Raw genomic sequence first — 144,179 nt, forward strand, 5'->3', positions numbered from 1 at the left:
GAGAAACTGAGTTGCATGTGTAACAAAAAAAATCACATTTTAAGACAAATAATATAAAGAAGACTGACAGATACATCATTTTACAGAACATGTAAAGTCTAAATATTCAGCACACAGGTGACACTTCCCATGGGAACAGTTCCATGGTGACCATCTTGGAAACTAAAGAGCCACCTCTTTATTCATTGTACACAATGCCAAGCACACAGTCGGTCTAAAAATGGTAAGAAAGCTGTTGTCTCCAAGCACCTTTCTCTCCCAGGAAACTTAGGAAAAGCTTTCTCCAGAAGGTCACAAGTATCGACTTGCATTTTTGGACATGATCACAGATGCAGCTGTGTGTAGGAAACAACAAACCAAATGGAGAGAGAAGTTGCCGTTTGACCACATATTTTAACGGACTAGAAAATAAACTGGATTAAGTGTGAAACCTTACAAAGGCTCTCTTTAAGTAAATGGTTGTTTAGTCACATGCTGGGGATTGGTTTAACTGTGCCAGTCTTTTGAAAGTGTGAGAACTGAAAAGCACCACTTCTCAAATGCCACATTTGATTACATGTTTATGGTTGCATAAAGAACAACGCTAAAAAAAATGTGGCTATTCCATCTGTTGCTTTCTATTTGTCCTGTGTTGGTTTGTAAATAACTGTCTGTGGCTCATTGTTAAGTAGCTTAAAAAGGCAGTGGGGTGGAACCACTGAAAAAAGCACTGCAAACATCTGTGCTCTTTTGAATGAAAAGCAAAAAAAAAAGAAAAAAAAGAATAATACCTCTGATGGAAGAGGCAGTTAAAAAGACCGAAGCTACAGGGAGCCTGCCTTCGCTTGCTGAATAAAACTCCACGAACTATTGGAATTAAAACACGTTCCAAAGGGTCAGTATCATGAGAGCTGAAGTGAAACTTGAACTTAAGGGCTCTGTACCAGCTGTACAACTCTTACAACTAACTTAACTTTATATTTCAGTACGACTAACATGCAGTTATCTTTTCCGAGCTGCAGTTTATAAGCATCGTTGCCTGTTTGCCGTTTATCTAACCTAATAAATAGTTGTGTTACACTCTCATTTTGTTAGTCAGAAAGTCACAGACCACAGCCGTGGAAGTGGCTGGCAAACAAGGAAGCAAGATACAGACACTGAGAGATTTACTACCCAGCAAGGTTAGCAAGAGAGACAGACAGACAGGCTAGAGAGCGATGCACTGCAAGCTAAGTGACTCTTATTTGCTAACTTCAAACTTTGATAGAAGAGAACAGTTTACCTAACTGCTGTCCTGGCAATTCACTCTTTTTCTCTCTTTTCCTGGCTAGAAGGGTAGCTCTACTTCATCCCCTCATGGAAGTTGTAAACTTTAACACTCCCTTTGATACAAAGGGGTGTCACGGCCTTGGCCGTAATGAGGGGAGGCGGGGCCCTTGTGTAATTTGCTGGGAATGTGCAACTTGCATATTGAGCGTAGTGAGCGTAGGATCACCTGCCTGTGTGTGTGTGACATTTCAAGCATCCTATGGGGCCCTGTGCCAGCTACGGGGCCTTTTGCGGCCACTTTTTTCATTTATGCAGCCTGCTGGCTCTGGTGTAAGGTGCTAGGCGACTTACTCAAATACTAATGCTTCTACCCTGTTTCATCTACTGATGAAATGTCTAAAGTTTGCCACAGATCTGATTTAAAGTTTTTAACCAAACTCCCATATGAAATGTCATCAGTTTGGACAACAGAGGCCACAATGCAGTTGTAAAAATATCAGCTTGCCTTCAGTATTTATGACTGAGATGAATAGTAATGCCAACAGCTAGCTAGCTAGTGGTAACGCTAATGTGTCCCAGCATCACAAGTCAGAAAGAAAGGTATTCTGAGACTTAACAACATCGCCAAGCGCTTTAGCCTATATATTTTCCAACTGTACAGCACATTGGCATTTTAACACATCATAATTAAATTGAACAAAGATAATGAGTACATGCCAGCTGAGAAAATGAGGTCTTACCTCGTGAAACTAGGTCTGTAGTCAGTTTGTTTTTCAGAAAGTAACCAGAACCTCTTCTGGGCCGCTAGCTGCTCTGAGTTATGTGAAAATTGTCACTCTAATGTTCCTAATATTTATCCTGGTGTGCAGAGGTGGAGCCAGACGTTGTAAACCTTCGGTGCTCAGAGCAAACCTCTGGAGGGGTATGGGTCATGCTCCCCTGGGAACATTTTTTCACTATTTACAGCAGCTATATACATAACTCAACAAATGATGAGGATGACTCATTTTCACACCTGTCATCTAAATAGAGGCAAACTTGTCTGATCTTACTATTTTTAAATTACATAACATAGCCTTGGTAGGGTAGGAGTTTGGTGTAAACAGCATTAATAAAGTTGAAATGCATTTTGGTTATACTATGCTGCAGTACATGTTCACAGAATGAATGTTTTGCTGACAAATTTGCTACCTTTAAATCCATGGCATAATAACTTGGGCCCAGACCAACAGATTCATGTTTACTCAATTATATTAGATTTCTTTAGGGAATAGCATAGTTTCTGGGCTCTCAAGAAATCATTTGGGGCTGGAGCCCTGGTTGTCACCCCACCACTCTGCCCCTGCCAGTGACAATAATTTTTCACAGCTCTTGAACTCGTTTAATCTGACTTAAAGGGGCAATAAGCGGATATTCATCATTTCTAGATTGAAGAAATTAAAAAATCGCTATGTGAAGAACTAGAGGTGTAATTTCATCTGGAGTATAGCATGACCTCACACACCCTCTCTCTGTGTTGATCTCCAGCCCCTTGTTTACAAGCCGGTCCGGCTGCGCGTTCATGTACCTTCATGTGAATCGCTGCCTCCTCCCTGCTCTCGGAGCCCTTGGCCCTCCCTCCCTATAAAAGGCTACAGCCAGTGAGCAATGGCAGCGTGTATTTTGGAAGCAAAATGCGGAGAGCGGAACGTTCACCTGAAGACGACCAGGATCCGACATTACCTCTAAAGAAACATTCTTTCGCCAAAATCATTGGCGAAGAAGTTGTTGGATAAAGAAAGGGACAGAACCCGGATTAACATTGGCCTTGCATTTCCAAGGTGGAGAGCACTGTGAGAGCTAAAGGGGCTACAATCTGACTCGGAGCTAGCTCTTCTTCTCCTGGACAGGTACAACATAAAGTCAAATGTCTGTTTTAATTAGTGTTACAGTAACGTTAGGCACATGTCACTATGTCGATTCAATTAAATTTATGTTACAATCATAGCATGGGTTAATGTCCGGAGCTTGAGTTATTAGCGGCTCGGTCCCAGCAATGGGTCAGGCGTTACAGTTAGGTGAGTAGCCCGGCAGCCCAGCTAACATTTGCAATTAGCATTGTAAAATGTAGCCACGCTAAAACATTGCTCTCACTCACGGAGAAGAGTAGGAACATCAGCGTTAGCTCCCATTGTTAGCACTAACCGGGATCCGGCAATGGCTCTAGCCGAGTCGGCTGCCACCGGCTACTGGAGTAACTTACAGCTATGGAGCGCTTCTACCAGCTCTTGTAGTCACTGAGTCTCACCTCCATGTCAGCAAATATATTACATTTATTAAGTACCATCATCATTGAAGTAGGCAGGGGAATAGCTAAACACAGCAGAGACCAAGAGTGAGTGAAAGACATCAGCTAACTGCTAAACTAAATTTAGACGAGGCAAGTGGGGGGTGGGGCGGTGGCGGTGGAGAGCAGAGGTAGAGGGAGGTGTGGCTCATGACACACTTTGCTTTGGTCTACAGGCAGTGCACAACAGCAAACGATTTCGCTTTTTGCCCCTTTAAGCTTTTTTTTGATGTGCAAGTAGCACCATAATATCTCACCAAGGTTAACAGTAATTGAGCAAGATAACTGATTCAAATTACTTTTTTGTCAAACACAAAGGTGTTAAGTGGTTAGGAAATCACACAAATCCCCATAACGACTTTCATAGTCACACTGATCACTATCATGAAGTCATTCAATTCTTGTGATGATAGCTTTCAACAAAATAAATGTCTATTTGTGATACTACTTATTTCATAAAGATGATAATGATTAAATCGATGATTACAACACATGATGTGCTTTAATAGTCTGTAAACAAACAGAAAATGCACAAGAACAGTCATATTATGTTGTTTTGAAGCCTTTAAATTAGTCTCCAGTTATTTGTGCAATTACACAGACACCTGTTTCATTCATTCCACATTTAGCTGTATTATAAAAAAAACCCTTCTCTCTGACTATGAAAGACAACTAGCCCTAATTGAAAAGGACAACAAAGCCTTTATGGCAGCAAATGAACCTCACAACAGTTTAAAAGTGGCTATAGAGTTATGCTGCATGAACAGGAAATATTGCACATTGATAAAAAGGCTCTTGGGATGACATCATTATTAATTAAGTGAAAAGAAGTTTGTGAAAATTAGATGAGCGAGGTGGAAGGGTACAGATATCTGTCTGAAGCGGTCTACTGAACAATTAACACCCCCCCTCACCCATAGCTATCAAATATACTTCATTACCTGCAAGCACTCTCCAAGGAAAGGAAAAAAAATCATATCATATGTACAAAGACAATAATTTTAGGGAAAAAAAAGACAATCTCTAATTGACATCATTTAATACAGACCTGGCATTAAAAAGGAAAGTAGCACATCAAGTTTAAAATAAGTTAAAGAAATGAATTTGTTGAACTCATTTGGCCGACTTCCCACGTCCCTACAAGGTCATCACCATTAAAAAAAACCCCATAAAGACAGCCAACTTAGGAAAAAATGTGCAACAAGACATGAGCACATTTCAACATAAATATGGATTTATGAGTAATGAGACATTGCTCTCCTGCCATTGAAAAAAGACAGTTCCAAATACAAATAACATCGTAACAAGTCTTTATATACAGTAGCATACAACTCAAATATCTGATCATAGAAACAGCAATGTTCCTGATGTTTTACTTCTACAGTAAGGTCAAGTTATAATCTGATTCATGTTATCACTAAGAGACACCCACAACTTTGATCATTCTTGCCATTTTGGGAATGGACAGTGCAAGTCTAAGAAACACAAATATTTTCTTACTAAAGACCCTTTTTTGACCCTCAAACTGTTTGACTATAAACATACATACTGTCAACGTTTTTGGACTCTTCAGTAGAGGTCTTCACAGGTCGAAAATTTTGGACACGATTAGCAGTGTGCTTGTAGAAGAGCTACCCAAACCAATTCACAATTCATCTTTAAAAAACTTGGGTCTTCAGTGTTTTTCCTTGGGATTTACTCATCTGGACATATATTTCAGAATTTGGGACTGAAATGGTCTTGATTAAGCATATTGACAAACAGATCGAGACCCTGCCTGGATGTTTCTGGTTTGTGTCTCAAGACGCGTTTCCACCAAACACTTTAGGTATAGTACCCTTAGAACGGGTACAAATCCCATATGAGGATTAAACAAAACCCTGGATCTGTAAGTGTTTCCACCTAAGACAGTACTCTTAAATATAGGTGGGGTTATTACTTGATATGTCACTGCTCTCTCCAGCACTTGCTGTATTTTCTCTTCACAGGCAATGCAGAGGAACGTCAGCACCGTGCTAAACAGGGTTGTATGTAGACATTTTCAGAACAAACAAGAATAGGCTGGAGTGTTTGGGGTCTCTGTTGCAATTGATGGAATATTTAAAAATAGCGACTCTGCACAATGAGTCCTTAGAGCAAGAGTGTACATTTTCTCATGACCAAACAAGGAACTAGTGTTTCCAGCTACACCTTTTAGTGTTGGATCAGTGTGCTAGATCCCTCAACAGAGAGGTGACAAAAAAAACGGGACAGAATGGAACTGTTCTTTAGGTACCATCTACAATTCTCAACGATGGAAAAACACGCTAACCGTTCTAATGTGTAACGAATTGAACTGAACCAGACTGCTTGGTGGAAACGAGGCTTTGATGAGTAGAAACCAAATGAACCCATGAAGACCTCTACTCTCCAGTTCATCCGACTGAACAGCTGAGAACATAAGATCTTTATACACACTTATGAGCCCATAAACCTTCAACAAAGCTAATTTAGGTAATGTGATTACTGTAACAAATTTCCAATAGAAACCTCTAGTATGTAATGATTGTTTACCTTTGAAGTTTGAGACCACTTTCATTGAATTTAGTGTTTTTGAGGTATATGTACTGTATCATCTATCACTGTACAGGTTTTTACTGCTGGTTCTGCTGGTAAACTATAATCAGTAATATTGCACAAAAAGCTAAGACAACGAGATGTGACAAAAGCATGATTGTTCAATTAAGAGCACATGGGATTCCATGATAAGGCATTGCTTTAATGAAAACATCTGGACAAACTGTTCACAGTTTTAATTAATGCTCGACTGACTAGCGATTATGACGTCCTCTTTAGTACTGATTGTTTCAGTCAACACAAAACTACAACTCAACCTATTCCCCCCTTAGTTCCCACACAACAAGTACCTGATATGTAAAGATGGAAGCAGCTGGCCAATTACAAACCGAGCAGAGTGGGCGGGTAGGGTCATCCTCGTGGATGACAAAGCAAAGGAGATGTGTGAACAGAAATTAAGCTAATTTAAACAACCACCAGGCTCCAGTTTCACCTGTGGATTTACGTCTGCAGACTGAAGCTGCCATTCGACGGTGGTGAGAGGTTGTTTCATACACAATAATTCTATGCTACAAGCACAGTTAAAAAAAGAAAAAATACTCCCCATATACATATTACATCCACATATTTTGCAGACATCTGTGGAAATAATATCAATTTGGGATCTTTGCCTTATCTAAAATTAAAATTATTTATTGAGAATCTATGATAGATTCCAGGTGGGAGAAAATAAAACAATAATGTCAAAGGGCCAGCTTTTCTTGTTTTAATGCTGCTAACATAGCCTATTTACAATCATCTATTGTATGCAACAGAAATAGCCTCTGTTTTCACTAATAAGCTGATATGTCCTGGCCGTTTACCAAAGAAGAAGAGTAAAATAAACCCAACAAAAAAAAGGGAATTCATTAATTGTGCTTTTTAACCCACAAATCCACTTCATCGTTGAAATGGGACAATTTCAAGAGGCACCACTTGAAGTGCTTACATCAGTCAATGAGAATCTCTAAAGCTATAACAAGGACTGAAAATACAAATAGTAAATATAGTATATTTATATATTTATAAAGTTGATACAATTCCTTTCCAGTCCCATGTCCAGTTTAAAAAATATTTTCTTCAGGCTGTCAAACGTCTGGCATGAAGGATCCCTCTGTGTCAACGCGCAAAGCCCTTATGATGCTCTAAGAGAGAGATGTCTTTGCTGGGGTTGATTCTGGATGACACAGGAAGCTTGTGCTAAAAAGCAGGAAGAGTTTTAATGTAGGAGGTTGTTTTAAGTAGAAGACAGAACACCTCTGCTGAGGAGACTTGCTGATTTTGGAGATTTCTGTTGACGTCAATGATGTGTTTCAGGTATCCTTCAGCTAACCAGTCTGCGGTTAAACCGTTACTTCATTCTTACTGGCAGTGCGGTATGTGTGGTGGTGGCCAGGAATGTACTGTAGGTGGTCCACCGTGTGTGTTCGTCGGTTGGCAAACGCCTGCCTCTTAGACGTGGATGCTTGGTGGTTGACCGTCAGCGTGTTGTAGGAGTCGTTAGAGGCACTGGGTTGAGAGTGCATCTTGGTCATCTTGTGGCGGTCCATGACGGGCGTGACGGGCATTAGCATGTCGGCATGAGACATAGCCCGCGCCATCGCCTTCTCCCGGAACTTGTCACGCCTCATCGCCGGGGACAGCAAGGGATCCTGGGAGTGGAGGCGGTCTGCTGACAGTAGCTGCTCCTCTGAGAGGTGCCGGCTGCTGCTGTATGCGGCAGCCGCCATGACGCCGTATGAAGATAAGCCGTAATCTCCACGACGTGGCGTCCTGGGAGGAGACAAGACGTGGTCCTGGGACATGGCCCTCTGGACTCGTCGGGGACGCTGGCGCTGCTGGTGCTGTTGGGGATCCGCGTTCAGCTTCACCATATGGGTTGGTCCCCGGCCACCAAAGTCAGAATGATGATGCTTCCTCGTGTAGTATTCATCTATGTCCTTATCACCTGAGGAGCAAAAAGACAAAGGTAATCAGAGAGAGACAACACTATGAAGACTTCTGGCTTGCTCTGAATAAATAAACCCTCGTACAATATGAATGTGCTTTCCACTCTAGTTAGTGAGTCCAGCATTTCCTAGGAGGCCATTCAATAACACTAACAGCCCTGGTGCATTTGAAACAAAACCATGCATGGATTTCAAGCTGTAGTACAAATTTGGGGAATTTTTTTGTCACAGTTAGGCAGCAAGATCACAAAAAATATTTGAACTGAGTAATGACACAGTACCAAGGATGCGATTATATTGATACCAATGCCTGCTTTTCAGTCCAATTCTTTATTGATTGCCTTATTGATTCCTGGTCAGTTTTCTGTTGGTAAAATTGGGCCTACACAGGTTTAATTATCTCTGAGACTGAAGACAGTGTAGCTGCGTGGCACTAGTATCATTATAACACTGGATATTAATTCTCGGTATAGATGTGCTGCTCAATTCGAAAGTAGTGGCACTCATTTGTAGAGTGTCATGGCATTGCTGGTGTTTAAAGGGCCAGTGTGTAATATTTGGCATGGTTTATTGTCAATCTGAATCTGAATCTGAATATTCTACCCATTAATATGTTTATACAAGTGTATAATCGCTATAAAATAAAATTCGTTTGGTTTTCGTAGCCTTATAATTATGCTTTTATATATATATATATATATATATATATATATATATATATATATATATATATATATATAGCAAGGGCCTTGCTTTAGAGAGGTCACCACCTTTGCCGCCATGTATGTACGGCAGACCGAGTGGACAATCCAGCCAGCCAGAGAACGCGTTTCGTGTGTATAAATGAACCAACGAAGACAGCGGAAGGAAAGAAGAAGGAGGAAGAAACAGCAGAGAGTGTTAGTAGTTCGTCGATAGAGAGTAGTGAAAAGTTTTTTTAGTTATAAAGTTTGCGAATGGACCACACTTACCACACAACAGGAGAGAATGAACCCGAACCGTCATTTGCGAGGAAAAGAAGACGCAACTTCACTCCTTGTGATGCACTCTCTGCGGCGCTTTTCCTCCTGGTGATATATCTCCCAACGATGGTAGCAGTAGCACCGAATCCCATTCTGTGCATTCAGCCTCTCTTCTCACCCGCTCAGCATCAAACACATGGAGTTCCTCATCTGTATGCTCCGGCTCAAACAGGTATGGCTCTGGGTCTGTGTCCGCTACAAGAAACTCTTCAAAATCGCGTTCAAAGTCGTCCATTGCAGCTACTATAGTCCGGAGATATTGCTAGGCTAAATAAACAGCTGACCTCTGTTACCGGCTACGCTGTCAGTCAGTGTGCGGGCTGGAGATTGGTGGAGCAGAGGGGGGAGGGGGGTCCCCACTCAGTATTGTAAACGAGTATGTGTGTATAGTTATGAAGTGTGTCTGTTACGCTAGAAGAGTCAGAGTTTGGGACGGAGTGGAGTGTTACCAGAGTTTCTGGAGTGCTCAAATAAACGGGCCTTTTTCCCGAACGCTCCTCTGGTCTCCTGCTCGTGAGGGATTCATTACAATATCGTAACATGGCTTAGATTTCTAAATAAACATTCACCTCGTTGCTAGATAGACCTACTCCTGAAAAAGTAGTGCGCAAGGCTTTTTGTCCCTACGAGGCCACTGTCATTTACCTGACGGGAGGGGTGAGCGAGTGAGCCCTGCAATCTAGAATTTGACCACTGATGTCACTGTTTTCAACCCATTTTACACACTGGCCCTTTAAGCTCATGTCATGTAGAAAGATGTTTCAGCATATTGCTGCTGTTTCCACCTTAACTTGAAATTGAAACAGTTTCTTCCTCTGCATCATGAATCCTTCTTGCTGCATGCAGCAGCATAGACGCAGGGGTCTGACGTCAGGGAAGCATGCCAGCATTGATAAAAGTCGATAAGGTTGAGGGCATACACCACCAACTGATTGGCCAATGTGGAACCTCTTCTCCATTCCCATCCTCACACAGTACCAGGGGCCTGTTTCACCACATTTAAATTCATTGACAATTTTTCACATTGAAAGTTTTCACACCAAGGCCAACTCAGATTTAACTTCCCACAAATGATTCACGTTTGGTCTGAAAAGACCTTTACAACTAGCAACCTGCAGTTTGCAGCACGAGATAATTTCCTGTTAATTTTGACACATTTCATTAATTAAACAGAAGTTTCTGCATGAGCATGCAGGAGCCCTGTCGGACTTGCGAAGTTATTTGCAATTTGCAAGCACCAATCATTTGTGATGCTGCCACAGTTTGAAATCTGCATGTAAGCAGTGCTCAGAAATTACTCTTGTGAAACAGGCCATGGACCACCAGGGCCAAGAGTGGTTGTAAAGCATTAGAGAGGAATATGTTGATGCATTTAGTCTCGATCATATTTGTCCTACACCTCATGGCTGCTGCTGAAGGGATGGTGTGATAATGGTAATCAACACACAAAGTTTAATTGTCCACAGTTTGAATGGTTTTGTCCTCTTTTTTCATGAAAAAACAGAACAACAGCAGACTCATCAGTGTAGTTGTCCTTCGGTGCAGAGAGGACTCATCAGCATGCTACAATACTCAATAGTTCATGAGCTGGTTGTGCCTGAACGGGCAACCAGTTGTTTAAATCCCCTGCCAGAAAGCAGGTCGGGCTCTCCGCTGGGTGTTCCTAATGGCGAAGTCATTTACGGCTGTATTAACCACAGGCGGCAATCAGCTCTTGGCAGACTTTTATCTACCTGTTTTTGGCAGTGCTGGCTCACAGGGGGACACTACCACAGAAGCTCACTGATTAACTGTTGCGGCTGAGGGGTCGTTACCTCTGCAGTAGTTAATTATTGCAGAACACTGAGGTCAAATGGCCGTTTTAGGACCATACCACGCTTCACCGAGTCGTGGAGAAGAGGGATGATGGGAATTGTTTGTGTGGATGCTCGGCTGCTTTTGGAGAGATGTCATGCCTGGATACAGAAGGTCACCTTATTGTCCCTCCATGAGGGGTTTCATGTCCACTGCTCTGTGCATTCCCAATGCAAGAGGCCTAACTTTGGCCTGTGGCGATGTGGTCCAGCATTTTTCCCTGAAGGCTTGGTTTGGATGTGACATTATGGCAGGAAATGTCACCAAACTCAACCAGAGGCTACAAGTATACACACAATCGAGAAGCTGTGGCCCATAGCTCCATCAATAGGTCAAACTCCAGTCACTGTGTGAGATCTATAACGATTATACACTTAAATGTTAATGTGGCAGGAATGCATTATGCCCTGCTATGATGCGAAAAGACAAATAACATACATTTTAAAATAAAAGGCAAGTTTCAGGTAAAAGCCAGAGGACTGGTGACTGACACCAACCAATAAAGACTAAGTAAAAACAAGTACAGTATATGCAACATGTACAGTATGTGCACACTATGTTTTTTGAAAAATGAAATTTATGTAATTACTCTATTATTATTATACATATATAGTGTGTACAGATATGTACAGAATTATTTTTACTTCATATGTACATATATTTCATATATAGAAATTCAATATGTTTATAAATTACATTTCCATATGGGCAGGAAATGGAGGGGTTATGTTTCTTGAGTTCCTGGAAGCCTTTTAATGCAAATCTGTGTGTTGAGTGTGTTCATGTCCATTGATGCCAACTTTACAGTGATTGACTGAAAAACACATGCCACTGGAAACAATTCCTGAATGAAAAGATGTTTCTATTGAAAAGAGAAACTCCGAGCCAACGAGTGGTGATTATGACAGAATTGTTGTTTGTAGTACTGACAGAACAAGTGCCAAGGAAATGTACAATAATTTGAATGTATTATGACAACATGTAAACATGAAGGCAGTGTTGATTTGGAAGTAATTAGCATCAACAGCAAGTTAAAACAGAAAGGCTTCTTACTGAAATATAATATAATAGAAATCAGCCCTCACTCTACCATTAACATAAATAGATTTGAGAATTCACTGTAATATTAATTTCAATGGGTTTCTCTGCTGCCTTAAAATGTCAGACTACAAATGCACTTCCAAAACTGCCTTTTCCACCACTTGATTTAAGACCTGCTTTTTATAAGTGTACACATGTTACAGCGTTTACACATTAAGCGACTGGAATGATTTAACACGGGTGATGCATATTGCTCCATCTCATCTCTGCGGTGCTGATAAAATGCAGCACTTTACAATTAACATGATTGCGAGAGGGTAATAGGTCCCAAACGTGAAGCGGAGATGCAAACAGGAAATAGCTAACAACGGCTAATTAAACCCCAGCTCCCACTCTGCTAGATTAGATTCAATATAACCAGTATATTTATGTGTCAGCTATTGATCACAGAAGACTGTAATCATATAATGCACTAACACTCGTGAAACTGGTCGAACATCAATTATAAAGTGATTTTCAAAGAGGTTTGGAGCAGGAGCGGTGAAATTAAAGGGGGACATGTAGCAATTTAATTACTTTTTTTTTTCCTTTTTGGGAGGATTAAAGGTGGCTTGTTTGTTCTTAAAGGTGTTTTAATCCCTTTTAGGGTGATTAAGGTGAAAGACAACAAAGCCAAACAAGATTTGTTTCTCCTCCTTTTTGCAGCCTCCTTGGAGGAGCTGAGCAGGTCACTTAGAGCAGCGTCCTCAATCTCTGCCTTGTCGACATCACTGAAGGACAGACAGGTTGGAGGAGCAGCCACACACACAAGCACGCACACACTTGCAAATAAACCGTACTGATTTAATTTAGTCATCATCATCTCTCCAGATGGTTTAATTAAAATCGCAACTAATTATATTACTTTTAGGCTTGTTTCCAAAGACCTCACACATGCTTGAACCCACAATTTAATTTTTTTTTTTCCAAGTGGAAGGGCTTTCTTAAAGGGACGACTTTGCTTGCTCGTGTGACAAATTCGGCAGACCTCCTGTCTCAAATTCAAAAAGCCTCTTTGTCGTCTGGTGTGATTCATCTCTGTGGTTTTCTGTGTGTGTGTACAAGGCTCCAGGAAGATAAGAGCAAAGCCCAGAGTTGATAAGGGAGAGAGAAGGCAAACGTATAAAAGACCAACGTTGAATGGGCTGAAAGGAGATTGCGCCGATGAATGTTTTTCTATCACACAACCCAATGACACATTTAAATAGCTTTCTCTGAGTGTGTAACATCTCTTAAGATTCAAGGACAGTGAATGGTGCATTCACGTGCATTCCATACAACTGCATAGCAATTTGTAAATCTGCTATGCATTGAATTCATTCCTGCAAATAATGCTTTGAAGAGGAAAGTACAGCACAAGTACTCTCTAATGTTCTGCAGTGTTTTCTCTGATAAATCACTGTAAACACAGAGTAGCTTCTTAAGGCCAAAGGAAATGTTTTTAGAAAAGATTTTCTGTCAACAAATCGGTTAAATGCGATAACTCACAGCACAGTACACAAGCAAGCATACAGTGTGTTTCCACAGTTGCGCTTGAATCAATCGACTGACAAAGCGGCAACATGATGGCACACTTAGCAGCACATATTCAATGTCTGTTTACTTGAGTATATTTAGGAAAGTCTGAAGGTGAAAGCTGTGTGAGAAAAATGTGCCATTCGATGAGTTCACTGACTCAAAGTAATTTTCATATTCAGAAGAGAGGAGTCCAGCTGCGACCAATTCCCCTATAATTCAACATTTTTAGCTCATCTGAAAGCGGTTCATCTCAAAAACTGACGCATGAAAAATGGATGGTCTCAAGTGGAGGATCTGAAGTGTAAGTAGTCGACTAAAAATGGAAGACTTTATAAAGTGTTTTTGTTCCTGGTGCTTTAAAAGGTTCTGTTTGAACCATGTTTGCAAAATTCTCCAGAGTTCTGCATCAGTTCGCAACAGAAGAGAGATAAATGCAACAATGATTCTACTTTTTATACACCTTGGCATTATCTAAACAGAGTATTCAGATTAAAGAAACGAGTTACACTATCTGCATTGCACATTTTCACCCTTTGTCACTCGTTATATTGCAAACTAGCATATAACAGATAATCAGGCCCACTGCAACGATTAGCAATGGCCAGGCTGCCTTTTCAAATTCAATTATTGTTTTACCAATTAAATCTCACTGTAAATGCCCAAAAAACAAATTTCTAACCCTTTAAAACCCATTCTGCTAGATAACATGATCTGTTAAAAAAGATTCTTTATGCAAATATTTTGAAATATTTATTTGGACAGTTATCAGCCTGTTTTCATTCACAGGTCAGCAAATACCAACACTTTGTCAGGCCCTATGGAGTCTCATAGTTATGCACAGGGCACCCTTCAGTGTTTCTATAGCCCCTTTTACACTGCCATATTTTCGGCGAATGTTGGGCCGTTTTACCGGTAAGCTGCGAGTGTTTAGACACACAGAGCAGGATTGGCAAGTTGATTCGCGGTGCCCAATTTTCCGCCTTGTAGGGTAGTCATATTGGCGGAAACCTTTTGGTTTAAAAAGAACGAGGCACCCTTCCGCCAGGGGGAGGGGCTGTTGATGACTTGTGGGAGGAGCTGTTGATGACACTGCACGTGCGACCCACTGGCGGTGGATAAACAGGAAACAGATGATAGCAGGAATTAGTGAGCAGCTAGTAGCAAGAGGGAAACACAAACCTGACAGACACTACAGTAAATATGAGCAAGTGGGGAGACAAAGAAGTGCGCGCCCTCCTTGTCCTCGCAAACAAAGAGGCCATTAACCGTCAAATGACGGGGAGAGAATCACCGAAGGACTGACGAGCCGCGGCTTCCCTCAGAGTATGTCGCTGTTTATGTCACACGCTAAGCTACACGTTTTATTACTTGCTCACGCACCCCATTGCCCCGAAAAAGGCACATTCTGTATGAACAAAAGTAGGTAGGCAACATTTTGCTGCACTCCCCGATTTTGTTTTTATACTGCCAATGTTGAAAGAAGACTGATTGGGCTTTCCTGCAAATTTGCACAATTCCTATTTTAAAAGGGCTTATGTGATGCACAGCCAAAGTACATTGTAACACATGATTAATGTTGTGATGGCAACAAAACTACTTGGTTAGGTTTAAAAAATATTTTGTTTTGAGTTTAATTAAGTACGTTTGATATGTAATGCACCATGACGTAAGTATGTCATGCAGGCCATACGTAAATTATGTAACTTTACGTTCAAACAATGGTGACTTTTGGTTTTCCACAGGACATAGTTATGTAAATTACAAAACGTTACTTTAAACAGCATTGACCTTTGGTTCCACATGGGATGTAGGTACGTAAATTACATAACGTTACATTAAAACAAGACTAACTTTTGGTTTCAGACAAAACACGGACTGTAGTCTCTTGAGTGAAAGTCTGTGTCAGCATCAAGTTTTACAATGGAATTCATTGAAAGCTGAGATGCTAAAGGGTGCCTCTGACATCAATATCACACACTTAGGGGCATGAAAAAGTGTTAGCATTTGAAGATCTGGGGATGACATCAGGCTGTAGTTACTGTGTGGTCGCTACACTTCGCTATTTCTGAATGAGGATCTGCTAAAATACATGGAGGAGGACACAAACACAACAAAACTGTCACTTGTCACTTGTGACTTATAGTGACAGACAGACAGTGCACATTACCTTGGTTACCCAATCCGGAATAACTATGTATGCTGCTTACACAGATATATTTCTCAATAGTCAACCTTTTAATTCATGCTAAAATCACATAAATAATATTGTAAAATCCTTTGGTTGGCCTGTTTTGCTTTCTCTCCCCAAACGCTTTCAGGTGGTCTTGGTCCTCCTGTTTGGTGTGCACCAGTCAGTTAAACAGTTTTCACACCAGCCTGAACAAACTACTGGGTACATTCCCCAGTGCTATTTTGAGCTGCACCAAACAGGTTTGATTTTAAAGCACCCATAATCTTTTATTTTAAATGATGGCCCACAAATTCACCACTGTGTAAATGTAAATCAGACAACTTAACTTAAAATACAGAGGAAGATTCATATGCATCGTTTCATCTGGAAGGCCATCCTTGGTGAGTGCCCTATCTACCTCAGAATGCTTTCTACTGCTTCAAAAACTATCAGATCAAAACCCAACATAAATAATTGTCATTGTTGGAATCCTCTACAAGATAAACTTATAATTGGAAACACTGCCTTCCTATCAGGCATTCAAACCCAACATTCAGAACATGTTTTATGAAGAATGTAACTGTTTTAAGCAGTTACGCTTTCTTTCATTATAGTACCACATATATGTACGTATATGTAAAGGCTGTAAATTAATTATGCATGATTGGTACAACCCATTTTGGCTAGGTTTGTTTTGTAAAAAAGGAAATGTTTCCCAAGAGACTCCCTGGTTTGATAAAGGTTTAATCAGTAAAAGGATATTTAAATAAAGACAAGACACATGCAGCAATATGCACTGGTCAAGAGGCTGCATCCATGTCATCATCCAGCTGCAATTGTCACAGTGAAAATAATGAACTGTAGCACTGCTAAGACATTAAAGCGCCATCTTGTTGCTGTATAGAAGCCATTCAGCTGAAAAAAAACCCCTCTTAATATGTCATTAAGAGACATTAACAACATGACATGGGCTGCAGATGGAGCCAAATTACACGCCAATTAGATGTCAGCCGATTGGACCGATAGATGAGTCGATGGGAATGAGTATGGAGGCTTTCACGTGTTGTCATGCATTTTAAAAAGTTTATTTGCCAAAAAGGTGAAAAAGTGAGAGCATTAACTGCAGGATGAGCCACCAAACATCTGGGGATACTTATCATGATTCATGTCTCTGTAATGGACATTCAGATGTTTCATCAGGCCAGACGCGGTGAATGTGGCAACCCTTTAATGCACAGGGCATGAGGGTGACGTCATTCCCTGTCTTTTTTTAGCGCATCAGGCAAAAAAAAAAAAAAAAAAAAAGGCGACGAAGAACGAATGAAGGACCACCTACTTAATCTGTGGAGAGAGGAGGAGTATTTACTTAAGTCAGACTTGAGGGCCAGCTCGTAGGAGGGCGGCAGATGGCTGAGGTTCTGGAAGGATCTGGACAGGGACAGGTCGTAGGGCTCCGTGGCTGAGGTCAGGATGTTGTTCATCCGCTGGGGTCTCTCTACAGGGGACAGGGGACAGGGGAGGAAGCGGTGCGGTGGAGTCAAGAGTACAGTCAGTAAGAAAGATGGGTTTTACACTGGGAGTCTTTACTGAAGGAGAGAAAGGGAGGCTGATATAGAGGGCCATGTGATGTGGTGAGAAGTGTGAATTGAGAAAGACTTGTGCTGGATGTGCTTGTGCTCTTTTGCTTTATGGAAGGAGGGTTGTAGTGGTTGTAAAGGTCTGGATGCATTTTGAGATGTACAGCAGTTTGATTTTGACCTATTTGCTCCAGAATCAATATCAGCATGTTGGGTTATTAGAGCCACGGCTGCAGGCAGGGAGCCACTGTTCTGCATTAACTCCTAGATGTGCACTCAGTCCAAATGTGAAGTGAATATTTGGCTCATTTTATTTGAACACAAGACTGTGTTTAATTGATACAGCCAATGCACTGACACAGCATACACTACCTGTAGTTAGGTAGTTGAGAATGACTTTGTACATTATGTACTACGACCATTTTAAATATTTAAAGATCCTCTTATGTTTATGTCCCTAAAATGTCTGACTTTGAGATTGCAGAGTTTGTCACTGGAGAGGTGTTCTCACATTCCTCTGTTGAAGAAGGCGATGTCTGTGCACTTCCCCAAAATCTGAGATTCATATGCATACGCCGGACCAGCTCGATTACATATGTCACCAATATGAAAGCCAATTGCTGTCTAATACAGGAAACACACTTTGATAGGGGAACAGACTTCGACACGACACTGGCAAAGAAACCCAAAACCTCCAGTGCAGAGCAGACTTATCAGTGCAGAGAGCAGAGTTAGGATTACCACAGTGAAAGTTATGATAGCAAATATGTTGGAGTGTGGATGTTACCTGGATTTTGGAGCTTCCTTCCACTACCTACCTAAAACCCCACTGCAGCAGATATTACTGTACATTACACAACAATTAACGATGTGTTGGCCACTGCCAGTTAGCCCAAAAGCTAATAACATAACAAACAACATGGACAAATAATGGATGCTAACTACATTTACTATTCAGATATGTTTGCGAGTTGCCCATTTTGGTGCATGACAGACTCCTCATCTGAGACTGGGTCAGACCATGGCTCAAATCTTTTCAATATTTTCTCTAATGTTAAGGCTAGCCATCTTGATGCACACTGTTCTCGCAGCTGTCAACCTAGCACTAGAAGCCAGCCCTGGAGAAGCAAAAAATAAAAATAAAACCTAGCCCAAGCATTGGTGGTGGATAGTGCGGAGGCCAGATCTAGAATTTCTTAATGAGGGAGATGCAGAGTAGATCTGTTTCCTCCTTTTTAAAAGTTTCTTATGAAAATCCATGTTAAAAGGAATCATAGCAGAGTATTTTTTTTTTTTTATTTTTTTTTTTTTTTTACATATTTTTTTACATATTTTTTTTTACATTTATTTATGTCGGGAGTGGCACTACATAAGTCTTGCTTGTTGTGTTATTTTACTTCAGATACTATCCTTTCTCCTCCTCTGTTTGTACATTTACAAAATGGTGTCATCTGCAAATAAATGTATCCCATTCTTACACTGACTGAGTGTTTTTGGTCGGGTATGGAACTTTAACTAAACAGTACAAAAAGTTTAAAAGGAGGTAACATGCTTGGATGATGAACTGGAAATTTTGATGTCCAGTGTTAAATTTAAAAGAACACCCTAACAATTCAGAAGTGGTTTTGACAACATTTTAGAAACTATAGTATTTATTGCCCGAACTAAACTTGATTTTTGAAGGGAGTCTGGTGACTTTCCATTGAGTATTTCAAGGTCACGGTTTACTGAATGTTGACAACTTGTAGCATGAGTAAAATGTACTAATCTGTGCTTCTTATCCTTCACACATTCTGAGCAAGCTGCAAATCTGTTAACTGTGTCTAAGCAGCTCAAGTGACACATTGCGAAATGCCTTTAACAGTTCACTTTTGGGTATCAGTGATATGTATGGCACCATGAAGGCTCCCTGCACTGCACAGAGCTCCTGTGGCTTCAGTATTTGGGACGCCCAGTCATGGGTCAAGAGGCGCAGCGGGCGGGGCGGGCTGGGATACGGGCAGGGACTGTGGTGCTGGATTTAAAAATAGGACTGGGTGACTACTGCAGCAAGGAGGGACAGGGACACACAACACCAAGGAACATATGGTGTAGAGGGGAGACATTCACTGAATTGGAAAAAGAGTGTGCTGGCATGTGTGTGGGTTTGTAGGGAAGATAGAGCCAGTTAGGTGGAGTGAAAGAGTAGAAATAATGTGTGAAGAAAAGATTCTGAGATCAGACCAAAGGTCATGGATTGTAATGCAACGGCGTGAAATTTTGTGGCAGCAAAAAATACACAAGCGCTTAAAAAGGGAGAAACAAAAGGAGAATAAAAAAATGACCCCCAGTGTGCAGCTGAAGAATTTTGATCTCTACATGATATATGTGGAAGAAAAAGTGAAGAAAAAATACACATAAACACCAGGTGTATGTGTATTACTTACCGTATCTCATTTGTCTGTGGGCTAACAAATCCAAGTGAGAAAGAAAGGATCAATGACAATCAATGTGCACAGTATTCTTCAACCAAACCTCCCATACTATAGAGGTTGCCCTTGTTCAAAGCCAGTACTGCAGGAATGTTGCCAAGGGTTAACACAAAGTCTAAACCAGCAACTCTGGAATTATGCATAAGAGCTACCATCCTCATCAGAAACTAAATAGACTTCAAAAGTGCAGTTTGAAGAGTTTTATTTGGTGCTGAAAGTACTTTTGAAACCCATTTTCCCAGTGAAAAGGCCGTCCTGCTTAAGAGGCAGACAAGCGCATGCAGAATGTGGACTGCAGCGCTCCATTAATGCTAGAAAAGTTTGTATGATGAATCAACGACACTGACACAAAATGTTGGCCTCTGCAGTTTTTAGAATATCATAGAAGGGAGTTTTTTCATAACCAGTAAGGCCAGATTCCCTCTTTAATTACTCAGTGTTTCATTTCATTGCCGTTTAGATGCAGGAGTATTCAGTAACTCCACACTTAAACTTGCTCTCCTTTCACAGAAAATCACATTTAGAGAAATAGATAGAATGCAATAACAGTAATTGAGTTTTCAATATCTGCAGCAAACTACACAGATGATCCTTTGATTATCATACACTGTTTTGCTTTTCATTTTCTCTGCGGACTTCTTTATCAGTTTCTCAGATTTTAATTTCCCCGTGAAAGATATACTTTTGTCCTTGAAATTGGAAATCACAAGAATTGTTTGGCTTACTTTCATTTAGAGAAATATAATAATGCATATCATTTGGGAATGTCAAGTCGGGTCAATCACCACCCCTCAAAGTCAGAGCAGAACTTTACTTTAGTACTGAAAAGATACAGCATGCTTTTCTGGAAATGCATTTCACATGTACTTTTTCATTGTAAGTTTACACAGTGATCCTTTGCACTATAAATAATGGCATACCTCCAGTTAAGGACGATGCTACATTACATTGTTTTCTTACCCAGTTTAGGTGTGAGCGCAGTCAGATCCAGGTGGCTGTGCTGGAAGTCATGGTGGTGGTTTCCTATTGTGGGTAGAACAGAGAGTGACAAGAGGAAAATCAGTCATAGCATCAGACTGTCCTTATCCTTGGCGTTACAGGGTTACTTCACTCAAAATACCAAAAAAACATATCTTTGGTAACTTCTTTTGGTATCTTTGGTGAGTTTCATTTGACATTAAAAATTTTAATGGCAGTGTCTTTTTACAGTTGCAGCAACACTTTCTCGTCCCAACTCTTCAAATGCCACCTCTTTGTCAGTGGACCTTAACGTCAAAGTATAGCTATGTTTCCATCCAAAAGTGATCTGAATCATTGGGAAATGCGCTTTAAAAGAAATAGGAATCCTGTGTGTTTCCATTAAATGTACGGACTTTGGGGCTTCTGTGGCTTAGTGGTAGAGCAGGCGCCCCATGTACAAGGCTGTTGCCACAGTGGCCCAGGTTTGAATCCAGCCTGTGGCCCTTTGCTGCATGTCATCCCCTCTCTCTCTCTCCCCCCTTCACGCTTGTCTGTCCTGTCCATTAAAGGCAAAATGGCCCAAAAAATATCTTTAAAAAAAAAAGTACGGACTACGAACTACGAACTCGCGGGAGTTTTCCGCAGAACCGGAAACAAACCAAGTCTTGCATTCTTCTTCTTCTACGTTTTCTGGTGGTTGGCAACCAGCTTGTAAATGCATTACCGCCTTCCCGACCCGGAGTGTGGATATCACCATGGTGAGAGGTGGGCCTCTCTATATCTGTGTCTGATGCTGATGCCCACTGACAAAATGGAGGTATTCATCGAGCTGGAGTGAGAATGTGCTGGTCTCAACGTTTTGGACACTGCTGGGACACAGAGCTAGCATAGCTGTAGATAACCCTTTTCCATACATGTGGTGGCTCGACTTGACTCGGTTTGACTCGGCATGTCATCTCAGTGTGGCAGGGATTTGTATCCTTATACAACAGTGCTACCTGCCTGAAAGTGCACTTGCTTAAAAGTTGCTGGTAGCTGCCAGTAGCTTTTGAGCAGCACAGTAATTAGTAACACAATTAATAAACTAATAACCTCTTTTGAGGCTTCATTATTGACATTATAAATAATTATAATAAAGCCCATCTGATGTCACCGCAACCTGTGTGGAGGCAGTCAGGCACACTTAGACCCCCCCCCGAAGATGGTCCATCTTGGGCACAACACAGCACAACTCACTACGTTTAACCCGGTAATGGAAACACAAATTAACGTAGCATGGTTTGACTCGGCCCGGCCAACAGTGCCAATGGAAAAGCCCTATAGGTGTCTAAAGTCTACTTGTTTCATACATTATGTAAACACTTTGAAATGGCCATTTTGTCCTGTAATAACCGATACAAATAACCTGTCCTGCCTTAATAATCCAGACACCTCTTGGATGATCAAAATCAATGTTTCTCAAATGGGGGTACGGTATCCCCAGGGGTACTTTGGAGTACTGCAGGGGGTACGTGAGATGCTTTTTTAAAATGTAAAAAAAATTTCAGTCATTCATAATTCTTAAAATAATTATACTAAGTTTGATAAACCACATCTTAAATTCAATATTTTGTAAATTGCTGTAAACTTTCAACTGCTACAAAAAATGCAATCATGTTCCCATTTACATTTGTTCATTGTGTGTTTCCACCAAAAAATGTTCTTTCAAAGGGGGTACATTATTGAAAAAAGTTTGAGAACCACTGATCGAGATACTGTGTCGCCATGGTCAAGTGGGTGAAATATGTGTTCTGGGATTAGGTAAACTGACCCTTTTTAAAGAAAGTCCCTGCTGTGAGTTCAGCACAACAAGCAGTCTGACAAATGTTATCATTCTGTGTGACAGAGTATCAGACGTCTTTTCCATCCAGTTTGGTCAGTGTTTGCCGTTTCCCCAGATACGTAAGCTCTGATTTGTTCTGTGTGTCTCAAGTGAGTGGTAAACTGTCACGGCTCAGTTATTGGACTGTGAGTGTTTCTTCCATTTGACAGAACCCACAGTGTACCACTGCTTTGCCAAAAAATGATTGATTACAGCCTCCTTATATGGGAACATGGAAGCAGCTACACCTCATGGTGATCCATCTTTGATGTTGCGCTAATATCGTTACGTGTTGTTCAAGTGGTTAAAGAACAAAGCAACATCATCTGAGACCTCCATCACTGAGCAGCGATGGGAGTTCAAATAATTTCAGAGTGAAAATATTGCCTTTATTCAATTACGCTTTGTGTTTGTGAACAGCAGAGCAAACAAAACATGGATCTGTGATAGTTGTACCTTATTTGCATTTAAATATGTTCATCTATCATCCTACACGAGTGGTAAAGACAATAAAAACCTGCCTCTGATAGCATAAACCTACACATATGAGCTCTTTAGCAAGCTTTGAAGTGACGACGGGGGTTGTGTTCTGCTTTTGTTAAAGATCAGTGCCTGTATTTCAAAGATAATGCTTTCCCCAGCGGGTGGATGTGACATTTCTGACAAATGTTATTTGACTTTTGCTAAGATCTAAGCCAGTGTAAAGATGAATCGTTCAGATTTCAACGCGTTGTCGGAGTTTCTTGTTTATCTCAACTGAAATTGATATTCAATTCAGGAAAAGAGGAAATGTAAAGACCCCATTTAAATGGTTTTAAGTCGTTGTGTACCATAATTATAAAACAAGTCTTTGGTCCGCTCTCCCTGAAGCTGTACTCTGCTTTCCAATCACACAGGTTTGATCAAGGGACCAATTACAGCGGCTACAGAGAGCTCAGCTAAATTACCCTGCTATGAACTTGAAATGAAAGCAGTTTTGCACCAAATAAATAACAACCTTTTACTATCTGTGTAATTGCAGGTACTATTTTTCTTCCAGAGCACAGCAAACCGACTGCCACATAAATTTTACACATTAAAATGTACAACGGGTGTTTAACCAGGGTTCAAAAGTTTATCACCCAGCGAGGATGTTTTGTCTTTGAGGTAATCTCAGTTCAGGGTTTACATGTGTGTGATCCAATTATCTCCTTTATGTGAGGTATTTGACTCTTATTGCTGCTATTGTGCAGCAACTCTGCCACTAAACTGAGCACTCATTGTAAAAAAAAAACAACCCAAAACTAATAACTTGTTTATGAGGAGGGTGAATGTCACTGAAAAGTCTGGTCCCAGCACTCGATAAATGTAGCCAGACGTGAATCAGCCTCGGGAAAGTGAGTAAATCACACGACACAAAGCAGTCAGAGGGAATTCACACAAAATATAGTTATTTCTGAGGCTGGAGTGTTTGTTCTCCACTGACCAAACAGAACTAAAGCAGCAATGTCATCTGAAAACTGCAGTAAGATGTCTGAAAATGTGAGTTTGCGTCCTCAAGTAAACTGCAAAGATCTGAACAACTGAAGGGGAGCAATGTTTGGAAATTATTTGAGGCCAGTCTGATGCTCATATTCGTATTTCTTTGTTTGTTCCACAAGTACAGAGACAGGAGAATTTCACCAGAAGAAAAAGTCGAGTTCATCATGCGGACTTAAAGTTGCAGTTACCAGAATCTGATTTGTTTAGACATCCTCTTCCACCAAAAATGACAGGTTACCAAATGAAATTGAGTACACTGCTGTTGCAATAAACTACAGTCTGTTGCAACAGCTGTGGAAGGAGCTTTTTCCGTTGTTTGTCACTCTCCAGTTGCGCCTTTTAAAAACACTTGATGTGCACATATTCTGACAGAGCACACTGTATGTTTTAGTGAATTTAAACAGTAAAGACATAAAAAATCCATGACACAAAAAGCTATGCCTAAAACTATATTGCATATAGAAAAGTATGTGGACACCAGAGCATTCCAGCCGTATGTGATTATTAAACACGTCATTTCAAAACCATGGGCATTAATGTGCTGCCAGAACAGCCTCCACTCTATTCATGTTTTCCACCAGATGTTTGAACCTGGCTGCAGGGATTTGCTCCCATTCAGCCAAGACAGCGCCAGTGAGGTCGAACACTGATGTTGGGAGATAAGGTCTGGCTCACAGTCGGCGATCCAGTTCATCCCAGAGGTGTTGGATAAGGTTGAGCTCAGGGCTCTGTGCAGGCCAGTCGTGTTCAAGCTGGGAAAACCATTTCTTTATTGCTTTCTAAGAATATTTCATGGCCATTTTCACCTTCATTGCTTGGTTGACAGTAGAGAGGCTGACAGGAAAAGGGGAATGAGGAGGCTATGACAGCAACCAGGAAAAAACATTTTTCTATGTACCTGACTTTGTGTACTGGGGTATTGTTGCCACAAAGTTTGAAGCACACTGCCATGTTGGGCTGTGAAAATAAGCCTTAAAAGGTTCAGTGTGTAGGATTTGGATGCATCTATTGGAAGAAATGGTATATAATATAGATAACTGTGTCTGAATTCGTGTAAAATCACCTGAAAATAAGAATTGTTGTGTTTTTGTTATCTTAGATTGAGCCATTTATATCTACATACAAAGCAGGTCCTCTTCCACTGAGTCTAATCCTAAACACTGGACCTTTAAAAGGAACTAAGGGACCAATAGTACAACCTTAACCATAAAAAAAGAGCTACCTTACTAACAATCTTTCAAGATATTGCAAACATACAGTATCTTCTAGAATATACAGAATATCTTACATGTCACAAACGGGAGTAAGTAGTAATTTGTTTGGAACTATTCTCAGAGGTGGATTAATATACAGTCTTTATCCCACATGCTCTGCTGCCCCAAACACAATAGAATCTTTATTATCCACCAGGAGTGGGACTTTGTCTTTTGCTCACCAGACTCAATAGACAACACTGTAAAAACCAATCAAATATTCAGTAAAACAAACATACAAAGTCATTACAAAATGCTTAACACATTTAATCAGCCCATTGTCTGTCTATGGTTCAAAAACTCATCAGTCACTTTGTTGAGTTAAGGAAATTAATGGCACTTAGGATAAAGGACTTCTTAAATACACTTTTTGTTGCCAGAGGGACTCTGGCATGGGAACTATCTGCCAAGATACTCCTCGCTTTCTTCCTCGTCCTTTCTGTAAAGAGTTGGGACAAAAGCTTTTGTGGCCAACTATTTTAGTTGCCATTGTCACAATCCTAGAGAGTTTATTCTTGGATGTACAGTTAAGATAACCATACCAGGCAGTGGGGTGAAAAGTTAAATCACTCTCAACCATAGTTTTGTACACTAATACTAAAATCTGCTGACTAACACCAAGGCCACTGAGTTTCCTAAGAAGATAGAGTCACTGATCCCAATCCGTTGGAGCATCCCTGGGAATGTGCTTGTACCACACTTTGCAACCCACAAGACTCAAAGGATACACCACCAACACCTCAGTGCCACACACCACAGAACACCCCCCAGAAATCCTGTGTCTGTGCCTCGACAGTTCAGAGCCAAACTCCAATTCAAGGAGGCCCCATCGTGGATCGTGGGTACCTATGGGGTAATGGCATGTCCAACAAATGCTTGATCAGATTGGAATCTGGGGAATTTGGAGGCCAGGTCGATGCCTTGAGCTTTTTGTCGCATACTGGGCAAGTCCTGGGCAGTTTTTGCTGTGTAGCATAGCGCATTGTTATGCTGGGGGGAGCCACTGCCATTGGGAAGTGCTGTTGCCATGAGGGGTGTACTTGGTCTGAAATGGTGTTTGGGTGGAAGGAGTGCGTCAGGTGCATCCATATGAATGCCAGGACCAAAGTTTTCCCAGCAGAACATTGCAATTTTTACCAGCTGTGACAGTGGGACTGGTGTTGTTTTCACCCGTGAGTCTGTGTATGTCACTTTGGCAAAATGTTATCCTGGAGACAACTATTGTAGGCAACTACCACAGAAATGGTTTTGAGAATTTTGCCAGGTGTTTTTATATTTGTCTGTGGACATATTTTATCACAGCAATAACATCACAAGTGTAAGATGTAGTCACTAATGCGAAGGCTGGGGTTGGGTGTGGTCCGAGCAACAATGCTGGAAGTAGGAAGTAGGGAAGGGGCCAGTTCTCCCCACTTTATGCCCCTGACCCATATTTGTTTCATTTGCAGATCGCTCTATGGTGGCTGGTGTGATTGCAAGATGGTCTCTAGTCTGTACAGCGACTGATGTTAAAGGTTTAAACTATTGCTGCTGCAGTAATACCACAACTGACCATGAAAGTGGAGCAAACATCAGGGGAATTCTTCCTTCTCTTCTAGATATCAGTTTTATCATTCACACTGAGGCATTACCAAATCCAACTGACACAGAGCTCAGCACTTCAAGTGTATAGAAGAGAACGCACCTGCTAAGTGTTAATACATAATGCAGCAGCTCTCACTGCCACTAAAGTGTGTCACATGGATTGGCTGTAGTAATGCAGGCAGCTCTGTCATAAATGAATCGAATGCTTCCAGGTTCCAGCGGGTGGACAGAGGGGATCCCACTGTGACCCAGATCCATTTTAAACGGCTCGCTCTGGGGAAGCTGATGGACAGACGCTGGCTGCGGAGAGAGCCCATGCTATGTCATTATGCTGGCAGAGTGTGAAGTACCATGTGGACCTGGTGGGACAGATCACCTCGTTTTGCCCTTGTGCATATGTATGTGTGTGATGGAGAGACAAAGTGACATGAGAGAAAGAGAGAGAGAGAAAAAGATGAGAGCTTTCATTTTGAACGTCTTCACCTTCACACTGCTCAAGACTTAAACCTGTAATGGACCTGTGATGGGCAGCACGCCTCAAATACTAAAATCTGAAGAAGTTGCGGTACAATCAAGACAATTTACAATCTGAGATCTGAAGAAATGACCATTATTTGACAAATAGCTAGGCGGTTTAATCTGTCCAAATTCACTGCACTCGGCAACAGCTACAATTTATCATCACTTTGAAGCAACACTTCAACCAAAACCTTTTTTAGAATCAAACAGGCCTATTTGAACAAATAGTCCTTGAAACAGCCCCAGAAACTAAATGTCAGGGCCTACTTAGGAAATGTAAGTTCCGTCAGTGTATTTGTTTTTAAAGTTGTACTGCTTCTCCAGAAAGGTGAAGAGTAGACTGATCTGAAGTGATTTAAATGCAGAGTTTTGTTTGGGGTCTCATGAGGTATCTACCATTTCTTAGCCTGTTTTCTTTTCTTTCCTTTTTTTTATTTTTTCTTATCCACTGTGAGGGTGCATGGACAGAATGATGTAAAGCCCTCTGAGGTGATTTGTGATATTGGACTTTTATAAATAAAATTGAACTGAACTGATCTGTCAAAACCACAGTTAGTCATTTTGTTGTGTTTGGACACTGGAAAGAAGAGGTCAGGGTAGCTTGATCCAACACTTTTCTGTTATAGTATTTTATACTGCAATTTTATATTAATATGTTTCACAATACGGTCAATGTATTCCAACAATTTAGTGGTTATTCAAGTGAATTACACATCTGTAAAGTCCATGTACTTCACCACATTTATAAGAAAATTCTGTAAATCCAGCCATGTTTTTTCATGTGTTACCATGAGGAAGATTACAGTCTCGTCATAGCTCCACAGAGAACTCTTTTTTTGAGCTCTGCAGCGGGCATTAAGTCACATGCTATCACATTCTCAGAAAAATGTTAAAAGGACATGATCTCTTAATGCATTATGTGGTGGTGGGCACAAAATGTGTAAAAATTATGTATAATAATGCGAAAACCTATTACGAATGGTCGAAATTTTTACTGTGAAACAGTTGCAGTTTGGTTCCATTTAGGGAAAAAAACACATTGTTAGGTTTAGAAACCAAAAAATACTTGGTTAAGGTTAGGAAAGGATTGTGGTCTCGGTTGAAATAACTATGTACAGTACAGGATGTAAGTGCATAAAAACGTACATACTTTGCGTAGTTATGTAAAGTACTTATGTAAAGTACTTTGTATAATTACTTTAAGTCTGTAAAGTCACATAACCACATTGACTTTTGGTTTCACATGGGACACAAACAGCGGCCTCCTGGTTGAAAGTCCATGTTTGTTTGACCTATCCACCATCCCTCCTGCCCGACCTATTATACTTTTTTGCTCTTTATAATTAATTTGTATGTCCAGTGCGACAAAAGATCCTTATTGACGTTGCATTGGCATTGTGTTCATGTTTCAAACACAAAATTGTAACACATTTCGTGCCCACCACCACATAATGCATTGTTGAGAATTTGTATAGGCTTCATGTATGCCATCATTTAGTAGCTAAATCTGCTTCCATTGCACTGTGTTCCATTTTGTTTTACATTTCAGCATATATATATATATATATTTTATCATCACAGAAACTTTTCCACCCTGGCCAAGTGTGAAAGCTACCCCCCCCCCCCCCACACACACACACACAAATATTGGGGGGGCGGGGGGGCTCAAAATAGCATGCCACGTCACATTGCACTGTATTACTCATGGCCAGTTAGGACATGCCACCAGAAAACAATAAATATTGACATTTCCTCTCAGATTTATAATGCACGAATTAAAGAAACAAAAACAAATGGATGGAAATGCACTTACTGATTTAAACAAAGTTTCCATGCACATAGCTAATATTTGATACAAGCATCAGCAAGGCATAAGTGACATTTCTGTGGATGTTTTTCAAGTGGCAAACAACTACATAGCTGAAGCAAAATAACAAGAGATGAATGTGTGTCATTCATGCAGCTGATGCTTTAATCCGTTGGCTGTTACTCATCTTTGATGACATGTTGGCATCTTGTTGACACCACATCTGCCATCTTTTCATCGAGGAAACACCCCAGAGCCTCTTAATGGCACATCTCAGTATACTAGGTTTTTAAAAAATACACTTTCCCAGTAGCATTTTCCACTTTGTGCACTTCACTCAATTATGGTATTTCTCTATGCACATGAATGAATCTTAATTCTGTCTACAAATGAACTTCCTGAAATCATCACATCTTGTAAAGACTGGGCTTTTTTCCAGTAGCATCCTTTGCTGACGACATATCAGTTGATTTTCCATCTCACAAGCTGCAGCTGTGAAGCAGACAGTCACTCTCCACTGCTTATTTACTGCTGGGGAAGCATTTACATTACTTATATCAGCACATTTTCAGATGTGTACAACAGAAGGCATCGGTCCACACGAACACAAAAGTCTCTCAGCCTTACCCATACAGTGTCATGAGCTGGACCGATGGCGTCTCAAGGAGTCTGTGAATTACTAACAAGGATAAGCACAGATTTATCTGATGTCTTCTCCGATATGTCAGAAGTAACATCACACAAAGCTGCCGTTATCCTTGCCGTGAAATATAGGACTCCATGAAGCAAAAGGCTGATAAAAGAGGAAACTGAAGGATCCACGTTGATAGCTGATGCTGGAATGATGTCTGGGTCTTGAGAGAAAATCCCGCACTGTAACAAGAATCTGCTAAAACAAAAGTAGATTCTAACTCATAACACAAACAGTTTGACTCATGCATTCATTGATCACTTACAGTTACCATTGTATGTGCATCTTTGTACGATATATGAACCTTTGTATGAAGATACATTGCTCTTTCCCATTTCAACATGACACAATGATTTTCCCACTAAGGACCGGACTGGTCTGCACAGAGCCCTGACCACCTCTAGGATGAACTAGAACACCAACTACGAGCCAGGCTTTCCTGGACAATCAGTCCATTGCATTAAAATCATGGTGCTGCGCAGGCATGTCGCTTTAGGAACAGGAAGTTTATTGAAATGGAGGAGGAGGCTGCTTTGTTCTCATGCACTGTTGACGTCAGTCTGAACCAGCAGTATCCCCAGATCTAACCATGGTATTTTCTTATCCTTAACCAAGTGTTTCAGCTGCCTAACCCTTAACCATAACCATGATCTTACCCTAGCCTCAACCATCCAGAAATTGGCATACAAAAGGTATGAAAAGGAAAGATTTTTGAAAATGACATTGGATGCTAAACTTCATTTAAAATAAGTGACATAAAAAAGCCACTGTTTCAGTGCCTCTTGAAGTAATTAAAGCAAACTTTCCTTTTCTCTATTGAACTCTTACGACAAAGAGTGAAATTAGTTTTCAGCTTGCATTTACACTTAGAGAACATCGACAGAATGAAGCCCTATTGGAAATAGTTTCATGATGAAACTTTGATGGTTCAAAGCTAAAAAGCAGAATTTAATAAGAGTCACGGCAAAAACACAAGACAATATATGTCAGAAGTAATTAAGTGAAGACACACCAAGCATTTTCAGACTCTCTTATCAGGTTTGGCGTAAAGGAAAGGCAGCAGAGTATTCCAAAAATGAATTATCCACTAAGTTATTTTCCATAATTACGCTCCATGTTTTCCCGTAATTACATTGGTAGTTTGGCACAAAGCAACTGTTGATAAGCAGGCTGATGAAATGATTAAATGAAGGAGAAAAGGCAGGCTTTGTGAAGACACCACAAACTGGAAAATTACAACCCAGATCTTTTAATGACTTTGCAATTATGAGCCGAGCTCGGCTGCTTGCTGGCATTTACCAGAGTGTACAGAATGCTAAATCTAAATGTTTACATCTTTCACTTCAAGTTAGGGGAGCGTTTCAGTTGAGACGTGGCTAATTTGAGTTCATGTGAGTTTACTCTTTGATCAGACACGATTGCGCAGTGATGCATCATGTACAATTCGGTGTCTAGAAAGTCACCCTGATACTACTACTACTACCTAATACTCGTTTAGCTTCCGATGTGCACTTCAACACCTCAGCACTGGAGGGGAAAGGAAGCTGCTTCCATGAGTCTGTCACCATCTCTATGCCATGCTTTCAGTCCTATCTATAATTCTGACAGATCAGTGTGTGTCTGTGTGGTTCAGACAGTCCTCCCTCCTCTCCAGAAAGAACAGAGACAGGGGAACTGAGGCAACCTGCTCGGCATTACGCATGATGCCTTCCCACTAGGGGCCTCTGAGGCTGAGGATCTTTGTTCCTCCTTTATTGATTAGGGATTGTGTGTCGCAGCTCCTGGCCGCATCATGTGCGCCTGGCATGCTTTTTCCAGTCAAGAGAAGGCACAGCCTGTTGTTTTTCTCCCCTCAGGCTGACCTTGTGACTTCTTAACAGAAATACGAAATTCCTGCAGACAAACTCTAGAGCTCTCTGGAGCCTGCAGGCCAAAGGAGCAGCAATAAATGAGCATAGAGGGGCAAGGAAAGAAAAGCAGTGTATTTTTGAAACACACACTGTTAAAAATCTTATCCAAAGCAGTGGCTACCATTGAGGGCAGAGATCATGTTTTGTATTTGTTAATTTGTTAAACACCACTTCAACACTTGGTGAGTGTTTCATAGGTGATTTAGTATTTTTGACTCATTAGTTGAATTAGTTATTAAATGTGACTTGTTTTAGAATAGTCAGTGTTTTATTTCCAGCAGTTTGGCTCTAAAATTTGTGGACAAGGTTTTCTGAGAGTGGTGGACGGGAGGGCAAATACTTGTGGTTATAATTGAGTTCACAAACCTCATTTATTGGACAACAAAAAGAATATCTAAAAAAAAAAAAAGAATAATTTATAGAACACTTTAAAGAACTGTTGAACCTCAGGATAGGATTTCAGTAATGCGATCATGATTTCTTTTTCTATAAATTCATCTCCCCCTGTATTGGTCTAAATGTTTTTTTTTAAACAAAAATGCTGATATCCTTTAGTATCCCTTTTGTAGTTAAAATTAAGGAAATTTAAAGCTGTATCCGTTTATTTTTCAGCTTCTTCGGGGTAGCATAACAAGTTGTACACACAAGTTAATCTTAGCAACTTTTAGTTAAACAGTTTACATACCCAGAAGTTACGAAATAACACTAACATTAACATGTTTGTTGTGTTTGTGTCCACCAGATGAATTTAAGTCCAATAATCACTTTCTTTTAGCTCTGTTTTTGGTCTCCACCAATTCCTGAGGGGATCATGTGTCTCTTTAGCTGCTAAATGCTCTACTTTGTTCAGCAGGTAGTCTCCCCCTGACAATCACATCACATTGGATGTACTCTGTCCACACTAAACCCATTAAATATGCACTTCTGTTACGTTCTGCAAACAACCAGGTATTATATAGATAACTCCTTATTTCAACTCCACAATTTCAAAAACAAGTGACAGGAATAAATAGAGAAAGGATACCCGACAAAAGCTAAGCTCAAAATGGCATGCCATGTCACATTGCACTGTATTACTCATGGCCAGGTAGGACATGCCACCAGAAAACAATTCCAACAGATTTTCTTGCCAATGCTCACTCGCGTCACATTCAGTTAGGACCATAGAATTGAAAATTAATGTAGCTATCATGACGTTACCCATTTGTTTGTGGAGTCCCATTTTGAAACCTTGAGGTTGGAATTTCAGGCATTGCCATCTTGGTTATTTGAAGCCAGAATTGACCATATTTGGGCGAAAAAGTTGACATTGTGGAGGAGTGAGGGGTGGATGGACCAGAGGCCAAGGACACTATAGGCAGACAGCCTGTCACTCAAAGCATCCCTGCCCTTAAAGGCGCTGTATGTAAGAATGTGGCCAAAACGGTTACTGCACTCAAATTCAAAATACTGCCGCGAGTCGTGTCCTCCCCCACTCCCCTACAGACTTGAGGTTGCTGGACAGCGGCACGCTGGAGACTGATTTGTTTGCCCATGGGCAGCTGCCGTGGCAGGGCCGTGTCACCGCGTCCTTGATCTTCGGTTTTCCAGCGGACCGTTCAAGCAAGTCCAGCTTCTCTGCTGCTAATGCTATGTACCGGGACACTGCTAATGCTGCTTGCCGTGCTGCTAACGTTTGTTTCTCAAAAAAATCAGTTGGGTCAATGACCCACCTGCACATGGGCTACAATGTATGATCGAAAATAAATAGCAGTTGAAAGTATTTGAAATGTCCATCCCCGTCTAGCTATGATGCTAGTTAGCCAACTTTGGCTAAAGCTTACCTGTCAAGGAGAAGAGTAGCCACTTCGACATCTGATTTCAAATTCTTCTCCGCTTTCAACCGTCTCCACCGTTCAAAAGCATCTCCTGTATAGACCCTCGCTTTGCCTCATAACGAGGTCATTTGGGTTAGTGTTGCTTTCGTCAACAAAAAGTATGACTAAATATCGTCGTCAATGAACCTTTATCACGTGACAAGACGCAACATAAATGGTGGTCATGTGACGATAACTATAATTAAATATATAATGCAATATTGTTGACGAATAAAAACAAGACTAAATGTGGTTTACAAAATAAAACCCCTGCTAAAATGTCTCTTCATTTTCGTTGACCAAAACGAGACGAGACGAAATAATGTTATAATGTTTAGTCGCGTTATTATTATTTTGCAGTATTTCTGTTTCCTAGGCTGTGCGTTGCACTGCACAGATGGATTACAGCCGTGACGATATACAGTACAACATCACTCGCTCTCATGTGATATTGCTTTTATACAGCAGTTCAACAACAGCTTAAACAGCAATGCTGAGTAAGGAAATGTGATGAAATAAATTATTTAAGCATGTTATGTAGCTCTGTGAAAAAAAAAAAAAACAGTTCCCCCAGTCTGTTGCCAGGCAACGCGGCACACACACCAGGAACTCACAAGCTACTTTGTATTTACATTGATCTGCAGCTGTGTAACTTCGTCCAGTTCGGCTGATGAAACGCTGGCAAACCTGGATGTTGGCACGGCCGGATTCAGCTTCAACCTTTCCTCATCGTCATCAGTACCTCATCAGATGATCATTGATAATTCCTGACCGTGTTCGCTTAATTTTTGCTCCTCTCCAGTTTGTCGAGGTCGGCTGATGTTACACAAACACACCTGGAGGTCTGCACAGAAGAGTCCTGGCTTTCCTTTTCCTTGTCCTCTCCTGACGACCACTCATAATTGAATTCAAATGTAATTTTGGGGAAAATATCCATGTTCTTGGTGTAACGCTATAGTGCCCGTTTGTGTCAATGTAGCGAGTATGAGTTGATTAATGGCTGTGTTTATATTTATTACACGGCTCTATTAAATGCTGTATTCTGATTGGTCAGTCACGGCATTCAGAGGTCTGATATTACTGTGTAATGACCGTTGCTATATAGCCCAGCGTTGCCAGGGACGCTGCCCTGACAAGGAGATTCAGCCGTTTTTTTCTCTCCTCCTGATTTAATTTATAAATCAATAAAAATTGTATAATTAATCAATATTCTGTCTCAAATTATTTATTTAACTGATAATTAGCTGTGTAATAAGTGGAATAATGTATAATGAGCCGGTGAATACTGGGAAAACAACTCCCTTCAGGGGAATAGAACCCCTCCGCTGTGTGATTTTACTGTTACAAGTCCCAGTGATGTTATACTCTATATCAGCACTCACGGAATGCCTCTCGTCCAATCAAATTACTCGGTCGGAACTAACTGTTGTATAAATAAATATATATTTAGCTCTAACTAGGAGCTAATTTAGAAAAGAAAATTTTGGTTTGGTTATACTATACTAGGTACTTATACTATATTGACTGGGTATAATAGAATTGCATTACTAAAAAGAGACTAAAATACAATTTTCATTGACTAAAACTAGACTAAAATGTCATCAGTTTTCATCGACTAAAACGAGACAAAAATAGTCATGGATTATTCTAACTAAAATAAGACTAAAATGCTCAGACTTTTCGTTGACTGAAACTTGACTAGACAAAAAAGAGTATGAACGTGACTAAAACTAATAAAAACTAAAATGACAGTTTGACACAAAGACTAGACTAAAACTAAAATTAAAACAGGACACCAAAAACAACACTAGTTTGGGTTTAGTTGCACCGTCAACGATTGTAGCTCAGTCGTAAGTGTAACTGATGCTGAGACTCTACTGACTGTGTGACTGGTAGACGGCGGTGGGTGGCGCAACAGGCCAAAACACAAATTCAAAACATAAACATGATGTGCAGACCATAAAATTTTTTTTCAAATGCGAATATTCTGGCTTTACTATTGTTGTTGGTGAGATCAGTATGTTATATACGTATGTATGTATATGTACAGTGTGTCTCTGTGACATATTAAGATGATTTTATGACTATTTGCTTTAGATTTCTTACATATAGCTCCTTTAATTATGCGTAACTTTAAGCCTTAATAAAATGTCAAAGGGTGAGTTATAAAAATTTCACCCCTCGTATAGTTGTCATGAAGGGGGAAAATAGCTACAGAGGTGTAAACATAAAAACATGTTTATTTCTGTTGTAAGTTAAGCATTGTAGCATGGGGGTCTATGGGGATTGACTTGCTTATGGAGCCAGCCTCAAGTGGGCATTCAAAGAACTGGAGTTTTCGTTACTTCCATGCTGCCTTCATTTTCAGCCCCTGAGGTTGCTGCTTATACTGACACAATATAAAGCCACAAAAAGTTGAAGATTTACTGTCTAAAACATCAAAAAAAGTCTTTGAAACACCTACTGGTAGACATTTTCACTTGTTTTAAGAAAAAGTGCTTAAAATCTCCTAAAATACAGACAAAAACTCTTAATAAGATTAGGTACGTTTGGGGTCATGGGTGAATGAGAAAATACTGGAAACTTCAAGCTTATTTGAATCATGGTGAGCTAACACAGTATAAGAAGCTGCTGACTGAGTCCGTGACTAATATGAAATCCTATCAGGACACTCTCACTGCACATGCTTTTCTTTCCAAACCAGACAAACCTAACCTTGGTGATCCTTGAGAAAAACAAAAAAGAAATGGCATCAGTCTCTCGCCATTTAGTGACTACTCAGAGAATCTTTTATCGGCAGCCTTTTGAGTAAGTGGGTGTTTTTTTTTACAGCCATCTCCATCAGTGGAGCAATTCTTGGCTCGTGCTGCATGTCTTTGAGTGGCTTTGTCTCCTTCACACTTCTGCCACTTTCACAGAATCAAAGCAACAAGCGCCCTTCTCTTCCCTGCCTCATGAGTAATGTGTGATGATTAGAACAGATAATTACATCTATTTACATATAAATGTGATTGATACTTGTCCTACAGAGTTAAGCTTCCTTAAGCCGCTGCAGGAGCTATTTGCCACTGATCTTGTTATAATCTATCCATAATATTTGGATCCTCCATCTGAAGTTACCTAATTAAATGATCATTCGCCACAAGTAAACAATTGGGGATGATGATGCTAATTAACGATGGCTGAACACTGTGAGGCGGTACGTGTTGAGAGACGTCACTGTTGCCTTCGTCTAATGGTGTTTATTAGGAGACTTAAGATTAACACGACTTCATAAGAGACGAAATAAGATCTGTTTTTCCCAGGAGCAGAGATGGAGCGACAGCAGCGTTGCACACTGTCTGAGAGGCTGCGGTTCTAATTGATTAGGTGCTGTCATCCACAATATCCACCGCCCTCATAAGAATCTCAAATGAACACTCTAGTGATAATGCCAGCACTCGTTAAAATTTAAGCGCAGTGGGACTTTTGGAAATGTCAAGACGAACCTAAATGGTTTCCAAACAGGAGGACCTTTTTAAATAGATGCCACAGATCCCATTTTCATAACTAGCAACAATGTCTTGATTGTGTATTCATAATTTCAAGATACAATCAAGTTTCTGTTCCTTCTCCCTGCTGAGCTTTTTAATTTTTATTGGCTCTGCCTGAAGCCCCTGGGTGAAAGTGTTAAGAACATTTGCTCACCCTGTGTAGCCTTGTGTCAAACATGCCCTCTAGTCAGGTTGCGCCTCAACAGGTACACAGTCAGACTGCTTATTAAAACGTTGGCTTCAAGCCCAAGGAGCCTCTGGGTTCTTTTGAACTGGTAACATGCCTGCAGCTTGCTGGTGGGCTGCAGGTGCAAAGTGTTTGCCAAAAGGTGTCTGGCTGTAGCTTTGACCCCCAGGTCACACTGAGCCTCCATTTCCTTTGACATGCTGTAATAATCCTGACACACTTGGGAACTTTCACTCATACTGCATGACCTTTCCAGAAGTGTTACATGTCACACTGCAAGACCGCCTCCTAGAAATGATGCTTATATATTACTAAACTGTTTGCCCAAATACAATGTTTACAAATGTAATCATCGCCTGGATTATGTTCAGAGATGTCCCATACTGGCTTGTCGGGAACCCAAAGGTTGTTTCCAGGTTTTAAACCAACGCAGCTGAACTGCAGCAGCAACATTTATTGAGAGTAAACATCTGAAAACAAGAACAGAAGCTGTCCTAGTTTCACAAGTAATGACCTTCTCCTCACTTCTGATGAACTGGGTTGGATGTCACCCCACAGTGGTTCCAGCTACACTGTCTAACAGGACGTGGACACCTGCTGTCCCCCAGAGGTCAGTCCTTCGCCTCATGCTGTTCTTAGTGTTTGTATGCTTTCCTGTAGTCTAATTACTTTCCACAGTAGTTTCATTGTCGCACTGATGGCATCAAAGATATACTCTTGTGTTCCAATAAAGAGTGCCTCCATTCAGCTCCACCTTTAATTAATCTGTTGTGGGGTTTTTTGTGTCTTTTTGTAACTGCTGAGGGATGTCTGTCCACATAGCCAATCAATCTTTCATATTTGTATCAGAATTTTGGCCTGACAAATAACATTTACTGTTGTCCTATGTGGTGCTATCTTATTGTTTCCTATTGGGTTAAAATTTAAAGGAGCTGTCCATGACATTCAGAGCATTAGTATAGAAGCAAACAAGTATTTGCTATATAAAGATATAATGGAGTACTGGCATTCATGAAGTTTCACTCTGTGTGTGTGTTGCAATCTGAGCTTCGCTGTTCATTGTCATGGTAGACCGTTCTGCCAGATATGCATGTTAGTGCATTTGAGTCCCTGTTTGTGTATCGCTAGCTAGCTAATCACCACTGCTCTGCATTGCGCTCATACAGCACTTACCATATGGCACTTACCACTAATAACAAATGGCATACCCCCTGGTAACACCGTTAGCTCTGTTAGCTTTGTTTCTGTTGTTAGCACTGTTCACTTTGTTAGCACCATTAACTGCTAGCTACCTCCATGTTGAGACCCATGTGCAGAAAATCCTGGCCAATTTTTCAGTCTTTAGAGGGAAAGTTCAAGTCAAGTCTCAGGTCTTTATCTGTAAACTGCAAGTTAAGATGCACGTTTTTTTTTATTGTGTGGTATAGAGAGACTATAACTTGAATTTCATTGTGCAGCCCTGTGTTGTAAAATGACAATAAATGAACCTTGAAGTCTTCTAGGTTTCTGAATGCTGACAATTGAAATTAGGTAAGGGCAGTTTTCATTCAAAGAGTTTTTACATTGTTGAGACCAAGTCATTTCAAAGGTCAAATAATTTATTACTCAAGGTGAATAGCTAGGTCTGCGCGGTCTGTCTGTTAATGTCCCATTTATGTGTAGCATTTATTCTTTTGGGACTTTTAGGGTCAAAACTTTAGATTTTAATGTTTTTGCTTGAAAGTCTTTAAGGCAGCTAAGTTTCAAGTAAATCAAGTTTCCCCAAGTCATAGCTTTAATCATCTTGGGGATGAATTTAACCCCGGCCTTACAGTAAGACAACATACTCCGGCAGTGTATGATTGGCATGAACTCTCACTGTGATACAGATAAACACCTACGTGCCCTTTTCTCACCATGTTCGGTATTTGTACATCAGCAGTCTGCACCTTGTATTTTTCCAGCTACTAAAGGTAACATATGTATAAAATTAACAACAGCAGAGCATTCAGAGTGACAGGAATCCACACAGCAGTCCTTTTAGGGAGCGAGTTAATTGACTCGTTTCTCAGGGAGGTCTTTTTGTACTCGCTGTGTGTCCACAGTTGTTGGTTGTCTCCCCGGAGCTCAAAGAGCCCCCCATGGTCCTGACTGCAGGAGTGACCACTAATTATACAACAGCAGGGAGGCATGCTGTGAAAATGCTACTTCGTTGCTACAACTTGGAGAATTTACTGTTTTAAAAATGCTTCTTTTTGGTGGTTTTCTAATGTGTGGTCTTCTATTTAATATATTGATATAAGGCAGGTGTGTGTTGATGGTATAAAAGAAATAAAGCCTGATCTGATGCTCTGTTGTTTCGTGTAGCTTACTGACAAAGAAGAGAGGTAAGATCAGATTATTAGGACAGAAGAAAAGGATTTATTTCAATGTTTTGGGGACATTCCTGGTTACATAAGGAATAAAGAAAATATTTTTTCCCCCAAAATATCTGAATAGATGCTTCCTATCTAATTTCAACCTTTTTGATTCAAAGGAAACAAGGGGAGATAAGGAGCATGTGAGAGGCTGGAGATGAAAGAGAATGAATGTGTATGAAACAGCGAAGTGATTGTCGGGCTTTTGTATCAGAGCTTTTGAAGAGCCGTCTGGTTTGTACAAAAGGAGGGGTCAGTGAACAGATAAGAGTAGAATAGGTGGTCTGTCATATACGCACAGGTGAAGAAATCCCACACTGCCAAACAAAGAGAAGGAGAAATACAGGTGAGAGTAGAGGATGGATGCAACTCCCTGAGGGATGCGTGACATTTTCTGACCTGAGCAACATCAAAGAGGTGGTGATGTTGAACAGCAAGAAAGAAGCTGCAAACCTGTTCTATAAGATTAGGTTTTGGCTTATGAATTCCTGGGAGAGTTTTAAAATGCCACGTCGTATTTCCCAAACCTACATGTTGACACTCAAACAATAAGCACAGTGGGAAAGGAGTTAAAGCCCCTGCATGTAGAGTTTTTATCTATTAGAGCATCTTTGTTATTTGGACAGCATAAGTTTGCATTTCAATCGAAATTAGATAATCCTTGTGTTGCTTTCGATCAGTCATCCTCGAGAGAAGGTGCGGCAGTGTGCATTGCTGTCTGCCACAGTTCCTTTTTTTTTAATACTACCACTGGGGACACCACAGTCAGAAATTTGAAAATTATTCTGACTGGCTCTCTGGCTTCGCCAAAGCTCCAACTGCAAGTCACCAGTGGCAGCAAAGCTGTATCTGGATCTGTCCATAGCTGGTTGTGATGCCATCTGATACAGAGGCATCAGTATTAAATTATTTTAGTTTTATAACCAGTAAAAACTCCTTGTAGTTGAGTTAAATAGGAGTCTATTTCCGTGTTTGGCGACAGGTAATGTTTACCAAATACAAAAATGAAGCCGATGCAGAAGTGCCAAAAACTGCAGTTCCTTGAATGGCCACTTGAGGCTGGCTCAAAAAGTGAGTCAATCCCCATAGAACCCCATGTTAAAATGCCCAGCTTTACAGCACAGATAAACGTGTCTACAGTCTCGTATGAAAAACTGTTTTGGTCTCTAAAGCTCCTTTCAACATACCTGAAGACTTTTCTGGGGATGGGTTTTTATATAACTCATTTACATTTTATTAAGGCTAAAACGTACACATATTTAAGGGCCGCTTGAGCGACAGGCTGTCTGCGAGGCATCACTACTGTCTTTGAGTCAGATCAATCCCTCACTCCTCCACAGCTCCAAACTCTCAGCCAAATATGATCAGTTCTGGCTCCAATAAAAAAGATGGTGACGGCCAAAATGCCGAACTTGAGGCTTCAAAACAGGAGTTAACAAACCAATGGGTGACATCTCGTTGCTATGTCCATTTTTTATTTTATTTTTTGACCTGTGGGCCAAATCTGTCCCTCAACAGGATGCTGGGTGGGGCCTGCCAACCATTTTCTAATTCAAAATGACAATAAACTGATTTACACTGAATTTTTTTTTTTTTGGTAAATGCTAAATGGTAGACTGGTGGACTGCGCTCTTCTAGTCTCAGGAGCAAATTGGGGTCAGTATCTTGCCCAAGGATCCTTCGACATGCAGACTGAAGAAGCCAGGGATCGAACTGCCGATCTTCCAAAAAGTGAACGACCCGCTGTAACTCTGGGCCACAGTCACTTTGAATGTAAATAAGGTGCCTGAGTGCATAAAAAGCATAAAAATAGAGCTTGGTCATCAAAAATGTGCCAGGGGAGAATCCTCAGAGGCCCTGAATAAAATCCTTAACTCCTTGGAATGCCCCTGTACACCTGACCTGTGTGGGGGCTGCTGCAACTGGATATACCTCTTACCTCCAAAAAATTGGATAGAGTCAATTCATTAATAACATTTATTTATTAACTGGCCCCGGGCCTCCTGTCATTTTGCAAAAGTGGTCCCCGGGCAAACTAATTTGAGTATTCCTGTTCTGTGGTGTTCATACCTAATGCGTACCGTACTGGACTAAGCATGAACTGTTCTAGAAACCACCTTTTTAAATGGACTTGAGTACAGATCAGCACACTGTGTCCAATTACAGTACACAGTGCACACTAATCAAATGATGTGAAAGCCCCCCAAGTCTCTACCGTGTCTTTGACGCTCAGCCTCAAGCCATTTGGTTACATTTGAAGATGTAAATCAGAAGTAAAAAAACAATCATTAAGGACTATTTTCAGTGGTGGATCAATCCATATTTGGAGGACTGTTTATCTGAGACTGAGTCAAAATAAACTACGGTGTGTGTGTGTGTGTGTGTGTGTGTGTGTGTGTGTGTGTTTACAGACAAGACTGGGGTGATATTTTTATATTATATATTACTCTTTCCTCATCAGGTAGTATATGATTATAGCATTTTCCCTGGCACACACGCTTTTTCAGAAATTCTGTACATTTCTCCATGCGTGGCTTCTCTTTCCCCTCTCTCACTTTACATTTATTACTTTGTGAATGGATTGCACAGACCTCTAGTCACTGTGTCAGATAGTAAATGATATAAGTTCCACTGTAAACATTATGTTTGCTGACATAACTCATAACCATCAAATGCTCACATAGATGGTTGCCTCTACCAGACATTTAGAAACGCTCTTGTTCAGTTCTTAATGGCTGCAACTGACAATTATTTTGACATGAATAATGCTGACTTGAGGTCAACTGACTAGCTTTTCTGCAGCTTTGAACCTCATTCTTTATCAGCGCATGGAGTTTGCACAGTTGTCATGGAGATTGATGGAGCAGTTGAAAGCTGCTAGAAAAATCTAAGCGGCCCTTGAGTCAAGATTGAGAGGAAGGGGGGCAAGTTAACATCCGCTGTTAGCAGCTGGCGGCTGACTAACTGCTGACAGCGGTTGCATTGAGTTACAGTTTTGATGTGCTAAATATAATCTCGTAAAATGTAGTTTTTGGTGAGAAACTCGAATAAATACAATTCACTGAGGGAGAAATTTATTGATGTTTTCACAGCTGTTTAAAATAGATATTCGAGAGGAAAATATTATATATTAAACATAGTAAAAAGCAGTGTGAAAGTGGGTTAATTTAAAGGTTCTTTTATAAATGTGTATAATCAAATTTGTGCTCATTCAAAGATAGTGTTATGAAGAACTGAATGACCTGAAAACATCAATTATTTTCCGATAATGATTTCTTTGTTTCCCTGGCACAAAAGAGGAAATAAGGTCCTTGTTTCAAATTAAAAGCCCTCTAGCATTTAATGCATGGCCCAGCCATATACTCGGTCAAGGGCGTAACTTTGAGTTGAACACTGGGGTGGTTGAGATTTCTGCCTGTGAAGCAGGTCTGAGGACATGCCCCGCATGAGAAAATCCTTAAATATATATATATATATATATATATATATATATATATATATATATATACATATATGTATATATATGTATGGCTAAAAAGACACATGATAGCAAATAAAGACGAACTATAGTAAATAAAGACGAACTATAGAGAAAAAAACGACAAAAAACATGGAGAAAACACGGCAAAAACTGCTCCAGAACTACTCCAAAATTGTCAGAAACAACATTAATACAATTATTTACAACACCAAGATGAAGATGTTATTTACAAAGAAAACACTGCTAAACCATCGCTATGACTCACAAGCTGTACTCGCTTTGATCCGCTGATGCTCTCCTACTTGGCTGACTTCCACCCTTTCCCCCACAGGCACTCCTGCCACTACCGTAATGTACCCTATATCAGCTCCGCTTCTCAGCTTTCAGAATCCGTTGGAATTATGATAGCGTGAATGATCGAGGAGTTACGGTAATTTGAAAAATGCATGTCATCTCCTGTCGCCGGTGACAGCTTCGACTAACTGGCTAGCTTGCATTACAGCTAAGACACACACAACACAGTAGAAAGTAGGACTAACTTTCATTCAGTTAACATTATTTGACTCGTGAGTGGTGGCACTGGAGCTCTAGCAGTAGCGTACCTCCTGTTGGGAAGACATTTTCATTCTTTTGCCCAACCTACAACTTAAAATTGTTGGTTGGGCTTTCTTTTTCCCTTGGACCCTCTTCATACCACCATGGATGCTTCATACTGTAACGAACTGGGCCACGTTACTGTTATGTGTGTTATAAATAAGAGAGATTTAGCCCAGATTCTGTACTGTTAAGTTGAAGTACTGATATTTCCGAGTGTTAGGGAAATGTTAAGTGCTGGTTTCCCTGAGTGTCTGTGAATGCGTCTTGTGAGTGAGACGCTGCAGCGAGCGGGTGTGTGTTTCTCTTGGAAAAACAAGATGGCGGCACTCTTGTGGATAATTAACTTTTCTGTTAGGCTTTTGTTGTTTTTGGCATGGTTACGGCCAAAGTAGCCTGTGTAACAACCAGACTTTTTTTTACTGCTAAATTGAGAAAATCTACCACATTGTCGTGTTTATAATACTTAACATTCATTATCAATACTTATGATATGATATTGGGGGTGTTGTGGTGGCTGGTTTGGATTATCCCCCCATAAATTACGCCTATGTACTTGGTTATGATCTTCTTCTTGTCTTCTTGTCGAACTACTTTTGAAAAAGGTCAAGAATGATCTTCCATGCCTAACGATTACTTTCATTTGATAGATCCAATTATTGATCATTATTAATAACAGATTAATCCTTTAGTTTATATAACAGTCACAATGTCCTGTTTATCATGTGTTTGACAAACAGCCCAAAGCTCAAAGATATTAAAGCGCAATTATATGAAAGAGAAAAGCAGCAAACACTCAGAGTAGAGAGGCCAGAAGCAATAAATGTTTATCTGTTAATCTGTTAAACAACTATTTTTTTTTCAGCATATTATTGTTTTGACATTTTTAATGCCACTGACATTTTTATTTTTCTCTTATCAACATGACTCCATAAAAGCCCACCTATTTAGCTCAGATGGAAGCATTACCTAATGCACACCGACTGTATTTGCTTGCCTAACAAACAAATGAAAAATGTTAAAAACTGTGGGTCCCCTTAAGCCGTCTCAGTGTCATTTCCATTTTTAGTTGTGCGATCGATCACAACAACACCAAATCCCTCTGTGAAGGTTTGTTTTCCTGGGCAACATTTAAACCTCCTGCTGTGATGACATTTGTAACACCATTACTAAGACCTGCTACCTTCACTCCTCTCGCCTTAGGAAAGCTGCTTTCTTTCTCCAATTTAAGTGCCATTGACTCCACACATCAGGTAAAGTTTCAGCTTTAAAAAGCCCTAAAAACACTCTTTGATAGTATTGCTGCATGGGATCAGGCATCCTGCCGGTATCATACTGTCACACAAAAGGCTACATTTGAACAAAAGCTGCACCGAAAGGAAAGAAAATAAAACAGCGAGTCGTGATTTGCATGCCTCATGTGTAGAGGATGTACACTGGGAGACCTTAGGGCGTTAATTTACAGTCAGAGATGAAGAGGAGGAATCAAACAACAATTTGTGAGATAGATTTGTTCGGAGACGCGTTGTGCCTTCAAGTGTCTCACACGGTGGAGTAAATGAAGTTCCTGCTACCTCTTGTCTTCCATCTGAAGACTCCTGCTGACAGTGAGCCTCCACCAGTCACATTTTGATCTCTGCTTTCATGTCTCTCACTCTTTTCTCCCCCTCGAACCAAACATCTCGCTTTTTTTAATTAGAAGCAGGAAGAGGCTGCGGCACATTTTATGTGCATGTTCTTTTTTAACCTGAACCTGAAATACATGATTCAATGTGAAGGGAGATTGCATTAACCAAGGCAAGAATTCACAGTGTATTTACTGCAAATATGAGCCTGTGGTTAACACACCGTGATGATCACACAGACAGCACTTTATATATACATTAAAGGAAAACAGGAAATTGCACTTCTAGGACCTGATAGATGAAAACTAAATAAAAGCTGAACCTAGCCAAAAGTGAGAGATGAAAATGCTGGAGGAATCAGGGTGCAACGGAGTTAAAAAACACACCTCTTCTACTAGTGCAACAAACAACATCCAGGCACTTCTCACAAGACAGAGTGATGCACTAACAAGCCCTCAGAGTGGCTCATTTTTCCACCTCTTGCTGTGTCTGTTCATTTTGGGTGCCAGACACATCTGTCTTTGGGTTTGCAGGGGTTATGGCTGCTTGGAGATGAAATCCTAGTGGGCATTGCATGACTGGAATCCATGTAGTGATATGGGCGGCTGTCTGTGTCGGCTGTTGCTCCTGACAAGGAAACATAATGTCAAAACAGGAGCTTTCGAGGATAGCAGGGAGCAGCTGAAGATAAGCTAGCTAGTGTTTTTAAATTGGGCAAGAGGTATCAACGTGCTGCACCACAGAGCAAAATATATGGACCGCGAATACTAGGTATGGGACAAGATGAAAATTTAATGTCATGATAGCCTTGCCAAAATAATTGTGATTCACAATATTATCCAGATAACCAAACAACATATCCTCTTACAATGATATCGAATGAATAAGCACTTCACGTATTTAACGTAAAGTTACGTATTTAACATGAAGTTACGAAGGTTAGGTTTAGGAAAAGAAACATGGTGACAATAAACTTTAAAACAGCTCAAAGTTCACATGGTCTCACACAGTTCCTAACAAGGGTCTCTTGGGGGAAAAGTCTCATGTTTTGTGACCCATTCACCACCCCAACCTGCATCTTAATGCGCATTTTCAGTTTCTTTTCTCCGTTCATTGGTCACATGATCACAGCCTACCCAATTACATGGGTTATAAAGGTTATAAATTACTGGGTCATGCTAAGGTGTGAATTGTTTTGCATTACTTGCCTATAACCTCTAAATTCAGTGTACTTCGGCCAACCTTTCTGGACTGTTTCCCTCCCTACATCCTTATGGATTTCTTTTTTTTTTTTTTTTGATTGCTGTTGTTGCTCTCTGTAAAGTGTCTTTGTGTATCCTGAAAAGCCCTATAAAAATTCAATGTATTATTGTTGTTATTATTATTATTATTATTATTATCATTATGTACGCACAGTGTATGACAATAGCCTGAGTTAAACTATGTAGACAAAAGGGGGGATGATGTTGCAAAGAAAAAAGAAAGAAAAGAGAAAAGGTCTTGTATAATTATTTAATTTTTTTGCTTGAAAATTTTGTTGGCTCTCTGCCTAACAGTAAACAGTTAATCCGTTCTTCCACACTGGTAAAATATTCATATTAGTTGGCGCTGTCATACATGTTGTAATTAGTATTGTAGAGGTTGATAGAGGTCATAGATTAACTTTAAAATTATCTGGTTGACAAATCATCAAGATCGAAGCTCTTCAAATAATTGAAGGAGGAGAAGATTTAAATTTAATTACAAAAAGGTCTCTACCAACTTCCCAGAAATGCTGATCATGTGCATGTGGAGTAATGAACCTCCATTATGAACTGGCAGGCACCTCCTTTACTGCTGACACGGTTAGAAACCTATCATCACCTTGGCAGATTAAAACAATCGAGCACAAACATTTCGAATTCATAATTCATTTCCGGCGTGATGAATGAAACCAGACTGGAGATCATCAGTTGAAAGAAGTTAGTCTGAGAAAAGAGCATAAGTTGTTACATCAGGTCATAGGGAGAAACACAAATAACACAGCGCAGTGGGACGGACGATTTCAAATAATATCCTGCTAATTAAATTTCTCCAAAAGCTGAGCAAAAGCCATTAAAATGACTCCGGTGCTGTTTGAGTGGAGCGTTATTGAAATTGCATTCATCTGAAGCACATCAAAAGATTAAACGGGTGATAAGAGAAAATAAAAAAGCGAGCCACTGCTGGGTCACATCATTAAATCAATGTTTCTCCGCTCTCCATAGAACTGAATGTATCACTTGCTACACAGTGCATGGTCTAAACGCTTTTGTGTGAATAGGTGTCTAATCATAAAGTCTTTAAACACAACTTCACATAATCACAAACAAGGCCAGTGCCAATAATCCAGTCTTAGTATATATGTATATAGAAAACAGGATACAGCATTGGAGGCAGGGCCACATTAATTTCAAGGAAAGTTACTTGAAGGGACATTAAGCCAAAAAGTTCAAACTGCCGTGTATGAAATTATCTGTAAGATCAGCAGTGTTTCCGTGTGGTCCATAGAGCAGGCATGCTAGAGACTTCCTACGTCAAGGTGGCTACTTATGGTTTAGCACTCGGTTAACTTGAATGGGATTGAAATGATCTAATTATGTGGCTCTCTTAGACCTTCTATATGTTATCAGACCGTATGGCTGAAATCCTAATAGTGGAACGAGTCATTTCGCAGGGATTATGATGCTTCAAAATATTTTTCCACTGATTTTCATCCCTCTGTTTCACCAAGTGAGTCAATGGGAAAAAGTCTTTGTGGGCCACTTCCTGGGGGCCTGAGTCTTATGTATGCAAGTCTGCAAGTGCAGCCACTATATATATCCGATATATTTCCCAAAATTAGACCTAGGGGACATCAAAAGACACGTGTATAGGCTTAGATTTTTTTTTTGTGCATTTATCCCCCACAAAAAAGAACATGACGGAAGACATTTACACTATAAATTGATGCAGAAAAGGCACACACTGGTGCATAAAATTCACCAGAATGCAGAAAAGTGTGCACTCAAATATTCTAGCAAAGGACGCCAAAACCCCCTATCTCATATGTGTTCCCACCAGTGTTGAAACAAAACCTACACCCTTGGACACATGGTTAAAGTCCACAAGTGCAATTTACAGCTAGACTGAGTAAAAGTAGTTGCATGATATGTATGTGACAGTTTTATAGCCACACCTTAGTTTGAGAAAGCGTTGTTATAATTGTAACTGCTTCTTCCATAAAATCTCCCAGTCCCCAAGTGCTCCATAATGACTGCTTTCTGTTTGAAGTTTGAGCAGATACATGTTTAGGCTAACCCAGGGGATTAGTGGTACCCGTAAATATGGATTGTGATGTAGAGTCATTGACTTCTTCAACTGGCTATGTTTTGTCACTAATGAACTTTACTACCATGTACCATTCAATCTCATTCCTTCCACCAAGGCCAAGTGTCCTGTATCTTCCTTGGCCCATGCCACACCCTTGCACTAAATTTTATGAGAATTGTGCTGATAGTTTTTCCATAATCCTGCTGACAGACTAACAAACCACTCCAAAAGCATAATGGCAATAGTAACAAGATATCAGACCTTGAACTGCAGTGTCCCCTTTATGCTTCCAGTCTGAGACCTTTCTTACATGTTGTTCATCACCTCTCTCTTCCTTCATTCCCTGTCAGCTATCTAATACTGCCAGAAAACATCCCAAAAAATAATTTAAAAATAAAAGATGTGAAGTCAGAAGGTGGTCACCTCATGCATATTACGTTAGACCATGTGCACCCACAGTTCTCGCTGTGGGAAATGGCACAGTCAAAATGGAAATTATGGTCAGACACCAGATGTGCTTCTAACTATTTAAATTATGGTTGTCAAATGTGCACAGTGAAGTAGATGTTTTTTATTGGCAATTGTGTGCTCAATTTTATTATACTTTTTATGTATTCTGCATTTGGCCCGAGTAATGTTCTTTTCATTTTGATCTTTTATTGTAAAGCACTCAGTAAAGTCTGTTTTAATATGAGTTCTATAAATAAACTTAAGTGATTATCCTCCTAACTTTTGATGACAATAATGAGTTACACAATCAATCAAGTTAATGTGAATAAAAATAGCCATACATAATGGTAGTGCATACAATTGCTTGCTCTACTGCTCTTGGAGGACTTCACCAATGCTATCCATTGAAACTGCTCTATTCGCTGTCATTTGCATTGAGAAACTGCTCTTCAAACAGCCCATGAGCTAAAAGACCTTTGTTGTTTGATGACATGTTGAATGAGAGTCATAATAATGAATTCTCAGAGTCTGTGGTGGATTTTATTTGTAAAACAACAGAAGCAACTGTACCCAAAACTACAGTTAAATCATTCAGATACCGTAGATTATCAGAACCATTCAGGAAGCTGTAGGCCCTGTTTGAGTGACAGGTGGATTTGACTCATGAACTGTAGCGAGGCTTTGCAGAGTCACTCATGCAGCCACACCCTTAAATATGTGTAACTTCAAGTCTTGATAAAATGTAAACGGATAAGTTATAAAATTTCACCCCCCTACAGTTGTCATGAATAGCATAAATAGATAAAGAGATAAAAACCTTTTTTTTCTTGTTTTGTTTTGTTTTACCATGGGGGTTTATGGGGATTGACTGGCTTCTGGAGCCAGCCTCAAGTGGTCATTTGAGGAACTGCAGTTTTTGGCACTTCTGCACTGGATTCATTTTTCAGCCCCGAAAGGTTGTCACTTGTAAATGCACCCAATGCATCCTGGACCTCCTGCTCAGCTTACGTCCTTGTTTATCTGACTATCTGATAAACTTTCTGTTGCTGCTGTTACACAGGTGAGACACAGAGCTGAAGTCACTTCTCTCTTCCTGGTGAACACTCAGTTCAACCTGTGTCCAGTTAGCACTAGTTAATGCAGCAGCAGCTGTTAAACAGTCCCAACAAACTTAGCCAACTCCAAATGGCTTGAATTTGTTGTAAAAACCATTAATAACCACCAGGTAGTGTTAACCATGTGATGCTAACAGTTAGCGCTCTCACTGCGTGTGTGGGCAGACTCTCAAAAAATGTCTTCAGCATGGAGCCCACACTGCAGCTGCACTGTCCTAATGGTGGGAGAGGTGGCGGGACAACGGGGTGCGCACAACAAATCTCTCAATGGTTACAATCAATAATGCATTTAGTCTTTGTAAACGGAAATTATGTATGATTTGCATATCAGGGAAGTGAGATCTGATCACAGCTGTCACTCAAGACAAATTCTAATTCTAGGTATGAAGAGACAGAGTTGTCCATTTATGATCGGATTACCCAAGATGCATATTAATACCAGGTGTAAATAGGCTCATATATACATACTGCAGCCCACAACTTAAGGCTGCAGTCTGGAAACATGATGATTTTCAAGCAGCAGCCTACAGTGTTAAAAGAACAATAAGGAGGACATAAGGGATTGCATTTTAATGGAGTTGAACCTTGTATAATTTCATGCAACAAATAAACTGACTGATTGTATCCAGGAAACTCATGTAATTTAATTTTTAATACTCACAGGTTACTCAGTATAACAAGACGACAGTGTAACAGTTGACTTGGGCTCCTCTCTCCGGTCTGACACTAAAGGATGCTTCAGAAGGAAAGAAGGCTGAACTTGAGAAGGAGGCGAGGGCAAATGAACCCGTGTGGGAACTCTTAAAATACCCCTTTAACTAGGGCAGCACACGAGGCTCGGGGTGTAGCACACTGCATGGCGAACATGTCCACGCAGGCAGGACACGAGTTACATAAACCAACAAGAGAGACCACGGGATCCCACGACCCAGAGGTTCTGATAAAAAGCGCAGTGAGGGTCTGCGAGTGATCAGGATTGAAATGTCATCATCTCACCTGCTGCATGGCGACTCACATGACTGAGCAGGTGCCGGACACAGATGTGGGGATTAACTCTGGAGCTTCTACTTTGAATTTTAGCACTGCCAGCGAAGCAACTTCTAGAACTGGGGTGTTTTAAAACAACCGAATAGAGTGGCGGTGGTTAAAGATTCATGGGCTGCGTATTCACAGCCATCCGTTTCACTGATGAGGTCTATAGCGAGGGATTAGGGGAGCCTTGCATATTGTTAAAAGTAAATTGGTGCCTTTCAATTCTCGCAGCATTACCCAGTCTGTCCTGCACATATAATGAATTCCAGTAATGAACTGGCCTTATACAGGAGAGCACAATATAAGCTATAAAGTGTTGTACAATGCAGACCACATTTGTCACCATTACAGTCAATATTTGGTGACTGCCTCAAGATGAATGTGGCCCTGGGGAACAATGAAAGAAGCCTGGTCTAATCTAATGTGAGTCATGATAGTCTCTGTGGCTCTGGTAGGCCCAGGTAATGGTCTGCATTATACAGTGCAGCACCAGCTATTCTCTATCACTTCACCTTGATGCTCTATGTATCACCCTATTAAGGCATTAATATTACTTTGAGAAGAATAAAAATACAAGGATTAAGGCAATAATGCAAGAACAAAAAAGATGATTGTGCTCAAATTGAGTTCTTACTAATAATTTAAGTTTATTAGTTTTGTGTTATATTTAGTTTTATTTCGGAGTGGAGGCATGACTGACCCAAATACGAGAGATGAAATTACCTCCTTTTCTATTTGTGCTGGTTGTCTCTGGTGACTGAGCTTAGCGTGGAATCAATTCAACTAATTGGAGACTTTAAATGGAATTGTACTCACCCAGTAACTGAATCGCTGCCAAAACTGCAGCCTTGTTCAGCCAATGGAAAACAAATGATAGTTATGTCTATTAGCTCCGTCTTCAATTAACTTCTCACACTCTTGATTTTCTCTTTAAAGTTCCCCATAAATTTCCTTTAAACTAGTAAGTTTACGTGTGTAATAAATGTAGTGGAATAAAAAGAACAATATTTCTCACTGAAATGTAGTGCCAGAAAGGTTTAAAGTAGCATAGAAAGAAAAATAAAGTACAAGTATGTCAAATTTGTTCTTGAAGGTCCAGTGTGTGAGATTTAGGGGCATGTATTGGCATAAATGGTGTATAATATTCATGACTATGTTTTTAACCAGTCGCCTGAAACTAAGAATCGTGCTTTCGTTACCTTAGAATGAGCCGTTTTTATCTACATACAGAGCGGCTCCTCTATCACTGAGTCCATCATGTTGTTCCACAATAGCTCAGAACAGACAAACCAAACAATGGCTCTAGATAGGGACATTTGTGTTTTCACATCTTTGCGTTGGCCACTGTAGTTTTCCTACATGCTTGGCACACCAGAGAAGTTTCACTTCTGCAGCCTTAACACCAGACATCACTAAATCCAACACACTTTTCCTTAAATACAGGACTTTAACTCATGTACAGACTGAGTTACATTTCAACTCTGCCTATTTGTCACAGGAAAAAATGCACCAAACAAGCAATTCCTGTGGAGACTAACTGTCCTGTTACTCCAGTTTGTTTTTTGCAGAAGAGAATGTGAAGGCCTTGTTGCACTTTGCTGTTGCTTTGCTTTATCTCTCCAGGGCTGCAGACCTGTGTGGAGGTTAATCAGTGGCATGGGACACACCTGTGCCTGGTGTGTGTTTCATATAAGCCAGAGCAGCAGCCAGTCCTTGGTGGGCAGATCTCCTCTCACCAAACATCTGTCATGCAGCAGATTTTTACTCATCCACTCCCTACACTTCTGACTTTACAGATTTCTCCCATCAATTTGTTCAACCTGTTTCAGTTATTCTGTGATGAATAAATTATTGTATTCATTAGTACCTGTAATACCTGTGTGTTTCCCATTTTTTTTCCCAGTCTAGGAGCCAAGCTGTGACAGTGAGGCACAAAGTGATGATGGTATACAACCCAGCGCAGCTTCAGAGCCTCAAAATCTGCCTTCTGCGCCTTTAAGCAAGACCTTAGGCAGGACCTGGATCATCTAAGGGCTGGGCTGGCTAAACATTTCAGCTATGGAAAATTCAGTGTTCAGAAGAGAAATTTAGTGGTGCACCTCAGCAGCAAGATGGAGGTGATGGTGGATGAAATGGGGGTAGCCCCTCAACCAGACTGGAAGCCCTAGAACTAAGGAGTGGGGAGTTTCCAGAGGCCATTGCATCTCCAGCATCCAATGCCACACTGACTAACCAACCGTCCACCAACAATCAGGTCTTCTTCATCAACGTGTACATAACTGGTTATCACTATGCACATACATCACTGCATAATACTTTATTTTATCATTACTGTACACCAGCTGCACTTTGTCTGTCATAGATTCTCTTTTTGTCTCTATTTTATTTGTGATTATCTTCTGTACATTTTGTACACTTTAATAGTTCTGACATCTTTTTTGCATATGACAATAAAGAACATCTCTCCAATCTGTCACTTTTTCCGCTTCAGCTCCTTCACCTGCCAGACCTAGGTGCACCACCGCTGCTGGCCAGATCTGAGATACAACCTCCACCCACCCTTCCCAAATACCTGTCACCTGTGGGGAGAAAAAGTGGCCACCAGCCTGATGACCTGGAGCCTGCTTTGGCTATCAAACAATACATGACAAAGCGTCTCTCTGTACAAGAGAGGCTGTCCCCTATCCAGTGAACAAATTGGAATTAAAAGGTAACTAACAAACATAAATGGGCTTGTGATTGTTTGTGAAAAGTGCACATTGACCAAATTAAAGCAGCAGCTGTCCATGATGGAAGAGAGCCAAAAAGTGATTAACTACTGTTACAGATGACTGACTGAAGTGCCTGACATGCTGTGTGTATTCCTTGATTCTAAGGAGCTCACTTCAAAAGTAGAAATATACACAGGGTTCTTTTCATGTCTGTAAATAGGTTAAGATTTGTTATATTTGATTAGAGTTTTTGCACTTTTTGTAATTGCACTTTTTAATTTTAATAGCTTTTTTTCAGTGTAGTTTTCAGTGTTAAATAAATAAATAATGCAACCCTAATATAATCTAGTATCATTCTAATCATGTCTATCCATCCAATGGCTTGGGCTCTGGCTTGACACTATACTTTTCTTCAGTCCTGAGACATACACCTGCCATGACATAGTTGAATCCCCTAGCAATGCTAGAGTACACACGTCATTTGCTAAAACATCACTGATGCTTAAATGTTTGAGTTTGCTACAATGTAACATCTCCGGTGTCTCTTCATCTGTTGTTGAATGTGCTGTAGCTGTAGTCAGTGTGCCATTCGATGGCAAGAGCTCACACTTAACACTGCATGTCCTTTGGTCCTCAGTAATACAGCCGCCAAACGTAAAGTTGATCAGATTAACGGCTGAGAAAATGGAAGGACTGACAGAAGCGGTTTTCTCATATAAACTCTGGAAAACATCTGGATCATCAAGAATCAGCTTCGGATATTGTCCAGAGTTTTTCTTTCACACATGCATAACAGGAGACTGTCCATTTCCGAAGCATTCTCACCTGCTGGAAACACTTTGGTTGGTTTAGGCGACAGGTTGCGCCTGGGTAGAGTGTGCAAAATACATGTACCTGGCCCATAATTTGGTCATAAACAATCAAGTCTCTTGCCGTTCCTTGAATGTGTTTGATAATTTCAGCTTCGGCTCTTACTGACAGAAGTTGTCAAATCTCGTTTTCTCTCCTGTTGGACATTTTCGTTGGCGTCTATGTATAAACAACTCCTCTTCTTCACCCTCGGGTGTTTGTTTTCCTCAGGTTTTGCACGAACCTCATGATAGACATGTCATCAAAAGGCCCACTTGCTTGTGGTGAATTTCTCGGACAATTACCTGCCCTAATCACACATGGGCTCAATTGGACATGTCATGGACTTTGTATTGGTAAAGTCTTTGACTGGTAAAGTCTGACTGATGTCTGATCCAACTGTTTCAAACATTTGTGTTCTCACATACAGCTCTTCCAGGTAATGTCTATATAAGGTTTAGGTTTGCACACCTGCAGAGTATGTGTGTTACAGAGGAGAAATGGAGACTTTCTCTTTTTATGACTGAGGAGGAGGGGTCATTTGTTTATGTGTAACCTCAGTTCTCTATGTAATATAATAATAGCTGTCCTTACACTGCAAAACAGGAAGTGTCAATAGCTAATTAGGCATACTTTTAAATGTTGCCAGCTTGCCAAACAGACTAAAAAAGACAACGCTCAAGTGTTAGCCCACTGCTAACTCACTGAATCCATGGCAACTGGGGGTGTTGGGTGGCACATAGAGGGGACTCACACTGTGATAGAACATATTTCTCCACATTGCCTGACAGTATCATTGTGTATCAGCTTACTCTCACTTCACTGAAGCTGTATGATGATATTTACACAGAGAAATATTCAACTCAACACTGTTGGAGGCTGTAGCACTCCATCAGATGGAAATATTCTACATGTCCCATGCAACATTTTAAAAACCATTTCCCCGACATTCATCCTGTCATATGGTATCTTTGGAAACACTGGGATCTCCACTAGAATTTAAAAGTAAGACTGTGCAAAGCAATGGAGCTACCAGGGAGTTAAAAGTTATGAGGTCCTTAAGTATAACTTTTTGGAGGTTGATGTTTATTATTTGGGCAAGTGTTTGGATGCCTGTCTTCTAAAATGGACCCTCTGGTCTGCAATTTGTTTTGCAGCAAAAACTCCACACACTTAATGTTGACAGTGCACCACTCTGCGATTACCGACACGTCAAAGGAGGTGGATCAATGCCACATTTGGCTGTGTCATCAAGGGTTCAGGTTTCAGCACACTTCAGGAGATTCTGTTTATTTGTTATGAGTCTGGCAAAGGAGTGCCACATTCAGAGTTGTGTTGAATCGAACGTACTTGGGTCTTAGGAGTCAAGATCGTTTAATGCTGCTTTAACCCAGAGGTAATGAGAATGTTTTTCACATACTAAACCCTTGCAGTCAGACTCTCCTCAGAGGACAACAGCTTACTCAGCGATCCACATTGTAAGCTTTGATTTTTTTTCCCCACCTGACCAGGTAAATCCAGCCACAAACAACCTAAACTATCTGACCGTAAAGCATTTATTTTCTCCAGCAGCGTTCAGGGAACAGTCCTCGCCTCCCCACCTTCTTTTTTTCTTTTTCTTCTTGAATCTTTCGGCTTCATACGAATCTGACAGCTGCTCCTGACAGGAAGCTTGTCAACAGACTTAGGGAGAACGCCTAAGGGCCGCTCAGCGTCTCCAGCCGAGGCCGGACATTAGCATGCACAGGACGGACGAGGCTTATGTTCACATCGCACCATGAGTGTGCATCATATCTAACCTCCCTCCAGCCCTACACACTACAGGAAACTCCATTTACAAAGGCAATGTTGCCATGGCTACCACATACAGACCAGCATGCCAACTCATGAAGCGTTAAACTGTATTTGATTTTTTTTTCTCCATCATATTGTGGTCTACAATCCTTAGGTTCATGCACATCACATCCATGCATATCATCATCATCATCATCATCATCATCATCATCATCATCATCATATTTGTAAAAATATACACATAAATTTGACCATTGAAGGCCGTACCGATCAATATTTTGATAACCGCCGATCAAGTGACTAATGTGAAAAAGGTTTTTTTGTGGTGAAGCCGCTTGTTTTGGTTTCACAGCTCCAATCTTTACTGGTCTGTTCACTTGCAGCACTCTCATGAAAGTTGTTTCCAGCAGCAGGCAGCTTTTTTCTACAGAAAGAACTCTGGATTAACCCACTGTACACCATCTACATGACTTGCCCTGCAACAAACGTCAGTCAGATGTACCTAGCGACTAGCTGGCGAATATCATGGAGCAGAACTGGCCCTGCCCAGTAAGTGATGAAAGCAGTTGCTTAGATCCCTCTGGTCTCTGGGGGGCCCCTGATAGCATCTTGCGCCATAACCAAATCCTGTTTAGGCCCTTCAAAAGTCTAGGGCTGGCCCTGTAATGGAGGATTAGCTGCCTTAAGTCCAAAACACAGCGGCGGCATCACATGACGGTGGCGGCATTGGTGCGAGTCAAGTGCCACCCCCAACACACACAGAAAGCGTCGCGCTGTGGGGACATCAACTGGAATTCTATTACACACTCCACTTTGCTAGGTGGTGGTAATGTGCCTGGCTGGTTGTCAACCACCAATTAGAACAAAAGACAAGGAAGAAGACGCAGGAAGAGAAAGAAAACGACAACCAGACAACGACTGTACCAATGTGAGTTGCTTACGATAGATGGTGCTGAAGTTCTTCTTCTTTGCTCTTCAACAGAGCTGCTACTACGGGAGCTGGGAAGTACAAAACAGGCTTTTCTCTGAAAAAGAAGTGCTTTTTCAAGGGCAGCGATGCTGGAAAATAGGACAATAGCGAGAAGTGCCGAGGCACGTCACGTCGACGTGCATCGACACGCCGCCAGTGTGGGTTTGTAAATAGAGAATAATGGAGGCGTCTGTTTTGACGCGCGTCGTATGGCGCCAATGTGTTTTGGCCTTAAGAGACAGATATTTCCTTTAACAGATGGTGAAGACCAAAACAAAGCTAAAAAAGGAGAATTAATGGTACATATCAATTCCTAGAGTCTGCTAGTGGCCCTGATGACTATGTTTTCCCCCTTTCAAAACCTTATTTTAATAGCTTAGTTTGCGTTTTATGAATGGTAACTGATTTTTTTTTAATAAAGAAAGAGAAGATATTTTAAGAAGAAGAAATACTTGATTATTTTCTGATAGGAAATTCAGGTTTTTCACTCTTGTCATATACACAAAGACACAAAGTACACACAAATTCACAACCAGGACCTATACATGCATTAAATGGAGAGCTGTCAGAACAAGGGGGCTGCCTTGGGCAGGTGCCCTGCTCAGGGGCACCAGGAGGCGAGCTGGCACCTCTCCAGCTACCAGTCCACGCTCCATGCTTAATAGGTACAGGGACTTGAGCTGGCGACCCTGCAGTTCCCAAGCCAAGTCCCTATGGACTGCCGCCCCCAAATGTTGTCATATTAATTTCTTTTTCTTTACGCATTTGTTTTTAAACAACATAAATCCCAACATTTTTCTCAGGTGATCAGTGAAGGTGTGAAACCAGTTAAACGTTTCTATTTTAGGAAAAGGCTAGAATTGGAAATATAATACAGGAGAACATGAACATTTATATTGGAGAAAGCAGAGAGTAGCGATAACATAAGTATCTGAGTTATTAATTCAGTGTCTGATCTTGACAGTGTGGATATCACAGCAGAAAGTAGGCCATGAATCCCAACCACAGATCATGTAATTTTCTGAAATGAACATCGTCAGTGCAAAGGCCAGCAAAGCAGAGACACACCTCTGTGCTCACTCTCCATAATGGGGTCAAGTGTTAAATATGCCGCCTCTCAGAGTGCATTTCATTTCCTCTCTTCCTCTCTTTCTGATCTGCTCTGCATCATACTGCCTGTCTGTGTTCTTAAGCCTTTTTTTCCCTCTTCCTGTGACATTTTAATTGCCACAATAGCTGCAGAGGGAAAAATATTGCCAGTGCAACATCAGTTAACAGATCATCACAATTCATTTTAATCATGACGCAAGAACATCAAAGTCATTCATCAACTTAATATGAATGAACAGTGACATTACAGCAGCAGGTTTTATCTTCACACAGTAAAAGGACTGAAAGCCAATTAAAAGCTCCACGTACAGAGGACATTTTTCTCTCTGACAACTGCACACACGTGAGAGTCTAACGCAGAATGAAGTGTTTGGCTGATCTTGTAAAACCCAGCAGAGCATCTGTTAACCTTCTCTAATCCCTCTTCAAATATATTTTAATCACTCGGTGCCAGTTTTGTTTTGTTAAGCTGCATGTACACCAGTTGTTTGCCAAAGGGTTCCTCCGACGTCGCCCCGCGTTCCCCTGAAATCTAATGAACTCATCAAAAATGTGACTTTTCATTTGAGATCCCTGCTGACTGCTTGACTAATTGCATTTCCCACCATGAGAACATGTCTCATCCAAAAAGGACTAAATCTCTTAGAGCGATGAGTGTGTTGGTTTAAAAAACCAACTCTGAAAAATATATATATATATTTAATTAAATGTTGTCAGCAATACTGTAATTCCAAAGAGTGAAACCTCTTTACATTTCATTTAAATCTGGTGAGATATGTTAAAATCCACATCTAGCAGCAGAAGATGATCGTGTGAAGATGCAAAAAGGCTGGTGTACAACAGAGAGCCTTAGTAGGATGTTAAATCAGTGGATCCTGCTGTAAATATAACATGTACCATACATGTTAATGAAATGTTCCTTAACACTTAGCTCATTTCTAATCTTATATCTAGGTAAAGACTTATAATGTTTGTTGTTATTGAGTCTATTTATGGATCTATGCATCTAGGTTGTCCTCACCGTCTCATACGATGGTTTACAGTATATGGAGGACAGTCTGTTCAGGAGCTTTCTTCAATGCACAAGATTTCATTGTATTTTCATAGACAAGATATCTGAATAAAATTTAGGATTATAAAGAATATAGGTTTTGACATGAATGATATTTGTGCAAGTCCTGTTCACATGGCTGCTGGGAACACAAAACCTTCATCACCTCCTGTATCAGAAAGTTTTTTTGTGATATACAGACAGTATTCAGACTAGGTGAGAATCAAACCCTTAATACATTATTGTGCCGCTTTTTCAATAATCTCACTTATTGGATCTCTGGAAAAATAATTTCCTGAGTGTAAAGATTTTTTACTACTTCCTGGGACAAAATGAGGATAATAAAGGGTGGATAGATTCAGCATTACGTTAGGTACTGAAGTTTTTAGCCGTTATAAGCGTTAGATTTAGAAACTCTCTTTGGGAACAAAAACTCTCAGTTCATTCCAAACACTTCCAATTTAGCACACACTGTCAAAAAATAAAAATAATAATGTAAATCTTTATCAAAACAAATCATTGTGTTGACCGATCCCAAACGTCTTATTTTCCGAGGATGTTAAACACAAATACATTTTTACCACAATATTTAAGCAAGTTTTAAAGGGGACCTATTATGCCGATTTTCTGGTTCATACTTGTATTTTGGGTTTCTTCCAGAACATAATAATATAATAATATGGTTCATTTTTCAGAAAACACTTTATTTTCCTCATACTGTCTACGCTGGGACACCTGTATTCACCAGCCCCTTTTACACTGCCAGATTTTCGGCGAATGTTGGGCCGTTTTGCCAGCAAGCTGCGAGCGTTTAGACACACAGAGCCGGATTGGTGAGTTGATCCAAGGTGCCCAATTTTCCGCCTCGTAGAGTAGTCATATTGGCGGAACCCTTCTTGGTTTAAAAAGAACAAAGCGGGGGCGTCGTTGGCTTAGTGGATAGAGAAGGCGCCCCATGTACAAGGCTGTTGCTGCAGGCCCGGGTTTGATTCCAACCAGTGGCCCTTTGCTGCATGTCACCCCCCCCCCCCCCCCCCCTTCACTCTGAGCTTTCCTATCAATTAAAGGCAAAAATGCCCTAAAAAATATCTTAAAAAAAAAACAAATAACGAGGGGCTGTTGATGACTTGTGGGAGGAGCTGTTGGTGACGCCACATGTGCGACCCACTGGCGGTGGATAAACAGGAAACAGCTGATAGCAGGAATTAGTGAGCAGCTGGAAACACAAACCTGACAGACACTGTAAAGATGAGTAACTGGGGAGACAAAGAATTGCGCGCCCTCCTTGCCCTTGCAAATGAAGAGGCCATTAACTGTCAGATGACGGGGACGGTGAAGACGGGCCAACTTATGAGAGAATCACCGAAGGACTGACGAGCCGCGGCTACCCTCGGAGTATGTCACTGTTTACGTCACACGCTGAGCTACACGTTTTGTTATTTGCTCACGCCCCCCATTGCCCTGAAAAAGGCGCATTCTAAACAAAAGTAGGTAGGCAGCATTTTGCCGCACTCCCCGATTTTGTTTTTATACTGCCAATGCTGAAAAAAGACTGATTGGGCTTTCCTGCAAATTTGCACAATTCCTATTTAAAAAGGGCTACCCTCTGTCTGAGACGCTTTAGGCCCGTTATCATAGATTAGCTGGGCTTACCGTTAGCTGTTAGCGGTGTCTGTAATAACTCAATAAACGGTTCGTGAAAAAAATATTTTTTTCCAGCGGATATCTTAGTTACAACATGATTGAGCTAGAAAAACAGTTTTGTGTTGCTATGTGTGGTATTTATTCAGTTTTGGAAAATCACAATGTCTAGAAAGCATCAGCTGACAGGGACAGCTAACAGCAGCAGCAAAGCTACCATCAGGACGTCGTCTGTTGAAAGCCCGGTAACTTTACAGGAACCTTCCTCCTACTCTGCTCTCTCAGTGGAGACACGGCGGTTGAGAGGGCCGAGCGAGAGGACGTTCCTGTAGTAGTTCCTGCCCCCCAAATAGTACCAGGAACTTCTTCAGTGGAAGTGGGCCTTTTGTTTCAGTGCCTGTTTCTTTAAGTCCCCCTCCTGACAAAAACTCAGACTGCTCTGATTGGTCCTGATCTTCCAATCCTGCACTCTCAGCGTCTCTGCCCCATCATTCCATCCGGGGGTAGCTGCAACAAATTAGAACGGCACTTTCTACCATGAAAGCTTCTAAACCAAAATGAGTTTCTCTGATGTTAGCATGTAGTTACATGTAGCAGTGTAGGCTACATGTAACTACATGTAGCAGTGTAGGCTACATGTAGCTACATGTAGCAGTGTAGGCTACATAATGTAAATACTACATTAGATATGACAGAAAATAAGAAAAAGAATAATAGGTCCCCTTTAAAGGACAAACATCTACTTGTTAACATGGTTGTTTCGTTGTGCACCACCTATGTTTTCAGCTTTCCCCGCTCAGCATCAGTGGGCTGTGCTAGAAGCAACGGCAGTATTAGTATTCTAGTAGTTTCAACTTTTTGCTGAAGTTCCTACTGGTCACTGGTAAAAAGATGGTAAAAGTCAGACATCACGTCATGCTTCTTTTAAAAACACTCATTAACCAGTGTGCTGCCCCTCATCAGCCCAGGATTCTCCCCCTCCTGACTGAGGAGAATTTAATGGCCGAGGTTAATAAGGAGCCACAGTGTTCATCTGCATTCAGCCAGTCAGGCTGCAGCATGAGAGCAGGTGGAACTTATATTTTCTATCATCACACCAACAAACCTGTTTTTCAAGCCAACAACGATCCCTGATGGTGTCACAGAGAGGAAACACCATCTGTGCACAGCAGTCGCATTTGTCAGAACTGCTGGGGTGTTCAGAAAGATTGTCAGATCAGGACATTCAGATTTTTTAAGCACAACAACAATGGATGTAACAGTGGAGGATGAATATGATTAACATATTAGAAGCAGCCAGTAGTAGCAATAACAGTGTGGGGGGAAAACACTAAGCCTTAAACATTGGAGAAAAGTTTAAACATCCTCTGTATATTTGCAGGTTCCGCTTTATTTTAATTTTACATAAAAGAGGTAGATCCGCAGTATTTTGCGTATGCTTTGAACCGGATCCTCTGTAGGGAACACGCATGATGACATGTTTAGATGATGGCACCAGTGGCAGATTCCCTGCTGAGTTTTAGCATCAGGTATTGAATAAATAAATATCCCCCCAAAAAGTACTCCAGCAAACAAAGCCACTTTAGATCACAGATTGTGTTCAACTATTCATGACAGCCATGAAAAGATCTGAATGCTGTACCACACACAGAAAATAAATGGAAAGGTATTTTTCAAAAGCACAAATCAGATTTAATCTCACAGTTGAGATACTGAAAGATGTGATTTATGTATTGGAATAATCTGATTTACAGTGCCGTTAGACAAGTTTTCTACATAAATTAAAAGCATCAGAAATCTGTCAGAAATGGTTCACCTCTTGATTTTAGGATTGATGGTGTTGTCCCAGTAAAGCTCAGCCAAGTTCAATCAAGAAGATTATCTTTATGCTTCATTCATTCACAAGTCCCTCTCTTTATGTCACTCCCTCCTGCTTCTGCATAATCAGGGTCTACTCTTCCAATTAAACCAATCAAATTTTGCAACAATCTCTATCAGCCAATCACGTTGCTGCTTTCAAACGTTAAATCTGGTCTCCTCTTTTCAGCTGTCAGCTGTCATTTAGGGGGAATTGTTGCCCTCCTCAACACATTCTCACATTGACCTCGTCACATATCGACGTTTGGTCATGGACTTTCCATGTCCAGATAGGATGTGCAAGGAACCCTGGGCGTGTTGGTTGTTGACATTCTACGACGCCGTGTTTGCCGTTTTTTTTTTTTCCTTCAACAACAAATGCACATGGTTACGTTTTGCCAACACACACACACACACACACACACACGGTTGGGTTTAGGTAACAAAAGCATGTGGTTGGGTTTGGGAAATAAGAACATGGTTTTGCTTACAATCTTGCGTGAAGCAAACACCAGACTCCTGGGTGAAAGTCGATGGATGATGGGCCCATCCGTCAGCCCCACTCGCCCTTCTCAGACTTTCACTGCCTTAACTTTCGTTCTTGTCATGCCGTTTTTCCCCCTTATGCCAATGGCCGTCGTTCAACTATAACAGAAACTGGCCGTGTATTGTGCAGATGTGAAAGGACATTTTTCACACTGCCCAAGTGTCGGATTTCGGTGACGTCAGAGTGAGACCGGATTGCCCTCCCCTACCCCTCTACCTCTAGTCATCATCTCTGATGCCCAGGCTGAGCTTATCAAAACACTCCTCGTCATATCTAGATCTTCAGACCTTTTTCATCTCATCACTACCACCACCAGCATCGAGACTAAACTTGGGGGTTTTCTAGCATACTTCGGCTTCACCATAGTGAAACACATATCCGTATGAGTCTCCTGATTGAACTAATGATGCAACTTCTTTCTACAAATGCAGAAGTATACCAGTGAGAGGCAAAATGACAAATTAAGTTTCACTAATATTTAGGCAGCTAGTTTTACTAGTGATGTTACGTAGACAGAAATGTAAGGTATTTTGCACAACATGTGCATGAGTGTCTGAGATCACGTACTGACACACAGATTATGCAGATTTTTGACCAGGGGGGATGAAAAACAAATTAATATGCTTCTTCTTTAAGAACAATGTGAAGAATATAAAAAAGGGATATAGGTTCAACTGGGAAACAGAAACAACTTGAAGATATCTTCTTTGCTCATCACGTGACAAAAAGCACCAGAATCACCTCCATGGATCCTGAGTGTGCCGTCTGCTCCAGCCCTCGCACCAACATTTAATAGAGCTGTCCCCCCAATAAACAAAGACGATTCTAGTCCTGAATGTGCTGTCACATTTTGGGACCAACTTCTCTTGGGTCAATCCTTTGTTGATTAAAGGGCTGTGAAAACCCTCTGAGGGGGAGTTATTGCTGCTGTGTGGAGTGACAGCTTGCTAATGATCTCAGTGGGAAAACCTGATGAGCTTTAAAGGCGGCTATTAACGTGTCAACGCTGTGATGCTGCCCCTCTGTGACCAGGGGCCAGCGAGGTTATACCTCAGCTTTTCTCTGTATCCTCCATGTACAAACAGTCCACAGGGATGTGCAAACCTGTCGGAGGTGTCACATTCCCTGCTGGGTGTCAGTAGTGGCTGACAGTGAAGACAGTATTCCCCCTTTGGACCTAATTATGATTCATTCAGTTTGGAAAAGCAGCATTTTTAGAGGAATTTAGATGATTAAATAATGATGGTTTGAATTTCACGAAGATAAATGTTTCGTCTTTGTTTGGAATACCACTCTTAAACCTGTTGCACCTAAAAGTCTCCGTTCAAAATGATAAACATTCTACACTCTGTATATATGAAGCAGAATTACACCACACTCTTCGTTACCTTGCAGTTCTTAGTTGCATAAATTCATTCTGTTCTACATTCCTAGTACCTTGCAATTCTATGTTGTACTGCACTTGTTTCTTCTACTAATACCTATTTCTCCTCTACAATGCAAGAATCTTAAAGCAGGATCTCTCCCAACATTTTGTCCTCATTAACGTTTGTATCAAGAGTCAAAGGACAGGAGGCGTCACACGCACAGATGGTAACAACCCTCTGGGACTGAAGTGTGGCTTTGGGCCGTATAAATGAACTTGTCTTGACAAAGGAGCTCTGAACCAAGTTAAACCAGATTAATCTCAAACACCTGTGTTAGTCCTCGTTAGTGAGAGTACCTGCACACGGCACTGTCCTCAGGCTGCTCATAAAAGCTGGAATGGATCTCATAAAGCACATCACTTAGTGAAATCAGAGGAGGGAACACTGCAAAACAAAAGATAATGGGAGAAAAAAACGACTTGTTGCATTTGGCAATAGATCCAGTTTAATATCCAATCGCACAGTCAGTGCTGACATTTGTCAGTTTTATCCATGACCACAATGTTTCCCCACATGCTGAGAAATTGGCTTCAGCTGTCTGAAGCCGGCCTTACACCAAACTACTTTTCAGGCAATTTCACTGTCGCAGATACATTTCTGATGGCGGAGGATTTACTTCAGTTTTTGTGCACTACAACGATCTCATTTCTTTGGTGTAAGGTGGTCATAAAACTCAGTCTGAGCTGTCTTAAGTTTTTTTTTGCATCTTGCCACACTGGCAAAGTTAAACATGTCTAATATTATCATAAATTTTTAGTCTTGGCTCATGCAAATAGTAAAAAATAGCTGCCCTCTCTCCAGCACCAAACAAGAAGCATCAATCCAGATGGACTGTAAACATGGAGGGAATTCCAAGGAGGCAAGATTCAGTGTTTATCTGATCCACCAACCAGCACTTATTTCATTTCGAAACGGTCTCCTCTCACTTAAATAGCACAGCTAACCAGCAGAGGCTAGTGGTGAGTTGAGGCGACAAAATCCAAAATGTTAAGCAAATACCACTTATCTTTATAGAATATATTGATGCTGAATTGAGAATAAGACTGTGGACATATGATGCCTTTAATCTTGTGCTTCTAAAGCTATGTGTTTTTATGAACACGTAAGGAATTGTTAATATATCGTATTTCTTAAAGGGAGTTTGATGTCATATTTTCCACCAGGAGCAGGAATGGAATAACCTGGAAATCCAGATGCCCCGCCCCTAGCAAATTCGAATACGCTCTGCACGGGTATCTGGACCCGACAAGCAGAGCCCACTGAATCGCCATCGGGCCAATCAGATCAGTCTATCTGACAGACGTGGGCTCTGGGCGGGTGTAACATGATGAGGACAGCGCTGCGCTGTAGGAGTAGAAAAGTAAACAACCAAGATGGCAGCTGCCAAAAGACTGCGTCTATTCAATTTAGCTTTGGAAGAAACGCTAAGTCAACTACACTTATCTTTTTCCTTGAAATGCCTCAGTTAGTGCCGCCCCTTGGGTAGGAAGGGTGTATCGGTGAGGGCCACACTCAAAATCTTTCTAGATTTGAGTCTGAATTTCCAGGCTAGGATTGGAAATGATCTCAAAGGAATCTAGTTGTAGTCTTGCAAATAGTAACCCTGCATGTTCCAAGTCAAAATTTTGTTGTCTGTGACTTAAACCTCACATTGTCTTTACATGTGAGAGGGTGTCTCACTCTTTTCAAAATCTTTTAGTGCAGGCATTAGTTTTCAAAAGTCAATAGTGTGGAAATCAAAAATGTTGACGATGAATATTTTGCAGATATGTCTTCTATGAATTGTTTGCACATATAATCAGTATGAACATACACTGATTCAAAACATAGTCCAGGTGACACTGCATTTACCTCAAAATATACAGTATGCACAAATGTTAATTGTTAATAGGTTGATGGGATCATTATCTGAAGAGAAAAACTGTAAAACCCCAGCTGAATGTCGTCATTGGTTCATTTTGGGTGTGTGCTTTTGTTTCTGACACATGTTAAAGCAGTCTGGGTCATCAGCATTATAATGTGTGCTGATCTTAAATTAAACTGTCCAAATAATCCACGTGTCTCCACTGACTGACAATTTAATTCTAATCTTTCTTTAGGAGATCACATAATTTAACACTATTCTGAATCTATAACTTTTATATGTCTGTGAAAATGTATTTGAGTTTTAAAGGGCACTTTAGGACAACAACTAACTGGAGCTGTTGCGTCTTGTTTTTTTTCTTATCCACTCTGTTCTCAGTGCTTTTCACACCCCTGCTTGACATTCAGACAGTCTGTTGGCATGAGAAAAATAACAAAAAAGCATGAATTAGTTATCTGCAGAATGCCTTCAAATGCAAGGAACCCTCTATAGATTTATGAAGTAATTATTTAATTACACACACAGCTCTTTCTGTATGAAACTACTATTTTTCCTGAATTACTGGCCTGAAATCTGGGAATATTTCTGGGGAAAAACACAAAAAAACAAGCCAAGCACTCTGAGCTGCACCTTGTTCAAGGCTGTGCTTAGGCTAGAGAGCCATCCAATTATCAAATAAAAACAGGAACATTGTCCTTTAACAGATAAACCTTACACTGAAACCCTGACAGCAGAGAGACACCTTGAGAACCAAGTCTAAAGAAACAGCGTAGCTTGAAAGAGAACACATCCGAGGCCTGAGCTCTATTGAATAAAGGTCATTTTTTCCTTTTTCTTTTGGCAGCTGGCATCTTTAGAAGATAGCAGATGACATGTTTTATACGTAGAGGGAGAACATGTCTTTGAAAGACTTTTTATACACCTTGCAGCCGACCATGGGCAGATAGTACAGGTGCCTTGTACGGTTGGATGTGTGTTCATGCCTGGAATGACTCAGGCTGGTTTCAGTTTCGCACAGTGTCTGGTTTCTCTGTCGCAGTCTCCCAGTCTGCTCTCGCCATTTGTTTCTTTTTCTCCTCAGCCCCTCTGAAGGATAAATTACAAATGATAAAAGTGTGTTTTGCATCCAATCTCTCTAACACAATGCCGACGCCTCCAGTAATGAGGTCATTATTATGCATATCACAGATATCAAGAGGAATGAGCTTAAAAGCTTACGCGTTTAATTGATTAAGGCAAGCAGGCAGCCATGGCGCTTTGCAACAAAGAAGGCTGTTTTCTTAAAGGTTGTGATATTTGAACAGCAGATTCAAAGAGTTCTAATTAAATATCACTATACTTTGCCTTCTATAAATAAATGAGTGTCATGCTGAGGTTCAGGCAGACAGCTACACGTTCCATCACAGCTAAATAAAGGATAAATTCAGAGCTGAAATTAATTGACAATGTTTAGAAAAGAGTCAAAAATGCTTTCTGAACAGTTTGTTTGATCAATGCAGCAGCTATGTTGAGATTTTAAAACAGCTTTTGATGGCAAACTGTGGAAGATAGTGCCTTATAACATAAATCTCAAAACCTTGATGAGATCCATAAAGTTCCTCAGTCCTTATGATACAAACATTACGTTCCGCTCTTCTAAAATTGATGTTTTATTCTTGTATTTCAATTCTAGTCCTATCTTTTAGATTTCTTCCTGATTTCTTAGAGATTGGTACATTTTTTGAAGACTTTAATTTAAAATCTAAGGAGACAAGACCTTCAGAAACTAAATATTTAAATACTAAGCATTAGCTTTGAATGGACTTGGTCTCAGTTTTAAAAGTACAGATTTAAAAGAAAAATGTTAAATTATTATATATATATATTAATATATTATCCATCCATCTTCTAACCGCTTCATCCTCTTGAGGGTCGCGGGGGGGCTGGAGCCTATCCCAGCTGACATTGGGCGAGAGGCAGGGTACACCCTGGACAGGTCGCCAGACTATCGCAGGGCTGACACATAGAGACGGACAACCATTGACACTCACATTCACGCCTATGGATAATTTAGAGTTATCAATTAATATAATCCCCAATCAGCATGTCTTTGGGCTGTGGAAGGAACCACGCTGACACGGGGAGAGCATGCAGACTCTGCGCAGAGGGGCTCCCACACCCGGGATCGAACCAGGAGCCCTTTTGCTGTGAGGCGACGGTGCTAACCACCACACCACCGTGCCGCCCCTTAATATATCATATTATATTAAATTATTGTAATGGTCAACATTCAGAAACCTGAAAGATTTATATTTCTTACAAAGACTTGACCTGGACATGACGCAAGACTTGTCCTCAAGGACTGTTTGACTTGATTTGGACGTCGCTGGGCAGAATTTGAGGCTTGATTGGACACGGTTATCGTTAGTCAAGTAGTACTGACCAATCGTGTTTGAACAACAGGTAAAAAGAACATATGGAGAAGCGGAACACATTAGCCAAAATGCAAACTCGTAAGCCGTCAGCTATCATCTGACAATTTAGCTTCATATTAGCTTTCTCAAAAACATAATCTGCATTCCCAATACATGGTATGTCAAATGCAGTACATGCCAAAAATACCAGGATGTTCTACATCAAGGGCCCGTCCCAATACCCCCCCTCAGCCCTACCCCTTGGCCCTACCCCTACATTTGTGCGTTCCCGCGAGGGGTAGGGGTGTCCCAATTCCTTTTTGCGTGTAGGGATAAGGGGTATAACGAGGGGTAGTGGGTATGAAACTATCCCTTCGGAGCGAGGGATTTCAGATGCTGACTTGCCAGCGAGGGGTAGACGTTGCCATGACTATCACCAAGCAAGAGACGGGGAAAAAAGTTCATACATAGCTAACGTTACCGTCATCAGGTCCCAATTCCTAGGGAAAGATTTCAACCCCTACTCCTCATCGCTTCATTTCGAGGGCCAAGGGGGGGGGGGGTATTGGGATTGGGCCCAAGTCATATTTTGCAGTATGCAAGCCAGCATGCTTTTCTGTCTATTTTAATCCACAATCCTCTGCACAGCCAAAAATAAGTTACATGGACTTAGCTGCAAACAGATAACAACTTGACAGCTCGTTGACAACTCTGATTGACAGCTCTTTGATGGCTCTCAGAAACCACAATGCTGGATGACAGCGCATTCAAGTGACTAATGACCAGTTGAATGGTAATAATAGGAGAATTATTTAAATGGACAAAATAATCATAAATATTACAAACACCCAAAGGACATAACTATGAAAATAGTTAAATGCATGTCATTTCACCGTCGTGAGTATAACATGGAAGAATCTACATTTGTATGCGGTTATAACTTTAAAGTTAAAACTATATACATCGCAATGTAACAACAGCAGAGCTCTCTAGGTTGACCTTCTCTGGCAAACTTGGTGAACGGCATTTTGTTTTATCTTCAACGTAACAGATATATCAGGGTCCAAGTTCAGGCCGTGATGTTAGTAGTATGTCCCAATTGTATATTGGGCAGCTGTAGTACCTACTAAAAGTACAAAGAAAATGTATGTGATGGGAATACACCCAAAGTCTTGACCTGGATATCCACTGGCCACACTGGGTCACCTGAAGTATTGGCTGTTGCCCCAGAGGCTTTATTGTCAGACCAATAGCTGATGGGTTCCGAGATTGGTTTGGGAAGTGACTTTAGGCTTGACTAGGACTCAGTCCTAAAGGTTAAATAAACAACTCTCCTTTTTTGTATTAATATCAGATATTCAGAATCTTGAAATACTTTTACTTTTGATGCACAGTATATTAAATCTGGAACATTATGAAGACTCAGTGTTCAGACAGCTTGTAAAAATGAGGAAAAAGCAACATTTCTGTGGCAGTAATCAGGAGGGAACCTTCACGCCATCAGAGGTGGAGATCACGCCAGACTTCCAATCCATTTGGAGCCGCGGTATGATTCAGCTGACCTGAACCACTTTGACCAACAGGCTCTTTGTCACGTACGCAGTGTTTCCTCCACCTGAGCAGCAGCAGCAGAGTCTTGGAAGCCCTGCTGCACTCTGCGGTGCAATGTGACCTGGATGGGAGCTGGAGGATACTTATCTAATGTGGGGCAGTGCAGATTGCATTGTATCCACAGGGCCGGGGAGCGCAGAGCTGGGAAACTTCAGGGACACAATCTGCTTAAAGCAGATAGAGATGGCCTACTCTCCTCACTCTGAGAGCCTCCAGTCTGCTCAGCTCTGCCTCTGGTCTGAGGCCAAAAGGAAAATGAGATATAAGTAATTGATTCATTTACTCCCTACTGATAACATTTCATCAGATAGAGACTCGTAGATGACAACAGTTATGGAGGCAGATGTTGCTTAACCTGCATTATTTTCTCATGTTTCCATTGATTTACTTTACCCTCTTTGGCAATGATCACTACTGGGAGCAAATCAAATAAGGCTTTAAGAGTTAATCCTGACTTAAAGTGGCTTTAATTGTGAGTCTTGCCTTGGCCTTCATATCCGTTACTTTTTGAGTCTGGAAACAAGTTTAACAAGATTCATTCCCTCCACCTGTGCTGGTCCTCGTTAGTGAGAGGACATACACACAGCACTGGCCCTGAGGCTGCTTATATGAGCTGGGGAAGAAATCACAAAAATCCCTTCATTTGGTGGAATTAGAGGAGTAAAAAGAACACTATCAAAAACCCAAACATAATTAGCACATTAGGAAGTACTAAGCATCGATGCAAATATGTACTCCAGGAAAAGGAATTATCTCCACTAAATTTTCTTTGAATGTGTGCTCGGTTGCTTAATGTATTTCATTTTTTATTTTTTTAAAATCTTCATTAAAATATTCCAAATAATTCATGATGACCCCACTGACAGACACAACACATTAATCACAAGTTAAACCTGCCTGCTAGGAGGATTTCATTTAAACCTCAATTTAGACCTGGAGTAACTCTGATCTTCTTTACAGAAATCACTTCATTAAAGATAAAGATGAAATCTAAGGCCTCCAGTATTCAGACATGTCGAAAAGCAAACATTTATTATAGTAGTTCTGACAATCTTTTGTCGATCATGGTGTTGTACTTAAATACAGTGATGGAACTATAGTTGTGTGAAGAATTATAAAACTGAGCTTGAGAGAGGGAAGTTAAAACCCTCCAGTCTTTCATACCTCAGAGCACACTTGGCCAGTTGCAGTTGGTGTGAGTGATGGATCGTCTGTTTCAGTCATAAGTTAGAAAAATGTTGTGCCGGAGCCTCCAAGTTCAAATCTGTTTTAGTTGCTGTTATAAGATCCAACTTGTGTTTTGTGGTGAAGCATCCTGCTGTCTTGAAGGGAAAGTTCAGTGTGCACCAACTTACGGACAAGAGGCTCATGCTTATGACAGCAGAAAATGTAAACATTAATAGCGTCCTCCTTGGCTGAGCTGTAACGTTAGCGAGCTCAACGGTGCTAGGTGAGCTAGCAGTAGACTCACACTTCTTTCAGCTCAGTGATACGGCTGGGGGCTGTAGTTTGGTAGTTTTGGTAGAAACTGCTCAGAACAAGGTCTGTGAATTATCTTGAGTAACCAGGTCCTGGTTTCCCTACAGCCAATATCTAGATTAATGAATAGCACTACAGATACATCTCTTTTTAACAGAATTTGGGTCTTTTTGTAGTTTATAAACAGCCCAACAGTTTATCCAGATTTTATCATGTACTTTTTTGGAGGTAGAACAAAAGTGCACCTGATATGTGATAATAGTCACTCATTCTACACAAAACCTGCATTCAACTACACCAAGTATGGAGGGTTAACACGGGAAGTCTGTCCTTAAACAGTGATGTTAGTTTGGGTTGATAATTTTCCCATTCACTTTGGTTATCTCTTCTACATAAACTTGGTTAACCCGGCTAACTCCCAACTCGCCAAATACCTCCTCAAGTGGCCTTTGGTGGCAGACGCCCAGGCACTGGCGGTATGAGACGTGCCAGACAGCAACTATACTAGTATAAAGATCAGCAGGAGAGGAGGTTGAGGGTTAAACAAACTCCAGACTTTCACCTGGGAGACTGCTGTTCGTTTCGCCAATAGTTATTTTAACAGCAACGTAGTGTGCTAGTATGTGTAGCATATTACGCTAGTGACGTACATCACGTGACATTTCATTAAACCAAACCATGTTTCGTTTTTTTCTTAACCTCACCATGGACTTTTGTTGCCTCAACGTAAGGAAGTTTTCTTGTATGGATTTAATGAGCAGAAGCTATATATATCCTGTGAAAACAGAAGTTTATTTTGAAAATACACAATCTAACAAGCATAAATTGACACGTTGTCCCTGAACATCCAAAACTGACATTGGAGGGCTGGTGCGTCATGTTTTGACGTGTAGGGCCACTGACCATGCGTCAGTTTTTAATGAGTTAGGAATGAGACAGTGTTGATCCTGGATGTTTGTGTACAACTTGTCTAATTGCTCCTGTTTCCTGCCATCTTTGACTCAGACAATTGTATCATTAGGCCAACAGACAGAAATGATGGCCAAATCTACTTTAAAAAATAATGACAGAATCATGATCTACAGACCTATCATCAGCTTGACAAGATGGGTCTGTGAACAAATCTGATTTTTCTCTACAAAATGCCTCTAACAAGAGCCAACAGCATGACAGCATGTCTCACACACTCTGCTGCAATGTCACGCAAGTCAAGTGAATCTCAGCCATGTCCGGAGACATCTTGTCGAGGAAACTGACCACGGATCCAGTCAGCGCCTCTGGGCTTGGCTGTTCCTTTGTCATGAGCTAATGTAAGCGCGGATGCACACTTGCCTCCCCGGGCCGGATGCTGGTCTCTACCCCTCGGATCACAAGTTCAATTAATTTCACAGTTGGCGGCACCCACAGTCATTTCGCCGAGGCCTGTTGTCTGGAACTGGAGAGAAATGGGAAGAATATGATGCACTCTGAGCCCCAGCCGCTCCTTTCCCTCCTCGCCTCCATCCCTTCCACCCATGAAGGCTCCACTCGCCTGGAGCCACATCTGATCTGATAGGGCCACAGCTCTGCAGCATATTAAAGCTCACATCATGATGATAAGGGAGAGACGAGACGGCCGCATGCATCATTACTGCTCCATAAAGACATCTCTTTTCCATCTCATTCAACAGAAAATGTAAGAATTTATCTGAATTCATTAAAGACTTGAGCTAATTGACAGTCAGCAGATAGATCATATCAGATGTTGTCTCAAATCCAAATACATAAAACCGTAAGCTTTTCAGACATGACCTGAAGTCAAGCTCAGCTCCACATCACTGAGTAAAATGTATAAAATCTTCTCCGGGCGCTGGCTGTGTCTAATACTGACTTGTGAAACAAGCATTTCAAACATTTTCAAACACATAAACTGGAATGGCAGCACTCCAAAAGCCCAAAACAACTCAATACTCTGGCCTCAGTTTACCATTTTATTTTTATAGCCTGATGTATTTTCTCAGAAAAGACTTCAGACACCACAGGAGAGGTATCACCCTCTGATTAGGCAATCATCCGCAGGTGTGTGGGTGAGGTACTGACTTACAATGACTGATTAAATTCACCAGACACCTTTTTCAGTGTCAGTGCATTTCATCATTAAACTAAGGATTGCAGTATTTAAACTTCTGTATGCAGACTCCAAATATATCCCCTAAACCACAATTTGAAGCACCATACAATCTTTGACATAAAGTCAACATTTCTGGCTTCCAGATTCTTGCAGAAGTGAAAGCGTTTCATTGTTTTCTGTATCTGTGAGGAATTTTAACTATTTTGCTACTGCAAAGGCAGTTTTTCTTTTCTCTTTATGAAGACTCTGTAGTATTAAACAAATTGAGGCTGTTTTTTTTTTTTTTTTTAAAAAAATTCCTTTCCAAGCGTTTTAGGCTTTTAAAACACACCATAGGCGGCATGGTGGTGCAGTGGCTAGCATTGTGCCTCACAGCAAAAGGGGTGGGGGGTTTGAACCCCAGGATGGAGGGAGCCTTTCTTTGCAGAGTTTGCATGTTCTCCTTGTGTTTTCTCCGGGTACACCGGCTTCCTCCCACAGTCCAACGACATACAGGTTAATTGGTGACTCTAAATTGCTCATAGGTGTGAATGTGAGCATGAATGGTTGTCTGTCTGTTGTTTATTGGATCAACACTCATACTCTGCCAAAAGTGTGTGATCAGTAACTGCAGGCATGAAAGGAAACTGAGTGTAAAATAGAGACTTCGGCTAGTGACCGGTTGGAGCTGCTTTCATCAGATTTAGCTGCCAAAACTGATTAGTTTCAAAAATGGGGACTGAAAAATCTGACATCAGGTCCTTTTAAGAGGGTATTAAAATATAAGGTGTCCAGCGGATTACATATTGACAAAAATTCAGCGAGGCAAGATTTGTGACTCATGCCAATGTTTAATAGCAACCAGGAAGTAGTTGAGTTGTGAGGTCTAAGGTCAGGTGGTGGGTTTCCAACTTCAGTACCAGAGACCAGAGATTGTGTCCGGTCGTAGACATACACTCAGTGTCTGTTTAGACTTGGACAGTGACCTTCCACCTAGACCTAACCATATTGTGGTTGGCATGTCCAGATTTTATAGAAATAATGAATGAAAAACCATAAGCATGACATAAAGGTCCAGTCTTTTGACCTTCTTTACTGCACGCCATTGACTTCAGACATGAAAAATGTCTTGTTTCATGTGTGACCTGGTTCCACTTCTGATGTGCCTGCCTTTTTATTGCTGGCTCGGAAAAAAATGCAGATATAGCCTCTAGACTTCTGCTCTCTGAAGTCATCCACCCATTCATTTTCTATACTGATTGCCCTATTTGATGTCTTTGGAGCGTATCCCAGTACGCATTGGGTGAAAGGGAGGGTGTACCCTGGGCAGGACTCTAGTCTAACGTGGGATAGAGTCTGCGATTCACTTTGCCTGCATTTGGACTATGGAAGAAAACTAAAGCGCCCGAGGAAGCCCAGAAAGAACCCAGCTCTCAATTGAAAAACCTTTAAACTGTGAGGCGAAAGAGCTGCTGTGGGCTGTACACCCAGCTCTGCGGTACGCACTTATAATAATACCTAATACTGATGGTGCTCTGCAAACCACATTATACCCAGTGATGAATGAGAGCAAAATGGGTAAATATTATAATGAACCATCATGCATTCCTGCAGGCACTCAGCTGGTGTCGACTCTTAATGAGCGCTAAAGAAAAGTGGCCACACTGCTTGTTGAAACATCTGTGATAGATGTTTCACATTACAGGCAAAAAAGGCCCCCATTAGAATATCCAAATCTCCTCAACTCTACCAGCTCTCCTTCACTTTTCTCTCCTTTCTTTTCCCATCCTCTCTTTGCCACTCTGTCAAGCAGGGCAGTGCATGCTGGTTGCTTTTCCAGGACAACACACAAGGGAAGGAGCTAATCAGAGGATCACTCCTACCCACTCTCAGCTCTTACACCTATGTCTTACTCCACAGATTTGCACAGCAGTAAGCCTGCAATCCCTGAACTTACTGCCGCAGCGTGGTGCTGTACGGATGCTGAATTTTTCATATTGGTACAAGTGAGGGCTCCATCGCATCTTTTTTTTTTTTTAAAGAGCTAGATTTATGAATGAAGCCTGGTGTGTGTAGGATGCATCACTCGAGCGATTGCAGGTTTGCTCAGAGGGTCACAGGAAGCTGGTGGGCGGCAGCTGGTGGAGGAGAACTGGGCTTCTCCCATTCACAGAAAAAATTTGGAGGCAGTGACTAATGGAGCATACGGAGGAGAAGACTCCAGTGGTGTCATCAAACTGCAGATGAGTTGCAATTGTAATTTCTGATGCCATTTTACATACAATTACCAGCCATTTGTGCCTGGAGCGAGAGCTCGCCGCCGCTCGCAATTTGACACTCGAACAGCAACAGCAGCACCGCTGTATGGAGAGGAGTGGAAGAGAGTGGGAGGTTTGATGTGGAACAAAAATCACATCTCTACCCAACTGGGCGCTGATTTGTTTGTACGGCAGTTTTTTGTCTCTCTGATGAGCTCATTGTGCCTTTACCAAGTCCTTTGTGTGGTGCGTATGAGTGTATGATTCTAGATGTGTGAGCACTCCAGATTAGATCATCGTCCTTGTGTGTACACGCACAGTCAACAAGTTACATTCTGTCGGCATCCTGCAAAAAAAAATTAAAAGAAAAAAAAAACATGTTCCCACAAAATGTCAGATTTTGACACGTTTTAGGCTTTGTGACAGTGGATTTTCACAATAATCTAGTGGGTTTTGAATGGTTTATTGTGTCTTAAGAGTAGGAGGATTTTCTCAATCCATACATGAAATTTTATCTTTTGTTAATTGGAAAACTCAAAATGTATCAAATTTGGATTCTGGGTCCTATTTGTGTGCACAGTAGAAGTTATTTCCCTTTTTCCAGAGAAAATCTGTTAATTCTGTCAACTTGACCTTCATAAACATAGTGAAAAATCTAAATCTAATGACATACCTGGGACAATTCACCCCGAAACGATGAGGCGACATCACATTTACACCCCAACATATACTGTTAATAGCAGTTAACTATTAGCATGCAACTGAGAGGAGCAGGCCAGCTATTAGGAATTATGGAAAGGGGGACAGAATTTTCCAAATTGTGGCCCCTCATTTACTCCACTACCACCACTCATCCGCCCTTAGCTCTGACACCAACACGAGCAATTTCAAATGACCTCTTGGCCATTAGCCTTGAAGTGACAGAGACGGAGTCTCTAACAACCATTTCCAAATCTGGTCCAAGCAATGCTCTGTTTTGCATACATATACTCAATATGATGACAAAGCACAAAAGGTCAAGTCAGTTATTTTAAAACACAGAGACAATCATTTAAATTAAATAAGACTGTGACAGTTATTCTCCCTTTAAAACAAAACAAGGAGAGAAAAAAATGCTCCAATGAATAATACAATTCTAAAATAAAAAGTAAAATCAAACATTGATTGAAGAAATTACTGCAAGGCATATAATCATGAGATCAAATCAAAGTGAACAAATAAAGTCACTCCTCATCAATCACCTTTTGCCAGTCCAGCGTTTCTATTACAGGCCCCAATATGGAAAGATACTAAAAAACAGCATTTTGAAAATGGCAAAGCCTCTTTTTCCCTTGCCAAGATTAAGCCCAACTTTGGAGCATTATTTAGCTCCTTCCTGACCAACACATTTTCACTCTGACTTGTCACACAGCTACATTTGATCATGGCCTTTCCATGTCGACATATGATATGCATGGTCTGTTTTCAAAATACACTTCTGTTTTTCACTGGAAATGTGCAGTTTGCATAAACACACTACGTCAGTATGAAATGACATTTATGTCCTTCAGCAATTTACACACATGGTTGGGTTTAGAAAAAAAAAGCAGGATTTGCCTTTACAATCTTATGGCAGCAAACACCAGCTTCTCAGGTGAAAGTCAGTAGTTGTTGGACCCATTCACCACTCCTCCTGCACACCCTATTTGGACATTTTGCCCCCTTAATATCCGTTTCCCCTGACACCGCTGGCCGCTGTTACACAATAAAAGCGACCGGTGATATATATCATGCTGATGTGAAAAGATGGCTTCCTTCGCCTGTGTCTGATGCATGAAGTTACTGCCCAAGCGCTGATAATCGACAACCTCAGAGTGAGAACATGCTATCTTGTCTTGACAAGATAGCATGACATAGTACCAATGGATAGCTTAGGTCGTCTAGTTTCATAAGATACCAGTATCTTCTTTCCACAGTGGGTTTTATTTGCTAGGTCTGCCTAGCACCTTAACTTTGCCACATTCAGCTTTGCCTCTCATACCTGGTGCGGTCGAAACTGGGCTGCGCTATTTTTACAATAACTGTAGGGATATCAGATGACAAGTTTAAGTGTGTTTTAATGATACAAATGAATTTATTTATCATGTAAATACATAGAACTTGTATTGTCACTGATATAAGTCAGTAAGTGATCAAGATGTTTGGCTTCACTTTTGGGGAGCTTCCATTTCCATCCAGCTTCTTATTTCCATCCACATTTACAGTCTATGGTCTGAGGTCATCCGTACCCATTGACCCCCTCTGACAGTGGTGCTGGTCATAGTAATACTAACTCTACTTGTTCATCAGTGTTGCCGTGTTTAGTATCACTAACTATATGCTCCTAGCCTCTGCTGAAGCTTTGCTAAGCTAACATTAGGGTTTGAATGCATTTTGAATGTGTGAAGGGCAAGTGTTCACACTAGAACTGGGTGTTAAGTTGCTCTTTAAAAAACTTCTGTTTTCCCCCACGAGTGTTAACCTTTTGTTTATATTTTTAGATGAAAAACTACCAGTGCGTATGTATGAGTCTTCTGGTGGTGTGTTTAAGTGAGTGCAAACGTTTTGAAATTGAGCCCTATTTGTTTTCCAAATGAGGACATTGTCCTTCACAACACAGCCATTAACACTCAGCCTCTTCTCGCCACTTTAAGACCTTTTTTTCCCCGTCCTCGGTTGTCAGCTTCTTTTTTTTTCCCTGAAATATTCTATCGTTCTGGCAGCTTTCTGGTTTGAATGCAATCCTGCCTCATTGTAAAGGGAGAATGCCTCCTCTATGATAAAACAACGCTGCCTCGGGCTGGCCTGCCCACTGTATCAGAGCTAATTCTTTGCATACCAATACAAGCTGTCCTCTTTTAAGTATTGGTATTCGGCCGTGGCCACTGTGCTGACAGAGGCATTTCCATGTCCAGCTCTGCCCTGTCCTTGCCCTCCGCTCATAATAGATATTGACAGGTGCAGCACAGATAACGTTAATCTGCATCCTAACAGGATTTCACGTGTCATATAATGCTTTCTCATTGCTGCCGCATTTAATTCACAACTTTGTTATGCCACTAATAGTGTTTCACGGTGGCACAGCCCACGGCCTTCAGAGGGGAGGATGTGAAAGTGAAGCCTGACTCACTCACAGGTTTGCTGTCTGAGCTGAGCAGGTGATGCTTACTGGACTCAGCATGATGAAAAATATATATCACTTAAATGCAACAGCAATGAACAATGGGGCTAAGCATGACAATTATGTACTCTAATATTAAGATTTAGATTTTACACATTAACATCCATTTACTAACTGCGGGCAAGGAGTTTAAAAATAGGAGCATTTAACTATGAGACTCAGAGTGGGTGCATTATGGGAAGTTAGGAGCTTGATCCATTCAAGGGACTAGAAGTCAGGATATGTTTGGCCTTTGATTCATAAATTCTGATCAGTCCTTCTCTAATCTGTCTCTTGTGAGTACCCGTATTTATGGTTTTTACAGCAACAGCCAATTCGTTCATAAAATTTTATTGCTTGTTTGCTTTGTTGCCCGTCTGCCAGTTACTAATACTTTACCTCCTGCCATTTCAGAATTAGTTATCCTCAGAGTTTCCTGACCTGACCTCCACATCCACCTGCACAGCTTGTGCAATATAAATAAATTTGCATTGCCTTGCCTGTCATGTTTTTTTCTTAGACTGCGTCAGAGAGATGGTGTTCAGTGAAGAATAAAAGGCACTCTAATGCGGCATCATTAAACTTACTGCTTCAAAATGTGAAGATGGAGATGCTACAGTATTGTCCAGACTGAGAAGTGATCTCTTCAGTAAAGTACACACCAGGATCTCACAGGTCACATTGAACTTTTCAGCTTTTTCCACTTTGGTCCAGAGTCAAATCCACCAACTAAACCTGACACTTGAATTCTGGGGAATATTCAAATATATTCTGAAATGCCCAGCACACATATATACAGATACTATATGTGGTAGCCTTGATATGAAAATGGAAGAAGGATGATATATATTTCCAATTTGAGATAAAGAATGTTTGGAGAAGGTAAGTGGTGCTTTAATGTGAGATAGCGCGGGTTGACGTTCCATCCGGTCAGCTCTTCAGATGTGATTTCAGTGTACAAACATGCACTACATAATGCATGAGGAGAGGCTGGATCAGGAGAGGTGTTAAGAGGCTATCTGCGTGTGTGTGTGTGTGCATCAGGACGCGATGTATGAATCTCAGTATTCACTCCCGGCCATGTGGTGGGAAGGCTTGTGGGATTCTCCGAGTGTGAGTTTCATCTAACCAACCTAATCAGGTTCATTAGCCTCCTATTTAATGGACAGGCGAGATAAGGAGAGGAATCAATTCATATTGTGCATTTGGCGGTTGCAGATCTGTGCGCCACGAAAGGACGGTCTCCCTGCTGTTCCGAATCACGCTCATTGAGAAAGAAGCGGAAATTACCACTCCAGTGAACGCTGCGCTGACTTAAAATGACCTGATAAAGACCAATCAGAGTCTCGATGCTGCCTGAAAACTGCCTGGAGATGGAATGAAGGTTTTGAGTTTTCATGGATGTTCACACAGCAAAAAATCACATCTCAGGTTAAACTTACTTATCGTTTCCTCAAAACAAATACTTTATGTTTCGCCACTAGCATACGCAACGCATAAATCATGAGTGGAACTCTACAAAATAATTGAGGGTGTGTAGCAAAGTCTCTGACTTGAATCGAGGAACTTATGGAAAGATGATGATTTGTGCCTCTGAATGGAATTACATGTGGTTTAGGAATGAAGTCCAAATTCATGCCTATTCAGTGTCCTGGTTTAACTTATTTAGGTGCGTTTAATCTCTCTGCATCCTGTTTTTCGGTTGTTATATCCCTCCAAACACTGTTTTCTTTGTCAGTATATCAATATCAATTTTACTGGGATTACAATGTGATTGCATGCATGGATGGATTATTGAATGAGCCTACCTGGCACAAGCATGGAGGGCCAAAATCTCATGGGCCCCCCGACCTACTCCTGCAAAATGTCACTCAAATTAACATGTACTGACCAGGAAGAGACTCAAAAAGACAACAAAGAGACAAAGAATGACTAAAAAATATACAAACTGGCCTCAAAAAGACAAAAATAGACCACAAAGACACAAAATCACTACAAAGAGATGCAAAACAACAACAAAGTGAAAACTACCACAAAGTCTTTGTGTCTTGCTACTATGTACAGTGGAGGAGGCAGCGGATCTGTGCCCAGGGGCCCACTGTCCCATAATCCACCCATGATTAAATGTTCATAGGGCTGTAGCATTTTACAATCCTTTGTTAAAAGTCATATTTAAAAGGAGGAGTGTGAGATTTTGTGATGTCTGCAAGACATCTGATCAGCTACAACTAAAAACATCTGTGCAGGTGTGCATGGGCTACAAAAGTGGAACACAGTTCATAAGACTGAACTGAGATTTATTTGTAAACATATTCTTATTAATATAAGATTTGGCTTCAGCAGTATCAGTAGCCCTGCATCAACATGTCCTTCTGGCTTTTGATTATTCTTGATTCAGGTTTGACCCCTGATTCACCTGCGATTGATTGTGGTCCTTATTTCATCCCTTTATCCAACACTTAAATCAGAGTTCCCACACCTTCCCAAATATCAAATTCAAGGACTTTTCATGGCCTTTTTCCAGGCCCAGTTCTCTCAAATTCAAGCACCCAACCCGGCAGAGTTTGAGACACAGATCAAGGTTAATTACTGGTGTAACAGTGAGAGTATTTATAATGAGAATGAAACAGCTTTACAGGAGCTCACAGACAACAATTAAAAAGAGAGAGAGGCTTGAACACTTTTCAGCTGTGTTGTGTTACAGTGTTGGCAGACAACATCAAAAGAACTCCATTTTTTATTCTTGCACCGCATATAAACTAAAGCACTTCTAATGACCCATGTCTGTATGTGATTATTTTCCGAGGCCTTGTTTTTTTTTCTCTTAAATTCACAAACTTACAAGGATTTTAAGGATCAGTAGGAGCCCTGTTAAATGCAGCAAAGGGCTGCATTTATTCATTAAGTGTTTTGAGTGGAAATAATTCACTGTTTAAACTGTTTCTGGCTAAACGTTGGCAGCTTGAGGGCAATGCTGCTTATTCAGGAGCGACTTTCGCTCAGAGACAAATGTTTTTAATGGGTTCTCTTTTTAAAACTGAATTTTCCATGAAAATGCAATTCCATGGTTGCCCCAACAACTTTATGCAAATACACCAATTAGTGTTTGGAATAAATATACATTAATTTTTGTGGAGTGGCATAAAAATGCACAGTGTCTCATTTAACCTTGTCATCACCTGCTCCTTTAATCTCTTCTGCTGTATGACCCCGACAACTTGATGAATATTTTAGTCTCTCCTGCTTGTTTTTCAACCTTTTTGGCAAAAGAAAAAACTTCTACTGTAGTTACATCTGAGAGCGGAGAGTTATGTCGTTTGGTCAAAAATGCCCAGCTTTACAAGATTTGTGTGTGTCTGGGTTCATATCTGGCCCAGCGTGGGCCGCAACGAGCTTCCACTGTCACACAAATCACCAGGATGAAAAGTTCACAGCTCGGTGACAGGAAGCTGAGGGGGAAAGCTTTCACTGCTGTTTCACTCTGTCTGATGCCTTGTCTTTGAGTCTCAGCCCTGTGAATGCTTTGATCGGCTCGAGACATAAAACTGCATCCATGTCTGGCGTTTTCTTTGGTATTTTATGTTGTGCTGTATGGATGCAGCCAGCTTTGAGATGAGCTGGGGTGCGTAAGCAGTAATGGTTCAGCACAGCTAAACGTGTGTGGAAGATGAGACCTGTTCAGAGCAAAATAACAGCAGCATCATTGTCCCTGTACTTTCTAGGGAACACTAATTCCTGCTTTGGCACTGGACAGAAAGCTTAAGGTGTTTAATGGACTTAGTTCCTGAGGATACTGGGCTGTTAAGTCTGACACAGCTCTTACACAATCTTAACTTCATTAGCTGGCCAGTCTGTTTTTATCTCAGCTTCACTTTAAGTCAATCTCCATTCATTATCCAGCCAACCAATCAACTCTACCCATTGAGAAATATAGAATAGGTGCATACTAATGCACAGATGAAATTAATATAATGTGTGGGGCATAGTTTGAAGGAGAAAGAGGTGCTGGTGGTTTTGTCTATTATTTACTGCAGTTACAGCCCAGCTCAGCCCTCTGTGCTTTTTGGTCATTTAACAGCTTTTAATGAAGAAAAAAAGCCAAAATCTCACAGATGTAGAAGGTAAATGGACCGCACGTATACAGTGCCTCTCCACCTTAGCATACAAAGCCTTTTCACATATTCATTCACACATTCACCCACGGCGATGGGAACGGAGCGGCCATGCAAAGCGCTGGCACGTCCGTCGAGAGCATTAGGATTCAGTGTCTTGCCTAAGGAGCAGGACATGTGTACAGGAGGAGCCGCAGATCGAAGCACCAACCCAGAGATTAGAGGACAACCTGCTCTACCTGCTGAGCCACAGGGGCCTCTGTCAATATATAACACAAAGACTAAAATAAAATTTGAGCAACACAATGAATGCAGCGTGAAGCTGTACAAAAATAGATATTAAAAATAATTACACCTTATTGACCCAAATTATACCCAGAGTTGAGACTCCAGAAGGGGAAACGATACAGGTGGAAACAGTTTTTCATGTACTGGTCAATTTTGAGATTTTGGGTTATTACATGTTTCCTTTCACACTAGTGGAAAGAGAACATCCAAAATTCACATTAAAGGTCCCATATTGTGCTCATTTTCAGATTCATACTTGTATTTGGGGTTTCTACTAGAACATGTGTGCGTGCTTTAATGTTCAAAAAACACATTGCTTTTTCATACTGTCTGCCTGAATATATCTGTATTCACCCTTTGTCTGGAACGCTCTGTTTTAGTGTTTGTCTCATAAAGCCCCCCTCTTGAAAAAGTCTTGTTTGCTCTTACTGCTTTTGTGTTCTTGGATTTTCCATATCTGTGCTCTTTGTATTTCTGCACCGTCATTGCAGCCCTGGAATGACTGTAACAGCAGTGTAGCAGCAGTATTTACATTTATATAGTATAGTTGTGATGTCACAACTAGACAAAAGTCCTTACAGCTGGTTTACATGCACATTTTCTAAATAAAGAGTATGTGCATTTCTCTGTGGATTGAGCGTTTCGACTCTGTCACAGTATTTATACAGCACATCTATCTGCATTATCACAAACAAGACATGGAAATCTGACTTTTCACAATATGAGACCTTTAATGTATGTATTCTAGTTCAGATTCTGTTCTGAAAATATCTTATTCAATAAGTCACATTTAAACATAAAATTTCAGAAAACTTGTAGTACAAAAAATATTTGTCTTAATGTAAGTAATTAACTCGTAATGCTTCACAGTGATATCTGTTAGGTAAGAATTTAACCCTATATACCTGTGGTGTTTTTTTAAAGTATTTTATACTGAAAATATGGTGAAAATTGTTTTTTTTTATGGCTAGTGATAGTATTTTCTAATATATGGAGTGATAAAAACAGAGACATCTAAACCCCCCTCTCTTGATTCTTAATATATCATTGAAATTAAACAAGAATATTGAACCTGGCTTTATCCACTGTTTACATTTCTTTGCATCAGTGCATGATTAATTAGGTAATGCCTCATTTGCATATTTAAACATGACATTTCAAGTTGTTGTGCAAAAAATAACTGTCTTAATGTAAGTAATAAACTGGGGGACTTTCATGGTGATATCTATTAAGAGTTTTCACCTGTTAAGAGTCACCTGTAACATCATCTCTTTATGTCTACACTCAGTGGCAAACAAAAACTAAAGAGTGGATTTTAAGCAGCAGCAGTGAGCAAGCACTTGATCCAGGCAAAGCGTGACTCACCACCATTCGATCTCTCTGAATCAATATAAAGCATCATAGTCAGGTTGGTAAACATGAGTGTGCAGCGCTCCGATGATGTCACATTACATGATTTATTGATCTATGATGCTCAAGTTCAAAGTTTTCAGTTACTGCCTGCTCGGGTTCAGAGCCACTAACAGCAGCTTTAAATACGGAGACATATAAGGATTCGGTAATGGAGGCAAACTGGGCAAGTGATACCTACTTGGCACGCTATGACTCCCCTCCATTTGCACTCATGCTCAGCTACACATCCGCACACACACCCATGCAGAGACACACTGTAGGCCCGAAGGAATTACAGCGCAGGGAGGTGGGAGTACTGCAGCAGTGCGTCCCAATAAGACAAGGTCACCTTAAGTGGATTGGGATGAGGGGGGAAAGCAATTCCCTCAGGACAAAAACAGGGAGCAACTCATGAAAAAGTAATTAAGCAGGATGCACATCAGTGGATGCCACAGGCGGAGAAGGCAAGGAGAGAGATGAATAAGCCCCGAGGACGAGGGGAATGTTTGTACACAACATATCTGGGAGATGTTCGCTAAATGCACACAACGGGATCGTTTAACCTTTGGATGTTTTTGGATATATGGTGCGCCTTATTTTAAAAATGTGAAAACGATCCGTCAGAATTTTCTTTTTTCTGTCAAGCTAATCAACAACTTTTGATAATCAATAAATATTTCAAGAGAAATGTTAAACATTTTCTGGTATCAACTTCTTAAATGCTCAACTTCTCTGTTTTATGTGATTGTAAACTGAATATATTTTGGGGTTTGGGGCTTTTGGTCAGGTGAATATTTCTAATTTAGAGTGAACACACATACCTTCTGAGACAGACTTATGATTTTGGGCAATTTAAATCAAATTGACTTGACCTAAATTAACCTGAGACACAGATCAGTGTCAGATTATACAATATAAGTCCATCAAAGTTAAGGAAAGTTTAGGAAGTTAAGGTCAGACAGGCTTGACAAAAGGAAACATGGCAATTTTTGGCTCTGTTTAGCCTGGTGCTGCTTCAAGAAGCCGATAGCAAAGACTACAGTATGCCATAGAGAGTATACATTCAAGATGTTTACTTTTATAAACAAAGCAAAATGATGCAAATTGATGCTAAGTCATTGTGGTCTCAATGAAAAAGAGAGAAGCCACACATTCTTTGCGAGAGACAGAGAATGACAAGACTATCAGTCAACACTGTGTCCCCTTTCCCCTTCTGGTGAGTTCTATATGTATTTAGTACTACAGATCATGGTTCTGACCCAGCTTTACAGAGGTAAGATAAACACAGGAACATTACCCTTGATCTCTTCTGGCCAATAATAATTCATGTCATCTGAAAAATATTTCAGCAACCAACCTATCTCCTTTCCCAAACATTACCACGGAAAAAAAAGGAGGACGCAAACCTGGCCGACATTGGTCGATCTGACAAGCTAACTCCTCTTGGTGTCCCTATACATTTTGCTAATATTTGCTAAATTAAGATGTGACCATAGAGTGTATAAAATAATGGATGTAGCTACTGTGACAACACCTATTGGTTTCTTTGGGCTCCTGTTTTGAAGCCAAGATTTCAGCATTTCAGCTGCCACCATCTTGGTATTTTTTTGGAGTCAGAAGTGACCATCATAGGTGCTATATCATAGGCAACTGGACTTGCTTGAGTTTCTTGAAGACATGTCGCCTCTCACCCAAGAAGGTTCTTTAGTTCTTTAGTCACAGGCTTTAAACTCTGTGTGGGTGTGAACCTTTACAGAGGTGTTGAGCTCACATGTAAGCTCTGAGTGTCAGAGTCGTTAAGGTCACCATGTGAGTTGTTGACCCACCTGGCCATCTTGTGTGTCATTAGATGGCTGGGTGGGTCAATGACTCACATATGAGCTTAACGACTCTGAGACTCTGAGACTCAGAACTCTCATGCCAAGCTTGCAAACGTCTTCAAAAAACTCAAGCAAGCCCAATTGCCTCAAGTGGCTGTTTGATGAAGTGCAGTTTTTTTTTTCAACATAGACAAGCCTAGCACATAGTGTATCAATGTTAGGTATAGAAGAAAAAGGGAATGGACCATGTTTGCTCAACTTTTATTGGAGCACGGAGAGAAAATGGGCAGGACTTACAAAGTGCTAATTGGACCTTTTGGTCTAAAAAGGCAACCACAGAATGTGACCATGGGGGCTGGGAAGTTGTAATGGGAGCTTTTCACTATGTCTTGGCTATATGTTTTTACAAAAACAATTCATATGAGCCACATTTATGGTTAAGGTTGGTTCTGTTTTAGCTACCGAAACTTTCTGGTTAAGGTCAGAGAAACATTGTGATCATGGGTAAAAGTCAGGCATGGACTAGCCTTCGGAAAGTTGAGAAATTTTCCCAGTGGGATGGTCTTGTGAGGGCTGGTCTTTTTTTCCCCAACCCTGGCATTAAATACCCTTTGTTAACATCTTATTTTGAAAACTGGATGCAGTCACTCGTATCCTTCCACTAACTTTTCCAAGTCCATTGCTAGCTCTTTCTGTCAGCTTGATCTGGGCAACTTGAATGCATTTATGAGTGGCAGTATATGGGAGTACAACCGTTTTATTGTGGACTGTGTTGACCATGGAGATTTGTTGATCGACAAGCATATGTCAGCGTGAATTGGGTGTACCCAATTGGAGCAGCTTGACAGCAAATTTCCAGACAGCTTTTCAATGCCAGTCCGCCCCTGGTAAAAGATGCAGAACATGCAGTGGTTTGTGTAGAAAATAATTCTTCTTTTCTTGCCAGATCAGGAGGCAGATATGAATCTCAAACATAAAGCATCTCAACCACTTTTGATCATTGCACAGGTTTCATTCAGATTGAGGAATCTCATCTGTTTGAACATCTACTGTGAGACAGCCGCTTGCCTTCCATCAGGATAAACTCACTGCGGTCCAGAGCTGTTAAATGGCCGCTTCACTGCAGACAATCCATCACAGTGAATAGAGACGGACAGACAGGGACAGTGAACACACCATTCTCCCCCAACACTCACTGATATCAGACATAAATCCATCCCTCATAGCCTTGGCACTGTCCTCGCACACTCCAATACTCCAGCAGGTAGACCAGCGGTGCTTGTGTGTCTGCGTGGATCCACACAAAGCTCGGAGTGCCGTGTTATATCACAGTTGCATGAATATTAATGACAACATTACTTGGAGCTTTGTTTAGCAGCTTGTTAGCTCTGACGTACATTCGATTCTGTACTGTTTGTACTTTTCCTTTCACTACGGCGCTCACACGCAAACAATGAAATGTTACACACATGGTTGAATTTGAGGTCATAGCCTCTAATGCTCAGACGTGCTTTGTCTTGGAAAACAGAGGATTTTGAAGGAATTATTGTAAATGTTTTGTTTGTCTACAGCGTCTAACATTTGAAATGCAAATAAGCGCAGCTGGAGCGGGCTGCCACTCAAAGCTTTTAATGTAAGTACATGTACCGCAATACAGAAACACTCTTTTACAAATTCAAGTCATGAATTCAAATATTTTATCAACAAATGGACCAAATAAAAGTGCTGGTTATAAAGAGTGTTCTGTGGTTCTCCCGTTGGGTGAAAAACAATCATATCTTCAGTTTTGTGGATTTTTTGTTTGTTTCTGAGCAGTTAAAGAAGAAAAGAAAGAGAGAGACAATCAGGAAAGTACAAGGGACAGAGGTGATTAAGGATGAACAGAAGGGAAGATAGGAGAGAGGAAGGAAGGAAGGAAGTAAAGAGGTAAGAATGCATAGACAAAATAAGGGAAGTGTGTAAGGAAGGAAAAGGAAATGAGGTTAAAAAGAAAGAAATCACGTAAGAAGGAAGGAATCATGCAAGGCAGTGAGGGAGAGGGCAAGGAAGAAGGGATTATTCAAAAGCCCTTTTTACACTGCTTCTTCCAGGCACGAATTATACGCCACTATGCCACCACAGAATGGGAGGACAGAGTGGTAGGTAGTAACAGCACCGAAACAACCTCTGTATAAATGGAACAGCTGGCAGGACGTGTTTTGTGTGCAACCCACTGCAGGAGATTTAAAAAGTAGCTGATAGCAGTTAGTAGCTAACTCAAAGAAAAAGAACAGCTGTCAAAAATGTCTTCAAATTGGGAAAACAATGAGGTCCGGGAGCTCCTGACCCTCCGAGCTGAGGACCAGATCAGCCGCCATATAACAACGATGGTAAATGATTGTTATTGCCATGTTAATGCCATTGTTATTGTTTAGAAAGCCAGCTGATGCCTGTGTTATATGTCACACTAGAGGCCGATGCTGTTGTGTAAAATGTCACGCCTGTCACACATCTTTTGTTTCTGCCATGTCAGGATGCTGTCTGAAATCACACACTGGAGCAGCACGATGCCGCTGTTGTTTAGTTCTGTGTAAAAATACAAAAGTGCCCTAAAGACGGGACTTAGTGTTGGATGTATTGTACGATTTGATGTAAAAAGGGTGAAAGGAAAGGAGGGAAACAAAGGACGAAAAGAAGAGGGGAAGAAGCAAAAGAACAAAGGAGGGGAGAAAGCAAGGAAAGCAATAAAATAAAATAATGAATTAGAGGAAAATTGGAAGCCAGAAGGAAATAAAGAAGGAAAAAGTGTGTAAAAAGTACAAAATTTCCCTAAAATCAAAGCATCTCAAAACAGTACCTACGTACATTTACTCAAATACTGCAGCAGTTAACCATTTTCCACCTCTTCAGATAAAACCAGAATGATGAACCCAGGGGGCAGGGGAGTCAGATGACCTGTGCAGATATGTTTGCCATAGATGTTATCTACCAGAGAAATAAGATATGAGGTGTCTGTACAGCAGTGTTGGAGCGGGGGCAGGATGCAGTCAGCGGTGACATGGTGCACATCTGTCAGTCTGCTTCCTCTGAACAGGAGGTGCATGTGTGTGTGTGAGGGGGGGCATAGAGAACCTGCCGACAGCCAGCTGTTAAACTAAGACATGTACGACGGAAGCTGACAGGACCTCCGCTTTGAAGTGACAGCTACCGCCATCAGGCCACCAAAGCGTGTCACCTAATAGGTGCAGCGAGAGGGTGACGGGTAAAGTCAGTCAGGAGAGGGTCGCTGCCTCAGACGCCCTTTTAAAATATTGGTCTTTAGTTGCAGCTGTTTAAACATCCATCTAGTTCTTACAAATATGTGTTTAACCCAAAAGTGTGGTGCTCTCTCCTCTGCTAGGTGAAATAATAAAAGATAATACAAACCTACAAAATGTACATACTTTCAGTTTTGTCAGCTGGTTTCCTTACTGCCTAAATTTTTGTTTGTTTGAAACTTGGAATTAATCTGGGAAGTGCAAGAGCTTTTTTTTCAGTTTCAATTTCCAGCACAGTTGAATAAACACAGACGTTTCTGTTAGGCTTTCTTCAGTGTGTGATAGTCATTTGGCTTCAGGGTTGAGTCACTAAAATGTGTCACAGACAATGAATGTCAGTCAATTCATCACCAGCAGCAGAGCAGGTATTTTTAGGGGTATAGGTGTCCTTAGATTTGCCTCACTAAACACTAAAAGTCTTCTCGAGCCACATAACTTTAGTTTTTGACAAATATATAATACTGAAACAAAATTACCTATACATTCTACAGTTTTGTTGTCCTTTTATGAAACTGGTTATATACTTTCCAACATATTAGAGAGCAGAAACAGAAATGCTGTTGTCCGTAGTTCATGTGGCACATTTCAACGGGATAAGCAAAGTCTGTATCTTCCTTAAATTTACTGACATCTCCTGGAAATCATGTCAAGGCTCTGCGTAACAAAACACAAACCTTGCAAAAAAAAAAAAAAATTACTACCTTGCAATTGAATGCCTCTACAAACTAATCAAATTGCAGCTACAGTATATCCATGTCTGTGAAAGCATGGATGCTTATACATCTTTCCCCCAGCAACACAGAAGATCTATCCAAGCAGCACAATTTCAAGGTGGGTACCCGGGATTAGTGTCACCAATGCAGTATCTGACAATCTCTCTCCTTCTGTTCCTGAGATATCATATGATATTGAGTAATGTCCAGAAAAGTGTTTTTGCAGAACATTATGATGTCACAGTGAAGATGACCTTGGAGTTATTGATATATGATGTCATCACTTCACCATTTTATCCTTAAACATTAGTGTAAAATCTTATCATTATTGCACCAGTTACTGAGCTAATACAGCTCATGAGCCAATGGCTAAGACACCAGCAACATAGTAGGAACATGTTAGTGCTAGAAGGTAACAACAGCCTTGAGATTCTTTTTATTTTCTCAGTACTGAGCAACAATAGCTTCTGCCATTTTATTTGAGTTTTGGCCAAAAACATGTTTTGTGAAGTCACAGTGACCTTGAAATTTTACCCTTGACCACTAAATTCTAATCAGTTCATTTTTGAGTCCAGGTGGACATTTGTGCAAAATTTGAGGAAAGTCCTTCAAGGCCCTCTTGAAACATTACGTTCATGAGAATGAGATGACTGCAAGGTCACAGTGACCTTGACCTTTGACCACCAAAATGTATACGTTCATTGTTGAGACCAAGTGAACGTTTGTCCAAAATTTGAAAAAGTTTGCTCTTGAGATACTGCCTTCACAAGAATGAGAGACAAGGTCACAGTGACCTTGACCTTTGACCATCAAAATGTAATTTGCTTTTTCCCCCAAATGTAGGTCTGTTTTCATCGCTGCGTTTCCAGCAGGGATTTTAAAACCAAAACCAGGTATTCTAAGCCAAAACATGATCTATTACGATTCATAACCAAGTGGTTTTTATTACTAAACATAGTCATACATAAAGGACAATACTGCCAAAAAGTAAAGTGTCAATCTATCGGCTACATAATGATGTACAAATGTTACACATATGTGGTTTGCAGACATATACAATGCCAATATTTATTCTGGCGATTGGACTGGTTTGAAGCCAAAAATAATCTTTTTTTAACAGTAAAAAAGTGTGTGTGTTTTTTTGTGTCTAAACTGCACATTATCCACAGTGTTGTTGAAACATAAAGAAACCTTAAGTTTTTGTCAACAGCTGTTTAATAGCTGATAATGGTATTCTAAATATACTAGTCATAGTGGCATGAGCGCGTGTCGATAACGCTCAAAACCACTACTGACGCTTCCTTAATAGAAAAAAAAATATTTAAAATGGGTAATACCAATGTGCATGACACCATTATTGTCACATGTCATCTGTGTTTGGCCCTTTATGGCAGATCATTTGTGGTGGAATTTTTACTTTACAAATTATGGACATGGCAGATTCTCATGGCACGGGATTTAGATCGCAGCCAACCTCCGCAATTATAACAAATTACTAGAGGTCTCCGGGTAATACTAGTCCTTGCAAATAAGGTTATAGAGTCTAGATATTGTAGATTTTGTATCCATATTTAACCTGACTTTAACTAAGATGCCTTCTCACCTGCAAATTATCAATCTAGAACACACTTATTTGGCATCATGAGGCGATATATGCAGTGTGTGCTAAGAGGTTACAGCATAGCAACAAAGTGAGCACACATGTAAATGTAACTATACTTAAGGGTTTAGAGGCTGCAGAGAAACCAGGTGGGGGCCACAAGAACTGTGTTTGGTCACTTTGAATTATGTATGCTGGAAGAGATTGCTGATGGTTAAGACAACATGGAGCAAGTTGAAGAAAGGCTTAGAAGTCTTTTCCTTTTCAGTAACACCACACATATTTTATGATCCAGCAAACCCATTTCCACTGCAAAACTTCTACTTGCAGAAATTGTCGCTCTATATCACAAAGACTCCAAAATAAAGCTGTCAGGTTACAATCATTGATTCACTAAAATACACCTCTTACGGAGAAACAGCTTTCGGTGCAGCATTCTCTGGATATTTATGTCACATACAGCAGCAATAGTAAAGTAACCTGTGTGCAATAAACTAGAGGTCTTCATGGGTCCAAAATGATGAACCTGATCTGACACAGAAGCTACAAAAAAGTGTATACATTCATTGTACAAAAAAAAAGGGGGAGACCCAGGGGAAGTCAAAACCATGCACATATTTATGGCTTTTTCTCCATTACAAGTGGATGAGGTGTTTTTGTAGATCTACAACACAGACTGATGAATCACTGTTAAATCTGGATTCTGATTCATTAAAATGCTTTCTCACTCTAGTGAAGGCCTTTACAACAAACAGAGGAACTGTCACACATGGCTGAACAGAAACTATATATGCCCGAAGATCAAGGAAAAAGAAATCAATATCAGACCCACACTGTGATTGATGATTACACAGAAAATACACCGTCATAAATGAATAAATGTAAATCAATCCAACAGTAACTAAATCAGACTTTTCACTTACCTTGCAGACACCTAAGTGTTTATCAGCTGCCAAGACTCACACTTTTAATGTGTCAATGTCTGACACCTTCACCTGTCTATAAAAGTCATAATAAAGTAATAAACTGTATGACTGTATGCCCATCACATTCATTCATACCTCTTGTTAAACAACCACCAGTGGAAATATTTTGGCTCAGAAAACCACCAACAAAACAAAATAAATAAAATATCACAACTCTGGCACTCTGCACCCAATGACTGAGCTGTGATTATCGGCCAAGGGCACTCCACTGCTTCTGTGTGTGTGTGTGTGTGTGTGTGTGTGAGTGAGTGAGTGACTTTTCATATCAGGTGCGAGCAGAAAGCAGGTTGTGTGGCTTTTTCTCCGGCAGAAAGCGAAACATTTGGAGAACGTACCGTAGGACATGGGGATGTCCAGATCGCCCTGCCAGGACATCTGCCCCGATTCGTCTATGGAGTGCTGCGCTGTAAAAACACGACAACGGGCCTCTTGTTTACAGCTCATTCTCACTCCAACACAGCTTCGGATTCATTAAAGCTCTAAAGGAGTACAATAGTGGGGGAATCTACTACTGTGCCATGCTGCCTTCACACTGGCGGAAGTGTTACTTTGTCATTGGAAGTGTGGATTTAATCACAGATAATAAATGTGTGTGTGGACTTTGCAAGATGTCACTTCAAGCCATTATGTGTTGTAATGTCCAACTTCCACTGAGCTGGAACAAAAGTCACAGGCACATTATTTGTTTTTTTACTGCACGGTCCTGTGCATACTTGTTTGGCAGAAAGAGAATGACAGCATGACACAGTGGCTTTGTGATTGAAATGATTATTATTCTGAGCCAGGTTTTCAGGGCACTGGGGGGTAAAAAGAACATGTAATGAGGATGGACTTTACCTTTCAAGTGGCCTCGTCCGAGTGTCACAAACCCAGAGGAGATGAAGTTGTGCATGTCTTGACCTCCACTGCGCAGGTTTTCTTTGCCATAGTGCCCTGATGAGACAAAAAATTGTGAGAAATGAATATTACAGAAAACTATCTGAGGACAGTAGAGCTTGATGTTCTCTTTGCATAAAGTTGTAGTCACACCAGAAAGTGGTACAGTGTAATTCATCTGTGTGTTGTGAAATAGCTGGTGCTAGAGGCTTGGTGACACAGACTGCTAGCAGAACTAGTTATTGGGGGGCCTGCTTCTTGTTCTGACAACCCAATATGAAAAATGTCCCATTGGAGCAAAAGCCCATTTCTCTGAAGTCCCATTTCTTTGAAAATACACATTTCCTGCAGTTAAACAACTCAAATGCCTGAAAAAATGCTTTATTTGTACATTATTTTGTAGCCGATACATTTCTCAATATCACTGCAGTGAATGTGCATGGTTAGGTTTAGGCACAAAAAGACGCTTGGTAGTGGTTAGGAAAAGATCATGTTTTGGCTTTAAACACCCATGTTTGGTGGCACAAAAGCCACTGGAAAAGAACAGAGGGGTCAGTTAAAAATCCCTTGGGTTCTGGGGCTGAAATGCCACTGGGAAACGCTGCAAAGGGGCAGTAATAATATCTAGATTGGTGTCTCAAATGCCGCTGAGAAATGCTACAAAGGATCAGTAAAAACACCCAGGATCGGTGGCTCAAACACCTCTGAGTAACACTACAAAAGATCACTAAAAACAAGCAGGATTGGTGGCTAAAATGCTGCTGGGAAACTGAAACCAACTGCAATGAATGTGTATTACCGTAGAAACGGGACTTTGAATCAATGGCGTTTATTTTTCCTGTAATGAGCTCTCGGACAAATGGGCTTTCGGTCCAATGTGACATATTTCAGAATAATGGAGCGTTAGAATTTTTAGCCATTGGAACAATGGCATTGCACCAGTTACTGAGCTAATACAGCTCATGAGCCAATGGCTAAGACACCAGCAACATAGTAGGAACATGTTAGTGCTAGAAGGTAACAACAGCCTTGAGATTCTTTTTATTTTCTTAGTACTGAGCAACAATAGCTTCTGCCATTTTAAAGTATCCAGCTCTCTGTTTCCTCAAAGGTCAGCACTGTCAAGAAGACAGTTTGCTAATGGTCAATGGCACAAAGTTAAATTCAATGCAAAAATGTATTTATCTCACCTCACTAGCAAATCCACTGATTGTGGCTGTTCCATCACAATTCACTGCAAAATATCACCACTGTAAATGCTGGTGTGACTGGCCTTAACTATAAGGAGGATCTGTACTCAACTCCCCAGTCATATCTGCCATTTTATAAAGAAGTAGCCATGGATGACAAGAATACTAAACAGGGCTAAAATGGCACAACTGACTCTCAGGTGGGATCATCAGCTCGTCAATATGTATCACTTAAGGATGCCAGTGATGCAGTCTGCAGGTTTCAGAACTTTTATATCATCCATTTATCAAACCCCCTTCTCTTTCTTCACAGTAAGTGAAATATTACATTTAATTTAAGATAAAATTGCGGTGCTTTTGGCTCCTCAGAGGATGGTGATTGCAGTTGGATACACTTGGTTTTAGACAGGATTTAAGCCCCCCTTCTTTGAGGATGCCAGTACACCTCAGGTATCCACTCTTCTGGATTTCCCCTGTGTTAAAAGACCGCTCCGTAATGCAATTTGTACCACATCACTGTTAATTCTGCTCCAGACCAGTGCTGTAATTGAGAGTGTGGCCTGAACACAAAGGAGCAAGGCAAGGTGCTTGCTAGCACCCTGACAGCTTTCAATTGTCCTGTCAATCACAGACAAGTCTTAAGAAGAAATAAAAGAATGTAATGTCGACACAAACAGCAAAAAGAACAAAAAACAAACCAACAAAAAAGTTGGTTTATAAAACCTCACCTCTCTTTTCCAACTCTATATTAGCCAGCAAACCGTTAAATGCCTCTTTCTCCGAGGAACCACTTCCAAGTCAATAACATCACTCAGACCTTTGGCCCTCGGGAAGCTGGTATCGAGCAGCATTTCAGATTATCATAATGAGAAGAAACACCTGGGACCATTAGGCCTGGTCTTCATCGCACCAAGGTTTGGCACTCAAGCCAGAGCAACACAGCATGTTTGTTTCATTTTATCAAACCCAGAGGATGACTATAAACTGATTACTGACGCGCTCGTTGTTGATTTGGGACCTTCTAAGAAATAAATAAACGAAGAAAGTTATAAACATATTTCCCTGCATTTTGTGATTTTTAACAGCACAGTGTTGTGTCTATGTAGATGATACAGTAGAGTATATCTGTGTGATGTCTCCCACGGTGAAATGCTGATGATTCATAACCTCCACATGCTCCAAGGATGGCACCATGGAGCTGAAAGCAGGTAGCTGGAGACGCTGACTGTGATATGAATTGCTCCCATGTGGTAGGACAAACCTATAGCCCCTTATTATCTCTGGAAATGTGCCTCGAAATTGCCTTATCTACACTGCATAATGAAAAAAGACCTAACAGTTCTTATAGAGAATAACCACAATATTAAAGTTTTTCATCACACACTGTATTCATGAATGCAGGGGGAAGTGCTTTAGTTCAGAGATGGAAACTTAAATCTCCTGATAAAAGTGAAGTTTACAAAGTAGTATTTGAATTAGTCTCGTTCACCAGACCTTTCTTAAGAAAAGAAAGGTCTGGCTGGGCCGACTCTCACTTTAAGATTGGAGAAAAAAATGCTCTGGCTGCTTGTATTTCTTTCAACCAATCACAATCGTTCTGGGCGGTGCCACAGCAACGGTGCGCTTGCAAAAATATTGCCAGGGGGAAACAGGTTTTGGTGTAACATGCCCACAAAAATATCGCCTACAGGACGCGAACCATGGCAAAAAAATGGCTACATCCCTGCGAGATCAAACACCGCAAAAGTTAGTAAAGGACGTGTTGAAAACAGTTGAAAACTGCTACACAACCAGAGGTGGTAGGGCGGGACTTCAGCGGGTGGCTCGTTCCACCCAATGAGAGGCTGATCTATGCAGTGAACTTCCGCCCACTCAGACTATATTTGAATTAACCTTTAGGAAAATGTCATTAGATTGAACATAAATGACTGTTAACTGTTAAGGTCTACTAACCATACAATCACAATTTTCATCAATAGATGGAATGATTTTATTGAACTATAAAACACTTCCCTCCACCAGGGTGTTCTCATGCACTGTTTGTATATATACCTACAAATAGTGATGAACCACAATTTGTGTGTAACCCATGTAATCAAGAAGGCTGCGATCACGTGACAATAATAGTAGTAAGTAAGTAAGTAAGTAATAAGCTGATCGGAGTAAAGAAGAAAGTAGTATAAAGCCTGAAAGTTTGTGAAAGGAGGTACGTTGTGTTGATGGATGGGTCAGACAGCACAGGACTTTCCCCCAGTAGACTGGTGTTCAGGACCATGTGAAACCAAGTGAACTTTGAGTTATTTTAAGGTACGTCGTCACTGTTTCTTTTCCTAAACCTAACCAACAGAACTTTACATGCCTTAGCCTAACCTATGTAACTTTATGTTGAGTATACAGGTATATTATCATTTGTTGGGCATTAACCTTGTAGATATCATACAAAGCTTGAGGATACTTTGCTCTCCACATACTTTTGAGTTCTTTTGGTCTCGGGTTGTTTTTCATGGCTGGGGCCACTTAGCTCCAATAAAGGGAAATCACAAAAGAATAGTCTGACATTTTGGTAAACAAAATGCATGTTCATTTTCTTTTTTATTTAACCTTTATTTAACCAGGCAAGTCATTAAGAACAAATTCTTATTTTCTTGCTGAGTTAGATGAGATGATTCACAGAGTGTAAATTGTTTTGACTTCAGTTGAATAAATGCAGGCACAAACAGTCTGCAATCGTAACTCTACAAGCAAACTGAGACATCTAGACTCATCAGCATCATGACGCCATTCTTTGAAAAAAAATCATCCCAAAGTTGGTCTCCTGCCATTTCATAGTCAACTTCTGCAGGGTTTTAGCACTCAAATGAACCCAGTTGCCATGAGTGTCCTTCGAGATGATTCCATTCTGTCTACAAAGTGTGGAAGACATTTGTCGCCTATTTTCACAGCACCATAGAAACTTTAGAGCACAAAAATGAGAGAACAGAACTCAGGGAAATTGAAGTGATAATGCCCACTCAAGGACAGTTCTGGAGAGGTACTATCCATACCCCAAGACACACTTCATCAGTATCTCATCTAGGTACAATATCTCTTCTGGAACATCGAGTGGGATGAGTTCACATGGTATATTGCTGATGCTTTGAGTTCAAATCCAGAAATCCACCATTGCTGCATGCCATCAGCCTCCTTTTATTGTTTTTCCCCTTGGGCTAATACTTTCCTATTTGGTAGGAATGCTTTAAAACTGCTCTCTTTGGCTTAATTGTAATTTTTATTTTATCACTTATAGAGTGTATAAAAAGGAGTGATAAAAAGGATTGCACAGAGAGAGTGAGCTACAGCCAGGACACCATCAATTGAGTGAGGTTCCTGACAGCACCAATATATTTTAGACTCCTTTATGCTACTACATCAAAAAATCTATTCAAATCTATCTTTATTCTCATTAACTTTGATCCGTCGCTGTGACCCAGGAGATGGTTTCAGACCAAAGAATTGCTGTAGCTGCTGGCTTCCCTTATAAGGGACATCTTATAAACTAGATGTGGATCATAGACCATTTTTCTTTTCCCAACCACTTTTCCTTCACCTCAGTGAATAACACCATGAAAGTAGATATTGTAAAGAAAACATGACCACTGCTCCCACTGAGGTGAACTGTACCTTTCACAGAGGTATTTGAAGATGGAATATTGATTGGATACCTGTACTTTCTTTATATAAAGTGTTTTATTTACTTAACCTATATATTTATTGGATACCTCAAGGGCAAAATAAATTCCGAATCTGTGAAAATTGATTTAACCTTGATGTCTTCAATCATAAAAGGTCATACCAAGATTTTTCTAAGTGGCCAGTTATCCAGCTGTCTATCTAGCTATCTATGTAGCTGAAACCAAATAAATATAAACAAGCTGTGCTACTCAGCAATAAAGAATAAAAAGTAAGCACTAAAAATAAAGTGTGAAGGTCAAAATTGTGCTAGTTTTCCTTTCTGTTTTACAATATACTAACTTTTATAAAAACAGAGACATCATCTGCATATTGTAACCCTCTGGCATCAGTGAAAAAAGAAAGAAAAGGGGGGGTACCTATGGGGGAGACACAAACTCACACAAACAGACCACTGACACAAATAAAATGATACACCTTATTAAACATGCATGTGCACAAAACCACAGGAACACACATGCAGCCACACATTAATAAAAGGCACTGTAGTAGCAGTAGTATGTTCCAGTGCAAAGAGTTTATACTGGAAAATTTCAATAGTAACACTTAGAGAAGCCCAACAACAGCTTGAGCTAGATATTTCATACCCAGAAGTTGCATTACAAATATAATGAGCTTTGACCATTTCTACACCGATAAAAGAACAAAGTCATCTTTTTTAAATTCACACCACCGTCATGAATTTGTCATAGAAATCTGAGTCATGTCTTCCCTGGAGTGTCTCCATCCCTGCTTGGACACCCTCCACCCTCCTCTCTGATGCCTTCTCCCTTTAAAAGCATTCACCCCTGCACTGTGACGTCCTGCTTCTGTTCACGCAGCAAACAATAGCAGGCTGCTATGACACAGGTTGGGCAATTAAGACATATTTTCTGTGGGCACTCAATATTATGAACAAAATAACAATGTGTGGCTTTGTGAATCACACAGACAAATGTTGCTTACTCTCTCAGCACCGTAGCCTACAACGACCAGTACAATAAGTTAAAAAATGAGACTGTACAGATATTAGCACCAGGCCAATGAACACAAATCTAAAAGGCCATGTAATAAGTTTGAATAAAAAAGCCTGTTCCGCCCTGTATGCCCCATACCTCCTCTGAGATGTGCTCAAAGTTCAGACACTTTGCTGCTGCCGATAAAAATGCTGCAGCACTTCAAAAAAGATGAGCAAAAAATGTCACAAATCATGCGGACACATTTCAGACACTGGAAAAAGAAATAAAAAAATGTCTTTGCAACAAGGTTTTATGTGGATGCTTTGGAGGGGTAGAATTCAAAACTTAATTTATTTGGTACATTGTTTATTTAGATTTTTATAACCCAGGGCTCCTTTAGCTTGCAAGATGGGCCTTTAACAACCAGTAATACTGCAGGTGCTGCATATCATGGTCCCTTATCATCAAGTTCATAATGTGCTTTACTGGTGCATGCAGGATTATTAAGCAAATTTGCAATAAATTCAATTTCCTCTAAATTAATGGTGATTTATTAACATAGAGGTTTGGTGCCCTGGGGTAGCTGCTCATTTGCCCATTTTGTCTGGTTAATAATCCATTTTTTGTGGCACCTCTGAATATTCAGGCTGGATGCTTTTTTCTGGTTACCTACTCTTCTGGTCCTTCTCCTGCTTATTGCAAACAAACATTTAACTTCCTGGATTCCTGGGTTTTCTGGTCTTGAATCCCATAAAAACTTTTAATTGAAGGCTGAATATTTATTGCATCAACGACTACTGGCAAAAGTGATCATATCCTTGATAAATACTTTGTGGTTTGTTACTTCAAAGATAAACTCACTGATTTGGTTATGATGTCCAGCAACACTACTAAAATGTCAAAATGTCCTCAATTTATGTTCTGAAACTTGGCAAAGCAGAAGAGAGGACATGATTTCTATAAATACTATGACACTTTGAATATTGCAGGCATTCAATGAAGAGAAGATTACTGAAGACCAGATTGGTGACCAAGTGTGGAGTAATCTACTTTTCTATAATAGAAGAACAAAGGCAAAAGCAGCTTCTCTTAATGTCTGGGCAGCTTGTTTACATGAGTTTAAAAAGTCATTCTGCTGCAGAAAGTGAGAAAAGTTGCTCACGTCCTGCAGTTCAGTACAGTCTGTATCAGCTCTCCTCTGACACATTCCCTCCATGTTGGATGGTGGTGGTGGTGGTGGTGGTGGAGGAGAGGAGGGTGGAGGCAGGGTGACACAAGAGTGAAACACAACACTGTTGAATCTGGGACACCATACTAGGGCACTTAGCAAACGAGCTGATCCCTGGAGCAGGGATCTGGAGACCGACCGGATAAAAGTAGGAGGAACAGCGTAGCACGACAGAATTATCTCTGGACAAAAAGCTTGCGTCTCCTGCAGAAGATGATAATTTGCATCTCAATTTTGAGCCAATGCTGAGTAGGCTTATGGGGCCGCAGCGTGAGGGAGATGAGAATTCAGCCAGAGCCTTGCATTTAATTCGCTATATATTTCCTTATGTGTTTCCTCTTAAGGAAGATTGAGGGGAAAAGCTTAAGATTCACAGTCCGTCCATCTATTTCAGTGGATGTCAATCAAAAAATGTTGTAGAAGATTAAGGAAAGCGAAGGGGGTCTTTACCATCGTAATAACATAAAGTTGGATTTTTTAAATGGACATGCAGAGAAAGCTACACATAAGATATTTGGCCTTCTGTATAAAAGCAGAGCAATGTCACCTACCGTGGTTTGATGCCTTGGCGTGAACAGGTGTGTAGTGATTCTTCGAGGTTCTGACCGGCGTCTCGTCTTTGGGTGACCCATCAATCGCTGCAATGTTTTCATGTTCATACTGAGATATTGGAACTGGTCCTTGTTGCCTCAGAATGTCTGCCAGGGCTCTGAATCACACCAATGAAAAAAAAATTTAATTGAAATGTTTCCCTTTCCCAATTACCAAACACTTTCTTTTTTCTCCACACCGCCCCCCTTAAGGTCCTCCTAATTTATTTAGCTACAGCTCCAATTTGAATCATAGAGGTATGGAGCAAGGCATAGAGGAAATCCTAATTACACCCTGAGTCACAAGGGAGTTAGATTTTCAATAACACAGTACACAAGGTACAGACAGGAACTATTATGTGTGCCGGACTTGAGCTCAAGGCACATTTATTAAGAGTTAAGTCAGTGTCTCTTCTTTGAAGCCACAAAATAAAAGCAATATTTCACCAACACCATTTCCAACTTTTGGAGGCATAGTGTCAGCCTGTGAGATGGAGTGCCAGTGCTGCGTTTTCTTAAAGGAAATGAAAGGGCAATTTAACTGTGTCAATGTCAACCTAAAGCAACCACACATTCCACTTTTCCATAACTCTGTGACTTTGGGAGATATACAGTATATTAATAGCATTTCCCTTCCAGGATGAGCACACTTTAGCCGTTTCTTTTTCGCAGACAGAGGCGACCTGATTTTGCATTGTCCCAGTTGGCTGCTATGTCGTGTGCAGCAGGAGCTTCTGTAGTTTGCAAGAGCAGGACTAACTTTCAGTATATGTTTTAATAAGAAAGACTAATATCTGGCCTAGGAAACAAAACCACAGAAGTACAAAAGACTTCTGATTGTTGTCAAGTCACCTGGAAATAGCAGGAGCATTTGTCAGACATGCTGTCAATTTTTATAACCCTAACAGAGCCTGATAAATAATGCATTTTTGGTGTTGACACTACTACAGTCATATAATAGCTTGAAACATCTGTTACCAATATATTGGTCAATTCTGGTCAATATTGTTTTTTGCACTCTATCCTAATGAGAAGCATGTAAACTGAAAACAACAGTGGGCCAAGAACGGACCCTTAGGGAACGCCTCAATTAAACTGATTTATAAAGGGACAGGAGTCTGCTATTACAATATAAACGTGTGTCCTCTGAAAGGTATGAACATTATGAACAAAACAGTTGTAAATCAAAGCTCTTAAACAGTGGTTAAGCAATATTCCATATTTTTGATACTGTCAAGAAAGCCCATGAAAAGACCAAAGCCAGCATTTATTGGCCCTTCTAAGAAGTATTTTCTGTGTGTTGGGGTGGAGGGGGTATCCAAGCCTGGTGTAGCTTTGTCCTCTGTACCATAGGTCTTTATTGTTGTCCAAAAACAATTAAAAACACACCTTTCAGCCACACAATTGCACTGGGTAACATATTCCTTCATTACCACGGACACATACACACTCTAGTTTATTCTGACTCAGTTTAACATACATCGTCCTGCTGCCCCAAATACTCACTAGAGCAACAAATGTGGATTAAACCGCTACTAAAAGTAGTCCCAAAAAATACAAGATTTCCTCTTGTTTGATGAACATTTGCTAAAAAACAAAAGCTATTTTGGGGATAAAATAAAAGACAAAAAAATGAAATCAAAATAGGCCTGAGGGATGCAGACAGGATGGGGAAATCGGACAGAAATGGACTCACACATTGTTGGTTTTGTTTTTTGTCTTGACATTTATTGACAGTACCAAAAATATAGGATATCACCAGACTTACCCTTTAAAGATTAGACCGAGTGACCAAGACTGTCCTCCAAACTATGACCACATAGGGTGTTTGTACAAGCAGAAATTATGCCCCATATTTACGTGCATTGCTTGGTGGCGACCACTAGTATTACAGGAACAAAGGAGGAAGTCAGGTGACGTAGTATAAAGAGTGCGAAAGTTGGCTTAGGATGGGAGGGAGGGGAGGCAGATGGGCCAAACTAGCACTGGACTTTCACCTGGGAACCCGATGTCTATTACCCATGTGAAACGAAAATCAATTGAGTTATTTTAATAATGATGTAGTTTGCTAGTATACAGAACATACTATGTTAGTTATGTATGTCATATGACATACGTCAAGTGACATTACATTACAGTAATCCAATCTATGATACTTTTCTAAACTTAACCGTGAGCTTCCAAGGGCCTCTGTTTGTGTCCCGTATGAAACCAAAAGCCAATGTAGAGTTATTTTGAATGAAACGTACAATGTGTTGATGTATGTCCCAGGTGATGCAATATATCCCAGATAACATATGTCACGTGAAATCCCTCACGTGACATATGTCATCTGGGATATTTTGCATCACCTTAGTGACAAATATACATATTTTAAGCCTAACCATGATGTTTTTTCAAGATCTAACAAAGGAGTTTGTTACTTAAACCTAACCCTGTAGTTGTGGTGCAACCTCAACTGATTCATAATGTTACCCACCTGTTTAAAACTGTTAGCGGATATTCGAGCTAGTCTGTCATTCACTACCAGGTGCGCTAATTTAGAAAATATGCCTGTGGGTCGTATTCTGAGATATGAACATATACCTTGGACCACTGGGTTGGAGGACTTGTTGGAGTAATCAGTCTAATCAAAAGCACAACAAAACTTAAAACTGTCATTGTTTGCTATTGTTCTCTAATGGACAAACTATGTAATGACATTGGAAACCTAGAACATATCTTTGGCACTGCTTTGCTATCCTTCTTCTTTTATTGTCCAATATATTTGCTGATACCAGTATTTCTGCAATAGAGCTCAAATGGACTGATAATAAAATGTAATAGCAAACTTCTCATATAAACTTTTAGACTTTTCTGTCCCTTCTGAACTGAACTTTTAGTGATTCTGCAGCTATTTTTGCCCATTCACCATCATCTTGCCTTTTAACTTAGTTTCTCAGTTCTGCAATCGCAGAACAAAGCATTATTCTCACCACCTAGCCAGCATAAATTGCATCTCGGTTTGCCCTGCAGAAGGTGATCAATACAGCCTGTTCAAACCACTGGCTTTAGCTCTCACTCTGCATTTCTTGTGTTTCGGTGAAGGTCACAGACCAAACAGCAAAGGTCTGCCAACAGCTCAGTATTCTGCTCACAGTCCTCCCCTCAGTCACAGAGGTAGGAGTCTAAATTACATTAGAGAAGCACCCACTTTTTAGGAGCAGACCCTTGCCAAATATAAAGCTAATCCCATGTTCCACTACTTCTTTTTGGTCACGGCTGTCAGCATGAATGTCTGCTGCCAGCCTCTGAGGTCTATTCCAGCAGACATCATTACGACAGCTCTATGTGCCAAATGGTCGGTGAAAATAAACAAATCATAAAAAGAAAAAAAAAAACACTATTGAGCACCCAGCAAGCCATGCCTCCTCATTTAATCGACCTCTCACTAAACTCTCATGGCCCCTGCTCGTATTGAAGTGGTGGCATTAAGCAGATCCACTTGAAAGTATGCCCTATGGCTAGGATTGCAGCGCAGTAAGAAGACATAAACTTCACCATCTCTTCATTTCTCAGAGCAGATATGGAAAAAGTGCTGCATCATGAACTTTGTTGTTCTTTTTGTTGTTTCAAATGAAACACTGTGTTATAAAGTCTCACGAGTCCTTATGGATATTAAAAGCTGACTGTGCCAACTTCTGAAGAGACACTTACTTACAATCACTGGAGCTTAAATTTAATCTATAACTGATCTACTGAGAGAGCTCCTTTCTGTTGTCAGGGCTAGAATTTAGACATTTTTTATCATCAAAAACTTGTCACTAATTTTTTTTCCTTTTTTTTCAGAAAGCTGAGTAATCTCCTTTGACATTTTCAAAGCAGCAGGTGCCAAAGTTTCATGGTCGAGGCATAACAATGCTCAGTTATTTTCATATCCTAAAATCAACGCAAAACGTCCTCCTCTGCTCTGTCCAGACAGAACTCCAGCTAATGGCAGGTGACTCAAATGACTCTTGGATAAGAGCAATGACTAAGTGACCAGTGGGTGGAAAACATGCATGCATTTTAGTCAGACCTAACCCCTATTAAAAACCCATTTATACTTTTATACATTTTCAATACCTGCTACAAGGGCTTGGGTATGAATTGTGGGTGGACCCCAAGTGACCAGGATGAATACATGCTTCCTGACCTAGGAGAACCCCCCCCCCCCCCCCCCAACCCCCAAAATAAAAGAAAAAATGTATTAATCCCCAACAACTAAAAACTCATATCTTGCTTTAGGCTTTTCCACACAATACACTAGCCTTAAATTTATGCCAGAAGTGTTACAGGTAGAGCTGCAACTCATGGTTATATTTATTATCGATTAAACATTTGGGCTATAGAAGTAACAGTGCTGTCCATTATAGACTCCTACAGCCCAATCTGACATCTTTACATTGCTTGCTTTGCGCTTGCAGCACTCCAAAACCACAAAGATTTTGAGTTTATTATAATGGAAGACAAAAGAAAAACATCAAAATCTTGTATTTGAGAGGCAAGAGCCACCAAACGTGTAGTATTTTTGGTTGAATAATGATAATTAATCAATAATAAATTTTCTCTCGATCCAGTAATATTTGAATCATACCAGCTATAGTTACAGGACTCGGATGAGTCAAGCCTGAAGATATTTTGTGTGTGTGTGTGTTTTCTGTGCTTGTGTCACTGGTTTGAAATGGGCAGGGCTCAGTCGGATAGAAGTTGATGTCACATACCTGTAGACCAATCACAATTTAGCACCATTTGACAGTTATGGGGTTGCTTGCTTATGTTTCCCAGGCATCAGTCAATCAAATCTGATCAGCCACACAGTCCTAAAGAAGCTTCAACTTTGATTGTCATGAATATTTAATATCATCAAGAAATACCTTAAATCTAATAACCAAGTTTTACGAATGCTGCCAGAACGATGAGGGTGGTAAAAGCGTTGTGTTACATCTCTTCCTAACGTCACTATATAGCAATTCTGTTTAGCTGGAGACTGAAATGGCCACAGGATGTGTTTTCATGATGCCTGAATGCACCACTACGCTCATGTCACTCCAACAAAACTGAAATTTCCTGGCACCATTTGTAGTTTAGAGCATACTTTACACTACCATGTAGCTTGTGAAGAAACCAGCAGTCTTTCAAATGCCAAATCATGCACTTAATTTGGTCATTGGAGTTGTTTTTGTGGCAACAAAGAAGATGCAGCGTAAGTCTATTGAGACAAGGCTTTGTGGGAGGTGTGTTTAAGGACACAAGTGCAGATAACAGCAGTAATTCAATATATCTATGGTTAAGATGTTGCATGACATCTCTTCCCAACATCACTATATAGCGATTGCCAGAGGATTTGTTTTCATGTTGTCTTAACGCTCATGGAACAATTCAGTGACCACTACTGGTGCCTTGAGCATTAAAAAATTACAGTCCTTGTAGAGGAGACCACTCCCATCAGGGCGAACGTGATCTCTCATAATGGCTTTCAGTGGCATTTACTTTATCCCTCTGGGGTTGAACGGACACAGAATACCACCCGCTCCCCCTCCTGGGATTGACACAGAATGGGATGTGTACCGTGGAAAGGTATACAATCTTGACATTTTTTGACGGGGGAGGCTCTTGGGAGGAGAGTAATGGCACATGTTAAAGGTCATGAGCCTGTTTGAACCCATGATATTGAGGCTGTAAGTTACGTAGGCTGCTGTAAGTCAGTTGAGTCACCAGGATAGATTCTCACTTTAAGGTTACTGGAGGGAAACAACAGTCGTGTTTTTACAGTCCACCCTTGCACAGAAAAATGTGTTCAAATGAGTGCCAGACAGCAGATATATGCAGTGTTATGTGACAGTATTTTTCTACACTTTATATCAGTCTGACTATGGTCAGTTCACATTCAACCTGTTTCTTACTAAAAAGATAAGCTGGTAATGCAGTGAGCACACTTTAAGTAAAGCTTTAGGAATATAAAGGTGGGCTTATCCTCAAAATCTGTTTGCTCGCTTAAGGCTGGCATACTGTTTATCTTTAACGGTGTGAAATCTGCTCTGCACAAATATTATAATGTTTTTTTTCCAGCTTTTTCATCGTCTATGAAAAATGACAAGGAGAATCTTACCTATGCACATTCATTTCCTGAGGGGGCTTGGTGGCTTTATCATAGGCAACTTTAGCAGAAATCCCAATGGCAATGACGAGCGCTACGACCCCGCAGCTGATGTACACCGTGGTGTTGGTCTGGTCCAGCTCCGGGTCGTAGGTATCACCTGTTGGCGCCGGTGAAGGGGGCTGGGTTTTGATCCAGTCCGGCGTGTTGTAGTTGGTGCAGCTCTTCTGCTCCAGCCGCTTCCCCCGGTCCGCGCAGCAGAAGCGCAGGAAGCAGCTGCCGCAACAGAAGCGGTGGTCGGTGTTGTTGCAGCTGAACTCTTTGTCGTACTGCCCGCTCACGTCGTAGTAGCCCAGGCAGGTGTCGTGCTGGACCGTGGGAGCCTGGACCTGGGTGATCCTCCCCGGGACGGCCGCGGCCAGCGGGACCGCGGTGGTGCTGCCGTTGACCTCCTTCAACTTTGGGGTCCTCTTATTCGAGATTTTGTTCTTTTTGTTGGCGGTGACGGCGCACAGGACATTCAGCGGGTCTAAGTAAATCAAAAGAAGCAGAAGGTGCTTTATCCCCATCATTTGAGGACGCGCTGGTGTTTGTTCTTTGGCCTCCACTCTCCTCTGTCTGATCTTTCTCTCTGAACAGCACTCTTCCACTTCTTACCGCGTGGAGCTTCTTGCGGGTTTCTTCATCACAGGTACTCCTTCATGTGCCAAGCTCTGACTGACGGACTTTGACTGGCAGATTTTGCGCTCATCAGACACACAAAGCATCTTCTGACTTTGGCGTCATCCAGTATGAATCTGTGTTCTTATAAAAGTTTACTTTGGGCAAATGTCCTCTTTGATTTCGGCTGCAGAGACGCGAAGAAGACGCGATGTCCTCTAGGGAAATCTTTACCATGAGATGTGGATCTTGAGTATGATCGGAGCTCAGTTACACTGTGGAGAAGAGGGACATGTACAGCGGGATTTAGCCGGTAAAACTCGACTTGATGTGAAGCCAAGTATTAGAATTAGAAACTTTATCAATAAGCAGACATGATAGAAAGGAAAATGTGGGTCACAAATGACTGATAACTGCACTGACTGTAAAGCTGCGAACTCTGTCAGCACCACGGACAGCGCCCAAGTTTCCATTTGGCTGTTTGGAGCGCGTCAGCATCAAAAAGTAAAAAGGCTCGACCTTTTCTCTGTTATAATCTCACTTCTGACATTAAACGGGTGATTTAACTAGAAAATAGATACAATCTCCTGCTCTGAATTACAGAGGGATGAAAAATGTGCCGCTGTGGAGCGTTTTTTCGCCTCATTCGCCTTTATTTTACGCATAAACTTTCTTTTATTAGACTTCCTGAGTTGAAACGGAGAATTAACTTCTATTTTTTTTCCTGTGAGAGATAAAAACTGAAGAATTAAATGAAAGAGAGAGAAAGGATGAGAAGATGAGGAGGACTTACCGGGTTAACGGTGGCCGGTAACGGGGTTGTCTCAGCCACTGCCACTGAATCAAAGAGCCTCAGCAAGACAAGAGGCAAGACCTCTCTCTCCTCTCCGGCCCGCCTCCCTCCACCTCTTTCTCTCTCTCCTCCTCACTCTCTTTCCCTCTCTCTCCTCGTCACCCCCACTACCCTCCACCCACGTCACCGATTCAGGTACCTCAGTTAATTATCAATCGGCATCTCCCACCCCTGCTCTGGTCATATGGCTCCAGGCTCCACTCGATAACTCGCGGAGGTGGAAAAAAAGCTGAAAGATAACAGTGTATTAGAAGTTGTCTGTAAGAGGCGAGGCGCTGCTGTTGGTGTACATTTACGCATCAGTGCACACACAAGCTGCATCCACTCACAAGTCACCAATCACGTCCTCTGTGTTGCAGTGTGCACGGTGTGTGTGTGTGTGTGTGTGTGTGTGAGTGTGAGTGTGTGTGTGTGTGCGTGTGGTGTTGTCAGGCAAATGTGAAAACATGCCTGAGCTGGTTTACTTTAGAATTATAAATCAAATGCCATGCAAGTGCAGAGGTGGAGATGGAAGGGATTTGGTTGCTTAAAAATGTCTAGTGCCATTTGGGATTTTTGGTCTGGTTTTCAAAGTAAAAGTAGGTATTACTGGATGTATGGAAAAGGCTGTATGAGAGAAAAGAAGTTCTTAAATTAAGCACAAAATTCTGACTTTTACTCTGAGACTTTTTCTGAAATTTGACTTTAATATTGATTTGGTTTCTCAGAGTTTGTTCTGAGAGACATTTATCTACAAATGTCAACTAAATGTCAACTTTATTTCAAGCATGTAGTTTACTCTCAGAATTCTGAAAATTGTGACAACTTTTGGTTCTTTTAGTGAAACGTGGCTTTATAAAGAAATATGACTTTATTCTCAGATTTCATAAACATTTTGCAAAAATTCAAAAAAATTTCTCAGAATTCACTTAACTGTCAGAATAATGCTGATTTTGATCTGATATTAATAAGTTTTAGTCTTAAATTTGACTTTGATATTATGAATGGATTGCCATTGTGTTGAAGTCTCTTTACCACCATCCATTATCCATCCATCCATCCATCCATCCATCCGCTTATCTGAAGCTAAGCAAAGCACCCCAGATGTCCCTCTCCCCAGCAACACTTTCCAGCTCCTCCTGGGGCATCCCAAGGCATTTCAAGGCCAGATGAGATATGTAATCTCTCCAGCATGTCCTGGGCCTACCCTGGGGTCTCCCACCAGTGGGACGTGGACTTTAAGCACCTCGCCTGGTATGGGGACACTGGGGCGACCCCAGAGCCAGACCTGGGGGGGGAGCTCGCCAGTGAGCGTCTGGTGGCCAAGGGGCCTGGTCTGGCTCATCCTGAATAGGTAACATGGAACTGCCACCCTGTGTGCTCACTAACCACAATGACAGGAATCATGGTCTGGTGCGTTGTGTGCCAGGCGGCAGGTAGGGGTGGAGTCCCAGGTGTGCTGATCCCTGGCGTCTTAGACTGGCTCTCGATACCACCTGAATTCCAAATGTATCTGAAACTTCTAAATTTGACTTTTTTTTTTTTTTGACTTTGGTACATAAATAATAACCTTATTCTCTGATGTTCTAATTTTAAAAACTTTTATCTTAAATTTAGGCTACAACTTGATTCACAGGATTCACTTAACTGTCAGAATTGTCACTTTTGTCAGAATTCTGACTTACAATTCATAGATTTAACTTTCTGTGACTTCATTCTCATGTGTTATTCATACGTAAAACTCAAACTTTATTCTTAGACTTCACTCTCAGAATCGAAAATCTGAGACATAATGACAGATGACAGAATTCAGACAATTTGAAAAAAGAGGTTGCTGCCCCCATCCTCCTCCACAGACTGGATTTCTTTAAGAAGCACATTAAACGAATGCCCTACTGTTTCATCCATCAACATTCAGCTCATTTAAAGATCAATTAATTTATCAGTTCCCTCCATATTGCAACGGTCCATCTCCACAAAGGCATTACAAGGAGAAAATAGGGAGTGGACGACAGATATTAATAAGGTATGGTCTTTTTCATTTTGATGGAGGTTTAATCGTATTCACAAATGTGTTTGAATCTGGTAGATCTGGTCGTACCAGATGGTAGAAATGAGCACATTAAAACATCCCAGACAGGTAATTTGACAGCGAAAGGAAACCATATCAAATTGACTTTCAAATACTTTGCTGTCATTGCCTCAACTCCACTGTCCTCATTCACTCAGTTATTATCCGACGTGTCAAAGCTCATCCATCTGGTGTGCAGACTAAAACCACTGCCAAGATTTATTTGTCTTAGCCAGCTTGAGTGCTATTTGATCAAGGTGAATGCTGTTTGACCAAGGTCTGCTGTTATTACCTTTATGGCAGAGAGCTTCCATCTAGCCCCCAGTGGACAAGATGATTATATTTAGTGTTCACTGCAACATTTAACTATATTGAAGTTATTACACTAATAGGCTAAAAAGATGGATTTATTAGAGTTTAGTCTAATTTTTCATAAGTGGAAACTGCCTGCATGTTACAAAAAGCAGCCCAAATGACCACAACTAGTCCCAAACTATTTTTCCATCTTCAGTTAAAATAAAAAAAAGTAATCCAACCTGGCAACAGTGACATCTGGTAGCAGCCATTAAGCTTGCTTATAAGTCAGAGGGTGTGTGATTGGTTAAATGACGATAAGTTTAATTACTTTAGTAAATACTGTACATACAGTTTCCTCATCAGATCCTTTACAGTTGCTCAAACCTTCTTATTCCACGCTGTCTGAAAGTGACATATATATTAAGTTTTATCTTGTCTCAGCTCCAAAGCTACATGATGTTTACACAAACTGAAATAGTCAAACCCAAGACTTCATGTTTTTTTATGGCTCCACCATTTCAACATCAGACATTTTTTTAGCTGTCTTGAGCATAAATTTAGACACATTTCTGCCAAATTGAGCCTGACATTTTTGGTATCTTTGGAAGCTTTAGTATCTGCACTAGAACTCCGAATAATGTTAGGCTGCACTGCATGTGTGTATACTGGCTTCTCCTCAAGGGGTTCAATGTTTGGCTGTTGCTTCAATAAACAAGACATTGTCAATGATGACACCAACGGGTGATAATGAAGACAATGATGATGATGACAATTGCAATCTTGACATACCCATAATGACAATGACCATCTATACATATATGATTCAAGTTAAGAAAGAAGAATGAAACTATTTTTCCTGCTCCGTAAACTAGTTTCTTCCTTTCAAGACATTTATCTCTTTAACTCTTGTAAAATACTGAATAGTTTCACCTCCTCAGGTCAGTTTGTTAAAAAATCCTTCTTTTCTAGCTTGAAGCACTCGCAGCTAATAGAAATATGTAGCTTTTAATTAGGATATGTGAGTTGACTTTGTATTTTTTAAATTTAAAAAAAAACAACTCATTTTTCCCAAAACAGTTGGGGACCATTTAGCTAATGTATATAATTGTAGCTAAAATATTGTAGACAGAGGAAAGATTATAGATTGTTAAGTAGATCATGAAATATATACCACAGTTGGTTTGAAAAGTCGTTTTCTTACTGATTCCTGCCTGATGTATACTTTTACTTCTGGATTTTTAGTTATACTTTATCTCACACTACTAATTTCACATCTCAGACACAAGAGGAAGTGGACATTAATTGCCCACCCATACTTTACACTATCTACTCAAGCAGGCCTTAGAAATAAAGTGTGATCAACTCCACGGTGCCCCTGACAGCACTGCACAGATAATATGACAAGGAGACAAAGAAAAAGGGCACGGAGCTTTTGATGAATGTCTTTCCACACTGGATGCTCTAGAAGTCAGCATTTGCAAATTGGCCCTCCATTCCTCTGTCAGTCACAATGGCACATCAGATGGCATGTTGAGCACAAAAGGAAGAGCGATAGTCCATTAGTGTTTAACAGCTCTGAGTGTGCAAAGCTGGCCTCAGCAAAAAGCGCTGACAGGTAACGGCGGGGTCGACATTGGCTGAAGAATAATGAGACCATATTTCCACAGAAGAATGAAATAATGAATGACACAACAAGATCTGGAGCTCGGAGGCGGCTTTCCACGGCAACAGCACCAAACAATCATGTAGGGAAAGTAATACAGCTCTTTACATCACTGTGGGAAGGCTCTTGAAAGCACTTGCCTTGTAATTGTCACGTTGATTAGCATCACGGATATTTGCCCCACATTCTCTCTCTAGTATCTAGTTGGTCTATATTTTGTCTTTCAATCAGGGATTTTATGTGGGTCTTGATTTGGCTTAGCTCAGAGCACCAACCAAAATGTCTGCCCCAGTTCTGGTACAGAGGGGAATTGCTCTCCTCTGACACCGGCCCTGTTCAAGGGTCCGCTCCGTCGCCTTTGTTAATGAGCCAGGCAGTCTCGATATGTTTCAAAACCTCAACACTTGATGCAAATTGAATCTTAACACCATTTTGGTGTGACTGTGTATCATTAAAGGGGCCATGCTGCTCGTATCCTGTCGACCTTGGAGGTGTCTGATCCTCCATACTATGCCTCTTGACTGAAAGTGGACCCATAATAAGCTTTACTTTACATCAAGCACATAGGCCTGCAGAGTTATCCAGCACTCTGAAGTTATCAGCATATTATAAAGCATACTGTGTTGTTAAAGGTATGATCAAGAAGCAGAGAGGCTGATAAGTGGGGAGGCAAATTTGGAACCATAAAATGTAGTGAGCCAAAAGTGTTTAATATATGATAAACAAGTAATGATCAAATCAAATAAATGATCTCAAATAAATTGTTGTGAATACAGAAATCACACAATCTTGCGATACAATTTAAAAAATGATATAACTCGACCCACTGATATTAAATGTTATTCCATTATTTTCTGTTTTATAGTTCTTTTAAGATATAAGATATTTTATTATTTACAAATATCCTTTCCTAGAAGTTTGTTTTCATTTCATAATGGCCTTTTCCCAATGACACTTTTATTTCATAATATCACTTTTCATGACAGTGCTGTTGTCACTACCCTCTCACCTCTCAACCAATCACATGCTGTTACCAGGTTTTCTGTCCAATTTAACTGGGTGGGTAGAACGTTTTGAGCTAGTTGTGATAATTTGGGCTTCTTTTTGGGCTATTTCCACTATTTCCACAATAAGTATCCATATGTTTATTTTGTATACACTTTCTGGTTCCATTAAAAGGAAGTATAAAAACCTCTTTTTTAGGTCAGCGATGGCTCCTTCCATGAAATATGTACAATTATTCCTGAGTCACAACAGCCTTTTACTCGGTGCTGAGAGGGGAAAAAAAGTTGTGACTGACAATTTTACTTGCAAAATTTAATTTATTAATTACAAGAATCTCTTGAGGCAGAACAAAACATTGCAGTTAATAGATAATACTGAAAGTGGTGACAGGGTGGCGGTGCACTCTGAGCTTGTTCAACTACACCAACTCACCTGTCACCAAGACTTTTATTCCCATGTGGAAGAGATCCTGATGATCTGATGAATTATTTACAAAATATTATTCAAAGGAGGAACATCTTAGAATTCTTGTTCTTTTTTTTTATTTAGAGAGTGATCCTTACCCCCCCTGGAGGTATGTCAATTTGAGAAAACCAATGTTGAAGTTTTCTTGGTGTTCTTGATGCAGCTGGTATCCATGTTATATGTTTATTTGATTTAGTATCCTACGTAGTTATGGAAATATTTCAAAATTCATTTTCTTTTGATCTCTACCCAGAGCCCATGACCACAGTTGAAGGTTGGCACATTTATCAACAGGTGCATTTAGGGCTTCATCTCCAGTATCAGTTCTCCCTTCACCACCACAGTCAAGAACAATGTCCATATCACTGCCGACACCACACCAATCCACCTGTCAAATTCATTCGCCTAACCTTACTCCTGATCAAACACTGTTTTATCAAACATGTACCACCTTAAAAAAGACAGGTAACAAATTATTCTGTTCTTTGTTGTATATAATACTGTGCTAGAAAGCAAACATCCAGTCAGAGTGGCATGTTAGTTACATACTCAATGCAATATACACCGATCAGCCACTACAGGCTGAAGTGAGTAACATTGATTATCTTGTTACAATGCAATGTTCTCCTGGGGAACTTTTGGTCCAGAAATTCATGAGGATGCCACTTGATGCGCTTCACCCACCCAAACACCTCTGCAGATCAAGGTTCGCACCTTATGGCAGCAGCACTTCCACATGGCAGTGGCCCCCCAGCAGGAAAATGCCCTACGCCACACTGCAGAAACTGCTCAGGAATGGCCCGAGGAATGTGACAAAAAGCTGAAGGCACTGACCTGGTCTCCAAGTCTGATTGAGCATCCATGGGATGTGCTGGTACTTCAGAGGTACCCCTAATCCACAGTGGACATTCCTTGGATCGGACTTGTCTTTGACATGTCAAGGCATGGACACATAACCTCTGGAGGGTGTCCTGTGGTGTCTGGCACCAGGGTACTGGCTCCGGATCATTTAAGACCTGTCAGTTGTGAGGTGGGGTACCAGCACTTCCCAAGATGCTCAGTCAGATTGGTGTGTGGGAGATTAGGAGGCCAGGTCGATACCTTGAGCTTTTTGTCATATTCCTAAGGCCATTCCGGAGCAGTTTTTGTAGTGTGGCATGGCGCATTTTTCTGCTGGGGGGCCACTGTCATCAGGGAGTACCATTGCTGTGAACAGGGGCGGACTTGGCCATCTGGAGGTTCTGGAGAATCACAGAACGGCCGGTACTCCAGGACGGCTGGCGGCCGCCACGCAGTCATCACCGTTTTTTTTTTTGGTTGTTTTTTTTCCTTTTTCTCCCTGATAATTTACTGTTCCACGTCCAGTCCGCTAGGTGGCAGCCCTTAAATTGGATGCCAGCCGGCCCATAGCTATCTATGAGCCGGCTGGCCGCCAATCAAATTGAAGAAGAAGGAAGCGCATACCGTATGCGCACCGGTTGTTGTGGGCTGGGCCGAGTCAAAGTCCTGGGCTGTTTTTTAGTCCCAGTCCACCCCTGGTTCTGAGGGAGGGTTACTTGGCCCACAGCAGTGTTTGGGTGGGTGGAGAGCGTCAACTGGCATCCACATGAATGCCATGACCAAAGGTCTCCCAGCAGAACATTGCATTGTAACAAAATGATCATTGTTACTCACTCCACCCACCAGTGGTTTTAATGTTTTGGCTGATCAGTGTACGCACATAGCTACAGATTCATGAGAGACCAGAGACTGTCTACTACTTTGTGTATGTGTGTACTCAAAAATGTATGTTGGAATAAGACATAACAGTCAGATATAAGATCCTGTCCTCCATCATTTCAAAGAGATGCTCCAACATAATGAGGTTTAAGGTCCAAAAGAAAGCACTGGTAATGGACCTACGGTGTCAGTATACCCTGTCAGAACTGATCGTCAGATGGTCAAATCACGCCCAAGACCTACAGTTTCTGTAACTTTTAGAAACCAACAATGTTTTATTTACACCGGCTTCACGCTGCGATCAGTCAGCTGTGTGGAAGTGAGAAAGCAGCCAGGGTTTGACCTTCTCTCTCAAGGTCTCTTTTCCCATTCTTGAGACAGCTAGTTCTGTCACTTCTATGTGAAGGACTAAGTGTAACACGATGAATGTCTTCCTGGAGAGAATTTATGAAAATGTGATCTCCATTTTTAACAAAAATGCGTCTCACCTCTCTTCATGATGACTGGCTTTTCACTCCACCTTTTAGTGCAACCCAATACCATAATTATAACATATACTGGGGTGTTTTTGGTGGAAAAAAAAGGCAGATTTGTGTATGCTAATCAGACCCCCTTGTCAGATTGGGTCCCCCCAATGTTGACTCCATGGCTACATACTTGGTGTGACTTTGTGGAATAACTATAAACACTTTTGATTTCTGACATGGTCAAACAACATGCACTACAAACTACATATTTTCTAGTATAAGCTGACCTTTGGGCAAAGACATCCCCTCAAGGGAGGAATCAAGCTCGAGTTAGGCTTCAGGCAGAGAGGGTTAAGGTTGGGCATCATGTTTGATTATATTATATTTGATTGTTCAAGAGAGAACAAAATCACTCAGTGCTTGCAGAGAGTGAGGAAAATCACAGACAGATTGGCGACAAGGTCGGGCATTGGTGGAGCCAACATTCACTGACAAGATGCTTGACTTTGAAAATTAAACAATGCACTGGCCTAATGCCTGCCAAGCCTTTTGGATCAATGGTGAAACAAAAGGCCAGCTGATAATTCAATTCTGACTTTTAATCAAAACAAACCATTGTTGTTTTCTTCAAAGAGGATTTATAGGTACAATGTGTAAGACATGGTCAGAATTCTAGTTTAAAAGATTGAAAAAAGAACCAACATTATCAACAGAGTGTGAGGAAGTAACAGTTTTGACATTGTGTCAAAGACATCTATGAACTGTGTTGCAGAGATATCTGCTGAAATGAGTATGTTAACCAGCTATTCCCTGCCTGTCCCGCCTTGTAATAACATTTGTACCTCAGGAGAAAAATCACTGTAGCGTGCAGTCTGCCCTTGGTCCAACATGAAGCCCACCTGGTCTCACTCCCTGGGCCTCAAAGTATGTTACTTCGGTAGCAGAGGACATTGACCTAGACTGGGATTCAAGTTCAACAAATCAACACTGGTGACAGCGTTTGTGCCACTCAAAGCCAGGTGTTTTGAAGTGACAAAGTGCTGCCTTTTCAGTCACATTTGTGTCTCCAGAACTGGTTGTTTTCTAGAGACATCCATGATCTTTTCCTAATTGAGCAGGTTTTTTTTGCCTAAATCTAATTGCTGACCCCTTATATGTGAATCGACTCACGTGACTAAGCTTAACTCTGATCTTTTCCTAATCATAACCAAGTAGTTTTGTTGCCTAAATCTATCAAGAGATCAAGACGCAATATGAAGGGACGAAGTAGTAGAGCTGCCCCAAACGCTTGTCACACACACTGAAGGTACATCCCCTGGTTAGTGGCACAGCAAACACAAAGGATACATCCACACTAATATGTATATATATGTATTTTAAATGCAACACTTTTTATAATGCAAAGGTCTGTAGTTCTTAGCAAATGACCTTTAAACTTTCAGCATTTCTTTTAAACGGGTCAGTAATATTTAACGTTGGCTTTAGCTGAAGTTTTTTACCAAAACTATACCAAAAAATATTCCAAATGCCTTCAATATATGGTTTTGATGTAGCTGTTTTCTTGCCTCTATGGTCTTGTTACAAGGAAAACAAGTGAGGAGAGATACTGTTAGAGTGTTATTTTAACCAGTTTTCTCTTCAGCAGTTTGGTCGAATTTTGCGTATTCATGCCCTGCTGTTAGTCCGCAGTAAACTATTAGTTGTCACAGGTGAGGTAAGAGCCAATTGCAGCACCAGAGGCAGACAGGAAAGTTTGTAATGTCATTTAATATTTTGCTTGTAAAATACAGAATGAGCAAGCAGTAGAAACAACAGCAAGAATCAATGCTGTGACTTGGAGCCTTACAAGACACAGGTTTAGTCCCAAGCACTGGGTGTGACATGCCGAAGCAGGCAGCAGGTGAGTCAGTGGCATCTGCTGAATGCACACGCACAACAAGCAGTTCCAGTGTGTGCAGTGGTACCATGAGGGAGTAGATGGGAGACGATGTCAGATGAACAGGGAATCCAAAACCAAGTGTACTCACAGGAGAAGCTACCACAGTGAAGCCAACTGTAGACAAGGAGGGACTCCTCATCACAGCACACACAAGTGGAACCACAGCGCACACATAAAAGTAGCATTTGCAGCCATACAGCGAAGCAATCCACAACACAAAAGTCCACATGTGGATGAACAGGTAAACTCAGTATGGTGAGCTGGGTGATGATCCCTCCAAACAACCACGGCGAACAGACAAACAGAAACCAAGAGGGTGGATGCAGAGCTCTTGGTCAGGGACAGAATGGACATACTTTTTTATAGCGCCTTTCTAGTCATCCAACCACTCAAAGCGCTTTTTACACGAGGAGTCACATTCACCCATTCACACACACATTGGCTGTGGCTCAGAGTCAGAGCTGATCATCTGATTGGTGGATGATCTGCTCTGCCACAGCTGCCCCCAGAAGGCTGTGTGGTTTACCGGGGAGCAGACGAAACAGGAGACACAGAGGCAGGCGGGGTCAGCAACAAGGAAGCAGTCCAGGAATAAACGCTGGTAAGGTGAAGAACAAGCTGGCAAGGAAAGTCTGTGAAGCAGGGGTCTTTATAGTGGCAGGAGGTAACGATCACCAGGTGAGGGGCATTAGATTGATGAGGTGGATGTGGTGAACTGGCAGGAGCAGCAGATGTGTGGACAGGTTATAGGCTGGCAGGTAGGTGTGGTGGAGAGGCAGGGTAAGTGGAAATTTACTGGGTTAACTGAGAGAATGGCATGTATGGCAGGTTGGAAATGCACACTGTTACAACAGTAGTTTTGACAACTGGAAAAATAAATAGTATGGGCTCAGTTGTAGACTGGTGGAATGCCACCCCTATTTCTCTGAGCGTGTTGCCAGGCAATATAACCTGCACCTTTAAAGGGAAATTTCGGTTTATTTCAACTTGTCTCCTATCGTCCTAAATTTGTTTCAAGTGCCTAGTGACATAAAAATAATAGTTAGCATGTTAGCCGTTAGCCTAGATACAGCCGGGGAGCATAGTAGCGTCAGACCTGTTAAAAGGTGCCATGTTTGTTTACCATCTAGCTCTGCTTTCCAAGCGCAGCTGAAATCTCGTGAGAACAAGCAGCAACAGCTGGAAGGCAGAACCGCACAGTAGCCTGAAAAGTTCATTCATTTATTTTATGAAAGATTTATAGAATAATGGCTGACTTTTTGCCAGACTTCGACTTTGTGGAGGAGGAATTTGATTTTGCAGAGTTTGATGGCCGCCCTTATTTATTTGAGCCAGAATACACTGATGAAGAGCTTCGTGAAATTGAAGAATGGAGGAGGAGAGAGAAAAAGAGAGGCACAACAGGTAGCGCCCACAGAAGAGGAATGCCTCTGTTGCAAGGAATGGGACCGGTTGCAGCCTTATTTTCAAGGTCTGGATGTGACCGAGGATGAGACACCTCCACCTGGAGTAACGTTAGTATCCAGCTGGGCTTTATCTAGAGCTGGCGAGATATATTTCGGCCATGCTTTGGAAAGCAGAGCTAGATGGTAAACAAACATGGCACCACACCGGTAAGGTAAGACAACACGTTTACATGTCGTTTTCTATATGTTCTCTGACATTTATCCTAACGATATGAGGCGGTCTTTGTGGAAAAAAAGCTTGTTTAGTGGACTAACTTTGCACTTGAAGGTTGCCTGTTCACTTACGTTTTAACAGGTCTGACGCTACAGGGCTTGACGCTAACTTTTTTTAGGAGCGCACAAAGAACTTTAGGGGCACAATGTAAATTGATCAAATAATGTGTTTTCCGTAATAAACGTGATGCAAATAGACATTTACAAGCAAAATTATTTAATGAATTTGTATACAAAATGTACAGAAAGGTAAAATCATCAAGTTTTGAAAAAATATTGCGATTTAATTTTGTCTTTAATGTTATTCTTATATATATTATCTTTGCAATATGATTATCTTATAGCCTATAATGTTCAGTGTTTCCTCATCCCTCAATTGGGACCCATGGTACAATACCAGTGAAAGTATCATGGTTCTGAGGCAGATGTGCCTTTTGTCATTTATAAAAAGATAAGTCACTTTTCTATAATACATCACTGATATTTCAATGGAATAAATTACTTATTGACTTATTCATACTTCAAAAACAGCATCAATAAGTGATTAACATAGGGGGGATCAAAATAAAATAAATAAATGAAATAAAAATCAACTAGCCACCCTCCTCCCCTGACAGTCCCTTCATAAGTAATGAACAGTCCCTAAAGTTTCTCCTCTGATACGCCACATACTGTGTGCCCCCATGGCTCAGCTGTTCAGGTACTTTTAGGCAGTCATGACAACAAGTTATTCACCTGGAGCCGGACTTCTTTGCCGGTAAGCCGTTATAATGCGCCGCCGTATTTGACAGGAATACGTATTCCTGTCCGTGTCTGTGACACCCATTCAACCCACAACCGGCAGGATTTGCCGTTACTGTTTATCGCCACACTGCTGACATTTTACTCCATCCATCACCGCACGCTGTTTGATTGCGTTATCAAAACACGCTGCTATTATTCGGCCTTGCTTTTCACTTATTCCACCGAATACCGAACGTGTGTTTTTTTTTGTAATATTCGGCCGAATATATTTGGTGCATCCCTAAATAGGAGTCTTCCCTCACTCCCCACTCCCCTCACCGCTGTTCTCCTCACTATACTGGCTGCTGCGCTGTGCAAGTGCACAGATGTCTCAGAGTGGTGGTGCACTTGCAAATGTTTTGAAGGAGCAGCAGCGACGGCAATAATAATGAATGTAGCGGAAACACTGATGTTATTACTATCCTAAAACATTCTCCAGGTCCTCTGAAACTCTGCAGGACTTATTTCCACCCTGCCCAGCAGCGGTACCGTGGCGAACGGTCCCTAACTGCGGGGAGAACGGAGCAGGCCTCCCCGGAGGTCTGCCGCGTTTCCCGGTCCGTCTCCTCCACACTTTGACTTATTTCCACCCTGCCGACAGTGGGACTATAGGCCTATTCACTGTGCCGACAGTGGCTTGGAAAACCGGCCATAACGCCAGGGCCTGCCCTGCCTGCGAAGCGCAGCGCACTGAAATTCTCCCGCGAGCCAGAGCACTTCCGTTCACATCAGACGCGCATTTCTCCACGCTGGTCGACAAGCGGTTCTGCTCCCAGCTGTTGTCTTCGTCACATTTGGGGCTGTTTTTCCATCATGGGTAACTACCCAGCTTGACACATTCGCTTGCGGCTCGCGCAGAAAATAGACCAGACGCCGAAATGATTGCTGCAGGGCCGGCAGCGGAGCTGCGCGGTGCGGCCGGTGTAGATGACACAACTGGTTAAGATGGGCGCCGAAAGGAAACTGGCTTCACTTCTCGGCGCTTCGAGGCTATTCGCGGCGCTTCCGCGGGCGGTGTGGTTCTTACCGTGTCACATGGGGAAGAGGAAAGAGGGACGGCGGCTGGAGTTCCTCCAACATTTGCAGTTAGATTATCATATTTTTTTATTGACAAAAATATAGGCTGCTTCGGCTGATTTTTTTATGCGCACACGTGCCCCTAAATATTTTTTACAGTTCGCACACACCTATTTTTAGTCGAGCCCTGCGCTACTATGCACCCCGGCTGTATCTAGGCTAACGGCTAACATGCTAACTATTATTTTTATGTCACTAGTCACTTGAAACAAATTTAGGACGATAGGAGACAGGTTGAAATAAACCGAAATTTCCCTTTAAGTATTTCAAGGGTCTAAATTTTTACACCCATTCCATTTTTGGAGGTGGCTCATGTAGTTAAAACAAATTGAGTACTTTTGACCATCAGGTTCTTGCCATGAATTTGGATGTTAAGTTTTCGAGGATATATAACAATGTTGGGTGGCTACTTTGCATTTAAGATATGGCAACACCATATTTTAAAGGTTTTGTGTAGCACCAAAATTACCAGGGTCTAATCTTTCAATACATTTATTACCTGTTCATTTTCATAGTGCTTTTCAGTGTACTAGCAGTATGTGAATGTCCTACATAGTGGCAGCGTCCTGTCGGCAGAACAGAACAAACTGAACATCTTTGGAGAAGTTTTGTTCCTGTTATCAGTCTGAGGGGATCAGGAGCAGTCGTCACACAGGATAAACAAAAGGAACGTTTCAGGAGCCCATCTCTGTCTTTTCATCAAACTCAGTAAAGCTGAGCAACCATAGACCTGTTGGTGCGTTGATTCCTGTAATTTGTCTCTCTTTGACACACCTCACTGCTCTGTGATGCATAGAAGAGGATTATAAGAAACACTTTAACTTCTAATTTGGACCTGAGTGACTGGATGAGTTGCACCTTAAAGAATACTTAATGAATTCCTAAAGAATGCAAAGGAGGGTCAGGGGAAATTAAAACTTTTAGCATCTTTGTTTGTTTAAAATATCTATTTTTGAGATGTAGCATAAGAGTGGGGCATGAACTCAAGGTGCACGACCACAGTGCAGGAGGGAAGGAAGGAAAAATTGCTGAGATTTTCTCAGAGGAGATCAATGATTGCAAAGTAAATATCAAAACAGAAGTCAAGGAGCAGACTGTGTGCGTGTGTGTGTGTGTGTGTGTGTGTGTGTGTGTGTGTCTGTCTGTCTGTCTGTCTGAGTGCATCACACCATCACAGGTGTTTTGTGACGAACAAACACACATTTATGAGAAGACATCTGGCCGTCAGTGTTGGTGGGCAAATAAGGTGCAGTTTAAAGAGGGAACACTGCAGTCTTAAAGAGGGAGCATGTAGCAAACTGATATATTTCTGCTCCACATGTCAAATCAAATAACAATAAAAAAGGTTATTATTGTAGTAAAGGAGAAATTTCTTGTCACGATCCTGCATCCATATCATGCTGGTTTGCATTATTCCACGAGAAAATGGAGTGTAATGAAAGATGCCAGGGGAAACAGAGGCCTTACATCTGAGGGAGCTGATGATTTCTTCCTTTTCATCACTTGTGCAACACTAATAGTCAGGGAGGGAGACTAGATTAAAGGGTGTAAACTGTAGAAAACAGTGCATTTGTCTTGTTTAGCTAAGATTGTGGTGCTAAACTCATTTCACCTCTGCTCCAGCCCAACCTCAAATTGAATGCTGGGGCTATTGTTTGTTTTCAAGAGAAGCCTTGGATTGTTGTAATGAAAGGAATAATCCTTGGGCACAGCGATTGCTCTTTTTCCACTCAGGTTTTTGGTGTGTTTACTTAATAGCGCCTTTCATGATAAGCGATTACCTTCATCCGTGTTAGCAGCTGTTGAAGAAAAACGCACAGTGAGGACGCACAATGAACCCTGATGACGGTTGCTAGAGGTCACATTATATGGCCAATCATCGCTTCATTTGTTCTCCTCAAGTGTGTCATAATTGTAACGGTCCGTGGCCAGTGCTCACGAGCGCTAATCATGAGTGACAACTCCAGCAATTTTGCGCAGCCTGCATGCAGTAAGCATGCTGGATGCGATGCCATTATTTCTGTTCAGCACGCCTGACAGCATCTGGGGAGGATTACTGCTGCCTGTCGCTCCCTTGTGTTATTGTTGTTGTTGTTGGTGGTGGTGCCTCGACTTCGCAGGTAAGACGCACCAGTAAACACAGCCTGCAGCCTGAGTGGAGAGTACTGCCTGTGACAAAGTCCATTCTGTCAGTGGCATCCAATCAATAACGGCCTCAGCAGCATCCCTCTGCACGAGCTGCGTGTGTGTGTGTGTGTCTGGAGCAAAACGTGGAAAACAAGCCACCTCTCTTTTTTTTCAATCTTTTTTCCCATCTCAAGAGGGGGGCTGCCTTGAACACTGAAAACAACAACAACAGCAAAAAAGCAACAACAAAAAAAAGTGTCTCTCCTTTCCAGGGCTTGATCCCACCCCCGCCCCCAAGAGGAGAGTTGTTAAATTGTAGCTGCATACTAACAGCTTCCTCTGAATCAATTACCATTTGGAAATAAATGTCACAGCTTTGGAAACTGTCACTGGGCAGAGACTGAGAGGAACCGGTGGTTTATTAAGGATGGACTAGATGCTGAGGGTTTTGTAAACACACACATTCTTGCCGGGAAAAATAATAATAAAAAAAAGACAGATTTCCAATTAAACGATCATCTTTCCCTTGGATATGCATTGCAGAGGCAGAAAATAGGAAAATCCCCTGCACGCATGGTTGTGTTGAAGTTTTCCTCACGATATGTGTGCAGTGAAACTCTCCCCTGAGACTATTAAATGTAAGTTCCACATGTTATTATGAAAACCTAATTATGTAGAGTAAGGGCAGGATACAAAAACACCCAGAGACTCTATGGATGACCTTTGCTCTGGCAACATAAGCTTTGCATGTAACCGAAACAAAAGTCCAAGGAAAAAGTCCTCAGATACAAGAGTTCACTGTCAGTGTCTTGGAGAAAGCAATAAAGCCGAGTGATTGAAATGTCAATATAACATTTACTTTTAATAACCTAGAGGCAATAAGGACTTGACGTGTATTATGAGAAGAGGAATCTCTTAAGCCTTCTTCCTCCTCACATGGTTAGTGGACAGTGTTTGTTAAAAAGAGAAGAGGGGCTGATGCTCACTCTAAACCAGATTGGAGTGCTTTGACTTCATTCAGAGATATTGTATCCAGGCTCGGGCTGCAGAGGAGTGCAGCTGTGTAACTCGGTTTTTGTGATATTGTCTTGCCATAATGTGCGACTACTGTGGAGTCAGGCGAGTTTAGACGGCAGGCCTGCCAGTTAAATGGTGAAGATTTTGTGAGCCTATAAATATGTCATCATACCCACGACCTCAGATCACAGTGTGTTTTTTTGTTGGTTTGTTTTTGTAATACAGGACATTTAAAGAGGAACTGTGCAGGGAGAGATATTCTTCCCTGTGTTCCCAATGTATTTGCCTGTGTGGGGAAAAAAGCATTAAAGGTCCAGTGTGTATAATTTAGGCGGGTATATTGGCTGAAGTGGAATATAATAGTCACGGCTACATTTTCGTTAGTGTAAAATCACCCAAAACTTAGAATCTTTGTGTTTTCGTTACCTTAGAATGAGCCATTTATATCTGTGTACTGAGCAGTCCTTTATAATGGAGTCCACCCTGATGTGTAGCCCAGAATGGACAAACAGAACACTGGCTCTAGTCTTACTATATAATGATGAAAACTCTGTCTGTCTGTGTGTGTGTCTGTTCCATGTTTTTCTCCTCACTGACTTGGTCAATCCAAATTTGGCACAGTGGTAGAGGGTCATGGGAGGATGCAAATGAAGCAATATTACATCAATTGGCCAAAGGGGGGTTGCCATAGCAACCGATTGAAATTGCAAACTTTGAATGGGCATATCTCATGCCCCCTATGTCGTAGAGACATGAAACTTTGCACAGAGATGCCTCTCCTCATGAGGAACAAATTTGCCTAAAGAACCCATAACTTCCGGTTATATAGATTTTCCGCCATTTTGAATTTTTTGAAAAACAAATTGATCTCTTCCAAGGAAGTTTGCCCGATCTGCATGAAACTTGGTGAACATAATCTAGGGACCAATATTTAAAGTTCCCTCTTGGCAAAAGTTGGAAAACTTGCTAAAACTGAGCTTCTATAAGGCAATGAATATTGCGGAGGGCGTGGCTCATCACATAAAGGTGTATAACATCTCAAGGGTTTCACTGATCACCACGCAACTTTGTAGGCGTATGACCACACATAATCTGAGGGGACCCCTCCATTATTGACCCCATCAAACAAAATGGGGGCGCTAGAGAGCTAATTTCTTATCTAGGCCTAACCGCCATATCGATTTTTACTAAACTTGGTAGATATGTAGAACAGGACGCCTCAAGGTGACTGGAGAAATTTAACTCTAATTGGCAACTGGGTGGCGCTATAACAACAGAAAAATGATTAAAAATGGCTAAAATGCGGCCGATCGCTGTGGCTCCCCCTGTGGCCGAATGTTGTTGTTTTTTTAATTTTTGGTATGACTAAGTCATGGTGTGGTATGCTGTACACATTCACGGAAACTGTCAGTGTGCCATTCTGTCAGTCAGTCATTCTGTCTGTCCCACGTTTTTCTACTCACTGACGTGGTCAAACTATGTGAAAGTGCACATAGGCATTGAGGATTGGCATAGATAGAAGGTTACAAAGCTACCAATGGGTATGGACTAGTTAGAGTGATTTGTGTTTTTTCGTCTTCAGATCGGCCACCATAGTCCCAACACATTTTCAACCCAACTCATCAAATACTGACACTTTGTCAGTGGACCCACTTGTCAAAATATGACAGGTTAAGTCACCTCCTGTGTCTGTTTTGGACGTTCCAGAGATGTATGCTCATTACGGCTCATTCACTTACAGTACAGGCCAAAAGTTTGGACACACCTTCTCATTCAATGCGTTTTCTTTATTTTCATGACTATTTACATTGTAGATTCTCACTGAAGGCATCAAAACTATGAATGAACACATGTGGAGTTATGTACTTAACAAAAAAAGGTGAAATAACTGAAAACATGTTTTATATTCTAGTTTCTTCAAAATAGCCACCCTTTGCTCTGATTACTGCTTTGCACACTCTTGGCATTCTCTCCATGAGCTTCAAGAGGTAGTCACCTGAAATGGTTTCCACTTCACAGGTGTGCCTTATCAGGGTTAATTAGTGGGATTTCTTGCTTTATCAGTGGGGTTGGGACCATCAGTTGTGTTGTGCAGAAGTCAGGTTAATACACAGCTGACAGCCCTATTGGACAACTGTTAAAATTCATATTATGGCAAGAACCAATCAGCTAACTAAAGAAAAACGAGTGGCCATCATTACTTTAAGAAATGAAGGTCAGTCAGTCCGGAAAATTGCAAAAACTTTAAATGTGTCCCCAAGTGGAGTCGCAAAAACCATCAAGCGCTACAACGAAACTGGCACACATGAGGACCGACCCAGGAAAGGAAGACCAAGAGTCACCTCTGCTTCTGAGGATAAGTTCATCCGAGTCACCAGCCTCAGAAATGGCAAGTTAACAGCAGCTCAGATCAGAGACCAGATGAATGCCACACAGAGTTCTAGCAGCAGACCCATCTCTAGAACAACTGTTAAGAGGAGACTGCGCGAATCAGGCCTTCATGGTCAAATAGCTGCTAGGAAACCACTGCTAAGGAGAGGCAACAAGCAGAGGAGATTTGTTTGGGCCAAGAAACACAAGGAATGGACATTAGACCAGTGGAAATCTGTGCTTTGGTCTGATGAGTCCAAATTTGAGATCTTTGGTTCCAACCGCCGTGTCTTTGTGAGACGCAGAAAAGGTGAATGGATGGATTCCACATGCCTGGTTCCCACTGTGAAGCATGGAGGAGGAGGTGTGATGGTGTGGGGGTGTTTTGCTGGTGACACTGTTGGGGATTTATTCAAAATTGAAGGCACACTGAACCAGCATGGCTACCACAGCATCCTGCAGCGACATGCCATCCCATCCGGTTTGCGTTTAGTTGGACGATCATTTATTTTTCAACAGGACAATGACCCCAAACACACCTCCAGGCTGTGTAAGGGCTATTTGACCAAGAAGGAGAGTGATGGAGTGCTGCGGCAGATGACCTGGCCTCCACAGTCACCGGACCTGAACCCAATCGAGATGGTTTGGGGTGAGCTGGACCGCAGAGTGAAGGCAAAGGGGCCAACAAGTGCTAAACACCTCTGGGAACTCCTTCAAGACTGTTGGAAAACCATTTCAGGTGACTACCTCTTGAAGCTCATGGAGAGAATGCCAAGAGTGTGCAAAGCAGTAATCAGAGCAAAGGGTGGCTATTTTAAAGAAACTAGAATATAAAACATGTTTTCAGTTATTTCACCTTTTTTTGTTAAGTACATAACTCCACATGTGTTCATTCATAGTTTTGATACCTTCAGTGAGAATCTACAATGTAAATAGTCATGAAAATAAAGAAAACACATTGAATGAGAAGGTGTGTCCAAACTTTTGGCCTGTACTGTACATAAGTAAAACACTTCATTTTTAGGTTGATTTCCTTAGGCTTAGGCAACAAAAGTTCACCGTTAGGTTAAAAAAAAAACATCATGGTTTGGCTTAAAATAAGAGCAGTTGTTACTGATTTAATGTTACGTAATGAGACATATGTCACATGACGTGCAAATACTAGCAGACTATGCTGTAATTAAAATAACAAATTGAACAGTGGGCTCTTGCGTAAAAGTTCGGCATTTGTTTGACCCATCGAATTCCCCCTCCCACTCTACCTATATGGACTTTTAGCTCTTTATACTACGCTAGTTGCTGGCAGCGTTAGCAACTGCTGTCGCCTGATGTGTACCATATCCTCACCAGGGGTGCCTCTGTGCATCGGTGTCTGACGTTGATGTTCACTGACAAAGCATTTGTATTTGCTGAGTTGGGTTGCTGCCCGCTGCATCAAATAGTGCCTTGGCCCGGTGTGGATCATAATGTTGCAAAGGGTGCCTTTCAGTGTTGCTGTCTGACGCCAATATCACTGACAAAATATGCATTTGATGAGCTGGGAGTGAGAACTGGTTGGTAGTTCTACATGCTTGGCACAGTCTTGCAGTTTCAGCTGGTTATCCTTTGCAACCTCACCACTAGATGTCACTAAATCCTACACACTAAACCTTTAAGACTTAAAATGAATGTGAGTGTGACTCTCTCCAAGTTTGGGTGGTAATGCTCTTTAATTCACATCTACAGCAGTAAAATGCAACATACACATTAATGCAGCATTAATGGGCAGCTGTGGCTCAGGAGGTAGAGAGGGTTGTCCACTAATCAGAAGATCAGCGCTTCAATCCCTGGCTCCTCCAGTCTGCATGTCGAAGTATTCTTGAGCAAGATACTGAACCCACATTGCTCCCGATGGCTGTTTAATTGGTGTGTGCGTGTGTTAAAGCTGTGTAGCAGGTGGCACTTTGTACAGTAGCCTCAGCCACCAGTGAGTCAATGTGTGAATGAATGTGACTGTAAAGACCAGAAAGATGCTATACAAGTGCAAGTCCATCTATTTATTATGAATTCAGTAACATCACATATATAATATAGTAAAATAATACTTACAAAAAGTATAGGATCTGAATACTTCTCCCATCATATTTGTGTATCTATGTGATGGTCAATGCCCTGCTTAGTGTTTTGCCCTGCCTCACTACTGCAAACACTTGCTGTTGCTCACCCTGCTGCTGCTCATGTAGCATTTCACAAGTCCCAACTCCACATCCACTGGTTTCCACTGGGAAGTTTATAGTTACCCCTGCAGTCTGCTGGGCTGAGCTTGGAGCATGCTCAGTGGGAGTGACAAGATCAAAGCCCAGACATCTAATATCAAATCTATACATGACTGTATTCACATAATAAACATTGCTCGCTGAATAAAATTAAAGGGATAGTTTGGATCTTTTGTAGTGGGGTCGTCTTAGAAACTTAATTTAAGTCCGACACAGAAGCTAAGCAATGTACTGCTATGGAGGGGTTAGCAATAAAATGTATTTTCACCACCTAAAAAAAGTTCCTCCCAAAATAATCTATATCATTTTAAGTGTATGCTATATTTAGAATATTTTCACTGCTTTACCTTAATGTCAGACAACCCCACTTTAAAAAAAATCTGAACTAACTCTTTAATGTTAATCAAATGAGCTAAAATTAATTTAAACAGATGCTAAAAGGGAAGGCTTGATGTTATTTGTGATTAACATGATGTTAACTGTTGAATCAGCTGCTGAAGCATGCTGTTTCCACTCGTCCATACTGATAAATCAGTATTATGCAGTTAGGTGTGAGGATTAGCGCTGAGTTTTCTCTGCGGTTATAATATTCTCTTTTCCATGCATACGATGCCTCCTCCTCACCCAGCCCAAACGACCTAATTCCTTATCAGGACTTGTGTCCCTAAATTACACTGCAAGGCTGGCAGTGCTCAGGCATGGGCTTTTCGCAAAAATATGCCTCTTGTGTTTTACAATGTGTATAATACTTTTATTTTTCATATTTTGTGTTTAGTGTAGTGTGCATAGAGTGTTGAGACTTTTTTCAAGATGCCAGAGGGATCTTTGAACACGCTGAGGCACATCTGTCAAGGCTAAAGAACACAAAACAGCCATACGTCACCAGAATTGGAAGAAAAGAGCAACTTTTTTTTCTGTGGATTGTAAACTCAGTTATAGCACACGCCCTGCGGAGCTACATGGGTGTCTTTGCTTTCTCCCTTCCTACAGTTATTGTTTTTAAACTGAATTTTAACTTGTTGGTGTGTCTCCAAAGGAAAATGAAATCTAATCTGCTTATTATATACAGTAAGTACAAATATTGAATTGTGCATATTGCAGGAGGTGCAGGGAAGAAATGTTTGGGTCCAGCAGCGTAAACACAAAAGAATGAAAAAGAATGAGGCGATTAAACGTCGGCTGAGGAGGAAAATGCGAAACTCCTGGAGCAGAAATGCTCCTGCCTCTGCCCTTGCTGCTGTTCACACTTTGAGCATGTGTCAGTCTATGAATGGCTGCAGCAGGAAGATGCATGGAGCCGGCGCTGGCATAAGATGATGACTGATATGGTCACATCTGACTGCTCACAGAGGATAAAATATAAGACAGGATCCCCATCCAGCCAGGAGTGAACTTTGCTTCATTTTGCACACTTAATGGTCCAGCGCCACCTGCCAGTCAGCCTTTATCACCTCCATCACTCCACTTAATCAGAAGTGCTGGCTTAGGAGTCCCTCTAATCAGACCAATTTGACTTTAAGGCCTTGTCTTTCTGGCGGATGTCCTCTTAGTTCAGGAAACTCTTTGGCTTCCTCCTGCCTGGCTGGCACCGGCCCAGCCAAGCTTTCAGAGAACAACCTTGGGCATTTTTTTTATTTTTATTTCCTATATAACCTTTATTTAACAAGGGAGGTCAATTTAGAACAAATTGTTACTCACGATGACAGTTGAGATAAATGCCTCTCCAGGGTCTAAAAGGGACTAAAAAAACAATAAAAAACCACACCAGAGGTAGTATATGCCAACAAGACAATTAAATAACTAACAGAAAAGGGCATTCGGCAATACTTTATCCATTTTCTCTGTTTTGTGTCCCCACAGACATGAACAGAAGACTCGCTGGCATCATATCTATAAAGCATTCATCGCTGTTCTGACAGGCTTCAGTCAGTCAGACAGGCCTGTGAAACCTGTCTGACTAAACATCAAATGAGTGTGTTTTCACACTCCGCAGTGTGACAGCCATGCTGAGAGATTTAATCATCATAAACAAGGCACACATGCTTTATATGGTACATATAGTCTCATGGCACGTGAAGCATTGCTGCTCACAAACATCACACGATCTCGATTCTAAAGAGTTTTTAGCATAAAAGAGAAATTCATATACTCACGGAAAGCACCGCAGTCATATTCTTTTCAGCTAAATTATAATCTGAAGAACTGCAGACCCAACTCTTCCTTTGACCTTGTAATAGTTTTTGACATTTGGGATTTCTGAAACATGTTTAATCTCAGGATAATCATGGTAAATCGGACAGCACTATCCATCATAGCCAATTGTAATTACCTGCATATAGATCACTGTCACATGAAAAGGGCCATTAAAGGGAGCTCTGTGTGTGAATAGAAAACATTCAATCAAAATGCCACAGGCAACACGAGCGGCAGCCAAGAGCAGTGATTGAACAAGAATCCTAACCAGGACATCCCACGCTGATGGCATGGTTCCCAGGTGGGCTGGCTACGTGTGACAATCACATAAACAGGTCTATTATCTCGGGGAGGCCTTTTCTTTCTGTGTTTGACCAGCTTGGTGCAGATGAGCTAACAGTCCTGGTGGAATATCATCAGGCCAAAAAAAAAAAAAAAAAAACCTCAGGCAGGGTTAACAAAACACCACGCTTCATTCATTAGATTGTTGTCACTTTTGTTACTGGTGTCTGGTCTGATCAGCTGTTTGACAGAGTTTAACAGTGATAATTGGAAAGGATTTAGAAAACAAAAATCTAGTATATTGGTTAGGTCAAAGTTGGACCAGACAGTAGCTCTATAGAATCTAATGAATACTTGGACAGTAAGTGTTTGGGTCATCATGTCACAATGTTAACAAGGCCTTTGTTTTCAGATTTTGGATTTGTGGTTCCCAAACCTAATCATCAGAAGAAATGCTGGCATCATATGTTTCTGCAAAAGCACAGATATGTTACATTTGTACATTCCACATGTAGCAGATAAGTTGAAATTTTACATTTCTATACATTTCTGTTTTCAAATTTAGGTTGTGTGGTGGTGTAGTGGTCAGCACTGGACAGGAAGCACAGGAAGCCCTTCTGTGTGGAGATTGCATGTTCTTCCAATGTCAGCATCGGTTTTCTCCGGGTACTCCGGCTTCCTGCACAGTCCAAAGACTAATTGGTGACTCTAAATTGTCTGTAGGTGTGAATGTGAGTGTAAATGGTGTCTGTCTCTATGTGTCAGCCCTGTGATAGTCTGGCAACCTGTCCAGGGTGTACCCCGCCTCTCGCCCAATGTCAGCTGGGATAGGCTCCAGCCCCCTGCGACCCTCAAGAGGATAAGCAGTTACCAAAATATATGGATGGAACACTGTGGTTAATCTATGGTTACATTTAAGCACAAAAACACTTGGTTATGGTTTGGAAAACATCACATTTTGGCTTAAAATACCCAGTCTGGGTTAGGGTCATTTAACATCACCTGCTTTTGTTGCTCTTGAGGATTGCTCTGCTGCTGTCTGCTTCCTGGCAGCCATTTCACCTAGGTGTCACATCACCCACTATCCCCTCCTTGTCTTGATGAGAAACTCAGCTCGTATACATGTAATCTGAGCTATGTCATACCTATGAAATGTACAAATATAATTTATTTACTGTTTGTAGAAACGTACACTGCCAACATTTACTCTGGTAAGTGGGCAGGGCTCCCAATCACAATATAAATCTGATTGTGCCTTTACATCACTTTCATTTGACTCAAATGAGCTCCAGTGTGTTTGCCTGTTAAGTGTGGCTCGTTTAGGCTGGTGTGAAAGATGTCAATCTTATTCTGGTGTGGACTTAACTACTGGACAGAGACCAATCTGGAAATCCATCAGTAAAAAAACAAAAAAACAAACAAACAAAAAAAAAATATATATGTTTTTTTCTTCCTTTACCTGTGGAGGCACAGCCCGGAGTTTTTCGACTAACGGAAGTGCGGGGGCCTCAGCGATCGCTCACGCCCTTCATTTCCGGCGGTGCCCCCAGGGAATCGCCGTGTTGTTTACAAATACTTCGGGTAGAAAACCAGCAGAGTTTAGCTATATATATATATATATATATCACATTTTTCACATCACTATATCACCGTGTAGACTAATCTGATGTTTAAGTCTATAAACACAATGATTGAACAAACGTTACTATTTCTGTGTGCACGTTTTGTTAATAAAAACAATAATAACATCGTAGATTAGCTGGGCTAACCGTTAGCTGTTAACGTTAGCCGTTAGCAGTGTCTGTAATAACCATAGACTGTATAACAATAAGGTAATAACTCAATAAACGGTCCGTGAATAAAATATTTTTTCCAGCGGATATCTTAGTTACAACATGATTGAGCTAGCAAAGCAGTTTTGTGTTGATATGTGTGGTATTTATTCAGTTATGGGAAATCACGATGTCTAGAAAGCAGCAGTGGCTGTAGCTGACAGGGACAGTTAGCAAAGCTAACATCAGGACGTCATCTGTTAAAAGCCTCCCGTTGTCGGATACGACATGAAACTACTCCAGTTTGCTCAATCATGTTGTAACTCAGACATCCGCTGGAAAAAAAAAATTCCACGGCATTTTGGGTGGAGCGGTCGCTATGAACGCGGAGCTTGCTGTTTCTGTAGGTACACATTTCCTGGGAACACCTGCGCATCTCGGCCACACCCCCTCCATTGTGATTGGCTAAAGCGCAGCATCATTCAAACTCAAAGCCCCCCCCCCCCCCTTTAGTCGTCTATAATGTAAATTGCAGAAATCTGTCTTGAGAGATTAGACAGAGACTGCCTTGAAAATTAGACTGGTGCAGTTCAATGTGGTCTGACAGGGAGCCATCTCAGAAGTGACCTGTATACAAGGACACAGGTTTCGTTTAACGTTGGGGGATACAAGTATGCAACAGAGGATCTAGAGTCCTCCCTCAGGAAATCTTGAGTGTCAAACACTTTATTTCTTGCATTCTGGGGGATTTTTATGCAACTATTGTGTCTACACTGCATCAGTTTATGTTAGAAATGTCTTCAGTTGTATCAAAATAAATGTCCCCTGCTACTTTCATGCTTTTGAACAAATGTACATGCTCTAAATATTGAGAGGGACACATCCCCTGCATCCTTCCTCCCCAAAATCTATGCCAATGTCTGCATAAGCAACGTATATACATATGGTAACATGTAACCATGGTAACACATGCATATCAGCATGTGAGTATGGGGATTTATAGCGGCTGTGTGTTGAACCTGTGCCCAACTCTGTGTATTTTTGTAGTTCCTCCTTAAAAACTGAGTGGAAAAAGTGACCATATAGCAACTTATCAGGGTACAAAACACCTCTTTTTTGTGTCCTTTTTCTGACCATTTGTCACCATTAAGCTACCGTACATAAGTCCAGTGTGGCTGATGATTCATAAACACGCCAAAACTGTCCAATAAATTAGTTGGCTATAGGTGTCAAAACAAGCTGAGAGGTCACAGGATGATTAATGGGAAAGAAGAGAAGAAAAACTACAGAAAAAGCTACTCAAAAATGTGTTTTTGAACTTGGGAAAAGATAGTGAGGGTCGACTCTTACATTTCCAACCTCTTACAGTGAAACAATTCACACTTCTCACAGCTCACATTCAACCTGTAATGATGGGTTACAAGCCAAGATTGCTTAATTTAGGTTGGAAACCAATGCTTTAGATCACATGGTTAAAAAGGAACTTTGATAAAAAAAAATTGTTTAGCTCCTTGTGTTGCTTACTGGATCTATGGTGATTGCACTCAGTAAAGATTGAAGGTTATTGTGCGGGTTGAATAGATAACGCTGTGAATAAAATGAGTTAATAAAAAGCCATTTCACAGCTATTTCAGAGGCTCTAATGCTGCAATCCATAAATTAGTGAAGGAAAACCCATCTGTATGCCTAAAGAGAGAGAGAAATACCCAGGAGAGTAAAAAGACCCACTGCTTTGCAAAGAAATTGAGGGTTGTTCATTTAAAACTAATTGATTTAGATCGTATGATAGGGGAGGATTATGATGGCTATCAGCCTCTGTCATAAAGTCAGATGTTTGGTAAAGTTATAAAAGGGTGGCATAAGTTTTGGCAGGGCAGAATTTTATTTATTTTTGTACCAGAGTACATCAAAAACAGAAAGAAATATCATTTGTACAAATACTGTTTTCAAATTCCAGTAAAGGTCATGTTGCTCATTCCAGTCTCATGTTTCTCTGAAGAGACACCTGTCACTCTGCAGATGGTTGCTGCCTCTCCACTGAAATTACATGTAATTCAAGTGACAGTGTGACAGACAGGAATATAAATGGCATGCACACATGCATACAGAGATCATATCAAAGCATAAATATGGCACGTTTGACGGCAGAGGCCAGACAGAGATATATTTGCCATATCTGAAAGCAGATACACAAATTTTTCTTCTATGAGCGCCTGACAGGCAAATAAGTGGTGTAAACTCAAACTGTATTGATTATGAGTTTGTTATTGCCTCTAGCAAAAATACCCAGGAGGATGTTCTTCCCTGGGATTATGGCTATGATGTTGGTGCAGCACCAAAGCACCCATAATCACCGAGAACATCCTGAAGGTTATTGCAGTTTTAATACAATGGCTGCAAAAGTCTGTGTGTACTCTGAAAAGTTTTCTCCCGAGTAGTAAACCCTAAAAGATAAAGTTAAAAGTAAATGTCATATAAATATAGGTAAACTAGCACAGAGTCAAAGAGCACATCCCAGAGGTCGCACAACCCTCTGAATTTGTTGGTTGCTGGTAAGAAATGTTTAGAGTTTTTGATTTGAATCTGATGAGCATTAAAAGATGCATTTTCACAATCAGGTAGATTTTTTACCTTCTTTGAATAAAACAGCTTTGTTTAAAGATAAATAGCACAATATTTCAAATAAGACAGACTCAGTCCATTGAAATATCTACCCTGAACAAAATGTAAATGCAACACTTTTGTTTTTGGCCCCAATTTTGCGGTCTGCGGTTGTAAGGCTGGTTGGATGTACTGCCAAATTTATGCCGTTTAATCAGCATCCTGATACGCCACACCTGTCAGGTGGATGGGCTATCTTGGAAAAGTGCTCACTAACATGGATTTTAACAAATTTGTGACCAACTTTGAAAGAAATGTATCTATTGAGTGCATTAAAAAGTCTTAGATCTGTAACTTAAACCTGTGAAAAATGGAAGCAAGAAAAGGTGTTTATATATTTATATATGTTTGTGTATGTGTTTTTGAATCATCCAAATGAATTATATAGCAAATCTGACGTGGATAAAGTGAAAAACATCCCCTATACAGAGTGATACAAAGGACAATAGCCTCTGTGCCACACTGTTCAGGTGCTCCGATCAAATAAACAAACTTTGTTTCCTAAACCCCAATGTAACCAAAAGGGCATGATAAATGGTGAAATATGTAAATTGTCTGCCATGTAATGGGAGTGTATGAAAAAACACAAAGACCTCATGAAAAAAGGACTTTAAGATGCAGCTTAGTGAGAGCAAAACTAGTTCAATGAATGAGCTAAAAGACCGCCAGCTGATGTGGAGCTACACTCCAGATTGAAGTGGTCCCTTCATGGATGAAGATGGAGAACTCAGCGGGCCACATGTATGTAGAGCACAAGATTAGACACAATCAAGTTGTGTCATTCATACTTCAGAACGCTGGTACAAAGGTGAGTTACATCACACTGAATGCTTTCTCAATAGCATTTACCAATTTTAAGGGTACTGTGTATAACTCTGGAGAAAGAAAGTTGATTGTTGAGTCTCATTCCCAAGTTGTGTAATAGAGACGCTTTGGGTTGTTGGTTTGGTCCGTATTTGATGACGATGATGATGGAAATGAGATTCAACAATCAACTAGCTTCCTCCAGAGTTACATAATGCCCCTTTAAGAGGTTCAGAAACCAAGGTAATACTTTAAATGTATAGAAATCACCATGAAACGTCCTCAGTTGACCCACGCTGTATGACAATTTCTCTTTAATCATATGTTTAAATGTGCAAATGATCCATCATCTAATCATATATGCACTAATTTGCATACATTTCCAAAACAGAAATCAGAAATGGATAAAGCCAGGTTAATGGTTTGTTTGTTTGTCATTTTAATTGACATGATAGAGTCAAAGGTTTTACTGATAGAGTTTTGGATATCTCCTGTCATCACTCCATATATCAGAAAATACTGTCAACAGATATTAAAAAAAAATCATAATGCTTTTTGTAATAAAATGTTATATAAACAAGGCTATGAATGATACAGTATATGAATAAGCCCCTCTGTAAAACTGTAAAACTGGAAAGTTTGGTGTATGTAAGTGCTACTAAAGATTTCTGGCTCAGAGTATGAGAAAAAAGTCGTTTTGAAAAATGGCCTTTGAAGATATGAATTGTAAAATTCCATACATTTCAGACAAAGAATAAGACACTATAGGTGAATAGGGTAAAATAAATAAATAAATAAATAACTACACATAACACCATGAAACTTCCAGTTGATTACTTAAATTAAGACAATTTTTATTTGTATTAAAAGTTTTCAAAAATGATATGTATGAATATTCAAATGATTCATTATGTGATTAAATAAGTGCTTTTGACATAAAATTGCAGGACAGAAATCTGAACCAAAATAAAAACGTAAATGTGTGTTTTGGACATTTGCTTACCACTACAAAGACAATGGAAGCAAAATAGCCTAAAATCTCAAAATTGATCAGTGCATGAAAACAAAGGCTACAGGAAATGACCAACTGAGTGCAAAGTAGGTGAAGTCTGTGTCCAGACTGCATGAGCACTGGAAACAATGGAGGATATACAGTATTTAATATGACATAGGTAAAGTCTTGAGTACTGTGTGGACAAACAGGAAGAGGGGTCAGAAGTTGAAATTAACCAATATCCCTCTTGGCTAGGTTGCTTCCTGGGGCACTGAAAGACACAGTCTATGGAATTTGGGATTTTAACATTGTTTGTTGCCCCGAGCAAATATTTTATCATTCTGACCAGACAGACATCAGTGGGATCTTGGAAGATGTATTAAAGATGCAACCTGCTGCTGGATAACAGGGAAGAAAATTATGATTCTGAAGTTTGCACAGGAAACATTACATCTCCAAATCATGACGTAATTGCCATGTAACCTTGATGACCCCACTCTGACATTGTTACAGTGTCTGGTAATTAAATTAACTATAAAGTCCTTATTTCATGGTGTTGATATTATTTTGTCCCCTCAATGTGAGCATCAGCATGCTGTGGCGTACGTGGCAGAGCATGAAGAGGAGCAGGACTGAGGTTTTAGCTGTGCCCGTCGGGTTTGGTTTTCTTGCTGGATCTCTCTGCTCCCCACTGAGGCTGTTCTGGTGAAAAAGTCTCTGAACTGGGTCACAGCTGTGCTGCACACAGTGGCACCATGGCACATTTCTCTGTGAGTGAGGACTATCTGAAGGCCGGGGGAGAAAATGAGCGTGCTTGTTAAACTGCCCCCCCTCCAAGTAAGATGAGAAGCGCGAGGAGCCAGAGCAATAAATCATTAATCCACCATAAAGGGGCTGGGGGAGGAAAGGCAACGTCTCTCTGTATTTTAATGTGAGGCGGATGTATGGCACAGCAGCTTGTACCTCTGCCACCTCGATATGGCCCTCTGGAGATAGAGAGAAACTGGAGAGAAACTAATACACAGTCAAGAGACGGGGAATAACAAGAAAACAAAAAGAGTCTTTGAAATGTCCTAGATGGCCCTCCAGGAGAGGGCAAAGGCAAACCTCAGAGTGTTAGTGGTTCCTAACCCTGCTTTGTGTCCTCATTCATCACTGGAGGAGGCACTCAAAACTTCTGCTGCACATCAACCCAACTCTAGAGATAGAGATAGAATTCTTAACAGATATGTATTTGCTGGAAAAGGAGAAAAATGTAAAAGTACATAATGCAAACTAAAACATCACAAAGTGAACTTAAGCATTTAATAATTTATGAATGCAAAGCTAATAGATTTAATTCCCTTCCAGCCTCCACTCTGGTGAGTTGGAGGTCTGGCATTAAGTGACTTTGTCTTGCCCTCAATTACCGTTGGGAATAAAGATCACTGAATTAGAGCCGAAGTGATGCAGATGCCCAGGTTATAAATTTGTATAATCTATAACTCTGTTGGCCCAGATTGTCATTAAGACACGCTCTTATGCACTCATTGTATTAATGGCTAAATTGAAAGCGTGACCAAATACCTGCAAAGGTTTTTAAGTAATCTTCATGATCAGCGTTAATGTGGGCATCTAAGGAGGTCAGGTCCAAAAGGTCTTAAAAGCCAAGCTGAAGATTTGAGAAGAAGAAGGGAATCAGTTTCCCTCCCTGCTGACAGAAGGTAGCAGCCTTCTTTGACATCTTTGCACCAACTTTGATTTACAAAAAGGAAGGAAAACGCTTATGTCTTGATCATGTTTTCTCATTTAACCAGGTAGCTTTCCCCCTGGTTAGTTCTCACACACTTACAGGGCCTGATTTGATTCATGTACTGTTTTTTATGTTTGTATGGAACCCAGTAGTTGAGTAGCCTTGTCTTTCATAAACAAATAAACAAACACATACAAGCTCACATGAGCCTGGAGGCTTGGAGGTGTAAGAAAACAGTTAATGAGGCTTCAATCAGCAGGAAGGAATGTTAGTGTTGAGAAAATGCAGCGTGGGTAATGCAGCAGGACCAGCTAATTCCAGGGTAGTTTATGAGTTCAAAGTTCAAAAGTTCAAAAGTAGCCTGGTTACTTCTGTAAAACATGACATTAACATCACAAATAATCATATATTTTCAGAAAAGACTGAGCTAAATGCTAAAGTCATCATGCTAACATGTTTATAACTATGCTAACACACTGATGTTTAGTAGGTATAATGTTAACCACATTGAGCATCTTACTTTACCCTCTTAGCATGCTAACATTTGCTAATTAGCACTAAACATTATGCTGACAGGAATGTTGAGCTAAATGCTAAAGTCATCATGCTAACATGTTTGTAACTACAATGCTAACATATTGATGATTAGTGGGTACAATGTTTACCATGTTCACTGTCTTCATTTACCCTGTTAGCATGCTAACATTTGCTAATTAGCACTAAACATTATGCTGACAGGAATGTTGAGCTAAATGCTAAAGTCATCATGCTAACATGTTTGTAACTACAATGCTAACATATTGATGATTAGTGGGTACAATGTTTACCATGTTCACTGTCTTCATTTACCCTGTTAGCATGCTAACATTTGCTAATTAGCACTAAACATTCTGCTGTCGGGAATGTTTTGCAGATAACTGATTTTAACGAGAGTATTGGATAAATTCATATTTGACCTGATGACAGTCGGGTCCATGTCATTGGTCCGACAGCCCATTGGTTCGACATCCCATTGGTCCGACATCCCATTGGTCCAACTGTCCGCGGTGCTGAACGGCTCGCGGCGGGCGTATGGTGCGCCGCGATCGGCTCTGGGTCAGCTGGGAAATGCTTGAGGCGGAGCAGGCTCACAGCTTATGTGTTTGTCACTTTCTTTTTCATTTTAACCCACACCATGATCTTTTCCTGACCCTAACCAAGTGGTTTTTGTGCCTAAACCTAACCAGACCTTAACCACAGGGCACCATGATGATTTCGGAATGGACTTCGGAACAATGGGGTGTCGAACCAATGGGCTGTCAGACCAATGGGTAGTTCCCATGACAGTCATTGCACTCCAACCCCATTTTGTAGCGAAAACGCCTAAAATGACATACCCAAATTAAAATGACTGTAGCGTCTAAACCGCTCTGACTACATGCATGCATGAGGTCTTGCCAGAAAGAAAACTCCCTAAAGTTTCTTGTTAAAGTGTCAGAAATACTCTAGGTGATACAGTGACAGGGTAATGGGCATCTGAAGTCAGTAAAAAGTTGAAGATTTTGCCTAAAATAAAATAAAAAATGATTTTCAGGACGAATAACTGTCTGTGGCTTCATCTGAGCAGGTAAATGACACTGTGGGGCTGTAGGCACACTATCAATGAACATTTGATTCAAATTTGAAGAAGATTGCTCAAGGTATGACCATTCTACAGCGTTTTTTCCATGAAAAGATCCAGGCGGAGCTCCAAATGACAAAAGCGCTCACTCTGCTTCAAAACAGTACTATCAGTGATCAGACAACTCTCAGCCAGCTTAAAGCATTGTACCTTATTAAAATCAGGTGTGATTATGATAGCTGATGTTGTTTATGACCAGAGTTGGGTATAACGCGTTACAAAGTAACGCGTTAGAGTACTTTGATTACCTTTTGCAGTAACGAGTAACCTAACACGTTAGTTTGCTGTTTGAGTAATCAAATACTTAAGTACATTTTCAAACAAGACATCAGTTACTTCCGTTAATTTTAGAACGATATGTTAACTTTATAAAGACAACGGAGCGGATAAAAAGTAAATATAAACACACAGAGGGATTAATAAATAACAGACCGT

At 40.9% G+C, this 144,179-nt stretch overlaps 1 protein-coding gene across 4 annotated transcripts; it reads right to left on the reverse strand.

The window, feature by feature from the left end:
- Window positions 1–3,929: 3,929 nt before the first annotated feature.
- shisa6a (shisa family member 6a) lies at window positions 3,930–110,852 on the reverse strand. Of its 4 annotated transcripts, none has more exons than XM_033645627.2 (9): window positions 110,674–110,852; window positions 109,233–110,155; window positions 103,064–103,221; window positions 95,389–95,484; window positions 94,887–94,955; window positions 20,771–20,833; window positions 19,766–19,786; window positions 17,099–17,257; window positions 3,930–8,117 (listed from the first exon to the last, which is right to left on the reverse strand). In XM_033645627.2, the coding sequence occupies exons 2-9, from the start codon at window positions 109,790–109,792 to the stop codon at window positions 7,513–7,515; spliced, it is 1,731 nt and encodes a 576-aa protein (XP_033501518.1). In that variant the 5' UTR covers window positions 109,793–110,155; window positions 110,674–110,852; the 3' UTR covers window positions 3,930–7,512. The 4 variants fall into 4 exon arrangements, with proteins under 4 accessions (XP_033501518.1, XP_033501516.1, XP_078017445.1 ...); XM_033645625.2 differs by having other exon boundaries at window positions 17,129–17,257; window positions 110,674–110,849; XM_078161319.1 differs by lacking the exon at window positions 19,766–19,786.
- Window positions 110,853–144,179: the final 33,327 nt, after the last annotated feature.

Source organism: Epinephelus lanceolatus, chromosome 18 (assembly GCF_041903045.1).
Source record: "Epinephelus lanceolatus isolate andai-2023 chromosome 18, ASM4190304v1, whole genome shotgun sequence".
NCBI lineage: Eukaryota > Metazoa > Chordata > Actinopteri > Perciformes > Serranidae > Epinephelus > Epinephelus lanceolatus.

Coding starts and splice junctions, on each gene's coding strand:
- shisa6a (XM_033645627.2), bottom strand. CDS start 109,792: ATGATGGGGATAAAGCACCTTCTGCTTCTTTTGATTTACTTAGACCCG. Junction 94,956..95,388: donor CGGACGAGGCCACTTGAAAG/GTAAAGTCCATC, acceptor GTGTTTTTACAG/CGCAGCACTCCATAGACGAA. Junction 20,834..94,886: donor GGACATCCCCATGTCCTACG/GTACGTTCTCCA, acceptor TACCCACAATAG/GAAACCACCACCATGACTTC.